At 31.1% G+C, this 144,179-nt stretch overlaps 4 protein-coding genes and 1 long non-coding RNA gene across 9 annotated transcripts in view; 3 read left to right on the forward strand and 2 right to left on the reverse strand.

Moving 5' to 3' along the window:
* Positions 1-28,892: 28,892 nt before the first annotated feature.
* On the reverse strand, positions 28,893-35,742 carry LOC111705118 (calmodulin). Of its 2 annotated transcripts, XM_023477575.1 has the most exons (10): positions 35,635-35,731; positions 35,263-35,274; positions 34,502-34,603; positions 33,993-34,052; positions 33,715-33,794; positions 32,970-33,009; positions 31,996-32,073; positions 30,569-30,626; positions 29,739-29,911; positions 28,893-29,360 (listed from the first exon to the last, which is right to left on the reverse strand). In XM_023477575.1, the coding sequence occupies exons 1-9, from the start codon at positions 35,635-35,637 to the stop codon at positions 29,883-29,885; spliced, it is 462 nt and encodes a 153-aa protein (XP_023333343.1). In that variant the 5' UTR covers positions 35,638-35,731; the 3' UTR covers positions 28,893-29,360; positions 29,739-29,882. The 2 variants fall into 2 exon arrangements, with proteins under 2 accessions (XP_023333343.1, XP_023333344.1); XM_023477576.1 differs by lacking the exon at positions 35,263-35,274 and having other exon boundaries at positions 35,635-35,742.
* Positions 35,743-48,154: 12,412 nt separating this feature from the next.
* LOC111705120 (uncharacterized) lies at positions 48,155-59,855 on the forward strand. Its single transcript, XM_023477578.1, has 11 exons — positions 48,155-48,230; positions 51,637-51,688; positions 53,142-53,178; positions 55,038-55,074; positions 55,760-55,853; positions 56,797-56,877; positions 57,366-57,410; positions 58,905-58,964; positions 59,295-59,359; positions 59,597-59,676; positions 59,848-59,855. The coding sequence occupies exons 1-11, from the start codon at positions 48,166-48,168 to the stop codon at positions 59,853-59,855; spliced, it is 624 nt and encodes a 207-aa protein (XP_023333346.1). The 5' UTR covers positions 48,155-48,165.
* Positions 59,856-59,972: 117 nt separating this feature from the next.
* LOC111705122 (uncharacterized) lies at positions 59,973-63,455 on the forward strand. Its single transcript, XR_002765950.1, has 3 exons — positions 59,973-60,038; positions 62,670-62,739; positions 63,176-63,455. It is a non-coding gene; the product is annotated as an uncharacterized LOC111705122 (long non-coding RNA).
* A 1,349-nt stretch (positions 63,456-64,804) lies between these two features.
* Positions 64,805-118,447, reverse strand: LOC111705117 (serine/threonine-protein kinase D1). 4 transcript variants are annotated; one of them, XM_023477572.1, is made up of 34 exons: positions 118,323-118,447; positions 116,368-116,430; positions 115,973-116,025; positions 114,250-114,307; positions 110,165-110,234; positions 108,919-108,971; positions 108,044-108,097; positions 107,887-107,989; positions 106,616-106,681; positions 105,589-105,672; positions 105,087-105,197; positions 103,266-103,372; positions 101,301-101,397; positions 100,104-100,206; positions 98,816-98,877; positions 94,671-94,732; positions 94,438-94,508; positions 93,659-93,734; positions 91,787-91,894; positions 90,224-90,289; positions 89,593-89,691; positions 88,808-88,890; positions 88,347-88,428; positions 86,209-86,308; positions 84,338-84,447; positions 82,517-82,582; positions 80,691-80,783; positions 80,143-80,183; positions 78,530-78,579; positions 77,894-77,939; positions 76,844-76,942; positions 75,650-75,731; positions 75,309-75,338; positions 74,774-75,011 (listed from the first exon to the last, which is right to left on the reverse strand). In XM_023477572.1, the coding sequence occupies exons 1-34, from the start codon at positions 118,362-118,364 to the stop codon at positions 74,943-74,945; spliced, it is 2,559 nt and encodes an 852-aa protein (XP_023333340.1). In that variant the 5' UTR covers positions 118,365-118,447; the 3' UTR covers positions 74,774-74,942. The 4 variants fall into 4 exon arrangements, with proteins under 4 accessions (XP_023333339.1, XP_023333341.1, XP_023333342.1 ...); XM_023477571.1 differs by lacking the exons at positions 74,774-75,011; positions 75,309-75,338; positions 75,650-75,731; ... (3 more) ...; positions 80,143-80,183; positions 80,691-80,783 and adding exons at positions 64,805-65,658; positions 67,050-67,147; positions 68,130-68,186; positions 69,738-69,865; positions 71,722-71,890; XM_023477573.1 differs by lacking the exons at positions 74,774-75,011; positions 75,309-75,338; positions 75,650-75,731; ... (4 more) ...; positions 80,691-80,783; positions 105,087-105,197 and adding exons at positions 64,805-65,658; positions 67,050-67,147; positions 68,130-68,186; positions 69,738-69,865; positions 71,722-71,890.
* A 15,629-nt stretch (positions 118,448-134,076) lies between these two features.
* The window catches only part of LOC111705116 (uncharacterized), a 23,216-nt gene continuing 13,113 nt past the window's right edge, over positions 134,077-144,179 (forward strand). The window contains exons 1-3 of the mRNA XM_023477569.1: positions 134,077-134,168; positions 139,283-139,380; positions 143,220-143,297. Coding sequence (XP_023333337.1) covers positions 134,084-134,168; positions 139,283-139,380; positions 143,220-143,297 — 261 coding nt within the window. The 5' untranslated portion in view covers positions 134,077-134,083. The remainder of the gene's footprint in view (positions 134,169-139,282; positions 139,381-143,219; positions 143,298-144,179) is intronic.

The raw sequence follows: 144,179 nt of genomic DNA on the forward strand, positions 1-144,179 counted from the left end.
AAAGATTGATAGATTTATTGACAATTTGACAATTTGACAATTTGACACTCCCTCTTGGATATTAACACTGTGCTTGGTTTTTAGTATGGAGGGCACAGTGATTTAAAGGTCGCAAGCTCTCACGTATTATGCCAATTAATACTATTAAACTAAAGCTAAAAACAAGTTCTTGATGGTTATAAAATGTAATCTAGGACAATACAATGGTATTATAAAGATTAAATCAAAGGCCATGGCGTTCCGACACTTTAAAATCAACCCAGTCTTAAAAATTATTGTAACTTTTCAAAGCAGCCTGGATCTATGTGAGGAAGGGTGGGTGAGAGGTGGGTGGGAGAGAGGGTGGTTGGGTTGGGAGGGAGTATGGTATTTCGAGGAGAGAGGGCGGGGCAGAGGAGTGGAAGGAAGGGAGGGAATGATGGGAACAATGTTAAATATATACAATATATATAGAAATATATATTCAGGCAAGGAGCTCAATGGAATATTCCCAGAAAATAGGTTTATTCCAGGACATGTTAGGTAAATATTCCAGGACATATTAGGTAAATATTCCAGGACAATTCAAGGACATATTAGGAAAATATATTCAAGGACTTATTAGTTAAATATATTCCAGGACATATTAGGTAAATATTCCAGGACATATTAGGTAAATATTCCAGGACAATTCAAGGAAATATTAGGAAAATATATTCAAGGACTTATTAGTTAAATATATTCCAGGACATATTAGGTAAATATTCCAGGACATGTTAGGTAAATATATTCCAGGACATATTAGGTAAATATATTTCAGGACATATTAGGTAAATATATTTCAGGACATATTATGTAAATATATTTCAGGAAATATTAGGTATATATATTTCAGGACATATTAGGTAAATATATTCAAGGACATATTAGGTAAATATATTTCAGGACATATAAGATAAATATATTTCAGGATATATTAGGTAAATATATTCCATTATATATTAGGTAAATATATTTCAGAACATATTAGGTAAATATATTTCAGAACATATTAGGTAAATATATTTCAGGATATATTAGGTACATATATTCCAGGATATACTAGGTAAATATATTTCAGGACATATTAGGTAAATATAATTCAGGACATATTAGGTAAATATATTCCTGGGTATATTAGTTAAATATATTTCAGGACATATTATGTAAATATAGTTCTGGACATAATAGGTAAATATATTTCAGGACATATTAGGTAAATATATTTCAGAACATATTAGGTAAATATATTTCAGTACATGTTAGGTAAATATATTTCAGGATATATTAGGTACATATATTCCAGGATATATTAGGTTAATATATTTTAGGACATATTAGGTAAATATAATTCAGGACATATTAGGTAAATATAATTCAGGAAATATTAGGTAAATATATTCCTGGGCATATTAGTTAAATATATTTCAGGACATATTATGTAAATATAGTTCAGGACATAATAGGTAAATATATTTCAGGACATATTAGGTAAATATATTCCTGGGCATATTAGTTAAATATATTCTAGGACACATTAGGTAGATATATTCCAGGACAAATTAGGTAAATATATTCAAGGAATTATTAGGTAAATATATTCCTGGACATATTAGGTAAATATATTCAAGGACATATTAGGTATATAGGTTTTAGGTCATATTATGTAACATGAAAAATTCAGTATAATTCCAAAACTTCTTCTTAATTTCAAATAACTGTAGTTGTAATAAATAATATTAATAATAGTAATATTAATGATAATAATGATAATAATGATAATGATAAAAATAATANGTAAACAAACTAGTTGCATGTAAACAAACTAGTTGCATGTAAACAAACTAGTTGCATGTAAACAAACTAGTTGCATGTAAACAAACTAGTTGTGAAAAAAAAACCTATATAATCAACTTAAGTTATGAAAATTCTGTTCAAAATCTTGTGCAAATTCTTTCAGCTATAGTCGCTTGTTGGAGGTTTTCTTCATTTTAATTTTGAAGACGGCATTTAAAAGAAATCTGCGAATAAAATTAAAGAAACGCCAAAGTTAATGATGATAATGAAATAATTTATTTCACACTAAGAGGCATTAGAATGTCTTCTAGTTTTAAAGTAAAAGTTTTCTAGGTTTAAAAGTAAAAAGAATTCCATTGTTTTCTGATTCTTGATGTTACATTGAGTATCTAACATTATTATTGAGAAAATCTTGGAAATATAAAACTTCTAAAATATGCTTTGAGTGTTTTGGTTTCTGATCAAGAGATTAGAAGATTTATCCAATATATTCAACATCAAACCTTCTAAAAGATCAAAAGCTTATTAATCGGAACTGTTCTTTGGTTTTGATTTAATAAATTGATTAATTGTCTGATTGAAGGGGGTCCGGACTGCAGTAGGCCCACTTTAGATGACTGTAGAGGAAACGCCAACTATCACCCGTGGCCATGTAAGTATAAATGATGTGAGCTGAACTAGAGTAAATTCTTGAGTTAGCTGAACTAACGTGGGAGTTAGGAGTTGTGTGCACATTTTACCGTATTAGAACTCACAAAATCTAGTCATATTTAAACAATAACAAAGATTGAATATAACATGTAAACAAAGGTCGGAGTTTTAATTTTTACCAAATTGCGGTTTATGAACAATACACTATCCCCCTCCCCAATCCCTGCCCCACCCCCTCCTCCTTACATCTATATTGTTCTGATCTAGTATTCACTAGGCTAGGGATTGTATGAAAGACTACAAGTACACCAATGTAAAAGAAAAGGCACCAAAGGGGTTTATATTGTTTACTAAACCTGACCATACTACAGTGAAAACCAAAATCTGTGAAAAAGAAAATACTTTAAGGTATTTGATGTTGACAGAAAGCAAATGGTTTTACTAGTAAATTATTAAATCACTTATTGTGAAATGAGTTAACTCTGTGCAATTGTTGAACCTGATGTTCATTGGAATATTCAAAGTCATAACTCTTGTCTAAACGTCGTCTTTACATTCCAAAGTTTTCTACAGTTTATAGCTCCGTAGAGTTACCGCTCATATTCAACAGAACTACCAAAAATTCAAATGTTTTAATTGGAATAAATAAAAACAAATTATAGATAAGACATGGTTTTGAATAAAAATTGTATCATTTACTCTCAGACAAATTAGAATCAATGGAAATTTAAACCCCCTCGGGATTCAATGATAAACCCTTGGGCTACGCCTCGGGGGTTTAAATTTCCATTGATTCTAATTTGTCTGAGAGTAAATGCCATTACTTTTTAAAGAGGGGATTCAATGATAAATCCGAGGGCTTGCTGATTTTGCGGATTTTTTTGCCTTTGTAGATTTTCAAAGTATCTTTCAATGAAAATATCCCTACGGGATTAATTGAAAATTGTTGCAGACAGTTAACATTTCAATCGGTTCTACAATTTTTGTAAATTTTCAAAAAACTTTCGATTGTTGGGTAAGCAATGTCCATCCCTACTTATTTAATAATATTATCATTTATTATCATTTAAAGTTTCCATTGCACAACATTTTTTACAAAAATAAGTTATTCAAGATTACCCGCAAAGGACGAGCCTTTAATGACGACCTTTAGTTCTCAGACTTTAAAGGTTAAACTCGGTCTTTGCTCTTGTGTCTCGTCTTTCATAGGTTTACTAAAAACTTGACAAAGAAAGGATAAAGTTTAAATCACTAGGGGAACCACCAAAGTAAACAAAAGAACTGACTAAATCCCTACACAGACCTCCACGGAGTTCCATCCGTTGTGGGTATCCCTCTTCATATCTTAGACATGGGAGAAGGAAAATTCAACTGACAAATCTAAAAGAATTTTCAATGTTGTAAAGAATACTGTTGAAATGTTGAAATGGTTGCAAAGCCATTTCTTAGATTAAACTATCTCGGCTTGGTTCATATATATAGGTCTTCCATACAATATACCTAGATTATATAGAAACCCCAACCCCACCCCACCATCCAACCAGCAAGCCTTCACCACTCCCAAAGAGAATAGAATATATATTAGAGGGGAATTTAATAGAAAAAAATGTAAAACAGCCATTTTGTTGTACTGTTTCCATACTGCAGGTGTACTTCACATATTTATGCTATATAACCTTTTGTGCCCTGGAACATCATTTTATAGAAAATCTAAAATTAATATTAAAAGAAAACCAAATCATGAAATAGGCTGGTTTCATAATTGACAATGATCATTTCACATAGACTCTAAGCCTTTCACTTTACAATCGATGATTTTCCGTTACAACTATAAATCAAATGATGTTTTTTATTCACCTAATTCATTTTATAAAGTTTTGTAACAAATTCAAGAAAACACGAAGACGATTACTACTGTGTAGCGAAGTTGACCGCGCAAGATTCACAATACATAATACTATATCCGCTCCAAATGTGTCTCCTCATGTTCCCCCCCCCTTTACCGCCTCTACTTGTGGAGAACAGCGTCAGTTAGCTTTAGAACGTCGAGATGTGAACACCTCCGATCAGGAACTACTAACTCCTTTATGATGATGGCGCAGATACTCAGCTAGCAGCAGTCGAGCTATCCTAAGGGTTCCCAGTTTATCATGTAATCCAGAGACAACATAATCGCTCAATCGCATCATGATAAAACCGCGATCTCCACCTACTAGGTTGGATAAGCCAGGTGTTATCAATCCTCTCTTGCCAGTTCCTGTTGATCTGCTCCACCAACATGAAGCTCCAACTGTTCCATTCCTTTCAACACTAATAATCAATGTTATTTCATTTTCAACCGTTTAGATACTCCCAATTAAGGGTCAATATTTTTAAACTTTGCTTTTATTTCTCATTTCATGCTATTATTCAATAAAGTTACCGAATATCCCTTTTGTTCTTTTAATTGTGTCAACAAGTTTATTTAACAGCTTTAAAAAATTGGAAATTGAAATAGATAGTCTAGGGAATATACTGTATTAATGTACTCTACTGCATATAATTTGGGAACATTTACATGATTTGTACACTTGGAACTACCTTTCAGGCTGAAAGGGACTGACAAAATTCATACCGAGGGATTGGCTAAATTCCATTCTATTCCCTTTTTTCACCCCCCCCCCCTTTAACAAAGAGCCCCCTTCCTACCCTTCAAAGTCGAGGCTCTAATTTTTAATCTAAATTCAAACAGCTTCATTTTCTGTTGTATTCTCTGTAGTAGATTATCTAACTTAAACTCTGCAAACTTTCAAACTTAAAGAGACTGGGAGCCTAAAGGGACTGTGAGCTTAAAAAAACAGCAACAGTCAGTCTGCCCTTTGCTTCAATTGTCCATGCCAAAATTGAACTTTCTTTGTTATTCTTGACATTGTAGTAAATTATATATCTGATTAGATTATTTTTCATATTGTAGTAAATTATATCTCTAATTGGATTATTCTTCATATTGTAGTAAATTATATCTCTGATTAGATTATTCTTGATATTGTAGTAAATTATATCTCTAATTAGATTATTCTTGACATTGTAGTAAATTATATCTCTGATTAGATTAATGTACATTCCCTTTAAAGTTTAGAAAGTTTGCTACTTTACAATATACTTGAGCTCAACATTTCAGCTTTAGATTTAACACCTCAATTCAAAATTCAACCCTCCATTATTGACTTTGTAAATTTACCCCGCTATTATTGACTTTGTAAATTTACCCCGCTATTATTGGCTTTGTAAATTCAACCCTCCATTATTGACTTTGTAAAATCAACCCTCCATTCTTGACTTTGTAAAATCAACCCTCCATTATTGACTTTGTAAAATCAACCCTCCATTATTGACTTTGTAAAATCAACCCTCCATTATTGACTTTTTTAAAATCAACCCTCCTTTATTGACTTTGTAAAATCAACCCTCCATTATTGACTTTGTTAAATCAACCCTCCATTATTGACTTTGTTTATTGATTTTGTTAATTTACCCATTTTTGACATCATATGCAACTTTTCCTTTATTTACAGTATTGAACGGAATACGTGCACAAACACTACTTATATTTATAATTCTTTGCAACCAGGGGCGGATACAGGTTTTAAGTGAGGGGGTGCTAGATTTATTTTGGAACATTAACATCCGGATTTTGGAACAACATTTTTTTAAGATAGATATTTTTCCTGTTTTGCACTAGGTTTTATTTCCTTTAAGTGCTATTGAGGACCTATTCAGAAATCTCTGAATCCCTGAATCCGCCAGGGGGGTGCAAAGGTCTTGCCGCCCCCCCCCCCTGTTTGCAGCCTTATTTTTTATACCATCTATATTTCAAACTATACTTTCTACTAGATAATAAAGAAAAGGTTTGAAATATCATATGCATAATATGGTTGCAAAAATAATAGGATTAAAGAATTTGATTTGCATCATTTTTATCTTATTTTTGTATTTTTTTAAGGTAACTGCCACAAATATTTCCAGTGTGTGGATGGAGATGTGGTAGAAATTGATTGTGATCCCTACAGTCTAGGTGTCAAGTCATCATTTATCTTTAATTCAAATTTAAATTATTTTTAAAATTTTATTATTTCATAGTTTGATGATTACAACATTGCATACAATTATTGTACAGTGAAACCCTTAATAACGAATACATCGAAAGAATTCATCAAATGTCGTATTCTTCACTTTAAGATAATGGAATATTGAAGATATTTAGTTTTTAAATTAAATGATTATATGGAACTCTTTAAAACTGTTCCCACATATTCATGGCTATTTGTTTATTTTCTCAAATACTGAAAGTTACGAAATATAGTATAAAACTCATTGAAAAATTGTCAAGACGACATTTGATAAATTCTTCCGATGTATTCGTTATTAAGGGTTTTACTGTATACTACAGTGGTAGGCGATTATATTAATATAATGAAGACTACGTTAAACTTAAATCTTAATTTATATCAAGCTTTTAAACAACATTGATACAAAAAACATGAAAACAAAGAGATGCTCTCAATTTAAAAACTTAAGTAAAAAAAGTTGTCTTCATTATATCAATATCATCCCCTACCACCGTGTTAGATTTTTTAAATACATTTTTTTCGTTATTTTGAAAAAAATTCGAGACAACAAACGTTTTATTCAAAATTACAATTGAAATGCCTTAACAGTGCTTAATTGCTGCATTTCATCATTATATCAGCGTTTATATATATATACCTCAACATATGTATATATACCTCAATATATATATATACCTCAACATATATATATAAACCTCAATATATATATATATATAATCCCTTATTTGTTCAATTTAAAACTGAAGAAAATTAAGATTGTTTCGGAAATTGCAAAATAGATTTACAGCTCCCTCAGGAGTATAGACTGAAGAGTAAAGACTGCAGAGTAAAGGACGGCAAAATTCTTCATTATCTCAACCTAGATCCAAATATGCTAAATGGGATTACAAAATGGAATCAGTCCCTCCCCAGCCCCTTCCTCGTCTTTTATGGTTAAAGAGGCTGTCGACGGAATTATAAAGGCTCGATTTATATCGGCATATTTACACCTTGTTCTTTTTCTTCTTGATTTTCATTCCTGAACAATTTAAGCATAAATCGCGTCATTTTAAAATAAGGAAAAAGGTTTAAAGGATGCCTATGTTAATAAAGGGTCACTTAAAACTATCATGGGCAGCCGTAGAACATTTGATTTTCCGAGCCGGGTCAACCCAGTTTGTACTGTACCTATAGCTCTATAGGACAGGACTAACCGGCGCAACAAGATTGACGCGGTCAGACTTTATGCTTCATATACAGGGTGTCCCACATCATATTAGACCGTCAACGGGTCTAAATTGCGATTTTCGGGACTAATAAGAAAATTTAATTCGAATAAATCAATTTGAAAAATAACATAAGGCTTATATAAGAATTTTCTTGCGGAAAATGATAAGTTCTTCGAGCATTAAGGGTTTATTTTGTCGTTAAAGATTAGAGATAATCTAATATGATATGGGACGCTCTGTAGGTTGATTTACTTTTACTGAAGGGCAGAGGTGCGTGACTACGTCGTTATTTCCTTTAAAGATTAAATATATTAATCAAAATCTACTCTAATTAATCCTCCAACCTTCTAATTCTCAACTCGAATACTCAAATTAAATTTATTAGAGCGAGAAGAGATGGATTATAAAATATATCAAAATTATGTGGAAGACGATTCCTGGCCGCGTTAAACAAGTTCCACAAGATTCAACAGAATGAGATAGAACGGATACGGGGCAGAGTACTGATAAAACATCTACACGTGTGATATCGATATTGACTCTAGTTCTGAACCCTTTAGTAATAAGTTATAAGAAATATGTATACTGGAAGTTATTTATGCGTTTTTTTTAGAGTCTGACTCACGTCCTCGATAATTAAATCTTTAAAAATATTTTATGATGACATTAATTTATCAAGTGTTTAATCCTCTAACTGAGGTTTGTGAATTTGAAACCACAGCACCCCCAGGACTCTGTCAGGTCAGTTTAAATACACACTTAAACACTTACAGTGCATGGGACTCATTAAACTTTGGAAGATGTTTTTTGCGCAAAATATTCTGTTATAAAGCAAACCGTTTTTTATCAGTAGCTTTCAAATAAGCTTCTTAATTTTGTGTAAACTAGACAATTGCTGTGTTTCATTGTCATTGGGCTTTCATCATAACTTAAGTTTAATCATCGTCTTCGATCCTATTGCGAAGCTTTATGCTGTTCTACTGTGAATAATTTTTTTTAAGTTAACGAAGTATTAAGAGTTTATTACAAAGATACCTAAAAAAAATCAAAAAAATTGATCAAGCATAATCTTGATTACATTGCTCCATTGCTTACATTTGATGCACATATATCATCTCTCTGTGTTTATAATCATGCAAAATGTTGACTTCACCAAATGATCCGCAAACGAACAATTTTTTTAATCGAACGTTCGCGTATCAGGTAGGATTTGTTTTTATTTGTTAATAATAGTCAAAATTAACAACAATTTTACTTGTTTTGATACACAAATAATTAAATTCTAGGATACCCCTGACGGCCCAACAACAACAACTCTGGCGCCAACAACAACAACTGAGAAACAAACAACAACAACAACAACAACAACAACAACAACAACAACAACAACAACAACAACAGCAATAACAACAACAACAACAACAACAACAACAACTACAACTTCCACTACAACTACACCTAGAGAGTAAGGACTTTATATCTCAGAACTAAGAACCAAATTTGAACAAAATATCTTGAAGAAGTAGAACTACATAAACAAAATTGAACCACTTCTATTAAACTCAAACTTCTTTAACCGGGGCACAAACAAATCCAATGGGATTATTGCATTGATCTTAAGACAACATATTTCATAGAAGTTTACACAATTGAGGAAAACTTGAAAAGTTTGCTTGACATAATTTTATTTTGAGCTTAAAACAAATTTAAAACACAATTTTCAAACATTATGCAATTTTTTTAAATTCGAATTTTTTTTCTTCAGATGCTGGATTTGTGATGGGTGTACTTGTGGTGAAGGAGATGAAGATGGATTCTTTAAACCCCATCCTGAGAGCTGTCATTGGTATGTTTCTAAAATTGTTTTTTTTTCAAATTAACTATCCTAATTAACATCATAACTTAATTTTGAAAGGTACAATCAGAAAAAGGGTACACAATACCTTTATGTACAGTATTGTCTAGATACTACCCGTGTACAATACCTCATTTACAATTTTGTCAAGATACTACCCGTGTTAATATACCTCATGTATAATATTGTCTAGATACTACCCGTGTTACGTGAACAATACCTCAAGTACAATATTGTCTAGATACTACCCGTGTACAATACCTCATTTGAAAAATTGTCTTGATACTACACGTGTACAATACCTCATGTAAAATATTGTCTAGGTACTTCCAGTGTACAATATATCATTTATAGTATTGTCTAGGTACCACCAGTGTACAATATATTATTTACAGTATTGTCTAGGTACTACCAGTGTGCAATATATCATGTACAGTTTTGTGTAGCTACTAAAAGTGTACAATATTTTATGTACAGTATTGTCTAGGTATTACAAGTTTACAATATCTCATGTACAGTATTGTCCAGGTACTACCAGTGTATAGTATATCATGTACAGAATTTTCTAGGTATTATCAGTGTACAATATATCCTGTACAGTATTGTCTAGATAATATCTGCAGTGTACAATATATTATGTACATTATTGTCTAGGTAATACCTGTAGTGTACAATATAGTATGTACAGTATTTTCTTGGTACTAACAGTGTACAATATAGCCTGTACAGTATTGTCTAGGTACTACCAGAGTACAATATAGTATATACATTATGGTCTAGGTACTATCAAAGTAAAATATCTCATGCACAGTATTGTCTAGGTACTACCACTGGACAATATCTCATGTACAGTATTGTCTAGGTACTACCAGTGTGTACATGACTCCTCTGATCCTGAGTGTGAATGGAGTTCTATCGGACCTTTTGACTGCGGTAGCTGGGTCTTTAACCCAGAGCAGGTAAATTTTTGTTAGATATATCTAACAAGCACTTTAGTGAGATATATCTAGCAAGCACTTTAGTAAGAATATATCTAAAAATCACTTTTGTCAGATATTTGTTACAAGCATTCTTGTAAAATATTTCTATGCAGCACTTGAGACATGAATAACACACAAAATATTTCAATAGAAGAAAATAATAAAACTGTTGTCTACTAAATGATAAAACTGGTGTCTTCTACATGATAAAACTGTTGTCTACTAAATAATAAAACTGTTGTCTACTAAATGATAAAACTATAGTCTACTACATGATAAAACTGTTGTCTACTAAATGATAAAACTGTTGTCTACTAAATGATATAACTATTGTCTACTAAATGATAAAAATGTAGTCTACTAAATGATAAAACTGTTGTCTACTAAAAGATATAACTGTTGTCTACTAAATGATATAATTGTAGTCTACTAAATGATAAAACTGTAGTCTACTAAATGATATAGCTGTAGTCTTCTACTAAATGATAAAAAACTGTAGTCTACTAAGACCTGACAATTCGTTAAAAACAGATATATACAAATCTATAAAATATAAGGTTAAAATATAATTACTTAAAAAATGTTTAAAAATAAAATAAAATTTTCAGTCATCATGTGTCTGGCCTGATCTTGTGGAGGACTGCTAGAAGATGATCATTTTAAATATTTGATCAGAATATTTGATCAGAATATCTGATCAGAATATTTGATCAAAATATTTGATCAGAATATTTTATAAGAATATTTGATTAGCATATTTGATCAGAATATTTGATCAGAGTATTTGATCAGAGTATTTGATCAGAATATTTGATCAGAATATTTGATCAGAGTATTTGATCAGAATATTTGATCAGAATATTTGATCAGAATATTTGATCAGAATGTTTGATCAGAATATTTTATAAGAATATTTGATTAGCATATTTGATCAGAATATTTGATCAGAATATTTGATCAGAGTATTTGATCAGAATATTTGATCAGAATATTTGATCACAGTATTTGATCAGAATATTTGATCAGAATATTTGATTAGGATGAATGAAAAAATTAATGAAAGAATTTTTGAATTTCGGTGTACTGCATTTGTAAACTGTAATGCAGTACAGTTTACTAATAAACATGTTATTTAAATATGCGACACAATACATTCAGTTAATATTGTAATAAGTTATATCTAATATAGTTCCTATCTCATGCAAATAAATATATGTAATGTATATCATCTGTATAATAAATATGAAATCAAATTGTTGAAAACTTTATTTTAAAATCAAGAAAAATAATCAAAAAAAGATAAATGTTTTGGGACTCTGCATACACCACGCTGATTGGTTGAATTTTAGCAACTTTTCTGGATACAAACTAAAGATTAAAATAATCGTAAGATAAAAAAGATAAGATCAAGAATTGATCTCGATATCCACAATTCTAAAGTTGTCAGCTTGGTTCTGATCCTTTTGACCGGTGTCTCATTTTTTGACTAGATTGATCCTAGCTAGATCCGACCCTATTGTAGGGAAAAATATACAAACTCCCTACTTTTTAAACTTTATAATTGAATAAAACACTTTTATTTCAAGGGTTTAGGTGGAGGGGAGTTTAAAAATTTTTTTAATGTCTAGATCGTCGGTTTTTTAATTGAATTTTAACGTATGATATATCTATTAAGAGCTTATTCGAGCACTAAAAACAAAAATGTTTGCAACAAAAAATCCCACAAATGTCTATTTCTGTAAAGTCAAGAAGATTCACGGTGAATTGTTAAAGGCAAAATCTTCTGAACCTCTAAAGCTGGACAAACTAGATAAAAAGGGAACATTACTGGTACAGTACAGTACAGTACAGTACAGTACAGTACAGTACAGTAAGTACAGTACAGTACAGTACAGTACAGTACAGTACAGTAAGTACAGTACAGTACAGTACAGTACAGTAAGTACAGTACAGTACAATACAGTACAGTACAGTACAATAGTGTTTGCAACCCCAGACCTTCTCTAGTTTTGATTTTATGCTCAAGTATGAGAAAACAGATTTTTTCCGGTTACATGTTAGAAACTCAAAACATTTTTGTTCTTCTCTAGAGCTCTTTCATAAGAGAAGTTATGTTTATAAACCATATATTCAATTTATTTTAGTTTACAATTAATGTAAATGTTCACAAATTATACGCAGTACATCACATTAATACAGTATGATCCCTAGACATATCCGTTACAATTTCTTCTTTTCATAAAGTTTATGCTGAAATGAACTCAGGAATGTAAAGTAAAGCTTATGCTGAAAGTAACTCGGGAATGCATGACAGAATTGATTTAGAATAAAAGAATTGATTTAGAGAAAAGAACATTTTTTTCTATAAAAAGATGTTCCAGGGCCCAAACGGTTATATAGCACAGATTTGTAAAGTACACCTGCAGAGAAACAGTACAACAAAATGGCGGTTTAACACTTGTTTGACTTAATTCCACTCTATACTTATCTACTCTCTTTGTTTATAAAGTTTATTCAGTTGATGTGGTACACAAGTGGGAATAAATGAGAATAGAATTAGAAAATAAACTTCTTCCTTATATTCTTTTTTATAATTCACTCTAAGACAAAACTACAGTAAAATTCACGTTAGATTTAAATCTTCTATGCTTTTTTTATCAAATATCCTCGTTTTGCAGAGTTATTGAGAAGAACAAAAATGCTTAGAATGTATCCGGATCACATTTTAGAAGGCTGATAAGAGATACAACTTTTTTCAAACACGCTTTGACATTTATTAATGATACTAAACCAACGACTATCTTAATTCCCGTGTTTATTGGGACACCCTGCAATATATAGTAAAAGGATATGTGAATATTTTACTAAAATATCATTTCCTGAAAATATTCTCCAATATTTCATGCAGAGATATTTGATACAAGTTTCATGTTAATCAGTAAAACACTAATTATTCTGCTTCGTAGAGATAAGGAATTTAGGTTACATTTACTAATTGGAATAATATATATATATCATAATAATAATAATATATATTACATCAACATTTTATTGTTGTTTTTTTTTCAGGGCGTTTTCTATCCATTTCTTCTCGTGCTTTATATTATTATAGGATTGTAGATTTTCAAAAGTCCATGTATAAAAATGTTTTGAACTAAAAATATTTCTAAATTCTGTTAAAATCATGTTTAAATTTATTATTGGCCAATATTTCCTAACCTAATAAAACCAAATCTGCAGCCATTACATTTACAAAAAGCAGATTTGACATTATACAAATATCAGTCAGTTTATTGGTCTAGGAATCGTGTAATTATTACACTTTGTGTTGAAGATCTTACATATTTCAAACAATGAATTCTGCTTTTAAAAACAATAAATTCTGAAAAATAAAAAGTTACGATTTTAGAGTAGGGGTTAAATGATCAAATATAAATTTAAAAGATCAAATATTTTCAATATACTGTAGCGTTCTGTTAATGTTAGATATAATGATATAATATCGTTTATACATGCTGTGAAACTTTTAACTCTTTTGTTTATTATGTTCCATAAACTTTATAATTAGTTTTACATACACTCAGTTAAATAAGTTTATGTCTAATTATGCATGTTTATCAGGCTTCACTACTGATGGGCTTGTTCGACTTTTTCATTTCATTCGTTCATCGTTCGTGAGCGACCTATATCGTTCGTTTTAAAAAAATAATTTTGATCGTTCTTAAATTTTTTGTTGATTTTTCATCTATTTCATTTGTTTGCTCACTAAACGATTTTTCGTTCTTTCAGTAAAAACTTTTTTTTTTAAAGATTTGTTCTAAAAAATCTTTTGTTCAGTACCGACAATTCTTTTTTTAATTTTTCGGATAATTCGTTCGTTCAGTAAAAAAACGATATTTTTTAACTTCGTTCGAACGAACTTTTTATAACAATCAAGATCGATTTCTAAATCGATAATTTTTGTGCTTTTTTCGTTCGTTTAAAAAAATAAACGCTCTTTGTTTTTTTTTCGTAAGACAACATCGTTCTCTCTTCTTCATCATATCCCGATGGGTATTTTTGGGTCACCGTTTATACTTCTATTGGACACAAACAAAAAGACACGCTAAATATAAAAAGATTTTTCCCATTTCATATTTGATGCAGACCAAACTAGTGAAATATTCTAATTTAAGTATATTAATTTAGTTATGAAGAATATATTAAAATAGAACTTAACATAATATGATTATCAAAGAGATAAAAATAATACAACATAATTTATTATAAAGTTCAAAAGTATATAAATATAATCTATGTATAAGTCATTATAAAATTACATAGAAAAATAAGCTAAATTATAAGCGTTGCTGTCCAAGATTTTTGAATATTTTCCTTATATTTAGATTGTAATATTTGATTGTATAATGTATAAAAATATATTATATATATTACAATGAATGTATATAAATAATGTATATTCCGATGTTGCAATATTGTAGTATGTATAATGTATAAAAACATATTATATATATTACAATGAATGTATATAAATAATGTATATTCCGATGCTTGTAGTAATTGTTTTCTACTGAATGCTAAAGATTGGCTTAATGCATCAAGGGTTGACCACATATGGGAACTTTTCATGACTTTTAGACTTTTCGCTTTTTAAATTTTCATGACTTTTCGACTTCTTATGACATTTCGACTTTTCATGACTTTTAGAGTTTTCATGACTTTGAGAATTTTCATGACTTTTAATTTTTTCATGACTTTCGACTTCTCATACATTTCGACTTTTCATGACTTTTAGACTTTTCATAACTTTCAGACTTTCACTCTTAGACTTTTCAAGACTTTTAATCGTTGTCAATTGAAAATAAAGCTTTCTTGAAATTATATGTATAGTCCCTTTAAATGCATTGACATTACCTACTTTTACTACTCATGAGATTGTTTTAAGTTTGCGTGTTGATGAATAACTAAGGAAGGAAAGGTAATAAAGGTTAATCTAACGGAATATGTTGATTGCTAGAAATGCACGTTGATAAAATTAAACTTTGCTGAGTTTCCTTGCCGACACAATTTATTTAATTCAATTTATTGTACTTAATTCTTTTATCACTGCACCACAGACTAGATATACACAGACTGCTCATTAGCTCTCACTGGATATGCTAAGCAGGCCTATAGTTGTCCCGGCAAGACATGCTACATTTTCACGATAGGTTTTTACTGCCATCTAACGGTCACTTGTTGCATAAGAACTTATGAATTTAGTCTATTTTAAGGGTTTTGTATTTTGTACCCAAAGGATCCTTAAATATCCCTGAATACTGACGTCTTTTTTTGGTCGTGTACTCCATGTTGTTCACAATTGAATCTGCTGCATGGAAAATATCGCATATTCTAGCCTTTAATAGATCTCTGTACTCTCTTATCTCTGCACTGTACCTTTAATGGGCACCCTGTACATTGCAGTGCACTGTGCACGCACTGTGCACGTTTTCTATTTTAAAAAAATTGTTACTTATTTCTATTGCTGAACCTATTTTGGTTTACGTACAGTGTGCAGTGTGCAGTGTGCAATGTAAAAGGTTGCTTAGTTTTCTTAGCTTGCAAATTCGTTATTCATTTATTTTGTCATATATTGTACTAATTTCTATCCTTGCTGTACATGTAATAATGTACAAAAAAAAAGGGCAGACACAAGGGGGGGCCGGGAGTACAATCGCACCCCACCTGACGGATTCAGGGGGGCGACACCCCCCTGAGATTTTGAGGCAAAATATGTTCCCAATTTGATCAAATAATGTTCTTAATCGTATGTGCCCCTTTTTCAAGTTATAGGAAGAACTTATGATATTAAATACAAAAACAAAGAACTTAGTATATCAAAGATAAGAAGATACGTACAGTGATAACCAGAAAACTCTGGAGTAAGAAAACGACTTTAAGAATCAAGTTATAACTTTAAAAAGTCCAATGAGCACAAGACACAGCAATTGTGCAGTGAAAACAGACAAATTTCACTAAATTAGTGATTTAATAAGTGTCAAGCAAATTATTTGCTTTGTAACAACATCTTCACGTAAGTATTGCAATATGTCGTCTTCCTATTCCATTGTTTTGTGGTTATCACTGTACTTCAAATTAGGGACAAAAAAAGGTAAGTTAAGCAATTTAGGATTTTAAGAACAAGGTTAAATAAGAGAATTAGGAACATTATAGGTCTAAAAAAGGAACAATGCAATAACGTAAATGTTGGGTGAGTTAGGAGAAAAAAAGGAAGAACTAGATTAGTAACATCAAATGAGGAACATTGACTTTAGAGCCAACTAGGAACAAGCAAAAAAAACTAGGAGTTTTATACATGCACTAAGAACATAAGAACAACAACAATAAATGAAAAACAAAATCTAAGAAACAATAAAAAGATTGTTAAAAAATTAGGAAAAATCAAGGATATAAGACAGTGATTTAGGGTCTAGGGACACAGTGTTAGGAAAAGGAACAAAAATAGGAACAATAAGTAAGGCTGGAAAATTCCTATGCATATGCAAGTTATAGGAACAATATTATAAAATAAGTCTTCCCCAGGCCCCGTATCCAGGGAGGGGTGCAAGGGGTCAGGTGCCCCCCCCCCGTTCTTCTAAAATGGGGGTGAATTGGCGAATTTGCACCCCCCCCCTCGTTTTAAATAAGTTGTTTAGTATAATCTTCTCTTGAAAAATTGTTATCATTCTGTATAGTGAATAGTGGATATTCTGTGTTTTTTCTTCATTTTTTTTTATTTCTTGTATTCATTTCTATCCTTACTGTACAGACAGTACACTGTGCAGTGTGCAATGTGCAATGCAAAATATAAGACGTTGCTTATTTTTAGTTTAGAACTATTTTTTTGTTCATTTATTCTACTCATTTCTATCCTTGCTGTACCAATTGGATGTGTACAATGTAGAATTATTACAGGGGTCAATATAATTCCCAAAAAAGCTGATTTTCTCGATCCCAAAATAATTTTTTGCCCCCAACTTAAAAAAATGCCCCCAATTTAAAAAAAAAATGCCCCCAATTAAAAATTTTTTTTCAAATTCCACTAACACATTTGCCCCCATTGCCCCCAATTTGAAAAAAATGCCCCAAATTTTGAAAAAAATGCCCCCAATTTAAAAAAAAAATGCCCCCAGTTAAAATTTTTTTTTTAATTCCACTAACACATTTGCCTCCATTTGCCCCCAATTTAAAAAAATGCCCCAATTAAATAAAAATGCCCCCAATTTTTTTTTTAAATTATCATTTAAAAAAAATTTGCCCCCAATTAAAGAAGTTGCCCCCATTTCTTTCAAATTTGTCAATCCCAAATGGGATTGAAAAAGGAATTATATTGACCCCTGAATTAATATACTAAGAATGAGATCAAATATTATTTTTGTTTACTAAATCCTAATCTTTAATTTGTAAAAACAAAAGATAAAAAAAATAACAAATTGATAAAATAAACCAACAAAAAAAATAAAAAAAATAAAAATTCTGATCTGGAATTATATCTTTAAGTTATTAATGTCATGATTATTTGTTTTATTCCGGCCTAATCTATTTAAACACAAACTTTCCTGACTAAGTTGCATGATGAGGGGAGGGGGAGTGGGGAGGGGGAGGGGTATTACAAGGCCGATGGGGATCAATGATATATTATTGATATAATCAATTATGCTTTATGGTTGTGTAAATATACAAAAGTGGGGAATACTCAAGAGAGACGTTTTCATGGCGCAACTAGAGCTTCCCTTAATGAGGGTCATTCATAGGTTGAGAATAATGAGTTTTGGTGAAAAAAATTATTTTTTTTACTTTATGAGGTTAGGTTAAATGATAATAATGACGATTTGAAAAGGCTTTTTCTGAACTAAATAACGTTAAAAAAGTTCTTGAGAAAATTGGCGTTTGTGAAAAGTTATCGGAAAATTAACTCATGGAATTGTTATTTGGACAACTGAAGTATTGTTAAAAGAAATATTCAAGAAATTTGATAGTTCATGTCTTTTAAGATTGTTTTTTTAGAAATAATCATTTGGATATTCTGGAAAGTAGTGTTTGTGGAGATTTCTCTTCTGGTTGGAATAAAGCTTTTTGTAAATGTAAAAGAATTCCTTTGATCTATCCGCTTTTATTGGTTTTATTTCTAATACAGGGTTAACCACAAAGGATGAGAATTTTATGCCGACCTAAAACTCTGCAAGTATGATACATAGTTCAAAGGTTTCCAATTTTCTCCAATCTTATGAAAATAGTTTTGATTGATAAAAAAACTGTAAAATCAAACAGATTTTCTTTGTAATGGAATTGAGTCTTTATTACAAACTTGTATAATCCCTATATCTTTGCAACCTTGTGTCGTAGACCTTAGATATTTCAAACTATGAATTCTGTAAGATCAAATAATCTAAGTTTGAAAAAACAAAAGTTTAAACACCACGCCAAGATATGGAATTCTGAAATTTGAATTTGTATAAAAGACTAAATTCCTTTGTCTCTGAAGTCTTATACTTTGTGTGTTTCCCTGTTTGAATCTGGTACAGTGTGTGTCCCCCTGTTTGAATCTGGTACAGTGTGTGTCCCCCTGTTTGAATCTGGTACAGTGTGTGTCCCCCTGTTTCTTATCTGGTACAGTGTGTGTCCCCCTGTTTGTATCTGGTACAGTGTGTGTCCCCCTGTATGTATCTGGTACAGTGTGTTTCCCCCTGTTTGTATCTGGTGCAGTGTGTGTCTAATGTCTATAGACTGCAAACTGTTTTGTAAGCATTGTTGGTTATTCTAGGGCTTCCGCAAACCTTGCTGTCCTAACTCTCCACTTTTACTCTAATACATGTATTTTCTACATTTGATAATAATTAACTTATATAATCTGTACTTTTAAGACAAGGTAAGGTTTTTTTAAAAGTCAATTCTAATATTAACAGGGGGTGGGAATGTTAAAAAAGTAGACAAGCTAGTGAGGGGTTAGAAAAGGTAAGGTTTTTTTAAAACTAATTCTAATATTAACAGGGGGTGGGAATGTTTAAAAAGTAGACAAGCCAGCGAGGGGTTAGAAAAATAATTTTATTTGTGTTGAGTTTATAGAGTACTCGTAGATATCAAACTTTGAATTCTTACAACCCTAACAAAATAATATATTGCCCCCCCCTAGCAAAAGTCCTAGTTGTGCGTCTGGGGCACTCTGTATTATTTTAAAATCTTATGAATACTAATGCGGTTCGGAATACATACGGTTAAGTGACGTAAATAGCGCAATGCCGCAAATACCATCTAGTCTACACTAATATGTTGTTTGCTCTGAATTTTTAAAACTATCGTTGATTTCAGCGAGTAGATGTGCTACTGTTAAGAATAAAAAATATGATGAATAAGTTTATTATATGATAGATACCTTAATGTCTTTAAATTTAAAAATTCGTCTATAATTAGCATATACAAATTAAGAAATTTTGCCGGAAGGCCAACGGGTGAGGGTCGGACAGCATAGGGGTAAGTACATGCCGCAAACCCGTCTTGTGTCGTCATCTGCGAGTCGGATGTCAAACCGGTGCGGGTTGCCTTCCCCCCCCCCTCTCTGAACATTGAGGTTGAAACTTTTAGTTTGAAGTATTGTTAATCTTAAATTCGAATTTTAAGATGAATACTTAATCTCCGAAATGCAGAACATGACTACCATGGGATACCGAAGAGCAAATATTATTTTGTAGGTCTGGATAAAATAAATATCAATTCTTGATCCCAATATTCACACCATAAAAGTTCTGACTGCAGAATAATTAGTTGTATTTCTAAACGGTTCCAACCTGAGCAGAGAGCATACATGTAATGTATGTGGATATTTATACAATAAAGTTTAATTATAATCAAGATTTATTATGATTTAACGTTTGCATGACGATACTACAAGAACTTAGATAATTAGCTATAGCGAGGGGGAGGTAAAATAGGCGAGGGTGGGCCCAAGGTGGGGGAAGAATGAAAAAAAATGTATGAAAGGAAGGGAGGAATAAAATAGAAAGGTGGGAAAGGAAAGAATGTGGCAAGAAATGGAAGAGAATACTGGTGGAAGAGAGAGACAGTAAGAAGCGAAGAAAGAATGGAAGAGAAATTTGTAAGAAAAAGAAAGGAAGAATGAGGAAAGAAATGGAAGAGAATAAAGGTGGAAGAGAAAGAAAGCAAGAAAAGAAGAGAAGAACAGAGGGGAATTGTAAGAAAGAGAAGAGAAGACGGGAGGAAAATCGAAAGAAGGAGAAGGGGAAAATGGCGGAGAATAATGAGAAAGAAGGAAAGAATGGAGAAGAAAAATGAGAAAGAGAAGGGAAGAATTGAGTAAAATTGTAAGAAAGAGAACGGAAGAATAGAGGAGAAATGTAAGAAAGAGAAGGGAAGAACAGAGGAGAAATGTAAGAAAGAGAAGAGAAGAATGGAGGAAAATTGTAAGAAAGAGAAGGGAAAAATGGAGAAGAATTGTAAGAATAGGAAAGGAAGACATGGAGGAGAATTGTAAGAAAAAGAAAGGAAGAATGGAGGAGAATTGTTAGCAAGAGAAAATAAGAATGGAGAACAATTGTAAGTAAGAGAAAATAAGAATGGATAACAATTGTTAGAAAGAGAATGGAATAATGGGGGAGAATTGTAAGAAAAAGGGAGGGAAGAATGGAAGAGAATTGTAAGAAAGAGAGGGGAAGGATGGAGGAGAATTGTAAGAAAGGAGAGGGAAGAATGCAGAAGAATTTTAGGAAAGGGGAGGGAAGAATGCAGAAGAATTGTAGGAAATGGAAGGGAAGAATGGAGAAGAATTGTAGGAAATGGAAGGGAAGAATGGGGAAAGAAATGGAAGAGAATAATGGTGGAAGAGAGAGAAAGTAAGAATATAGGAATAACGGGAAAATGAACAATTAAGGAAGAAAGACGAAAACGAAAAGAAGAAGAACAGAAGGAAAAGGAAGAAAAAAATAATAAAGGGAAGAGAATAAGGGAAACAGCAACGATTAAGAAAAATGTCAAATAAAGGGAAATGGTAGAAAAAAGAACGAAAGGAAAGAATAAAAGAAGAAAAGAAAAAATTAAGAAATGAGGGGGAAAATTGAGGAAGAAATGAAAATGAAGAATGAAAGAAGGAAGAAAGGGAAAATATAAAGGGAAAAATGGAGGAAACATGGGGAGAATGAGATAAAATGAAATGGAGGAAATATAAAAGGAAAAATGGAGGAAACATGGGGAGAATGAGATAAAATGAAATGGAGGAAATATAAAAGGAAAAATGGAGGAAACATGGGGAGAATGAGATAAAATGAAATGGAGGAAAAGAGAAATATGATCTGAATAAATCTGTAAATTCATATAATACAGGGTGTCCCAAAAAACATGGGAATTCAGTGACGAATTCGATATCGTCTTTGTTATGAATTAGCATTGTAATACAGGGTGTCCCAAAAAACATGGGAATTCAGTGACGAATTCGATATCGTCTTTGTTATGAATTAGCATTGTAATACCTAATTTCAAAAGCCATAATATTATTATGTCTGCTAGAGTTTATTTAATGAATAGGGTAAAAGACTGAAAAGATGTGTCTATAATGTCTCCGCAAGATGAACAGTGAATATGGACAAGTTTACTCTGTTTGTATACTGTAATTTTCTTGTTTTACCAAGTACAACCGGTTGCAGTCAAAACATAAACAAACAAAATGTAAACATAGCAGACGAAACTCTTACAGATTATAGCTTTCTCAGTAGGTATCACTATACTAAATCAAAGAATTATTCATAAAGACGATATCGAATTCGTCACTGAATTCCCATGTTTTTTGGGACACCCTGTATCTGAAGTCTCATTCTTTATAGCTAAACTGAAAAATATAGAAAATCAAACAATAATAATAAAGAAACAGTAGAAACCGTAGGAAATATTAATGCTTTATACCTTAATATTTATTACATGCTGTAAAAATGTAAAAAGAAGTAAATATAAAATTAGTCATATAAGCTTAAACCCTCACGAATAAAAGATAAGGACCTGTTTTTATCTTATTTACAGAAATATTTAAAACGAATTTTAAATTTTAAATTCTAAAAATTATCTTTACATTGAAATCTATCCAGGGCAGTAAACGTAATTTCAAGTGACCCTCCATGCAAATATGCCAATGGCCGATTCACAACGATACCTTGAAATTTTTATCTGATCAATAATGAGAAAGACATTGGTCTTTTTTTCAAGGTTGAAACGTGTTTAATTCTGATGATTCCTTTATATTTTCCTGCAGTAGAAATGCGGAACCTTAATATTAATTTCCTTGGTCGTATTCCAGATTCACAAAATTGGGTTTACTTTAAAAAAAAAGGACCAATCCTTTAGTTCATAACAACGCTAAAACGCAATTTTGTTAAACGCACTTTTTATCTGAAACGTAAAAACCAAAGTAAGAATTTTTTAGAAATACAAAGATGTTTAGAAAAGTGAATGGGTTTCATGAAGAAAAAATAAAGGAACGCCTATTTTTGCTTAAATACTTTTTTATACCAAAAACGATAAACCAACAAATGCGAGAGCAATATATTTAACAATTTACATACATTGTAAGATTTCTTATCATGTGTAGAGTACTGTAAATAATTGTGGTCTGGGGTTTTCTTTATTGCGTAATTCGTTTAATTTTGTTTAATTTTTCAAAATAAATGGAAAAATATTTCATCGAAATAAACGCGTTGATCGATGTCGAGTTTGCAAGATAAATTTTCACATTTTTTAAATTTTTGTAAACAGTAATTTGAAGGGTACTGCGAGTGTGCGAATCTCATTTAAAAAATATATCAAGAATTACGCTCATTCGTCTGGAATATTCAAAAAAATTTTGACCTCAGCCAAACCCCTAACTTTTGGGTATCAGCCATTGTTTTTACAACATCTTTTTTTGCTTATTATATGTTGGATCAGCAGATATTAATTACTTTCTCGTTTTCAAATTATGTCTTTAAATTTTGAAACTTATTTTGTTCGCTTGCTTTTGTGAATTATCAACTCTTTTTTGTCTCAAAACCGGATTTCCGCCCTGACAATTTTACTTTATACAAGAAAATTTTCTTTTTAAAATGCTGTTTATATATCTTCATGCATTTCTATTTTGAAAAGTGGAATGTCCCCCCCCCCCTACTCTTCATGCATGCCAATTCTCTAATGCCGCAAAGAAAACTTTTGCATAAAAATTGTGGTAAAATACTGGAAATGGTTTAAACTCAATATGTATTTGTCATTATTACATTTTATATCTCTATACTACTTTCAGGCTTTTTTAGAAAAGATCGTTAATAGGTAAGTAAAAATTACGCAACGACACTTTTCAAATATCAGGGTTACCAACAAAGAATGAAACTATAAAGACGACCTCAAACTATTTAAAAATTCACGATTCCGGGGTTAACTTAAGTCCTGTGCCTTGAATATAATCTTTTTACGACTTAATTAATGAATACCGTTTCACGGCATAATCAATGAATAGGCAAAGAAAGATATAATTAATTACAGTTGCAGAAAATCATAAATATAAGGAATCAGACAATATAAATTCTGTAAAAACATCTCTGACTGAAGTCTCATCCTTTTATTGTGGGTATAGCTTAGAACTAAACGTTCAGTTAAATTTTTCGTTTTTTCTGAAAGTTACTGTTAGTAAACTATCTTAGTTATTTTAACGACGTAAATGAAATATTTATATTTCATTATTTATTCGTTTTTGCCTGTTAGATTTGTGCAATTTTAAGTAGAAAAACTAGGAAAGTTGTCATTAGTTTAAAAATGCAACCAACCATTCTTTTTAATTTCAGGTTTTTTTCATAAACGGAATTCACGGAATTATCAGATGCGGCTTATGGGAGGCCGGGGGCATCCCAAATCCCCCTCCCTTTAAAATTTTGGGAATAATTATCCCTGGATTAAAAGCTTAACCCTGAAAAGAGGAAAGTTAGGACTAAGTTTCGTGCCGAGGGAAACAATGAAAATAGATTAATATTTCCCAGGTATTTGTCAAAAACACAACTAAGTTGCTATAAAGAGGCTGCATCTTAACTCTTAACGTAATTTTAATTGCATGCTCTTTTTCATTTATACTTTAATTCAGAAAATTCTTATTCTAGTTTTGCAAATATATAATGGTATTAAATTTTTGAAATGGTTAGAATAGGGTAGACTATCTAGCATCTAAGGTTTCCATTATTTTAGAAAAAATTCCATTTTCGAAGCGGAATGATCCGGGTAATTTATCCGTAACGTGGACTTCCGGGATAATTCCGGATGAAATGGATTTGATCATTTCCATCCATTCCCTAAACATGAAAAAAGTTAAGTCTAATGCTGTAAAACCGGAAAATTCCTGTTTCCATTTTGTAAACCGGAAAAATTCCTATTTCCATCCCGTAAACCGAGAAAATTTCCGGTTTCCATTCCGTAAACCGGGAAAATTTCCAGTTTCCATTCCGTAAACCTAGAAAATTCATGTTTCCATTCCGTATACCTGGAAAATTACTGTTTCCATTCTGTAAACCGGGAAAATTTCTGGTTTCCATTCCGTAAACAAGGAAAATTTCCGGTTTCTATTCCGTAAAACGGGGAAATTTCCGGTTTCCATTCCAGAAACCTGGAAAATTCCTGTTTCCATTCCGTAAACCGGAAAAATTCCTGTTTCCATTCCTTAAACCTGGAAAATTTCTGTTTCAATTCCGTAAATCGGGAAAATTTCTGGTTTCCATTCCGTAAACCGGAAAAATTCCTTTTTCCATTCCGTAAAACCGGGAAACATTTCCGGTTTTAATTCCGTAAACCGATATGTTTCCTGACTCCAGAATTTTTTTTTAGTCAGGTCCACAGCATCGAACGAAACTATAATTTTAGTCTATAACTAATGTAACTCAAACGGCGTTTTAGATTCAGGGTGTCCCACAAAGCGTGATAGTAGCAAGACTACTTGGTAGTCGTCTTAGAACTTTAAATTTATTTGTGACATTCAATCGTCAACCAACTTTCCCATGTATGATTCTTGAAACAATAACCCCAAAATTCTTCTAGTCCTGAAATTTTTTTTTTTGTGTTGTCAAACTTGTCAATATTACCGGAGATATCAAGAATTTCGTTCAGATTTACTTTTTTTAAATAAAACCAAAATTGTCAAAATATGAACAAAATTCTTCTAATCTTCGGTAATATTAAAAGCACAAAAAAGGCAGACCACATTTTAGATTATCCCAGAATTTTACTTCTAAAATTAGATTTACACATAAATGCCACAGATTTTAAGACGACCTTCGTCTTGCTACTGTCATGTTTTGTGGGAATCTTGTATCTAAAACCATGGGTCAGAACTCTCACATTTTTTGAATTTGCGTAGATAGCATAAAATTTCTTGTTTTCTAAGTACTTCACAAAAGAAATACAAATAAGTACGTCAGGTAAGGTGCTGCGACATTAAGGAGATCGAGTCTTCAAATTGATTAGCACTTAATGGGATTAGATTAGCATGTGATGGGATTTGATTAGCCACAAATATAATAATTATAAAAAATTAAATTATTCTGAGACATGATTGACACTTACAGCCTGAATTAATATTGCACAATAAGTAAAATTAAGTCAAAGAACTGCTTTAATGAAAATATTTTTTAGGATTTATAAGAACTTAAACTGAATACAAGATATTCGTTTATGTACGAACAAATTAAAAGTTATGAACGTTTCCAGGTCGTTCGTTTTATTCGTTGTACAATAAAATACAAGTGTTGATAATTTCTCTGGAAAATTCATTTCGTTTTATCTTTTCAACCTTAACCGGCTTGAATTCCTTTAAACTTCAGAGTTAAAATTATTGATAGATTGGAGCTCAGTAGGTCAGTTTCCAAAGCATCAGATAAAAGGTTACCCATTGTAAATCTAAAAATCCTGTAACCCACAACGGTTGAGAGTTAAAAGACGACCCATAACTCTTTTCTATGGTATCACCGTATCATTAAGAAACTGCTATAAATATGATCAGAGCTGGGAACCTTAGAATAGGATACCATTAGTCCCGACTGCTTAATCCGAATATCCAATGTGGACACTTTTGATTTCTTGCTTAATCCACTCTTTTTTGGATATAGTGCAGAAAAATCAAAAACCGGTTTTTTAAAATTAAGAGTACTTCCCGAGCTGGCAACTTTTGAATGGTGGATATCGGGATTAAGGCTTGATCCACTCTTTTTCTTAATCTCCAGATTAACATAATCTTGCAAGATTATCTTTAAAGTGTATGAAAAACGATAAAATTCAAATTAATATTTAATCATCTGAGAAACTGTAGCAGCCAATCAGAGAAAAGCGGGCAACCAATGAGAGAACAGAAATATTCTCATTGGAGAAAACAATTAACGGATATCCAAGGAGAGAGAAAAAAAGTGGATTAAGGTCTAAAATGAAAAGTTTCCACAGTGGATATTCGGATCAAGAAGTCAGGATTAAAGTTTTTCCATTCTAAAGTTTTCAGCTCCGTTTCTGTATATTAATCTGAAATGGCGCGCAAAATTTCAAATTTACCGGCTTCTAATACGCGACTCTAATTGGTTGAATTTTATACACTTTCCAGGATACAAGTACAAGATTGAGTTAGTCTTAAGATTAAGAAAAAGAGAGGATTAAGCATTAATCTCAATATCCACCATTCTAAAGTTCCCAGATCTGTTAATGTCTTTAATGAGGATTGAGTTGAGAAAGGAACTAATTTACAGTTGCAGTAAATCCTGACATTGGTAATTCCATACAGTCGTTTCAGAAGTTTTAACCTTAGTGGGTTACCCTGAAGATCACGCAGGATAAAGTGAAAGGGGGTATAGGATAAATCCTGAGAATCTCAGGCGTTGAACGATACCTATAAGACATATCTATCTGATGTTCTTGTCTCGAGAAATATAATATAAAATTGTGTCAAAGTTATACGAAAATTCATACATATATATATATAATTTTGTATAAAAGTAATAGGTTTAAACAGATCTAATTCAGCAACTGCAATATCCCAGATAATCTCAGGTTTGCTCCCATCATAATTTTTAATAGATACTAGCAGAAGGGCCCTGCGTTGCCCAATCGGCTCAGCCGTTTAGCCGGATGTACGTAACATATATATATATACGAACGTCTGGTTAACTATATAAAAAATTGATAGTATTATTAGTATTACATGTAGTCCGTATTATGTTAGCAGAACTTCAGCCAATGACAGTACAGTATACTGGTCACGTTATTTTCATCTGTATCATGTAACCATTACTCTGCATTTTTCCTTTACAGTCCCTTTAAACAATATAACAATCTTGGGAATCTTCGGAGCGGGGGAAAGCAGGCGGCCATGAGCCGCTACTATTTCCTCTTCCGTGTCACATATTATCTTTGTTCTCGCACTTGCAGCCATGAGCCACCTCTATTCCCCTTCTGGACCACCACGTTTGACTCTTCCTAACAAAACTACCTTTTTACACGATACATTTAGGGCCTTTAAAGTGTGATTTTCAAAAATCCAGCCGAGTCACGCAAAATAGCACATCTTCTCAATTCTACACAGATCAATACAATCATATAGAAAAAAAAAGAGTGGTCTGTTTTATATTTTAACAGATAATTAGGTCAGTTTATGTATTGTGGGAGTAGAGAAAAATTGTTCAGAATTGTAGAATAAGTTTTTAAAAATCACAATATTTAATGTGATTGCGTTACAGATTTAATCACAAAAAACGTTGGATTTCAGCAATTCTCTCTTAACATTTCACATTTTCACAGAAGGAAGCCCTTCAAAATTAAGTGTATATTATGGTGCGTCATTTTTAATACTCTCGAAAATAAAACATTTTTTATGAAAATAAGAATTTGCAAGAGAAAAGTTTTGCAGTTTACATTAAAGAGGAATCATCCTTTCTTCATATTTACACTTAAATACTGATCAAAGAATATGAATCGGTTGGATTTGTAGAATTCACGCTTTCAATATACCATCAAATAAAATAATTTTTCCGGAAGTCATATGTGTTGGCCCAGAAGGGGAAATAGTGGTGGCTTATGGCTGTCGGAAGAAAAAAAGCTAATGTGGCAGGGAGGGGAAAAAGTGAAGGCTCCTAGCCACCTGGCTTCCCAACTCATCTTCGTTACTTCTGTATTTAAAATTGTAGTGTAACTTTTAGCTTCAACTCGGGAGTTTTCACTGCTAACAAGTATTCAAAATACACATAAATATCGAGATTTAAAAGTTTATTCTATATCTACATATTTTTAACAGATTTAAAGAGAAAGTTGGAATAATTTAGCTCCAGGTCGTGATCAACAGGATCCGACCCTTCAAATACAAATAAAAAGACTAGTTAAAAGTTTTAATAGTTCTTACAAATAAAATTTCAGCAGAATACTGAATATAGACAAAAAGAGGAATGTATCGATTTTCGGCCGTAAAAAAGATGTCAGAATTGTAAAAAAAATGTTGGCTTGAGCGGAGTTTAAAAATAAAACCGCCGCCAGAGACTGGTGGATTGAATATTATGTAACAATTAATCAAAGTTGAAGAATGGCGCTACTCGGTTAAAAAATAAAAAACTTGAAACACGAACAAGGGAAGAGTGTCCACAAAAAAGCGTGTAACATGTATTCTTGAGACACCCTGCAGGGTCGGGAAACAGCGAAGTTGAGGGTAGGAGAAACAGGGTAGCTGAAAAAAATGTTTAATAAATTTGTTTTCTTAACTGTAATTTCACAATTTGTTTTCTTAACTGTAATTTCAAGTGACCTTACAAATAAAGAGAGTAGCATGTCTGATTCACATAGACAGTATAGACAGTAGACACACAACACAAGATACCTGTTTAGCACAATAAGATGTGGCGTTGTTCAGCTTGAAATATTTAGTTCAGATTTTTTCCGCGTAATTAGAAAATCTACTCGTTAATTTTTGACGACGTTTTTTGTATAGCAAGTGAATCAGACACGCCGCTCTATAAATGGAGGGTCACTTTAGATTACGCATTCAGTCCTTTCAGAACTCTTTAATATCAAAATTGACGAATTCAATGACAAGAAACTAATTTACCTTGTGGGGAAATGTAGCAATCACATAAAGACAGAAAGCAGAAAATGCAATAGGATTGGTGGGTAGAGGGGCAGTAGAGGTGGGCGGGCCGAGATATGAGTTTAGCCCACCTCTCCCCAAACCCAGGAGATGGGCGGGACCCACTTACTTAGATGTCATCATCGTTACGAACTCTGAATAAAAAAAAACTATTAATACATTTAAAGCGTAAGTCGGGACTGGTGTGAATTTGGCCCAGGTACAACAATACTCTTTGAAAGTGTAAAAATATAAAAAGAACATAATTAAAAAAAGTTACACATCACTACATGAGGAAACGAAAGAAATGGACAAAGGGGTTAAAATTTCACAAGAAAAGACCAGGGATTTGCGATTCCCGAAATACAAGGTGAAGATATGAGTAGTATTTTCAAAAAGAAAATTAAATTATCAAAAAATCCGGGAGATAAGAAATGTACTTAAATAAAATAAATAAAGATAAGAGTATTGTTTCACCATTAAGAAATTTAGAATTATCAAAAATCCTTGAGATAAAAAAGTTTCGAAAAAAAACGTGTTAAATGTGTTGAGCTGTCATAAATGGCGTCAACATTGAATATATCCAATATGCAACTGCATGAACAAAAAATCCAAGTGTAAAATTCAAGAATTAACAACAAGTATGCAGCTGCAGAAAATCATGAATGCCAGATATGCTTTTAGTAAGATAAGTTTAGTTTAAATTCATTCTATAATAATGTTTTACCACAAGGCTTAATATCAGATTCTATTCTCCAAGATAAACTATGAGAATAAAACTTCTAAAATAGAAAAAAGAGACTGTAACTGACCTTCATAGTTGACCTGACCATCACCATCAATATCTGCCTCTCGGATCATCTCATCAACCTGAACAGTGTTTATATCAACCTGAGCAATGTTTATATCAACCTGAGCAATGTTTATATCAACCTGAGCAATGTTTGTATCAACCTGAGCAATGTTTATATCAACCTGAGCAATGTTTATATCAACCTGAGCAATGTTTATATCGACCTGAACAATGTTTATATCAACCTGATCAATGTTTATATCAACCTAATCATGTTTATATCAACATGATCAATGTTTCTATCAATCTGAACAATGTTTATTTCAACCTGAACAATGATTATATTAATCTGAACAATGTTTATTTCAACCTGAACAATGATTATATTAACCTGAACAATGTTTTTATCAATCTTAACAATGTTTATATCAACCTGAACAATGTTAACATCAACCTGATCAATGTTTACAGCAACCTGATCAATGTTTATATCAACCTGAACAATGTTTAATGGACCTAAACAGTCTATATCAATCTGAACAATGTTTTTGTCAACCTGAACAATGTTTATGTCAACCTAAACAATGTTTATGTCAACCTTAACAATGTTTAATCGACCTTAGCAGTCTATATCAATCTGAACAATGTTTACATCGACCCAAACAAGCAACCTTTGATAATGAAAAAAAAACTTAGAATCCAATAATAAAAATCTAATTTATGGCCTAATCATCCCATTTTTTTTTCTTTCGGCCTAATCATCCCTATTTTTTTCTTTCAAGTGTTGCCCTGAATAGTGAATAAGTGAGTAATGAAGCGGAACTCACTTTTGCAAAATCAAGAAGAGTCTATTCAGCTTGGTCGGAATATATACCATCCAATAAACACAACCTCACACAATGAGTGGATAAAAATATTCAAGTTCATTTAACTCAAATATTTAATTTTTAAATAATTAAGTCACTAGCATTTCTCTCCTATAATTTTCCTTTCTAGTACTTCTCCAAATCCTGATCTACGAATACGATGCAAATAAACCAAACTTAACCAAATATATCCGACTAAAACCGGAACAACTATTTTCATTAGCTTACTATGCAACAAAACATAACTTCTACATTAGTCTGCCAGAGTCATGTAACATCACTTTATCTCAAACCAAAAATACGCAAAACTACACAGTGCGTATCACCTCCTCATATTGACAGTTTGTATGCCTACGCCCAAATCGTCCCCCGACCCCTTAACAATCAACATTTTTATTCAAATTTGAAACTAACAGGACTTAAGGTAAAATAGGCCATTTTTAAGGTGGGGGGGAGGAGGGGGGTTATATTCAAACACTTCTATGTCCTACATGAGTATTCGAAACGAAAAAATACAGTCCTCCCAACTGGAAAGAGAACGTACAGCCCTGACCAATCCCTTTAAATCCGCAATAATTACCTCCTCGTCTGTAAGCTTCTCCCCAAGATTTGTCATCACGTGACGAAGCTCGGCTGCGGAAATGAATCCGTTTCCATCCTGAAATATTCAAATTTAAATATCTTCCATCAGTCAATAAATCAAAGATGAAGTCGAATAGAAAAGTTTAAAGATTTCAAAGGCTTAAGGGGAAAATGGGACGGAATAAACCTTGAATGGTCCCCAGGCATACATTTTGAATAATATTTAATGCTCTATGCAAAGATATGAAAAAGTGGACATCAGCGGTTTGAATACTAAAAAATTAACTCAATCTATTTCCTCCAACAAAATCGGTTAATTCCCCAATTTCATCAAGAAAATTATGAATTCAAGGAAACATATTCCAATGATGGGCATGGACATAAAATTGAGTGAAAGATAAAATAAAAAGTTCAGCTATAAATTTTGCAGAAATTAAACAAAAACTGAAAAATAATGGCAGCTAAATCAGAAGGGGAGGGGGGGGGGTCTGGGGCTGGTATATAGGAAATAATACCCCGCATTTGCTGCCTCAAAGCATCAACAGATATTCTTATTCGGAGGCTGTAAGGTTTCCAGGTCCATGCGGGCGGGGGCAATTACCCAGTATGGGCAGATGGATGGAGGAGGGGGGCCCGGTCTGAGGGGAATAATGGGGCAAGGGGATTACTTGTAATTTGGAAGGGAATATAAAGTGCAGAAGAAAAGTCCAAACCAACATGAAAACGAAATTTCCGTGAAATAATAGGACTTAAATTTTAGTACTGCCAATAACATTTTTTAAATAAGGATTTCCCGAGCTTTTAATATTTGAGTCAATAATATCCTCCTTCCCTTTTCTCACGAGGCTTTTCACCAATAAACTATTCTAAATAATACTAACAAACTCTATGACAAAAATGAAACATCTCCCACCCCCTCTTTTCTTCTAGGTCTATTAGTATATATCCTATTTGGAAAAATGAAAAATATACCTTGTCAAAGACTCTGAAGGCTTCTCTTATCTCCTCTTCACTAGAAAGAAGAAAAATCAGTTTGAAGGTTTGAAAGTTAACAATGTGCAGTGTGTCAATTGGTTTCAGCAGAAATAAAAATGTTGTCATTGATAAATTACTTAAAATCAAAAAGTTATCCTAGAATCAGATAGTCCCTTAAATGAATAGCACCTGCTGATCACCCGTATAGTTTTTCAACTGACAGTATTTGTATGGTTTTATTTTTTTATCCCTGAAACAAATATTAGGACAAGCTTCTTTCAAATTAGAATCAAATAATAAAACCAAAATGGTCAGAATGAGACGAGAGACACTGATTAATACAGGGAATTGATAAGCGTAATTTTAGGTGACCCATCATCAACCCAATTCACTTCCACAGTTTAAAGCTTAGTCTAATCAAGCACCAGTTAGACACTTTTAAATTAAGAAACTGAAAATTTTCTACTTGAATGTTTTGTCCAAATCTACTGCAGAAAATATTAATTATCTTATTATCAAACAAGAATAAACCTGGAAAATATCTTCAACATTAGAGGGTACCTTTGTGAATAAGAAAATATCTTCTTAACATGAAGACTTGAAATAACGCTTAGTCATTTTTATTATTATTATCAGCAGAAAACCAATCATTTAATAAATTAGGGTCGGCGCTCCTCTTAACTAAATTTTATCCGTGGGTACAAAAATATCTTCTTGACAAAATCTGCAACATCAAAAATACCTGTCTGTGTCCTTCATTTTCCGCGCCATCATTGTCAAGAATTCAGGGAAATCGATTGTGCCGTTTCCATCAGCATCGACCTTGAAATTATCATATTTTATTAAAGTTTGGCCGGACCTGGTGTTGTCTAAGGGATGCAAGAAACCTTCTCAAATTATCCCAGCCACTGCAGCATTTGTGCGTGCAGTGCATTCCGGACAGTTTTGATAATTTCTTATTTCCCAGATTTTCCCAAAATTTGGCAGATTTCGCATTGATAAAAAATTAAATTATTTCACCTCGTTGATCATGTCTTGAAGCTCAGCTTCAGTAGGGTTCTGTCCCAGAGAACGCATAACCTAGAAAATTATAAAAATTATTGATTTCTCGAGGAAAAATTGATAGTGTTCGGATGAAAGCGACGAACATTGAACATGTGCTTTGGAACTTCAAAGGTTGCAAGGTAGCTTACAGTATGGATTCAGTTTAAGATCAATATTCGACCACATAATTTTAATATTTATATACCCCCCCCCCCCCTCTGGTTTCTAATAAAGCATAGATTTCAAGCCAAAGCGAATATATTGTTTGAGCTTAAAACATAGAACAAATTAGCTCCTAACCACAAGCCAAATAGAGCAGGTTAGATTATCACTTCAAACTTTGTTGAGGGCCATATCAATTTCTAATTTCTAGCACAGTTTAGAAACTTAGAAACCCCCCCCCCCCACAAAATTTTATGTCCAATTACTAATTCATTTCACCAAAGGAATTCCCCCCCCCCCAGGATAGGATGAGTTCCACTTACTGTTCCCAACTCCTTGGTGGTGATGGTACCATCTCCATCTTTGTCGAAGAGAGAGAATGCCTCTTTGAATTCAGCAATCTGCTCTTCTGTCAATTGATCAGCCTAGAGAACAAATACAAATCAAAATCGCACATAATCGATTAAAAAAGCACAAGAAATCGCGAAACATTAATCAATTGCCTGACTATTTATAAATGCAATTTATCAACAAATCGAGACCCATGAAATTGCTCGTGAAAGGTTAATAAGACCCCTTCAATTACAATTTGTGCCATGAGAATGAAAATTACTTGAAACACATATTACACATTGAATAAAAATTTAAGTTTACTCAAGTAACCCCGTCTCCAGGGGACTTAATTTTAACTAAAAAAAAACTAACACACCGAATAGAACAAGGTTCTGTCCTAGAGAACGATGATTTATGATCATGTCTTGCATAAAAGATCGATGAATAAAAATTGATAGAGGGGGGGGGAGTTTTAAACAATCATTCTCTAGGAAATTACCTAAAACAATTATTGTTTGCAAAGAACAAGAATAAAAAAGATTAATATACGAAACAAGAATAATGAACTGAAAAACTGGACAAAACTGAAATCAAGGATTTCTGCGCAGCTCGTCCAAGCTGACCTACCTGAAGATGCAAGCTTAGAGTGGCAGAAATCCTTGCAAATTAGTAGCAGAAAAAGAAGGGAGTTACAGACGAAAAGGGGGTGGGGCAATAAACCTGACATTTAAGTTCAACAATCTTTAATTACCTCTCCTCCGCTCTGTAAAATAAAACTGAGTTTAATGTTGAAATTTCATCGATTAATTGAAACTAAGAGAACAATCTTAAGTGCGCTAACCATCTATATAATATTTTTACATCAAGTGTACCTCAATGGTCATACATAATATTTAAATTTAAAAAAAAAAATTGTAAAACACATCATTAAACGGAAAATAAATCAAAGCCGATAATTGGCAAGGTCAAAGAAATAACATGTTAATGACACGCCTCATTAAAAATGAAAATACTCTACCCTATGAACAAAAATTTCCTAAATAAACAAAATAAAATGATAAAGAACAACATTTCCTTCCCTTCAAAACGTAGTTTAAAAGTTAAAAAGTAAGGATTGCCTTACCATTTTTGGATTTGAATTGTTTTATCACAGTTAGCGACCGAGTGGTATCTTAAACTGATGCAGTATTGACTATGAACGGCAGAGTCTGCGGCTTTAATATCACTCCGCAATGCGGCGAAAAGGAACTATTTTCTCTAGAGTAAAGATGGGAACAGACTAGAGGACATTACGGATTACAAAATAAAGAGCGAGTCTTAAAAAAAGATTATTCGTGATATTATTATTATTGATCTGTTTTCTGAAAGAGAGAAGGTGGTGCAAGGAGAAGAGGAGAAGGAGGGGGTAAATCCTCCAAAAAAGGGGCGGCTGAAAGGGGACTCTAGAGTAAATTCAACTTTCCCAACAGTTTTGGGCGCTTAGAATTTATAATGTAGATTTGAACGAATTTGACTAAAGTTTCGCCATAATCATAATCATAATTTAATCCCTCTTCTTTTCAGGTTATTTAAAAATTATCCCTAAATAGTACTTAAATATACCCTGGAAAATATTCCAGGGATATATCAATTGCTTAATTATGTGCACATGCATGTACATGATAATGAGGCAGGCTTCCCATGCACTATGATATAAGGAAGGTATTGAGGGTTTTTTCATTGATAAATTTTTTGTAACGGCGTTGCCCACGGATTTTCAACAGTTAAAATGTTGGCAAAAAAATGTTGGCCAATTTGGTCCAGCTGCTTCAGCAAACTCTAAGTTATTAAATTATACAAGTTTGTACGAATATAAATATAAGAGATTTTTCATTTGAATTGGTAAATGCACTTTTTAGCTTTGTACATTGAGACTGAAAATGGTTTTGATTTCATGTGTGCTGCAGATGACTATATATTGAAAGCTTTAAATCCTTAGTTCTTAGACTTTTGCAATTTGGAGAACTTGAGGTTTAAAAGAAGAAATTTTGTATGTTCATCTATATTATAAAAAAAGAGATCACAACTTGTGTGCATGGAATATGCTCGATCTTGAATGCTTGATCTAAATATCCAATGTGGATATTTTTAAATTAGAAAATTTCATGATGCTTGCTCCCTTCATTTTACTTATCAGAGTATTATATCACCACTAGAGCTGGGCACGTTCTGACTTTGTGGAAATTTTTCCGTTCGCTTCTAGAACGAGGGCCTTTAGCTAGATCATTCCATTCTCGTTCCTTTATTTTCAATCATTCTGTTCTTCTTCCATTCTGTCCCGTTCCGTTCCGTTCTAAGTAGACGAACAGTCATCAACCGTTCCATTCTGTTCTTGGCCTTCTTAGTCGAAGTTCCATCTCTCTTGTTCTCTTCTTAGTCAAGAACGTTTATATCCCCTGTTCAGTTCTATAGTCAGGATTCCATCCAAGACAAAAGTTTTATATAGAAAAGAGTTGGTTAACAAGTAAAAATTGCGATTTTATAATAGAAAGTTCCACACAGCCTTAAATATACTTTAAATTATATATTTTGAATTTAGGCTTGAAAGAATAAGCTTAAAGATAATTTCTGGGCCGAGCAATGTTTACTTTTGTGCGAGTCCTAAAATCCTTAATATGTACAATATACAGAAGTTATAAACTGAAACCTGCTCTGTAGCTCTGTAGTCTGTTGTCAGTTTAGAGGAGAGGCCAGGGTAGGGGGTGGGAGGTTTATAGTGGGGGGAAGGCCAAGGCCGAAGGCGAGTGGGTTCAGCTGTGATCAAATCAAAAAAATCTTACAATTATTTCTAAATGATTTGGAACACATATCTGATTTAAAATGCATTCTCAACTTAGAACGCGTCCTTGATAATATGAACGCGTTCCTGATTTTAAAAAATCTTTTTAAAAATTTCTGTTCCGTTCCGTTCCGTTTCTTTCCTTTACAAATAATTCCAACATTTTTAAGAAAGCGTTCTATGCTTTTGTTCTTTTTTCGGAATGATGGCATCGTTCTTGATCGTTCCGTTCCCCTCAGGTCTCCGTAGATGGAGATCAATAGTCTGAACATGCTTGACTGCGAGCTTAACAATCAAAACAAAAAAGTTTTGAATTCAGAATAGACTTTAACGAGGGGAGGAAGGCCAATCACATCAATCTCTAGTCCGAACCACATTCTCATCATTTTCTCGTCCGTACCACATCGAAATCCTCGTCCTTTCAAAATTATCTTTTTTAAGTGTCCGATCCTTGAAAATAAATACATTTTTTAAAAAAAAGGGCGACGTTAGGGCATAGATGAAATACAAAATTTTCCCAATTAAATTTTAGATTTGTGTAAAAATGAAAATGCTCCATAAACGATGTTCTACAAAAAAGCGTCTGTATCTAGGGCCCTTTCTTTCGTGGAAAATGCCGCAAAACATTCTCAAACTCGATGTAAAAAACTTTTTGTAATATTTCAGCTGAATTTGGGTTAGAGATATGTCTTACAATTTTTATTTGATTAAATACTGTTTGAATTCATAGGGTTGTGACCAATTATAATTGTAGCAAATGATTTGAATAATATAAATTGAACATTATTTTTTCTAGAATTTTAAGCATGCGGCAGGCAGTAGTGATCTCTTAGTGGGGACAACAAATCTACCTTATTTGTAAATAAATCAGAAATCAATGATTTTTTGTATGGGTTGAAATGGAAAGATTAAAGACCATGTTCACGCGAGTTCTTTGGTATAAATTTTTATTTGTGAAAGTTATCCATTTTGGAGGCAGAAGAGATTCAATTTTGAACCTAAATAATGTTTGACATCATTCTCGTGGATATGAAGATTCCAACATCTCAAAATCCTTGAAAAAATTTATTCTAGTCATGTTTTATGCCCTAACGTCGCCATATTTTTAAAAAATGTATTTATTTTCAAGGATCGGACACTTAAAAAAAATAATATTGAAAGGACGAGGATTTCGATGTGGTTCGGACGAGAAAATGATGAGAATGTGGTTCGGACTAGAGATTGATGTGGTTGGCCTTCCTCCCCTCCTTTAACTGCATGTGGAATCTGGATCAATTTCTGGTTTTGATATTTAGAAATATAACTTACCTACAAGGTGTTCCAATATAACTTACCTACAAGGTGTTCCAATAAACATGGGAATTATAGCTTACCTACAAGGTGTTCCAATAAACATGGGAATTATAACTTACCTACAAGGTGTTCCAATAAACATGGGAATATAACTTACCTAAGGTGTTCCAATAAACATGGGAATTGAGAGAGGACTTGAATATTGTCTTATTTCAATGGCTATTTCCGGAGGCCTCAGTGGCGGATATAAGGGGGGTTATTGGGGTTATTTACTCCCCCCTAGAATCCTGGGGGTAAATACCCCCCCTAGAATCCTGGGNAAAACAAGGTGAAAGCTGAAAGGTATGTCATGAAGCCTTTATTAGATTGAGTTTGTAAATCCCAGAAATGAGTGGAAAATGCAAATCAACCCCAATTAAAACCAATAATTTGATATACATCATGATATTTTTCTAGGGGGGGGTAAAAAAATTTCTAGGGGGGGGGAAAAAAAAAATTCGGCGCGCTTCGCGCGCCAAATTAAAAATATTTACCCCCCCCCCCTACAGAATCCTTATATCCGCCCCTGGCAGAATTGATAGTGAAAATATCTAAAAAATACTTAATTAACCACCTTTCCCTTTCCCAGGAAAAAACAGCATAGTAAAAAAACAAAGATTAATGCATTTCCTGTTACTAGAAAAACATTCGTATTCTATGATCAGAGCTTTTAAATTTGCTCAGGGTCAGGATTCATGAATCGCTAAATTGAAAACAGGGTGGACTTCTTGCCCTTCCCCCTAAAGGGGGGGGGCAAGCCTTCTTAAGGTAGAGACATGCCAACCCTTAATGAGTCAAGGGGGGCCCTTGACCCCACTTACTCCCCCCCCCAGTTGCGTGCCCGGCTATTTTCTACATCAAATAAAATTTGAAACAAACCAAAAGTAAAAAAAAGTTGACTTTAATTTTATTTAATCATTTCAATTGAAAAAAATTATTTTGGAAATATCCTAAATTTTGGGAGAAAATCCGGGAATCAATCCAAACTTCCCGGATTTTTTACAAAAGAATGACATTTCTTCTGTTACTGTGAAGCTGTAACCATTTATAACCTATAAGGCCAATTGCCGAGCGTTATTATAATTGCAAGTAATTCTAAATCCTTTTCTCTAATTCTTTAATACCATTTACTTTGTTAAAACATTTCATAAACTTTCTTGCATTAAAGTATTTTGGTGAGATGGAGGCGCAGTTTTTTTTTACATTATTCTTGGACTTGATGGGGNGGGGGGGGGGGAATCAGGGCTTCAGGCATAATGTACCATGCTTAAACGACGCGAAAATTTGTGAGAAAAAATACAATATATGCGAAAATTGTGCAAAATTTGCATATTTTTTTTGTTAAACAGAATAACTAAAATTTTGTGATAAAAGCAAAAAATTTCGTAAATTGATTTCTACATTTCGCTTGAAACCCTAATCAGACTGCAACTATAATTGAGGAAAATATATTTTAAAAAAATTACAAGAGTTCACCCTGTCTGCCTGAAGCCCTCTTATTTCATTCTTTTCAGTTCCCCCTAGTCGATACTTATACATGTCTGCAGCTCTGTTCCCAAATATGCGGGGAATAGTGTGTGTGTGTGATATAACATACACACACTTTCACTTATACAGACAAAAAGACATATATGTATTCTAAATACATATTTAGGAGATTTAAATACATATTTAAAAAGATCAAAAAATCGAATTTTAAAAATCCCTTAACATTTATTAATATTAATTACCAAAATAAAAAAATCTAAGTTCATGATATTTTCAACAATTTATCAATTGTTGAATTGTTGATGAATTGAACCATTGTCAATTAACAAAAAAATATATGTTTTTTTGTTATAAACAATACAGAGTTGGACGGTGTGTATTTATAATACCCCCTCATCCCTTAAATAAGTCCTAATTTCGTCCAATACGTATCATATAATCTACTTTTATTTGCCAATGCCGCAGGCCTAAAAATTAAATTATTTATAAGTCATGATAAATATTATTTATATTGGTGCAGTCAAAATTTCATAATTCTATTTTATCGACAGAATGAAAAAATTTCTAGTTTCTAACTGATTTTCGCAAACCGTGAACAGCTTCTCCAATGTTAAATTCTTTCGATAAAATTAATTTGATCTGGTTCTTATAAAAATATACTTTTGTGAGCCTTCTTTAAACATCATAAAAGCATAAAACCCCTAATGGTTGCCAAATTTAAAATATCTTCAATATCCATATAAATATTTTGCTTGTGTGTTTGTTTGCTTGTTTGTTTGTTTGTATCCAATAAACGTCAAAACTGCTGAGCCGATTGGGCCAAAATTTTTTGTGGGACTTCGCGTGACGCCAGGGTAGGTACATATAAAAGATGATCGAATTTTCATAAATGTGTCCTAACAAAATTTCGATTTTTGAAGTTTTGAAAATCCACAAATTTTTTGTATAAATCCGCTAATTTTTTTGTTTGTTTTTGTTTTACAACGTATATAATAAGAAAAAATGTATGGTTTTATAACTACAGCAATTGAATTCAAATTTCCCGCCAAAACGACTGAAAAATCCTAGGGATTCTTGCCGAGCTCCGTCCGTGTCCTCTGAGTCCTCTTGACACAATTTGCTGTATATCGACCCGGTACTTCCGATGGGGGCACGGGTCTGTAAGGGTGTACAGGCACGTGACTAGAATTTAGAAAGGGAAGGGGCAGGGGGGGGATTATTCCATAAAATTGATTAAAAATATCTTTTTCATAAATAAAATCAATATATTTCTTTCATATTCTTGTAATTCCCCTAAACCCTCATTTTATTAATGATATGTTTTATATTATGAATTACAATTTTTGTCAATCCAATTGTTAAACTTCATTTACACTTTAATTTAGTACAGATCAATAATTGTAGATATATAATTTTTATTTGATTTTTTCGGATTTCAACTTTTTATTTCAACGATTATAGTCAATAATAGTAAAAAAACAGCTATAATCATTATATTTTATTTTTACATTTGGACACAATAAAACTATTTTTCTGACAAGCGTTGCCTTCGAACATCAGAGGCTCTATGTGAGAATCTGAATATTGATCATATTTATTAATTTAATTAATGTTAATATATTAAAATACAAATGTTACTGTTAATTAATATTATAATATAAATGTTACAGGTTAATGTTAATGTTAATGTTAATGTTACTGTTATCCTACTGACCATAACCAAAGGCAGCCGATCTAATGTAAACAAACATGAGTAACTGTGAATCTTGTCGAAAGAAAGTGATAGATAGATAGATAGATTTGTGTTATTGGTTACAGTCTTTATTATTGTTGTTACGCAAAAAACTATTTCTTCAGCAGTCCAAAAACGTCACAGCAAAGTGTACGGAAACCATATCGCCCCCTCCTTCTATATGCAACATATATATATATATACGAATGTCTTGTTTTATTATGTAGATAATTATCATTATTAAAATTAGTATAAATTATGAGTCACGGAAGTTCGTAGTAAGATTTTGACTCCACTGGAGACCACCGGAGGGAATTCTTTTTCACTGGAGGGGTTTGAAAAAATGCTTTTTATAATTCAAAACTTTACGCAGGGTGATTTACATTTCACTTGAGGGATTCAGATGTCCTTCCTGGAGGGTTATAATTCCACTGGAGGGATTCAGTTATCCTTCCTAGGGGTTTATAATTCCACTGGAGGGATTCTAGAAAGGATATCTGATTCCCTCCAGTAGAATTATAAACCCCCTGGAAATATATCTGAATCCCTCCAGTGGAGTTTTAAAACCCTGGGAAGGATATCTGAATCCCTCCAGTGGAATTGTAAACCCCTGGAACGATATATGAACCTCTCCAGTGGAATTATAAACCCATAGGAAGAATTTCTTAATCCCTCCAGTGGATTTATAAACCCCCCTGAAAACATTTCTGAATCCCTCCAGTGGATTTATAAACCCCCTGGAAAGATATCAGAATCCCTCCAGTGGAATTATAAACCCCTAGGAAGGATAACTGAATCCCTCTAGTGGAATTATAACCCCCCAGGAAGGACATCTGAATCCCTCCAGTGGAATGTAAATCACCCTGCGTAAAGTTTTTAATTTTAAAAGGCATTTTTTTTAAACCCCTCCAGTGAAAATAAAATCCCTCCGGTGGTCTCCAGTAGAATCGAAATCTTACTACGAACTTCTTTGAGTTATAAATTATTTTAATAATATAATTTTATTATTCTTATTATGCATAATCAAATTATTATTCAAGGTTGAAAGAAATTATTCCGAACGGAAATGTTTTACCTAAAAGACGACATTTTAAGTAAGAATATCCAATTCTTGTAAAGAAAATGTCATAACTATATAGAATATCAAAGAAGAAAGATGACAGCTAAAAGCTGAAAGGTAGAAGAAAAGCCTTTATTTGATATAGTTCTTTTAGCCCTAGTCTAACCTAACGGCGTATTTCTACATTTTTATTCATAAAACATCCGCCAAGTAAAAAGCATGAAAAGAGACATAGGGAACAAAGGGAACAATATAGGTTTGACAGGTCAAAGTTTGATCGAAAGTGCATGGACATAGGGAACAAAGGGAACAATCTATGTTTGACAGGCAAAGTTTGGTCGAAAGTAGACATAGGGAACAAAGGGAACAATATATGTTTGACAGGCAAAGTTTGATCGAAAGTAGACATAGGGAACAAAGGGAACAATATAGGTTTGACAGGTCAAAGTTTGATCGAAAGTAGACATAGGGAACAAAGGGAACAATTTATGTTTGACAGGTCAAGTTTGATCGAAAGTAGACATAGGGAACAAAGGGAACAATATATGTTTGACAAGTCAAAGTTTGATCGAAAAGAGACATAGGAACAAAGATAACAATGTATGTTTGACAGGTCAAGTTTGATCGAAAAGAGACATAAGGAAAAAAGGGATCAATATATGTTTGACAGGTCAAAGTTTGATCAAAAAGAGACAAAGGGAACAAAGGAAACCCATAATTTGACATACATCAGGGTGGCCGAGAGTTAAATGAGTTAAATATTTTTCTAAAGGGGGTATAAAGCAAGAATACCATTACCTTAAAAACCAAATAATCAAAACTCGTGAAAACCTCAAAAAATTTTACTCTAAACAGTTGGGAACACAAGCCATTTTAAACAAATTAAAGCTTTTTTTCTCATGGTTTTGCAATAATTATTTTTTTAAATATAAGTAAATATCTTTAAAAAATTGAAATTTACTTTTGTATTTAAAAACTACATAATTTATCATCACCACCCACCAAACACCACACATTTACTCCATCTTTCTTTCTTTCAACCCGCCCTACCCCCCCCCCCTTTCTCCTAGTTTTCTCTTTCCTGTTTTTTTACGGTACTTCCCACCTCTGTTCCCTATTTCCCTTTCCCCTTCTTTCCTTTCTTCTTCATACATCCTCTCTTCTTTCAGTTTCAGCACTCTCTACTTCCCACAATCTCCTTTTACGACTTACTTCCATTTCCCCTTTCATTTTCCTTCTCTTCTTTCTCATCTCTTCTTTTCCCTTTCTCTTTTTACTCTTTCCTCATCCCACACTTCCACTCCTCTACACTAGTATCTCCATAGTAGTATTCAGGATTTCGTCCAGACGGGGGGGGGGCGGTGCTAATTGGCTGCTCCTTAACAAGGGGGGGGCGGTGCTAATTGGCTGCTCCTTAACAAGGGGGGGCGGTGCTAATTGGCTGCTCCTTAACAAGGGGGGGGGGGGGGTTCTTTTATACTTCTTTCTTGGATATCGAATGCGTATTAAAATAATATCGGGTTTAGTAAAACCAGGGGCTTAAGCATTAATCTTGATGTCCATCATTCTAAAGTTTTCAGCTCAGAGCTAAATGCTTAAACTCCTGGTTTTACTAATCCCGAGATTATTTTAATACGCATTCGATATCCAAGAAAGAAGTATAAAATACAACCAATCAGGTGATATCATGTTTGAAAAACCGTTTTTTTTCTGGTGTTAACTGTGTCATATCAATTGAACTAAACATCGATTAAATTAATATAAGTTTTGGATTAATGTTTGTAAAGACTCGTTTAGAATGATGATCGTTCAAAAATGTGATAAAATATAGTTTTTTTTTTTAATAGGTTCATATTAACATGATTAAATTTATATTTGCTCAAATGCTCAAAAAGCCGGCTTGTGAACAGCTGAATTTAATTCAATCGGACATTAGTTCAATCGATATAGCATTGTATCTGTAATTGTTATCAAACGTAACTTTTATACAGTAGGGATATCCAAAAAAAGAGGATTAAGAATAAAATCAAAAGTGTGTACATTGGATACTCAGATGAAGCGATCAGGATTAAGGATATCTTATTCTAAAGTTTTCAGCTCTGTACTCACTGCTTTTGATTATTTAGTTTTTGAGGTATTTCTCCGGTACAAATTTCTTAGGAGGGGTTAGGTATACGTATTAAAATCCCCCCCTAGAAAATTCTTAGCTGCGGCCTTTTTGTAAATCTAATTTTAATAAACATAAGAAGAAATAGAACAAACACATTCTTTTCATCTTTTCATCTTCCATTTAGCAAATGTATTTGAGTCAGGCTTTAATATACAAACACAAACATATGGTGTAATATAACTTATAAAGTACCGTGACTAGGGATGGGCACTTTAAAATTCATATATTTGAAAGCACTTAAAAAATCGATGGATTAACATATGTCACATCATCACATGTTTATGTTTGTCAAAAGTAAAAATATTAATTTCGATCATTTTTCAGACGTACTTTTTAAACTTTTAAAAAAAATTCTCCCTTGCACTCTAACCATCAAAGTTAATGAGCAGGCCTTGAAAAGTTGGACTTATAGGGACATGTATCCCAACTCTAAGGGCAAAATCCATATTAGACAAAAATAGCGCAATCGGGATAATGTTACGACATATTTTTTTTCTCCTGAAAAACCAAATTGGCCATGGCCGGAAATTTTAATAAATTCGACACATATCACTTATTACCTCAGCTTTACGTAGGTTAATGAGCTCTAAAATATCTTAAACCCATAGACAGCAAGTGAGAAGTGGAGAAAACTAGATTTATACAATATACAACTAAAATGTGTTTCAATTTTTATCATTTAAGGTTAACCTCTATAAAAATTTCTTCTGATTTGTTAATTCTACATTGATAAATTTATGTATATGATAATAATAGTGAAGCAGAAATACTCGAAACATTTCATTTGGATTGCCTAAAATCTCACGAAAACTTCAGAGTCAAATGCCTTTTTTCAGTCTAAACTATACAACAAAGTTTGAATGGAATTTTCTCGAAAATAACTCGATATGGATTTCCATCTAAAGCCAGGACATAGTCTTAGCCTACTTTCAGAATCTGAAAAAACCTCATGTGTCTTTGTTTTTAAAACCTACTTAATGGCAGATGTGAAGGGTGAAAAGTTAATTTTATAAAAAGATCTAGACGTCTAAATGTAAAAAGAACAACTTTCACCTCAATCCCACTTATAGATTCAGCCTGCTTATAAAATTTTTCATAAATTTTTAAAACAAGGTCGACTGCAATTGTAAACTTGTTTTATTTGCTAAATCATAAAATAAGGTATTTAAGGCAGAAGACTTAACTTATCCTTGGGATCGTCATATTTTGAGAGTTGAAGCCCAACCCCCTTTTTCCGATCCTATATCTTGTATAGAGAAGAGTGAAATATTTAAATTGTATTTGAAGCAAAAGATAAACAAAGATAGATGTATAGATAAATACGGTATAGGACTCAGATGGATAACAATTTGTTGGAGTTGAAAGCAGGCCTTTTCTTTTTAAACATATTTACAGGGATATTTACTATAATTACTAGCTCACCACTCAATTGATTATTCAAATGGCAAGTTTGATTCACAACGGTACTCTATAAACTTCTTTATAAGCGACAATTGTTTTTTTTCTGTTTTAAACCGAGTTGAATTCTGAAAATTTCCCTAACTGTCTCTGCACCATAAATGCGAATTGTAAATTCTAAATTTAAAAAAATCACAACTCTCTGTTACACGGGTGGGCCAGCTTTACATTAGAATCTTTGTTAGAAAGTCACAGGAAAAAAAGATTCTGGGAATAAAAACCTGGACATAAAAGTCAGTTTTCTGAAGTCCTAGGACAAAATGTCACTGGAAATAAAGTCCTGAGTTTTAGATTCCTGGGAATTTGTTATGTTTGGAAATGGACATATGTGTACAATGTAATTGTACTTTGCACACTGTACATAAATTTATGAAGGAATGTGTGAAGAAGCTGTAATAAAGCATTTTCCTGTATTCAAACTTGCACATGAAAAAGGTAAAGCAATTATAAAGTTTGAAAGGACTTTACAAATTTCAATTTTAAAGAAAACCTCAGAACTCAAGAGATAATATTCAATTTAAAAAAAATGTATTCTCAGCCAAAAATGTTTAAAGAATTTCGATAGACTGATATTTTTAGAATTGAAATAAACATTTAAAAAAATGATCACAGTTTTTATTGGAACTGAATTAAATGCTTTTACGGCTAGCTGAACTATTTCTCATCGCTGGCTGGTTCAATTAATATTTGCGGCACAGAGATTTGAAACTTTGAATACAAACTTGGTTCCAAATTTATTTGATTAATAAGATAAATCTCATATTTTGTGGGTAACCCTGTATGTCTCCAGTGCCCAACCCCTATAACCTCTATACTCTATAATGTACTTAATCCTTGTATTTTTTACAGCTAATGAGGGAATCCCTCCATTAGCAGAAAATAGGGGAATTTCAGAGAAATAGAGGAATAGAAGAGGATCAAGAGGAAAGTGGAGAGGGACAGGAGGAATAAGGATGAATGAGGAAGAAGAGGGATGATGGAGGGGTGGGGTCATGAAGGTGGATTAAGGAGAGGGCAAAACAAAAGAACAATATTTTGAATGATACTAGGGCCTCTCAACAGGAGTTTACAAACCTAGGGATAAATATTTCCTCACCCAAAAATTTAATTTTTATTTTTAAACGTCAATCAATTTTGCAAGAATTTTAGCTAATTTTGAAGTTTTAAATTCGTGCATATATAAATATATAGAACTAAACCTGTTATATAGTAAATAGGACTTTAGTTTCATGCTGTGCGTAGCCTAGGTAAGTTTAAAAATAAAGTAGTATAGACGTTTTTTTTCAATTTTCCATACCTGATTCACATTGGAACCATTGAAACCTTTATCAGAACAATTATGTGGAAGATATCGTCGGGTTTTTAGATGGAAAAGTGATACATCCTGATAATTTCCCAACATTGTTTCTGCATGAGTAATTCACTTGTTTAGAGAAACCAGAATAGAAAAGTATTATTTCGGATATTAAGAGCGAAATTTTTCAAGATCTAATTTTAATTAAATCTTATACTCCAGTCCTATAGACACTACACGTAGCGATCCGAAAAAAATGGAAAAACTTTAATTTTGAATTTTAAAATTTGCCCAGGAGTGGGATGATGCATGATCTGATAGAACCATCTCATCATAACTGCCTGACTGGGTGTGCAAGCACCTACAAGTAAATATTACCTATTACAGACAGGGTGTCACTTTAAAAAAAACTCTAAATACAAAGAAAAAAGTTTGTTAAAAGTTTGTTTGTGCGGGGCGGCCTTTAATTGTATCTATCAAATTTTAAAGACACTATTCGGATTGACATTGGTTTTCGGTTTTCAATTTGGAAAACAGCTGCCTTATGCATTGATTCAATTATAAAATCTATATATAAATTTAGCTTGGCTGTCTTGGTGTTTGTCTGTTTGTTTATATCCGATAAAGGTCAAAACGGCTGAACCGATCGGGCCCAAATTTTGTGTGTGACTTCTCGTGACCCCAGGGAATGTATATGAATGATCAAAGTTTTAAAAATTTGTGTTTTAAAGTTTTTTATTTTTGTAAAATTTTGAAAATGCGCAAAAAATACTATGAAATCCGCAAACTTTTTTTTTGGTTTTTGTTTTATTCTGTACAAGAGAAGATGCTCACAGATAAAGCCGCAATTAAAAGTTGAAATAGAAGTTGGATTCTTTGAGGGTACCTCTGTATCTATGAAAATATTGTATATACATAAAGTTGCTTAAAAGTAACTATCACATATCTTTTTATAAACAGTTGAGAATCAATGTGAAAACGAGAAATATTAATTATCGAGAAAACAAATTAATCTGGAGATTTCACTAATTCTATTCCTTTTCCTAAACAAATTATTTAAATACGTAAATTGTTAAATGATGACCTAAAATTAAACAGTTTTCAGAAAAATTTCAATTAAAATCTTTTTCAAGTTCCCTATTTCACATTTTCCGAGGAAAAACTATAAATCTCAATTTAACCTTCCACCGTGAATTCCTTTTCCATTTTATAAAAATATATTTTAATATTTGCTTTATTATTATTTTCAGAAAGTTTCCTGGATTTGCAACTTTTATTTCCTTTATCAAGAAAATAGAAAAGATTTAGAAAATAAAATGCTCATTACATTGTGTTCTTAAAAAGTCTTAAAAAGTCTTTGAACATCTTTTATGATGAAAACACAGTTTAGCTTAAAACCAATTTAACAATTGGGTCTAATTTAACTGCACAGCGTACATTTGCCGTATATTTCATGTTCATCATGCAGACTATTGAAATAATAATATGGGTTTTAAAGTTGTGTTTATTTTCCACAACTGTTGGGGGTTCGAAATTTTCGCATTATTTTTTTTCGCAAAATTTTCCCATTATTATTCGCGAAATTTTCGCATATTTTTGCAAAATTTTCGCATAATTTTTTCGCGAAATTTTCGCATTTTAAATTTCGCGAAATAAGCGAAAACTTTCGCATTTTTCGATGGAAACCCTAGTGTAAACTCGTACCAGCCCGTATAGTGAACCAAGTATCTAGTTAACCAGCGCATTTTGTTCAACAAAATTAGGCGGGCCTGAACATGGCCTCAAACTAGCTATTTGACTATGCTTTGTATTGTAGTGTGTAATAATAGCTCAAAAGTGCAGAAATGAATACAGTTGCTATTATATTGTATATTATATAGTAGTGATAAACGAAACAAGATGGTAGGTAGGACTGCTTGTTACTCTTTAACTACTTGTAACATTATAACTACTCGTTACGCTTTAATTACTTTTAGCTCTAAAACTACTTGTAACATTATAACTACTTGTAACTTTATATCTTTTTGTAACATTATAACTACTTTTAACTCCATAATTAATTTAAACTCCATAATTAATTTTAACTCCATAATTAATTTTAACTCCATAATTAATTTTAACTCCATAATTAATTTTAACTCTATAGTTAATTATAACTCTATAGTTAATTGTAACTCTAAAACTACTTTTAACTGTATAACTACTTGTAACTATATAACTAGCTTGTGACATTATAACTACTTTTAACTGTATAACTACTTGTAACTATATAACTCTTTTAACTGTATAACTACTTGTAACTATATAACTAGCTTGTGACATTATAACTACTTTTAACTGTATAACTACTTGTAACTATATAACTAGCTTGTGACATTATAACTACTTTTAACTGTATAACTACTTGTAACTATATAACTAGCTTGTGACATTTTAATTACTTTTAACTCTATAAATACTTGTAACTATAAAACTACTTTTAACTGTATAACTACTTGTAACTCTATAACTAGCTTGTGACATTATAACTACTTTTAACCCTTGTACGGTCTGGTCTGTTCATCCTTTCTACCAAAATGTTTGTAATTTAAAAAATTTAAAACTTTTTTTTAATAAAAATTAATTATAATTATGCAAACAGTTTTGTTTTACAAAAAAGAATTGTATGCATGAGACATATTGGAACATTTATGATTTGCAAATTTGGTTTAATGGTTTACCATTGGGAATATTTTAAGGAAAATAGAATTTATTGCAAAGAAAATGTAGATATTATTGTTTAGATGTTTTTTGTTTATTTTTTTTTCTAATTGAGAACTTAACAAATATTTAAGAAATAATAAAAAGTCTCTTTTCATTAAAGAATTTGATTATAGGATTATAAAACGTTTTTAAGAATTGTTTAAGAAAATTGATCTGAAATTGTATCTAATCTAATCAGTATAATTTTTTAATTAAGATAATATTAAAATCTAAATATATCACAAATGATTGAACCAGAAAACTCTGGAAAAGGAAGACGACTGTTAGACTTAATGAACATGAGAAAAATCAATTGTGCAGTGTAAACTGGCCCATTTCAGTTAATAAGGTATTTCTTAAGTTACTATTTAAACCAGTTGCTTTGTAAAAAATCAAACTTAATTATTGCTTCAATGTCGTCTTCCTATTCCATGGTTTTCTGGTTATCACTGTATCACCTGATGATGTGAAAATATTTTGTAACATTATTGAAGGTATCAATTTTCAGAACACACCAATGCCCCTAGACTTAAATTTTCTTATTCTTACATTTTTGCAACCTGTTTTAAACCATGAATTTCTCAGCAAATCCTAAAAATTTAGTTTAAAATATCAAAGAACTATGAGATTGCAGATTTAATGAATAAGAAAATAAGTTGAACTGCTTTAATCAAATCGAACCACTTCTATTCACCTTCACAAAAGAACTAGTTGAACCGGATGGTATATACCTGGTTCAGCTAAAACTACGGGGTTCTCCTACCTTTTAAATTCAGTCTTGTCCAAGGTTGCAATAAGAAAATTGAATTTTAGTGTTGACTATCTTTATTCATTGCAATGCAAGTATCATATTATTTTCCGCAGATTTCATAATAAACCGCATTTTCATAGATTTTGAGTTCTATAGATTTATATACCCAGCCGTCTCAACTGTGTTTTCATTTTGGAAAATATTTTTTGTTGTTGTTTTGTTTAAATTCAAAGTTTTAAAATAAATAGATATTTTGGGTATTAATTTAATCATTTTTCAGCGCTGCAAGACGAGGAAGCAGACCTTTAAACCTTCTTCATCCAACCATTAGGGTAAAAAAACATTCAGAGTTACATTTTATATTGAAGAGACTCTTGTTAGGTCAAGTCAGTGTCAGGTCTGATTCACAACGGAACCCTTAAAAAAATATTATTAGTCACGCAAAATTGAGTCAGGTTATGGAAATTTTTTAATCTGTAGAAATGGGTGCGGTTGGCTTTTTTCCTTTCGTTCGTTCATTGTTCATGAACGGCCGGTTTTTTTTAATCGTTCAAAAATAATTGATATCTTTAGTTTTGAAAATTATCGTTAATTTTCCCTCTATTTCGTTTTTTTTTGTCTCTTAAAGATCGATAAGTAAAATCGTTCGTTCAATAAATCGTTCTTTTAGAAAAAATCTTTAGTGCTTGAAAAATCGTTCGTATCAGTATAAAACGATAGTATTTTCAAAACTTTTCGTAAAATTCGTTCGTTAAAAAAATGATGCCCATCTTTAGCACCGTGTTTCCATGTTTTCACCGACAAAATCTAAATTGCATATTTTTCCCCGAGTCACTATACATTTTTTAAATTCTTTGCCAGGGGAGTCAAATTTTACTTTGCAACCAGAAATCGATTTTTTTCTAACCCGATTATGGTTGCAAACATAAAATTTGACTGGGTTGACAAAATTTCGGTCACCATCGCCCCTGGCTCTCCTTACAAAAAGTGTCAAAAACGTTGTCTGATTACTAGTGATTGAAAATCCATGTTTTTCTCTTTTCAAATAGATTATTTAACAATTGTGATTTCTCCATGAAACAGACGAGCGGACTACTGCCATGGAGAAATAAATGTTTTAAATTAGATAGATTAGATAGATTAGATAGATTAGATAGATTAGATAGATTAGATAGATTAGATAGATTAGATAGATTAGATAGATTAGATATATTGGATAGATTAGATGGATTAGATAGATTAGATAGATTAGATAGATTAGATAGATTAGATAGATTGGATAGATTAGATGGATTAGATGGATTAAATAGATTAGATAGATTAGATAGAAAAACAACAATTTTTTAAAATTATTGATCAGATAAAGGTTGGTTGGGTGCAGTCGTGAACCGGACTGCTGGAGGATCACTTTACAATCATAACAACTGTTTCTTATATAATTATTCTATAATTTATAATTTATAATTATTTTACAAGGAATTTAAGGGAATTTCCGTTACTAAGACCAATTGTTAACATACAATATTTTATCATCTTTAAAGAAGAAAAAGCGCGATTATTTTCACAAGAACTTAGCAGAGCGGGTCGCTATTTTACTTAATTGTTCCGAGGGATGTAAAATAACAAAAAGTCCTTGTATTTGGGGAATCATAGGTGGTTATGTTGGTCAAAAGACGATAATATTCATAATCAATATTCATTTATATAACGAATCATTCAAATATAAAGTTTTATTCATCAGTTGTTTTAGAAGTTTCTTAATGAAATTTTTGTTTGTACTGGTAGGAAGAAGATGGAGTTGAGAATGAAGAGCAAGGAAATGGTAAAACATTTTTTCTTGTTTTTTTGCATATTTTTGTTATAAAATAAACATGGGAATTAAATGACGACTTCTGCGGGGTAATTTCTTGAACATAATTTTGTAGTATTTGTAGTATTATACTAGTCTCGGGATTTCCAAAATGTGGTCTACCATTTTTTACATTAAAAATTGACGGAGATATTAGGAAATTTTTCCAGCTTCCAGTTTATTGAAACTCAACAAACCTATTCAAATACTTAATATCTTCGTTAATTTATAAGATGTGCTTTATGTCCTTTACCAATTATTGGAAATCAAAGACGATATTTAAGTCGTCTTTCATTTCCCATGTTTATTGGTATCAAGCCTCACTCATGGTATCAAGCCTAATTTGCTATTAGACTCACTTGCTTTCAAGCCTCACTTGCAATTAAAATTGCAAGCCTCACTTGCTATCATAATTTTAAGCCTCACTTGCTATCAAACCTCACTTACTATCATGTAAATTTGCTATCAGGCCTCACTTGCTATCAAACCTCACTTACTATCATGTAAATTTGCTATCAGGCCTAACTTGGTATCAAGCCTCACTTGGTATCAAGTCTCACTTGATATCAAGTCTCACTTGGTATCAAGCCTCACTTGGTATCAAGTCTCACTTGGTATCAAGTCTCACTTGATATCAAGCCTCACTTGGTATCAAGTCTCACTTGATTAATTAATTATTAATTAATTAATTAATTAATTAATTTTGAAAACCCTGTACTCACTATTATAACTGGCAATTTCCCCTTTAAGTTTTAACTAGATACACAAAGTTTCAATTGAAAGCTTTGTACAATACAACTGTTATTGGTTAGTACTATCCTGTTAAAGCTAATGCTCCCAAAATAAGTGAATTTAGGGGCGAAATAATCAATTTTATAATTCTATATCTGATGGTTGTCTCATGCGTAACAGTATAGTTAACTGGAATTCAAAGACTGCACATTTTTTAAAGCTTTAGTTTATGTCTTGTAAAAAATTTTGTTATTTGATATCAAAAAATGTCAGAAATTGGTACCAGAACCCAAATAAGTTTATTTGCCAAAAATATTTTTTTAACTTTATTAATTTATTTTAATAAAATTTTACAATATTTTTAAATTTCAATATGATTTAGATGGAAACATTTTGAGACTTCTTTATTTCTTGTTTTTCATTCTTTCTTCTTGATCGTCCATTCCTCATACTTCGGCTAATTGCAGAGAAAGAACTATTTTTTTCTAGCCCTGTATCTATATTTTGAGAGTGGCAAGGTTACCCTCTCTTCTTTTTTTAAGCATACACTTTTTCCTTCAAAAGGATCGTTTTTCGTTTGAGGGTCCTTTTTGGGAATTGTTATTCTTTCAAAACGAAACGATTATTTTTCAAAATGATCGTTTTGAAATTTTTCAAAACGACAACTTCTCAAAACCATCATTTTGATAATTTCCAGAAATTTCAAAACGAATTTTAAAAAACCGAAAATTCCCATCTCTGTATAAAAGAGAATAAAACTGTACAAGGATCGGTTTCAGAAGATGAAAGCTCGCTGAAAATTCAATTTAAAAATTGGCAGAATAATTCGAAAACATTTTTACTCTGCTTTTTTAAATTCTCTTTTTGGCAATGTATTGCATAAAAAACTAGTTCTAATCTTTTTTTGATAGAATTTTAAAAAGCTAATCTTGCAGAAGATTTATAGTTTAAATGAAGGAACATGTCCATCTTAAAAAAACTAAATTCTAAGATTGCATAAATTGATAATTCAATCATTTAATTTTTTTGTATCGATTAATTGAGTCGTCTTCCTACTAAAGGGTTTAACGAATCCCGCATAATGATTCTACTAATTTCAGGGGATACTGAAGAAAGTAGAAAGTATGCAGGAGAAAGGTATTTTTACGATTTTCAATATTTTCAAGTAGATTGGTTTTTGAATGAATAAACTTTATTCAACAATCAACTACCATATTCAACTTATACAGAGAAGGCGGAGGAGTTTTTGTTTGGCAAAACTGGCTCCGCCCATGGTTTAAAGTATTATATATAAAAGGCGGAGTAGTAGTTTCTGTTTGGCTAAAATGGCTCCGCCCATGGTTTAAAGTAGAAGGCGGAGTGGTTATCGTTTTAATACTCTGGCTCTGCCACTTCCCAAAAGTGTTTTATAAAGAAGGCGGAATAGTTGCTGTTTGGCTATACTGGCTCCGCAACCACCGTAAAGTTTTATTTATAGAAGGCGGAGTACTTATTGTTTAATAATCTGGCTCCGCCACTTCCTAAAAGTGTTTTATAAAGAAGGCGGAGTATTTGCCGTTTGGGTTTACTGGCTCCGCAACCACCTTAAAGTTTTATTTAAATTTTTAGCTGTTGGCGAAGCCAGTTTAGTCAATAAATAAAGAAGGCGGAGCAGTTTCTGTTTGGCAAAACAGGCTACGCCGCTCCCTTAAAGTGTTAAAAAAGAAGGCGGAGTAGTTGTTAACTCCGCCACTTCCTAGATTGTTATATAAAGAAGGCGGAGTAGTTGCTGAATGTTAAACTGGCCCCTTTGTTACCACCTTAAAGTTTTCTATATATATAGAAGGCGGAGCAGTTTCTGTTTGGCTAAACTGGCTCCGCCACCACCTGATCCTATTGAAGGAAATTACAAGCTTCTGGACTCTCAAAACTACCAGGTATAAAATTAGAATTGAAGAAATGTAGAACATGAGAAAAAAGTAGAGAGGTAGAAAGGAAGAAAGGTAGAAAAGAAGAAAAGTAGAAAGGTTGAAAGGTAGAAAGGTAGAAAGGTAGAAAGGTAGAAAAGTAGAAAGGTTGAAAGGTAGAAAGGAAGAAAGGTAGAAAGGAAGAAAGGTAGAAAGGTAGATAGGTAGAGTAGTAGAAAGGTAGAAAGGTAGAAAGGTAGAAAGGAAGAAAGGTAGAAAGGAAGAAAAGTAGAAAGGTAGATATGTAGAGTAGTAGAAAGGTAGCAGATAGAAAAGAAGACATGAAGAAAGGTAAAATAGTAGACAGGTAATAAAGTAGAAAAGTAAACAGAAAGAATTAAAAGAGAAATACAACTTTCATAAATCTTTTTGTACATTTTCTCCGGGACCACAAACTTCATATATAGTTATTAGTAGTTGAGAACAGGCAAAACAGAGTTGAACAAAATTTCTCTATTTTTGTTCTATGGAAAATAACAAATCCGCCTGTTTTACAGAGTTTCTCTTTCTTCTTTAACTTCAGATCTTAAAAATTCAAAAAATCATAAAATTTCCCTTGCATTTTTTATATGGTTTAGTGATTGAGTTAACCAAAATATTTATTTTTTTATTTTATTTATTTGTTATTAATATTTAAAATTTCATTTATTTGTTATTAATATTTAAAATTCTATTTATTTCGTTGGAATACTTGAAATTTTATTTATTTGTTAGAAATAGATCAAATTTTATTTATTTTTTATGGAATACTTGATTTTTTTTTTTTTTATGGAATAATTGAAATTTTTTTTTATTTGTTCGCAATACTTGAAATTTTATCTATTGTTAGGAATACTTAAAATATTTATTTGTTAGGAATACTTAAAATTTTATTTATTTGTTTGGAATACTTAAGATTTTATTTATTTGTGAGGAATACTTGAAAGAGATTGGAACTGGTCCTCTCAGCACACTTATGGTGATGCGCGCTAATGTGCGCATAGCTATAGCCCAGGTTTATTTTTTTTTTATTTAAAAAAGGTATATTTAATGTTGTTCTCTTAATTTGTCAGACTTTAAAATTTGCCGAAAGTATTTCTGCGACATAATTGATTTTTTTTATTCATCAAAATTTTTTAAAAAGTTTATTTTACTTATTTATTCATTGATTTTTTTAGTTATGTTTGATTACTGATTTATTCACTTATTTCTTAACTTATTTATGTGTCTATTTATCAATTTTTCTCATTGAGTACTTTGTCTTTTCACTTATTTATCCATTTTTGCATTTAGTTATCTCTTTGTTTAAAAACTGATTTATTCACTTATTTATGAATCTGTTAAACTATTTTTTTTTCTTAAAATGAGTTATTTTTCTATTTACTTATTTATTTTACAAATTATTTCTTTATCAACTTATTTATTCATTTATTTATCTGTTAAATTCTGCATATGTATTTATTGATTAAAATTAATTAATTTTTATTTAATATTATCGTGAAGGAATTGGATAAAAGATGGAAGATCAGTGTAGAAACTTCAATCAAGGTACAACAATAAAAATTTAGAATTCATCCTTTAAAACGGCGCTTATCAATAATTATTTTACGCTTAACGACTGTATATTGACATTGTGAATTTAAATAATACCGAACTTGCTGACGCGAAAAAAACTGAGAATAATCAAAACTGTAGCACTGTTCAGCTTTGAAAGTCTTCTAATGCTGTATGAGTACTAGAGGTCTCAAATGTTAATGCATAATTGTCATGGCTGTTTAAATCCAGGATCGGGATAAATGATCTTGACCAATGATTAGACGCGTAGAAAAGATACGAATTTAATGCACTAATTAATTTTTTAAATCTGATTCTCTATGCAGAATACGATTGATTTATAAAACTTAATTAAACACTTTTTATTTAATTTTTGATTGTGAACAAGCTTTAATCTACATAATTGTAGTTTATAAGTAATCAAAGCGTAGAATTTATAGTTGACAGCTTCTCTTGACTTCTATTTTTATGCGTATTCACTATTTATGCTGTTTAACAGAATTATATAAATCAAAATTACAATCGAAAATCATCATTATTGTATTGATATAATCGCCTATCACTTTATTAAAAACCTACCCCTGCAGTATATTTAAGATCAGATTTTTTACAATTCTTTATTGATGCAGTGCAGGGCAGTCGTTTCTCCAACGTTCGTTAATAAACGATGGTTTAAATTAAAGGTGTTTACAACGGGACACTAGCTTGTCTTGGTTCGTTAATAAACGATGTTTTAAATAAACGGTGTTTACACCGGGAAACTAGCTTGTCTTGGTTCGTTAATAAACGATGTTTTAAATAAATGGTGTTTACACCGGAAAACTAGCTTGTCTTGGTTCGTTAATGAACGATGGTTTAAATTATCGGTGTTTACAACGGGACACTAGCTTGTCTTGGTTCGTTAATAAACGATGGTTTAAATTAACAGTGTTTACACCGATAAACCAGCTTGTCTTGGTTCGTTAATAAACGATGGTTTAAATTAACGGTGTTTACAACGGGAAACTAGCTTGTCTTGGTTATTTAATAAACGATGGTTTAAATTAACGGTGTTTACAACGGGACACTAGCTTGTCTTGGTTCGTTAATAAACGATGGTTTAAATTAACGGTGTTTACACCGGAAAACTAGCTTGTCTTGGTTCGTTAATAAACGATGTTTTAAATTAACGGTGTTTACACCGGCAAACTATAGCTTGTCTTGGTTCGTTAATAAACGATGGTTTAAATTAACGGTGTTTTGGACTTTTAAAAGGTTCCACCCAATCTGAAAAGTTTTATTGTAGATTTCTATATTGTTTATTCTGAACATTAGCATTCCTAAAACTTTGACATATTTTAATATAGAATACGGAAAAACAAACCATGCTTAGTTTTTGGTTAGTTTTTCCCTTGTATTTGTTCTTGGAATACAAACATATTTCAGTGCCTTTTAAAACGAACTGTAAATGATTTTATATTTCTGAAAAACTAATTAAAACTTATGAAGGCTAAATCTGTGAATGGCTACAGCACTTTCTCTACTAAGGTTACTGAGAACAAATTCAAGGTAAAAAAAAGAAATAATGTTTTCGACCTAAAAATATTTAAAAAGAATCTATTTTATATAATTGTACAATCCTCTCTTTTGTTTGGAAGGTTCCTTAAAATTACGAGGATTTAATGTGCTTCCTAGAACAAGAAAGCTTTAATGGGAATTTTCTCAAAAAAGACTAAACGGGGATTTCTAATTATTGGGGTAATATCTTCTATTAGCCTAGCAAAGATGCCTGAATTGAAAGAACTAAAATGCCATCAAGCCTGAAATTCCTCAGTCTGCAATCCAAAGAAAAAAGGAATCATCTATACATAATTTCAAATATTTAAAGAATTTCTTTAGGTCGGTGAACCCACCCCTGAACTAGTTGAAGACTGGGACCAGAGATTTATTGTCTCAACACTCAGGTTCAAAAAGTACAAATTATTCAGCATCTAGTTAAGAAATTTTAAACAATTGTACAGTACATAGGTCGGAAAGTGCAAAATGTAAGCACTTAGTGCTTAGTCTAAAACAAGAAAACAAAACTAATGCTTGTTTTTAGCTCTAGTACCAAAGATAAATGAAAGTATAAATAATCAATTTTAAGAAAGTACAAAATGCTTTAGAACTAGATTTGCTACAAGAACTTTTTCAATTTCCAGTCGAGAGGAGGGTAGGTTGCAGTTAGAGCAGGTAGCAGAAAAAGATCAGGAAAACTCACTTTTATTTGATATTTCTTCAAGTCAAATACAAATACTATTTTACCTAAAATCATTACTTTTCTCAAAAGTTAGAAAAATATATTTCTTTTGGCCAGCAAAGTGAAATTTTTTATCAATTTTTTTGAGGCAGATGTTTTGATTCTGTTTTTGTTATAACAAAAATAAATTCATACCAAAGTTAACATCTTTAGAAATCTAAATTATTAAGGTAAAAATCTGCCAAATCATAAATTGTAAAAGTTGGCATCTATACGAAGTAAAATTATAAAAGTTAAAATCTACCAAATTATAAATTATATATAAAAGTTAAAATCTGCAGAAATTCTGCAATGACAGTCTGACAGTTTTCCAATTGTGTCCCGATGATCTAGATATTTTAGAGGTAAAACAAATTTTAGTTTTTCAAATATTGCTTTTTAATATATTTTTGTAAACACTCATGTACAGATACTAGTTGAAGTGCCCAAGACGTTGCCCGTGGAGTTTTAAAAACACTGGAAAAATTTGAATTTTAAAGAAAAACAAATTTCAAAGGAATTGAGTCTTTGGAACAAAATCAAATATTAAAACCTCAATATCTTTAGAACTCAATGTTGTAAACCTTTGATATTTCAAACTCTGATTATTTGATCTAACAGAATTCATGGTTTGAAATATCTAAGGTCTGCAACATTTGGTTCCAAAGATATAGTGATTAGAAAATCAGAGTTTGTGGCAAAGAGTCAATTCCTTTGTTTAAGCGTTTAATATTTTTTATCATCCTTTGAAAACTTCTTCCTGTAAACTTTTTTTAAAAAATTAGGTTGTAAATGTTTTTGTACAAATGTATTATGTATTAAACATAATGAAATAAAATCTAGAAAATCATCAAAACAGCAATAATTTTTACGTTGCATTTAATTTACGTTGCGAACAAACCACGAATAAAAAGGTTTAACATTTGGCTGACGTCAACAAATAAAACTTTCAGAATATACATTCTATTTTTAACTAATTATTTTTAAAACCTTAATCATATGAATACGTATTATTTTATATTTAGAACTTTTTAGATGCATTCAACATAATTGTTTTTTAAAAAAATTGAAGATTCATATTTTTCGATGCAAAACACATTTTTTTATTATCTAGATACATTATTTGCTGTAAAACTAGAAAAATCATGTCTTAAAAGAGATTTACTTTTTTTCGTTTTTGTTTTAAAAAAAAAACAATTTAAAAAACTTTTAATAATTTGACCTAAACCTATTATCTTTGCAACCTGATGATATAAAACCTTGATATTTCAAACTTAGATTATTTGATCTTCAGAATTCAAAGTATGAGCTATGAAATATCTAAAGTCTACTACATTGTGTTGCAAAAATATAAGAATCAGAAAATTAGAGATTGTGTGACAAAAACTAAATTCCTTACAATTGATTTAAAATCATACTAAATTTGTACACATGTTAGTTTGCCCGATTTTCACAAATTTCAATTTGGGAACTTGGTAGATTCCCGGGAATGTTCTGAGCTTGGTTTACACAATCTAAATTGATTTTGTTGGCTTTGATCAGAGAAAGTTCAGTTTCCGTACACAGCTAGTTGATAATAATAGTGATAATATAACAGTAAAAATAATAGTAATAATAATTGTAACGAAAACAATTATAAAACTGAAAACTAAAATTGTTTTACTATTCACGATCATAAAAAGATTTCTTAGAAAATTAAAAATTACTTGCTCTGACAATAAACTGCGTTTCAAATACCAAATTATGAAAATGGTCTCTTACTAGGAAAATGTTAAAGATGATAAAAAAGACTTAATTATAATTAATTATTCATCTGGAAGACATTTATTTCGATATTTTTGAATTAAATCATAATGAGATAACGTTAGTCGATCTATTAAATGTTTGTACTCTGTAGTGTAAAGCTAAACAAAACTTATTTTATCTTTTAAAAACACATTTGAATTCTTCCAATTGTTTTTACACAATTACAGTAAAGTTTTTAAAAATTTCAATATTAATACACACTCTGTACCATTGTGCATAAATATGTTCATACAGGATTACTGACAAAGAATTAGACTGTAAAGACGACCGTAAACTCTTAAAATGTGCGGATCCCAAGATTGAATTAAGTATTCTGACTTAGATATAGTAATCTAATGACTTGTTTAATGATTTGGCAAAGTTCACAGTTTCAAGGAATATAATAAATATACATGGAAACAGTCGGTGTAAATTCCATACAATCGTCTTAGAAGTCTCATCCTTTTTGGGTAACCCTGTATTTCTCCCGAAGCTGTAAACTGCATAAATGACACAGTATGCTGGATAATATAAAACCTGATATTGAACAAGATAAATGTTTCATAAATTATCAGTTGCCAGAACATTTTCCTTAACCAACGTTTACTTTTCCTACTAGTGGTGTTTACAGGAATTCCTCCATATGCATGGGGGGGGGGGGGGGGCCGAAGGGTCCCCTGTTTATCAGGAAAATAAATGTAATGTGAGAATACAAAGAGAAAGTCTAAATGTGTATTTAAATTTTTAAAAAGAATTTTTTTTAAAATGAATATTATGATTTTCCATCCATTGAGTCTTTGCCACGAGCTCAAATTTTCTAATCCTTATATTTTAGCAACCTAATGGCGTAAACCTTTGATATTTCAAACTTAGATTATTTGATTTAACAGAATTCATAGTTTGAAATATCTAAGGTCTACGGTATTGGGTTGCAAAAATATAGTGATTAGAAAATCAAAGTTTGTGGCAAAGACTCACTTCCTTTGGATTTTGATAAACATTTACCAAAAGCTGTAGGTTTTCAAGTGTTTAGAATACAGGCGTAACTTAATATAATAAGAGGGGAAGGATTTTTAATTGAGCAAATTTTCAGAATTCGACACAAATTTCACAGTATTAATTAAATGAACATGTAAAGGGTATCGTTGTTCATCTGGCATGTTGATGGTCACTTAAAATGACATCTGTTGTCCCTTTAAATGTTTATTTAGGTGGTGACAACTATTCAGAATGTTCGAGCAGTCCGGAGATTTGAACGGGTTATAAACTTTGCCAAACTGGGTAAGTTCAATACACTTTAAAACAAAATTCTTCGTCGTATATGTTAATACAATAAAGACGACTTTCTATTTCAATTTTTGATTTCTACCAAGCTTATATAAGCAGCATGGATACACATGAAAAGTAAAAGAGGCTGGCAATTAACAGCTTCATTTTGTTTACTTATAAACTTATAATTTGAAAAAACTCAAATAGAAAAGTATTTAATGTATTGATATAATCCCCGACCATTGTTGCATTCAACTTAACGAAATCATTCCAATATTACAATGTAGAAGCAAGCTCATTATATTCTCCCAATAATCAATACAAATAAATCATAGAAAATATTTACTTTAAATTTCTAAACAATGAAATAAAAATGCAACACTATCAAAACACGTTTAAACTTGAAAACATCGTCTGACAATTTCACAATGCATATTCTCTATTTTAGGAGGAAAAGGAAGACGACATAGTATTTGCTAAAATAACAATTTAAAGTAAAATTCACGTTTTATTGAAATCTTTTATATTTTTAATCTGCTCCTGTTGAGAAGGTCAGACAAAAGAATGTTTGAATTTGTAATTACACCTGTTCGTAAAATCAATAATAAATAAGTTTTGAGGTCACAAAGGCATACCAGTAATGTCGCAAAAATTTGAACCTCTTCTGAAAAATTGGATTTTAATATTTTATTTCATTTATGAATAAAGATATCCCCTTTATACCTTTTTGCAACCTTGTTTTTAATTTTTAATATTTGAAATATTATTAAATATTATCAAATTGTGAAATAATATTTGAAATGTTATTAAATATTATCAAAATGTGAAATAATATTTGAAATGTTATTAAATATTATCAAAATGGGAAATAATTTGATTAAAGATTAAACAATAAACATTCTTGCTTTACTAGTTCAAGCTTTATAATTTAATTTTAAACAAAGTAGTACATTTTGATATTCATTTTTGAAATAGACATTTTAATTTGTTTTGCTTTGTTTGTGTTTAATGTCGGTGTTCAGTAAAGTTGATCAAAATTAAAGTTTTTTTTGATAAAATATCAAAATTCCAATATGGTCCAGAGGTCCAGAGGTCCAATGGAAAAAGTAATAAAATAGATAAAAATAAAAAATCTCTAACTCATGTTAAAGCTTCAGAGAAGTGTGTTCGTAGGTTTAGAAAACGATATTTTATCAATTTTTCGAAATCTCCAAACTTCTGGGTTAACCGTCAAACTGTACATCAATTTACAAACATGCATTGGATGGATTTTTGTGTGTATTTTCCAACGAGGTTTTAGTATATATGTACGCTAATCCATTAATAATTGTACAGGTAATTTCCTAGTATACGATTTTTGGACCCCCCCCAACAGAACGTAGGGGGATTTCTGAAAAAAAGCATTTTTCGCTTAAACAGAAATTTGTTTACAATAAAGAAAACTTAAAGGGGCTGTAAACATTTAATTTAAATTGATTATTTCCGTTTATAGAGAAGCATGTAAGATACACAACGGTACCTGCAAAAGCTATGTTTGATTAGGAATGCATCATATCCTTAATTTGTTCTATGAAAATAGATTGTGATAACTGTTTGGAAAGTGACTTGCGGAGATTATGCATTTGCATTCGGTCCAGCCGTTTGGCCGACTAAGGGCAACATATGTATGAATGTCTTGATATATATTGATTATAAAGATTTTATTATATATATATTAATAAATCGTCGTAAGTGTACACTGAAGCTAAATAGCTGACCTGGTAGTCAACTATCATCCCCCCAGGTATTTTCATTGTCCCTGCAGCAATAATTGCTGGAAGTAGGATTGCTAGAAATACAGTTCCTAATTTTTGAATTTGCACAGTAAAATTCAGGACATTTTAATTAGACCGAACTTCGTTAGGTTTTTGTGATTGGAAAATCTATTTTACATAAAATTGTACGGACGTAGACATACCTTGATACTCAACTACAAAGGCTTCGATTGAGCTAGATTATATGCAGAACAGGTTTAATGCTTCGATTGAGCTAAAACATATGCAGTACAGGTTTAATTGAATTTTGTAAATAAAAAAAATACTGGTTGGTAAATTTATTTTACATGGAATGTACATATACATACAAATATAAACAGTAATAATTACAAAACTCTAACACTGATGGTACATAGGCCTAATGCATACACCGTCATGTACATAATTAACAATACATAATTGTTACAACTTACGAATAGATTTACAAATAGATACAAAGAGTTACAGTTTGTTGAATAGGCCAACAGTCCAGAAATGTATATTTTAGGCCATTTTGTTAGGTTTTTAAAAGTAATTTGAAAAATATTATATGTTATGATTGTCAAATAACGTGAAATTTAGTTTTTAAGGGATTTATCAGTTTAAGAGTTAGGTCGCTTTTTTCATTTTCAAAGTTAAAATTGTACAATGCATATACTTTATAAATGCGACTTTTTTAATATTTGATATGTTTATGAAAAAATGGGTTAAAAGTTTTTAACATAAATAGATTAAGAACATTCACATGATTTGGAAACATAAAAGGTTGTACAATTAAGATTGATTAGAACATAAATAGCATGTACATTGTACACAACCAATGTATTACAATAACTGTACAAATAATATTATAAGTGCAAACGGTAAGATCTTAGATTTTTTTTGTAATATATCTATCAAGAATATATTTTATTAAGTAAAAAGTTAAAGTGCACACTTTAAAATTTTTTTTTTCGATTTTGCTAAAATTATTGAGAGACTGGGAGCATCAACATTTATCATGTAAATTCGGTAACTGGGTGTGCGCAATTATTTGCGGCAGAAACAAGGACGGCATTTGTAACTGTTGGTCCTACCGGGTTACATTGCAAGTCCTCCCACTTTCTCTGTGACGTCAGAAAGATGGCGGTCCCTGGGCCTAAAAGTCAATTTTTTAAAGTACATCTTAATTTAAAGTGTTACATGCTCGATCTACAACGGAACCACTGTCTTGATGTCATCTTGTCAGGCTATAACATTTTTTAAATTACACATTCTGGGCCGACTTTACACATGGTAGTCCAGACTGGACAGTACGATTAAGTGCATATTCAAAACATGTTGGATCAGCTCGGATATTGAAACTATTTGAGTGGAGTGCTGTTACCCATTTTCTCTTAGTCGTCACAACAATGTGGAAGAAGTTGTTGTATTTTTGTTTAATAAAAGCGTAAAATTCTGATCAGATCCTATTTGTCTCTCTTAAAAAGAAACCAAAATTCGCCCGGTTTTGTTTGTAACATGTAAAAATATCTATAATTACACTTCTATATAGACCCTTCAATACTTTGTTGGCTGTAAAGGTTGAGACTTTCAACCAAAACAAATCAAAGCAATCATACTTTAGACTTGAAGTGACTACTAAATTAAATCTGAAGCTTGGGTTTACAATGAATATATATATTTGTAATATTTAAATCCGCGGACAAAGAAGGCATTTCATTTTTTGTATTTCTATTTCGACTGCGTAGAAATTTTTTAGTATTTTTTTTCATTTAATTAGCTGAAAACTTGTTTCTTTCTTTGCCAAACGTTTCAGTTGAAAATTAAAAAAAAAAACCCTAATCGACATTTCATTATCAAAAGAAAAGATGCAAGAATTGCACTGTTTTCTGTACGTGTAGATATTTTACAGAAGCAAATGAGAATAAACTTCTACTCTACAGAGAGAACCAGAAAACTGTGGACAAGAAAGAAATAATACTTCAGTGTGTTTGATGTCGTTACAAAGCAAACTGTTTATTAGTAACTTTAAAATCACTTATGAAATGAAATGGGCCTGAGAAAACTGCAAAATAGCGGTGTTCATGTTCATTTCACTGTTTAATCTGCACTTTCATGTTACTTCAAATATCTATGAGGAACCGGTTTCAAATAAAAAGTAGTGTCATGTTACTACTACCTGTTCAAGTAACTTGTGTTAACTGTGATTTCTTTCACGATAACATTTTTTGTAGTAGCTCAAAGTTAACATGACTTAAATGTCTATTATGATCTAGAGCTCCATATGCGTGCGTTTCTATCTTTTTTTCTCAATCAATCAATCAATCGTCCGAAAGGCTAAAACTGGGTGTGTATATTTAAGAAAAGCTCAGATTATCGTCAAACTGTTATTTTAAACAGTGTGGACTATTTAAAGACACACTTGAGAGTCTAAAACTGCATGCATTGTAAACAGTGTGGACTATTTAAAGACACACTTGAGTCTAAAAGTCGACTTCTTATTCCATAGTGTTCTGGTTCTCACTGTATGCAGATCAATATTTGTACCTGTGTGACTCCCAGCGAGTATCATCTGACTGATGGGTCAACCATCTTGTCTCAAGACGCTTCTCAAGGTCACGCAGGTCACTCCACGTGTCGTAGTCCTAAACACAATATTGAAAGGGACTGTCTACGTAATTTTAATTTATCCTCCATTTAAAGGGAAACCAGAGCTGGAAATTTAGGAGAGTATCATTAAAAGAAACTCCAGTGTTTCCTTTTTGGTGTACATTTGCGTAGAATTTAATCATGCCAGTTCCAAAATGTGGTCTGCTATTTTTTGCTCGTATACCAGAGATATAAAAATGTTGTTTAAATTTCAATTAATTAAATAAAACCATTAAAATGTCTCCTTCTGAACGAAATCAATCATATCTTGTAAGAGCACTGAAATGGCAGACCACATTTTGGAAATGACAGGACTAGGGCTTTCCGGTGGTATTTGTTTCATAAAAATCTATTGCTAATGTTGAATACCGTAAACTGTTTCTAAGGTTAAAGCTACGAATATGAAGTATCTATCAATTAACGTTATTCCAGTTTATTTAGACTATCACTGTATATACCGGAAAAGAGCCGGGAACTACACCCAGAGCATACTGCATAATTGATTATTTATTATATTTATAGATTAGGCCTAAATCTCCTTATATGTCATTTATTATTAGTAAACAATTGAAAGAGTACAGTCCAGCTAGATAGGCTGGCAGGTAGATATTTACCAGCCCCCGATGCCAATGCTAATTCACAGATGAATTTTATCCCTTCACTCTACAGGCTGTCTCAACAATATGAGACTTGATCTCCGCTAGTTAATGGATAGTTAGGGAGATGTGTGCATATCAAAATGATATACGTCTTTGTGAAATTTTAAAATGTGGTGTAAATTTTAAACAAAGTAATACATTTCATAAATCCCAGAAACCATAAGTTTTCTTGGTAAATTTTGATGTTCAATTTCAAGGGAATTTTAATTCTGTGGTTAAAATTCTTTCTGAACGTAAACAGTTCATTAATTGAATTAAATCAAACTAAACTAAATTAAATTAAAGGAAAAAAAACTATTAAATACAATAAGATAAAAACCTGTAGCCAGGGATGGAGAAGCGACTTGTCTACAGAAAACCTTTTCCTCATTTTGACCTTCAAAAATAACAAAATCATCTTTGTTATCATCTTTATCATTGTTATTTTTTATCATAATTAATTTATATTTTATTATTGTTTTAAGCGATATAATCATTTTCATCGTTAGTAACGTTATTTTTGTTATCATCTTTATAATTTTTTATATTGTTATCATCATTATCATTGTGATCATTATTTTTGTCACTATAATGATCTTTGTTTCTGTTTTGTTTTATTGGTTATCATTGGTTATTTTTGAAACTTTTTTATTTTTTGTTTATCATCATTATCATTATTCGCAGTTTAATCATGTAAGAAAATTAAATGCAAGGAAAAAATTCAAATATAAGATTTTGGAACGTTAAAGGGACAGACCGGCTATGTAAGGTAGTTATACTGAGTATGCACTATGCAGTGTCGTGGACAAATTCTTTAGGATTCATTTGAGATATAAAAAAACTTTTCCACGATGTATGATTACTGAGTTTGATGTTTAAAATCAGAATAGTTTTTTTTTTTGAATTATTAAATAACGACGACGAAAAATAAAGTAAAAATTATACAGTAAACTAATTAGATGGTTAGAAACATATTTCTCAAAAGAAATTTGTCAATAAGTCAATGCTAGAATCAATTATTTCGTTTTCATCATTATATTGAAATTCATATTTTCCATGAATTTGTTCGCAGACTTTTAGTTTTTACAAATTCTTCAAATGTCGTCTTTTAAATAATAATTCCAGAAAATCTGCAGAAAATCTTTCTGAATAATGAGAAACCAGAATAATGAGAAACTAGAAACTAATAATTGAAATAGATTACTAATTTTCGATGATAAGATTAATTTTTATTTTCTAAACCTGTTCCTAAACAACTAACTAGTTTACTATAGAATTTTATTTACAATTTTTGTCGTCGTTATTTCATAATTTAAAAAAACAATTCTGAAAACGTATCCGCCAAAAAGTAAGATTTTGAACGTCGACTTTGCGCTCAAACTCAGGATTTACAGGTCTTTAAAAAGATTTATATGTCTCAAATGGATCCTAAAGAATTAGTCCACAACACTGCATACTCAGTTCAACTACCTTACAAAGCGAAACCATTTTTTAAAGATGATTTTTTTTTAAATTGTTGGACAATGTTTTTCTATCATTTTCTAAAATTTATAAAACATTTCTTAAAAATTTAAGGAGATATAACAAAAATGAGTAAAACTTTAGAGTGGAAATCTGCAGTAAACGTTATTAAATAATAACCTTAAAACTGATATGATTTCAAAAATTCAACTGGTTGGCTCACTTTTTTTGATATCTTATTCAAAAACCCAAGAAACCAAATATTTTGGATTTTTTTATCACATTTTAATTTTCTTATGCCTAAAATTCACTCCCGTATATATTCTTTCATATGTTTATATATATATATAGAGACAGAGACAGATATTTATGTATATATTTAAGAAAATAAGTATTCAAAACATGATTTGAAGTTTTATTGTATTGTATGTTTCATGCTAGGCATTCTTCAGGATATATATATATATATAATTATCTGTCTCTCTACCTGGAGAAGGTTATTAATGAGATCTATCGCCTGCGTTGAAATCTCCTTCCAAGGATGCGGAGGATACATGAAGTACGCGTTCTGAATCTGTTCATGAATATCTTCATCCTCGTTAAAGGGAAATGTTCCTGAAATAAATATAGTCTTGACTGTTAACTTAATTTTAATTTAACCTCAAATTGTAGAAGGATTGACATCTATTAAACCTTTTTATCAACAAGATGACTCTGATATTCTTATTTTTTGGCAAAAACTTGAGTCAAAGAACACTCAAGGCTACAGTTTCCAGACATTTAATTTCCAACTTTAGGGAAAAGAATATCTATGGTAATCCTAATGTACTGCGGTTTCTGGGAGGAAGGTAAATAAACATCTTCTAAGGTTCCAGGTTCTAATGGTTTCAGCTTGGTTTAAATGCTAAGTTGATTTGACTTTTATGAAAATCATGTATTTTTCAAGTAAACCTAGTATGTTTATATTTGGGCACTAAAACTAAAATAAACTAAAAACTAATTTTTTACTGTGGAATAGGAATAAATTAAATCTTCTGCCTTGATTAAAGTCTCTCAGTTGCTTGCTAAAAAACAATTTTGCAACGAAAGGAAAACGTATCATTCTTCGTGGGTCCCCCTGTATTATCCTTGTTATCTGTTGAATGGTTTATTAGTATTCTGTTTGACTGTTGATCTCAATATTTCTCCAGCCGTGAAATTAACCCATTTCCAACCCGACTATCCAATAAGGGCGGTGAGGGGGGGGCGGAGCATCCCCCCTTTTCCTTATAAAGATATAACATATAACATAATATCGAATGTCTGCAGCCTCTCCTATTACAGCTCCAGGATTGTAAAGAAGACGACATCATAAAAGAATAAAAGTTGTTAGTTCAGAGAAGGAATTTAAAGAATTTGAGCCGCGGTTTAAATCCGCCAAACCCCGGTTTAAATTCAGCGTCGGCTTAAATCTTGAAACATTTGATACAATATTAAGTGGAACCAACCATATTTAAACCGCGGCTTAAATTTAAACCGCCGCTCAAATTCTTTAAATTCGGCCACAGTGTTCACAACTTTTGTGTGAATTGAATTCATATTTAATCTCTAATCTAATATCTGAACTGAACCAATTTTATAAATAATGTGTTCGACAAATAAATAAATCATAATAATAATAAGACATTTTTTACCATTCAGAGCTATCTTCCTCAAAATTGACAAATTTTTTAAACAGAGAATAATTAAAGAGCAATCTTGGTATTTTTTCTATAGAAGGTTTGCGAAATATGATTTTTTTTCTTAGAATTCCCAGTCCTTCCTTCGACTGCAGGGAAATCATGTATAAAATAATGAAAAGTGTGGATAATAATAAAAAGTGGGGTATTTTAGAAAATTGTAAGTTGAATGCACTAAATTTAACATTTAAAGAAGTAGTAATTGACGGAAAGCGAAAATGTTGGGGCATGGAAGACAGAACAGTTGTTTGTGGCTGATGGACGCCTGCCTTACCCCGCTCAAATATGAAATTATTAAGTTTACGATAGAAAAAGGTCGTCTTTATCCTTTTTGTTCAGTCGAGGGTTCACAGGGTACCACTTTAAAGCCGACATGCTATAGCTGAAGAACAATAATAAAGGTTGTAAACAATAACACAAATGATAAACAGACATCAAGAGGGGGGGCAGGATAACCTTGAATTTGATTGAAAATGTCTCTGTAATAAGGTCCTTTTCGTATGAAACTAAAATCCTTAACTTTTTCAATCTTTTTTAACAAGATAATTCTACTTTTACAGTTTACTAACTTATGTTTGTTTACATTAGATCGGCTGCCTTTGTTATTGTTGTTACGCAAAAACTAGTTCTTCAGCAGTCCAAAAACGTCAACAGCAAAGTGTACGGAAACCCTATCGCCCCCTCCTTCTATGCAATATCTCCTTGTCTAAAACAGCCCCTTTAACAAAGAACTGTATACTGTACTGCGTGTACCTGAGAGAGAGACGTATATGATGACCCCAGTTGACCACATGTCCAGGGACCTGTTGTACCCCTTGTTCCTAAGAACCTCAGGGGCCAGGTAGGCCGGGGTTCCCACAACACTCTTACGGAAACCCTTCTCTCCGATAATTCGAGCAAATCCGAAATCGCAAAGTTTTACCTAAAAATGAAAAAATGTTATTTTTTGTTTTAAAAACATTTTTCTCTCAAAGTCTGTCTCTTTCCAAGGTTTTAATGAGATGTTTACAAAAAAAAACTCATGAATATCCTAACAAACCCTAAACTTTTTTTAACAGAGTGCATACATATTTTTAATGAACAAGTATGCACTGCAAATACAAGCAAAATAATGGCCAAGATTGTTTTTTTTTTAATGAAACTCATGGCAATTATGCTGTATTTTTACATTCTAACTGTGCAGTGTATACAGATCCATTTCACTTACTTTTAAAATGATTTACATAATAATCCCACAGTTTAATTCTATAGGTCGAGGAATAAATCAGAAACCCACATATCTGTGTTTTCGTAAAAAGTATACTGCATATTGTATAATATAAAGCTATGTAGCTTCACGTCTTTTAAATTAAATCCACCCGTCTTATAAATAGAATCCAGTTCTGGATATATTTCCTCCCAGAAAATATTTTTAATTAAGATCAAATAATATTATGGATAAATAGGATTTTTCGAATAAGGTTGGGCGTTGTTCCTTGGAAATGCTAGTTCTTTTACGAGGACGAACGGAACGAACAATTTCAAAAAAGTAGGAACACACCCAGCTCTAACTTCGAGTGTAGAGTTGGTCGATTAACTATATCTTATTGATCTCAATATCCACTTTGATATCTTAATTTAATAAATATTGATCCCTTCATCTTATCTATCCTTGAATAGTAATATTTAGTAAATGTTGATCCTTTCATCTTATCTGTCCTTGAATAGTAATATTTAATAAATATTGATCCTTTCATCTTATCTATCCTTGAATAGTAATATTTAATAAATATTGATCCTTTCATCTTATCTATCCTTGAATAGTAATATTTAATAAATATTGATCCTTTCATCTTATCTATCCTTGAGTAGTAATATCATTTCAAGATGTCCAAGAGGAATAAAATCAGTCTGTACAAGATGGATATAAATGCTTGATGCAACGTGAATGTTCTGATTTTGTTTGAAATTTGCAAATGTTTTAAAAATCTGTTTTCAAAACTGGATTGAATTTTGATTTAGCGATTTCTTTAAAGCCGTTTTATAGACATTCGCTAGTCGATTTCCAGAGAAGATTATTAAATTTCCAATGAAAAATGAAAATATCATTGTCCTTTTTGTTCATCATTACGAACATTTTGTTCATTATTTTGAACATTTTGTACATCATTTCGAACATTTCGTTCATTATTTTGAACATTTTGTATATCATTTCGAACATTTTGTTCATTATATGAACATTTTGTTCAATATTTGAACATTTTGTTCATTATTTTGAACATTTGTTCATCATTTTGAACATCTTGTTCATTATTTGAATATTTTGTTCATCATTTCGAACATTTTTTTAATTATTTCGAGCTTTTCGCTATCATTTTGAACTTCTTCTTCATTATTTGAACATTTTGATTATTATTTAGAACATTTTCTTCATTATTTCGAGCTTTTTGTTAATTTCGAACGAAATGTTTTCTATATGCTTTCTTTTGCTTAATAAAAGTCAAAATTATGAATAAAATATATGATTTATAACACTCTGTTGTATCTCTAGAATATAAATAATTTTATAATAATAATAATTTATCATTTTTAAAAATGAAAGATTTAGATAAAGATACGAGGATAGTGGTGTAAATAAACTTACAAAATAAACAAAACTGTGCAGAACAATGTGCAAATTGTTAAAATCATGCAAATTCCTGTGAATAGTTAGAATTATACAAATATATGTAAATCGCTAAACCATGCAAAAACGTGTAGATATAGTTAGAAACATGCACAAATGTAATATCATGCTAAATTTGGCTAATCAAATAATGTAGAAAATTATATTTAAGTTTTATCTTTCCATTTGAAAAAGACTTAAATGAATAAAAATTTTACAAAACAATATATATATTAATAGAGACCTGGAAAACCAAATATTTAATTTACAAAGTAAAGAATAAGCAAACTTTGCTTAATATAATATGTTTACAGTGAAGGAAAACTATTAAATCCTCGCCACCCCTTTTGAAACAGGTGTTTCAATAAAATGGTGATTAAATAATGCCTTCTGTATCGTCTTCGTCGTGTAAATGATGTTGGTAATATCTAAGTCAAGAAAATTAACACCGAAAACTGATGGCCTCGGGATTTCCAAAATGTGGTCTCTCATTTTTGCATCTTAAAAATTGAATGGGTTATTAAAACATTTGTTCAGATTAATATTTAAGAAATAAAAAACAAAAAATGTTCACATGTTTCCGTCAATTTTAAAAAATACAAAGCTCATGCGACGTATAATCCTTTTTTTTAAAAACTCTTTGTTATTTTCAACACAGGAAAATCAAAGAGAATTTTCTTTTTTCAACGTTTATTGGGACAGCCTGGACTTATCATCATTATACCCCTCCAGAACCATATTTTTGCCTAGTTTTCAGGTTTTGAAAACATATACTGATTAATGACATACGTATCAAAACCACATTACAAGTACAGAATACAACACCTTGCACAACAGGACAGTACAGTGCCTCACTGAAGGCCTTGCAATGATTATATGTTTAACAAATCTTGCTTTTTTACAAAACATGATTTGTGAATAAAATTACAAAAAGCAGACAATCACAGGACATTGTAGAAAACGTGGTACCCCATATATATTTACTTGTTTCTAATTGAATCCACAGTTTCCTCTGCATTCGTTCATTGAACTAAGCTGTAAACTGTTGAATTTACTAGCTCAGGTTTAACTAGCTCTGGTATACCAGATTATACATTTAGATAACAGACTTAACTAATATTATAGTTCCAGTTCGGTTTATAACTGAAGAATAGACTAGAGTTCACTTTTATGTTATATTAATAACATATGAATTAAAGCTAATTTTGACGTGGTACAATTTGTGGAGCCAATGATGACACATTATAATTCAAGTTCCGAGTTAGCTGATTTTCGCGGCATTTGGTTCATTTGAACTGATTTCCCGCCAAAAATCAGCTGATTTTGGAGATTATTTTTGTCGTTTACTGACAGAGAGTTTTCTAACAAGTCTTTCATTATCTTCCTCCCAATTCGCAATCTAAGGTTCAAAAAGTACTATTAATCAGCCTTTTCTACTATTTCAATTTTCTAATATCAATGTGATTAATCAAAATTCTCAACATATCAATTTTTGGTGCTAAATTTTCTAAAAACAAGGTTTATAAATTATACTATCTAAATGAAAGAAACAAACATTCGGTTACTCCGAAAAGCAGTCAAAGGCCTTTAAAATCCAAATAAAAATTTCTTCGTAATATGAAATTATTTCAAAATCTTTAAAATTTGGTTTGATTAAACCAATTCAAATTTAAACTAAAATCAAGTTTCTTTTTTCCTTATCTACAGTTAGCCACTGAACACCCAACTGTAAAAAAATCACAATATTATAGCTAATATTTTTGACATTATTATCATCATATTATCAATATGATTATTATTAATATGAACATTATGATTGTTATCATCATTATCAGTATCATAATAACCATCATTATTATTATCATCATCATTATTATTATTATTATTATTATTATTATTATTATTATTATTATTATTATTATTATTATTATTATTATCATTATCAATTATTATTATCATGATCATTATCATTATCATTATCATTATCATTATCATTATTATTATTATTATTATCATTATCATTATTGTGATATTCTCCTGTTCTTCTAATCCTGCCAGATCTGATTTACACTGTGCAGTATCTATCCATGGGTCCTTGAGAGCCTGTTCTACAGTATACCTGGATAACCAAAAATAAACTTTATAAACACAGAGTGCCCGAGGAAAGTCACATGCTAGTTCCACCGTAACCCACCCTTGTCGTAAATTATAATTTGAGCTATTTTTACCGTTAATAGTGGACACACTAAACTTAGTATCTCAAAACCAAGCTAAGAACATTCACGTGGGTCTCCCGGGTTCCCCAATCAAAATTTGAGGCAAATCGGTCAAGGGGTTTCTGAGCTATGATCGGAGGTTCGAACATACAGACAAACAGATTTTACAACTTTTTATATATAGATAAATTATACTGGGAATCAAAAAATCCTGGAATAGGAAGACGACTTTAAGATTCAAGTTATGAATTTAAACAGCCCAATAAGCATGAGACACAGAAAGTGTGAGCAGTGTAAACCAGCCTTTTTCATTTGAACAGTCTTATAAAATAAAAATAAAAATAATAAACAGCAAAAATAGGCTTTAATAAGTTTTTTTTAATATTTGATGTCTTTATAACTCCAATTTGCTTTTTAAAATTAAGATACTAGAAAAGTTTAACAAAATAATTCTGTCAAAACTTTTGAAATTGCATTAGTTAAAAGCTGGATAATTTTTCAAGCGAAAACTATATTTTTTCTAAACCAAATTCTGAAAATCTTGAACACAACTTTTTACGAATTATTTTTAATGATTAGATATATGTTATTCATAAAACAAAGTTTTCTCTGTTCAAAATATTTTAAGATTATTTCTTGACTCACTACAGTTGGAGAAAAATAATCATTTAAAAGGACTGTAATCGTAATTTAAATGACCCTCCATGCAAAGATGGCAATACCCTATTCACAACGATACCCCTGAAACCTCAATAATGTGATATTTTCGTTTTTTCATGATAATAGAATGGAAACCTCAGTTGAAAAATCAGTTTTCAAAATTTTAAATATTGACATATACAGATTAAAATTGATCAGACAAAGCTTTTAAGTGTACCTTTGTGAATTGGGCATTGCTATCTTTGCATGGAGGGTCACTTGAAATCACGCTTACAGTCCCTTTAAACTGATAAAAAGGGGTTTAAGTCTGAACCCTCAAGATCAAAACTTTATTTTTAAAGTTAGTTTTTAGTTCCTGGCATCATGCTTGACAACAAGAAAATGTTGAATACACGAGACAGCTGCTGGAGATATCGTCTTCCATGGTTTCTCAGGGTACATAAACTCAGCGTTCCTATTTTTGTATACATTGTACATAAAACACATAAATTCAGCGTTTTTTTGAGTATAGTGCACAAGAATGCATATATCAGCGTTCCTTTTTGGTTACGCTGTACATAAGATACATAAACTCAGAGTTAATTTCATGTACACTGTACATTTCTTTTCCTGTATTTACATTGTACATAAATTAGTTGAACAATGTGTTTTTGTTTTTCAAAATAATATAAATACTGCATACAACCCCTCACTCCTCAGTTGATTAACATTCGAAACACACTCCATTTTGTCATTCTTAATTTTATACTTTTGTACTTTTGTACTTTTGTACTTTTGTACACTGTCATTAAAGTATCTTTTCTCCTGAAGCTCTACAAAAGAAACCTTTTCCATTGTTTTTTTTAAAGATGTCTTCATTTTCATTAACAGCCAGTTTTCAAGATGTCTTTATTTTCATTAACAACCATTTTTAATTAGTTAAATGTTTTAACAAGTATTATCTCAGTTCTAAGAAACCTGTTCAGAAAATTAGTAAACAATGGCCATCAAAATAATTGGAACCAAGGAGAATTGAATAGAAGGAGGGGGCAATAGGGTTTCCGTACACTTTGCTGTGACGTTTTTGGACTGCTGGAGAACTAGTTTTTGCGTAACAACAATAATAAAGATTGTAAACAATAACACAAATGATAAACAGACATTTGGTGCATCTCGGGCGTTAGATGAAGATTCACCGTATACTAACTCATATTTGTTTACATTAGATCAGCTGCCTTTGTTTTTGTTGTTTCCAACATATTGTAAGAAATTACAATCATATACAAAAAAATGCCATTTTGCGGAAAAAAGATTATCGGATTAATTTATTCAGTCCTGTAAATTAAAAGTTGCAGGGGTTGCAGCTTAACGCTTTATCAAAAAGTTTCTGCCTTGGGTTGCATTGATGTGCTTTAATTGTACATTCCTGATTTGGTCCTCGATATCTACATCCTCATTGAAAGGAAATTGCCCTGCTTAGAAATCATTCAATTTTCTCTTAATTTCATTTTTTCTTTTTCTCGTTCAGAATTAATCAGGGGGGGGGGGGGTAAATTACCAGAAGATTTTTGTATATAAAACTGTAATACACATTAGGTAAGAAAATGAGTTTCTGCATTGGATTCCTAAATCAAATAAATCTTGATATACAATATATAATATCCATAATTCAAATAGGCTTGATTCATTTTATTCAAAATTCTGGGCTTTCAAACAGAAGAACCCTCCACTGATTTTTTTAGTTATAGGATCCAATGAAGATTTCATCCATATTATTACTTCAGAAAACAAAACAAAATCAGATTTTTTTTAACTAGGTTGGGTTTTATTTAGTTTGAATGGGAGGCTAAAACTTTTGAGTCCTTCTTTTCAAAATATTGATTCGATTACAGATTTAAAGTTAAAGGTTCATAAGGATTTGAATTGGTAATTCAGGGATTAAAGTTGAACTGGTTGTAAGAAGTTCAGCGACCTCTCCAATTCTTTAAATTACCTCACAATTCTAACTGATGTTTCTGTAAATCCCTAAAAACCGGTTTTAGATTTTGAATAATCAATTTTCCTGAGAGAGAAACGTATATGATGACCCCGGTACTCCACATGTCAAGTGCTCTACAGAAAAAACAATTAGATGAAAGAAATGACTTTTGAGTGTCGACACATATAAATTTGGTTTGAATTCAAGCTTTTTATTGTTTCAAGCTATGTTTATAAAATCACAGATTTCCCACTAATTTCGTTTTTAAAGTATATCATGTTTTCTATGCAAAAAATAAAAATGATTAAACAATTTTTTCGATTTGCTCAATTATCTATAAATAGTGGGAAACTGAAATATTGGATACTGAAGTTGATCATAAAACTTCAGATCTAAGATTTTAGAATATAAATTGTGAAAAATATTATGATCATACAAAAGTAATAACGCTCATATCAGTACAAAACAGAATAATACTCTATAAATAAACATAAAGAATAATTCCCTGAAAGTTTAAACCCCCCTAAGGAATAAAGTCTTTGCCACAAACCGTGATTTTCTAATCCCTTTATCTTTGCAACCCAATGTCGTAGACCTTAGATAGTTCAAAGTTTGAATTCCGTTAGACCAAATATCAAATGTTTATACCATCAGGTTAAAATGATATAGTGGTTGGCAAATTTGAGATTGTGGCAACGACTAAATCCCTTTCACCAGAAATCCGAATTTTAACATTGAAGAATCAGTGATACAAAAACTGAAAGGGACTGTAGACGAAATTTTAAGTGATTCACCCTGTAAAGAGTAGCATGTCCGATTCACAACGGTGTTCTTATTCATTTATCCGAGTAAGATAAGATAGATAATAAGGTAGTAATAAGGTAGATGATAAGGTAGATAATAAGGTAGATAGATATTAAGGTTAATGATAAGGTAGATAGATAATAAGCGTAATAATAAGGTAGATGATAATGTAGATAATAAGGTAGATAATAAAGTAGATATTAAGGAATATTGGAATTATGCTAACCGCCAACCGAGGATATCTGCATTTTCACTTGAAAAAAAATGACAATAAAATTGAATTAGGGAAAGCTAGAAAACTCATCAAAATCATTAAAAAAATAGATTTTAGGAACGTAATTTGGCTACCATAACTTCTTCAATTTTAATAATTCTTGAAAATAGTTTTTGAATATCTAAATTTAGCGTAAAATTTCCAAGAAAATTAAGAACATTTTGGATTGCAATATTTTTTTTAGTAAAACATCAGAAACCTCTGGTGAGGGGTTAGCTGATTTCTAAACAAAAAAGTCACAAATCAATCACCCGGATTGTAGATCACGTGGTTTTACTTTCTTTCCTAAAAAGTGTAAAATTTTCACGATTTAGAATAACAAAATTTAAAAATTATCAGAGGTGAGAACTGGTATGTTTATAATCTACAGTTTATCTCTTTTGATTAATTCTACTCCCTACAGGGTATTACCATCACAGGATATCGCAGAGGAATTAATTTAATCTTCAAATCTGCCTAACATGGGGATCAAGGATCGATCCCGAGGTTCACAACACAAAAATTCTGAATTCCGATCCGACAAAGGTTTAAAGGCTAAGTACTGCTATGAATCTGAAATACCACTAACATTGAGAGAATTACTTGAAATAACGTCTACAAACCCTTTAAATCAATTTACCTGTTGAATCCTCGTTTTTTCAGAACATTGGAGTAGAGAACCTTGAATTCAACAACTTTGCATTCAATTTATATATTTTTTTGGAATTAAGTTAGAACAAACAAATTGTTTTTATTCAAAATAATCTATTTAGTTGATGTTTAAAATTCAAAATTTATGAAAATTTTAATCTAAATTAAACCTTATTCTTACAAACAATATTAAAAACCATTTTTTTTGAAAAATATTCGCGATTCAATTTATACAAAATTAAAAGTAAATGTTCTTAATTTGAAAATTAAAAAAAGTTATACATCTATGAATTTATCAATCAATGAATTAATGTACTCAAGGAAGAATGAATTAGTGAAAGAAAGGATGTATTAATGAATGAATGAATAAATTAATGAATTAACAAATCAAATCAAGACTGAACATAGTTAGATCAACAAATGAATTAATGAAATAAGGAATGAATTAAATAATTTAAAAATGTTTTAAGTAAGGATGATTAAAAAGTCAATGAATTACAGAATATATGAATGAATAAATGCAAATGTATTATAAACCTCTGGAGCCAGGTAAGCTGGAGTACCAACAATACTTTTTCGGAAGGATTTCTTTCCGATGATCCTAGCGTATCCAAAATCACAGAGTTTTACCTAGATTCAAGAGTTTTCTACATTTTGGAACTCTTTATATCTTCCTAGATTCAAGAGTTTTCTACATTTTGGAACTCTTTATAACTTCCTAGATTCAAGAGTTTTCTACATTTTGGAACTCTTTATATCTTCCTAGATTCAAGAGTTTTCTAAATTTCAGAGCTCTTTATATCTTCCTAGATTCAAGAGTTTCTGTTACATTTTGGAACTCTAATTATATCCTCCTAGGTTCAAGAGTTTTCTTCATTTTGAAACTCTTTATATCTTCCTAGATTCGAGAGTTTTTTACATTTGATCCTCCTTATTTTAAGAATTTTACCCTTTTGGAACTCTCCCTCCTTAAATTAAATGGGTTTATCCTCCTAGATTCAACAGATTTTTTACAGTTTGAACTCATTTTCTCATAGATTATAGAGTCTTGTACATTTTGAAACTCTGTACCTGTTGAATTCAAGAGTCACTTAAATTTTGGAATTCTGAAATTCAAGAGTTTTTAGTAGTTTGGAACTCTTTAATCTCATTGAAACTTTTGACCCCCATGTTTTAAGACTTTTTAACCTTCACATAATTTAAAAGTCTGCAATCGTCATTGTTGAAAAATAGTATATCACAAAAATAATAAAAGTAGAGTAAAGTACGTTGTACATATTAAAAACCTGTCATTATTGACAACAATTTCAACTAAAAGTTGTCAAATAAACTTTTAATGGTTCTCTTCAGAAAATAAAAATGGAATTTATCATTTTTTTGTCAAGATTCTATAATCCTAAAATAGAATAATATTTACTTTGTCCTAGAGGAGATTGAGAAGAAAAGATTTGGCGCATTTCCATCATATTTTCTCGTACTTTTCTTCATACCAGAATTAAAATATTCTATCTAACTATTCATAATTTTAAAATCTTTGTTGATCGATTTATTTTAACCATCACCCCTTGAGCATGCACATACATTAAACATTCTCCTACTGGTGCCAAACCTTTTAACTAGAAGGTGTGCAAAATTTTAGATTTATTGCAGATTAATTGCAAAACTAAACGTGTTTGCAAGGCTTTTAATATGTTCCCGGCCACCCCGTTTTTAAGATAGTTTTGTCGTTTAACAACTAAATTCAGATCCAGAAACAATATTAAAAGCGTCACAATACTCTATTGGTTCAAAAGCATTATAAAATTAAAATTTTGACCTAAAATTGTCGCTTTTTAAAAGTTACTTCTTTACAATTTGTTGATATTTGGAATTATTTAAAAATTTTAATGAAAAATTAAGATGTGGTTAAAAATGAAAGGGTCTGGTGGAGGGATTCTAACAGGAAAAGGGGTAATCAAAATATGTAGTTATATCTTTATTAATCAATTTTTCTAATCTGTCCATCTGTCCATCTGTTCATTTATCTATCTGTCTATCTGTCTATCTATCTGTCTATCTGTCTATCTATGTTTCTATCTGTCTATCTGTCTATCTGTCTATCCGTCTATCTGTCTATCTATGTGTCTATCTGTCTATCTGTCTATCCGTCAATCTGTCTATCTGTCTATCTGTCTATCTGTCTATCTGTCTATCTGTCTATCTGTCTATCTGTCTATCTGTCTATCTGTCTATCTGTCTATCCGTCTATCTGTCTGTCTGTCTGTCTGTCTATCTGTCTATCTATCTATCTATCTATCTATCTATCTATCTATCTATCTATATATCTATCTATCTATCTATCTATCTATCTATCTATCTCCTACCTGTGGAAAATCTGAATCTGATGATAGAAGAACGTTTTCAGGTTTTAGATCACAGTGTACAATGTTCTAAAAAGGGTAAAAAATAAAAAAAATAAAATAAAATAGAACTTTTTTTTAACAAAATGCGACCATTAAGAATCAGGAACGAAAAAAAAGTAGGGAAGAATTAATAAATTTTTTAATATCAGTTGGAATAATTTAACTCTTAAAACTAGCAAAAAAGGTTCATTTATATAGCTTAAATAGACTGTTAAAGTAAAATGTCAGCCTTAAATTTATTTTAAGTTAATCGCGACCAATACTAAAATCTATTTTACGTCCCTGTATCGAGTAATTGTTATAAAACTGTGTCAACGTTATACAAAAACTCATATATATATGTGATAAGGTATTTGTATTAAAGTTTAAACAGATGATATTCAGCAAATACGGAACAAAGCTAAAAATTAAGATTACCCAGAGGAGTCTAGACATTTTAGCCACGCTCCTATTATAATTTAAATGTAATAATTTTCCAATTTTAGGTTTATTTTTTTCACTATATGGCGTAATTTTTTTGTAAAACTTACACACTGTTTTATATAAATTACTCGAGACAGGAACATCAGATAGAACTAATATTGGTCGCGATCTACTCCTAAAATGTTTAGGCTTCCCCACTTTTCATTTGTATATTCTATCAGCTTCCCTGTAAGCTTTAAAAAGATTTTTCTTTGGTTTTCCTTTTTAATAAATTGGCCTACACTTCTTTTCAACTTTATCAATTTATTTCTTTTTAATTTTTTTTATGAAACAAATTATTTGATACATGTATTTAATGCAGAATGCAGATAATCATTTTTCCAATCTTCTTGTTTCCTGGCTGTCCTGTTATGCTCGTTCAATTAGCTCCATACCCCCGCCCCCCCCCAGGAGGGTTAATATGCAGTTTTGAGATGCTGATCAGGCAATTTGTAGTATTTCAATATCAGCTCTTGAGTTTCTGTATTTATTTCAGTTGTTTTTGATATCGGCCATCTATGCAGGTTTATTGCTGACATTTTTGTATAATGAGAACTTCCCTTTGTCAGCTGCATTACATGTATCAGTGTCTTGCAGTAATTTAGAAAGAAATTAAAAGATCTCCTAGCCTTAACTGCATTCGGCTAGGTTCAAGGTGATTTAGGTGTACCCCCTAGGAAAGGAACACCCAATGAAACCAATGATGATCTCTCTCAGAAATTTTTGATTAATATTCCACAGCCAAGCAGTTTCTGAGTTCCACTATATCTGCTCGTGAAGTAGGATAAGGTTGGAATTTAGGAGGTAGGCGGATGAGGATGGGTGTGTAAGGGTAACAGGTATGAGAAATACCATAGTCCTCACTTTTAACGTGTATTCCCACGTGGACACATTTTTTAAAGAAAAAATAACCCGCTAAGCATGCTGTCCCATCGCTTTAAAACACGGGGAGTGTGTCTTTTGCCGATCATTGTCAGAGGTCTGCCATGAGTAATCCAGTTTCCATTGTGAGGAGGGTGAAAAACCAGTTTATGGTATTTGATTTAAAGTCTATTGAAGGCTCTGTTCCCCCTTAAAACCTGTATCAGCATGTACTTCATCCCTGATGTTTTGAGTCTCTGTATTGCTTCTGTATTCATCTTTATTACTATATCTTCTTTAGGATTAGCCCGCTTTCCACTCAGTTGTGGAGAGAAGTGTCCTTGCTATCTAGACTTCTATACAAGTACAACGCACATAGCGCCCTTTCTGCTGACACCCTTCCTCTGGGAGGCTCGGATACACACTATTGGCCTACACTTCATTTATTCAATCGCTTACCTTACTGTGGAGGTGCTTGAGCGCCACCAGTATCTGTGTAACCAAGAACTTGGTTGTGCGCTCAGACAATCGCGCACGCTCGCTCGAGAGGATCATTTCTAGCATATCGCCTGCACAACAACAAAAATTGAACATCAAACACATTTTTTTAAAAGCCTTGGATGTTAAAAAATGAATGCTTTATTTTCTTAATTGCTAGCTTCTCTTCAAAGCTAGGGTTACTTGAGGATTTCTACTTCAGAAACAATGAAGGATAGTGTCAAAATTAATCACTTTTCAAGCTAGAAAACCTCTTTTCTTATACATTACTGATTTTAAAAAATGGAAGGTTTGATGGAAACTTCTAATTGAAAAAAATAGTCTGTGGGTTTAATAAGAATTGCAATGCGGATCTAATCTTTCTCGCTGTTTGTTTAAAGGGACAGTAACATAATTTTAAGTCACCCTCCATTTGTTGAGTTACAGGTCCCTTTTAATGCTTTACCGGAGCAAAAATGAAAGCCTGTTTTATTTCTAACTAAAAATTGATGGAAATTTAAGTAAAGATGGGCGCGTTCAGCTTTTTACATTTTCTTCGTTTATTATTCAAGTATGACCCATTTCCTTCGTTTAAAAAAATTGATTTCATTTGTTCTCAAAATTTTCGATAATTTTCCATCTATTCCATTCGTTTTTCACTGAAAGATCGTTCAGTAAAATCGTTCTTACAATAAAATCGTTCTTTTAGTAAAAAACTATCGTTTTTTTCAATATCATTCTAAAAATCGTTTGTTCAGTCAAAAAAACTAACGAAATCGTTTGGTTTTTTTTTGTTCGTTCTCAAAAATTTCGTTCGTTCCAAAACTCCGTTCGTTTACAAAAACGATGCCCATCTCTAGTTAAAAGTCCTTATTCAGACACAAGGATAATAATGTACAATATTTGTATCTTTTTAAGAAAGAATAACGACGATGGAAGGTAACGTTATAATTCAGACATAATACGTTGTCGCTTTAGATTACGTCATAAGTCCCTTTAAAAATAAAGAAATTCATTGAAGGAATTCATTGAAATAACAAATCTTAGAAGACCATTATAATGATGAATCAAAAGAAAATGCGATTAACTGTCAGTGCTAAAACAACAAAAAAGAGGATGTACAATTTGTTTTAAACCTTCAGGACAGAAACAAATCGCAAGAACTACGCAGGCATGATCAACCTGCAGACCAAAATATATTTTCAAAATCATCAACACCAAATTTTGATTAACTATTTAAAACAACTGTTTACAGTTTGGATGAACATGAACAAGCCTATTCTGATATTTATTGCTTTCCAAACCAATAAATATTTTCAAAAGAATGCAAAAATGTCAATTAATACGTTAACATTTCTATCCGAATATATTTCTTTCAGAAATATAAAAGTATAAGCAAATCAACCTTGGAGTAAGTTTTACACTCAAAATAAAACCATAAGTGATTTATTTCAAATTTTAAACTTGTTAAACTGAATTTTTAGAGGGATGAACAATAACTGAATTTTGAGGATTTTTTTCACAAAATATATTTTTAGCTGCTACATTGCATGTTTACACTTATGTAAACAATCCAAATAATTCAGCTTTGTCTCCACAAACAAAAACAAAAGGAATAAAGATTAATTACAAAAACAATTAGTAACCCCGGAACATAGCAGGCAGGGGTTCATTTTAAAGGGGCTGTAAGCATAATTTCAAGTGACCTTCCGTTTATAGCGTGGTATCAACCTCATTGTTGTCCGGACAAAGGTTTAAAGGGTACCGTTGTGAATCGGACGACCTCTTGATAAATGGAAGGTCACTTAAAATCTTGCTTATAGTCCCTTTAAGACTAAATCCATTATTCTTACCTTTAAGCTTCTCCATGACAACAAAAATCCTCTCTGGAGTTTCAAACATTTTCTCCAAGTTGACAACTCCGGGGTGATGAATATTCTGCAGGATAGACACCTAGAGTATCATTATTATCATTGTTATTATTCATAATGTAAATTTCAAATTACCGAAAACCCGACAAAAACAACAATATAAAATTCAAAGAATAATTATGACAGTGTTCATGACGTATGTCCTGATTGAATGGATGTACGTGTACTGTTGGCTATAGGAAAAATCCAAGATGAGCGGGAACTTTTTCAAAATAATAAAAAAATTATCGAATATAATTTAATTTTTAGAAATGGCTTTCTACAAGCTGGGGCATTGATTATCGCTGTGCATATTGGAAGCTTATTTTGATTATTTATTGTGAAATAACAGATTTACGAGTATATATAGGTCAAAACTTGCATAGCCAGTTAGCTAATGACGTAAAAGAAATTGTTCCAATTTTTTTTTTTTTTTACATTAGAATTGACTATCGCCGTAATGATTTCACGCAATTTTTTTAAATTTTTTTTGGCAAATTCACTCCCCCTTGCAGTGAGCATCACCCTCCACTGAAACCGTTATTTTTTTCGGTCAGGCAGCGTAGGTGGTAGAATATGAAGCCAGAGTACTATAATGTAATATAATTTTCTGCAGGGCAAGAAGTCGGCTTGGGACAATAAAGCCAAATCAAATTTATTAGGAAAACCGTGGAAGGTGCTGCACGTGCACATGTATTAATATTTTACGAAGAAAGATCAAAGTGCCTTTTAGCAATGTTTTTAATCTTAAATTTCTAATCCTGATTTTTAAAACTATCCAACCCTCCTTCTGTGGAGTGATATGTCAGATTAACAACGGTACCCTTTTTAATCTTAATCTGAGTATCAAATCTTCAAAAGTGTAAAATTCTGATAATTTTCTTCTTCCAGGCATTTGAGAAATTGCCCAGATTCCCGTCTCTGTTTCAATAATAAAAGGAAACTACGATTTGAAATAATCAATTTTCAGATATAGAAAAAATTAATACTGATGTTATTTGAACATTGGACATATATCAGTATATATAGAGTGTCTATATATTTATAAATACATTTTATTCATATATATATTTATAATATATATACATATATAGAGTGTATGAGGATGTTTATTTGTTTTTTTTTATAATAAATTGATTATATTGAGTTTCCTTGAAATTACAGTCCTTTAGAAATATAACTTAAAATAGATATCAGCGCTGATACGTCATCATATTTTCTTATCAGTTTTTTAAGCTTTTAACAATTTTTTAAGTTTCCGTTTTCAGTGTTTATTTTCACAAGTTAATCTCTAAGTTGAAAGATAATCTTTTTCAAGTTCAATTTCAATTTTATCAAGAAATAGAAAAGTTTGAGATTTTAGCTGAGAAACTGTAATATCTTTAAAAAAAAATTACATATATAGAAACTAAAATGTTTTAATCTCTATCGACTGACTTAAAAAGTTTTATACCAATTTTTCTGAAAACATAAAATTGTTTAATAAGTTTAACTCCCCCCTCCACTAACAAAACGGAGCACCCTTTAAGAAAAGTAAATTCAACCTATATGAAGCATAAAATATGACCGCGTCAACCTTGTTGCACTGGCTATAGTCCTGTTGATTGTCTTCTTTATTAACCCAATGTCTGTGCGATGTAGTACAAACTGGGACCGGAAAGGTTGACCCTTATCGGAAACTCAAATGTACTACGGCTGCCCTTGTGAAGGCATCCTTAGAGTTGAATTATATACGATTACTTTAAGTTGTATGTCAACACATAATTTTCAAAGTAAGACAAAAACAGAATTGATGAAACCCTTCCTGTCTTAAAATATATCCCAATCTTCAAATACAGGGGGGCCAATATAAAATGTAACAAGAAGACGACATTACAGAAACCTGAACGGTATATGATGTTGTTATAAATAGTTTTTACAGTAGTTTGAAAAACGTTTAATATGTAATAAATGCCTGTGTTTTATTAATTGGACATTTTTTAATCCTAATAATTGAGTCTAAATGTCGTCTTCCTATTCCACAATTGTATGGCTCCCACTGTATTGTTTTCCTTTTCACCATTTAATTACGCTTTATTTACCTCATTTTTCAGAGCAGCTTCTTGTTTGGTTGGGAACCGCATTTTATCGATCACCTTGATCGCCACCGATCTTCCAGACATTCTAAAAATATCGATCATATTCATTTTAGCTTTTTAAATTCGGAACTGGTAACTTTTTTACCACTGCTATAAGAATCCGCATGCCACTGTTTTGGTGGTGAAACCACAATTAGATCTTATCAATTTTTAGAGATAAAAACAATGACATCCTCATCAGTTTTTCTCGAACCAAGGTTTAAAGGAAACCGATAATCGGGCTCCTTCTTAAATAGAAGGTCACTTGAAACAACGGCCACAGTCCCTTACAAGTTTTATGCTGAATGCATCAATATATTGCGAAGATTAAGAAGACGACATTTGATTCGGCATAAATAATGATTACCTGTGAACACCACCGTAAACAAGAAGACGACCTTTAATTCTGTATAAATGATAATTACCTGTGAACACCACCGTAAACAATACCAAACTGCCCTGATCCAAGAACATCATCTGGGAATATCTGGTACGCCTGGCTGATATCCTAAATATATTGGGGTTAAGGAGAAAATATGATTTTTTTATTTTTGGAAAATGCAAGAATTTAAACAGAAAAATCCGCAAATATTATAGATTAGAATTTTTGGCTTAAAAGCAACATTGAAAAGCTAAAATTTTTACTTAAGATATGGCTTCAAAGCGTCATTAGGTTATGAAATTAAAACTATAGATTATTAGCAAAACTTGCCTATTATGAAGTATAAATCTATTTCTAAAAGGAAAGTTAAAGCGTTTTTCATTTTTATAACTGTTTCTTAAGTACAGCTACAAAAGCATTGAAGGTCAAACATAAAAAACATATGTTTGTTTTTAGTAATTGGATTACCATTATATTTCTCTGAACATATTAAATAATTGACTAAAATTAAATTTGAACGTTGAACAAAGATTTTATACACACATATTACAAATGTATATTTTTACACAACAATAATTTGCAAAGAAACAAAAATTTCTTCTGAAAAATTGGTTTGGGTATTAAAAAAAGAAATGATGACATGTTTCGATAACAATAAAAATAGAAATATATATTCCCAAAACTCCAAACTATATATCTGATAGAACAATTAACCAAAGTGTGTAATATAAAAGGTTTACACAATCAGGAAGCAAGTTTATCGGGATTATAAACATAAAGTTTGGTGCAAGTATTTATTACGTTTTTAATATTTCGGAGCATCCATACCTTCTCCTTCTCCTGAGCTGAAGGTGTCGGAGCAGCAGCAGATTTATCTGCTCCAGGCTTAGCAGCTCCTGATGCTCCTCCCTCTACTGGCATCAGTGCCTAGGAGTAGCAAATATTTAGGAAAGAATAGAAGACCTTATTGATAAGCTAAGGCGAAACAATAACAATTGAAAATAGGGAAAATTATGAAAAAAAATTTAATTAAGAAAAATAATAGAAATTAAAGATTAGAAAAAAATCTAAAAGAATATCTAAAAAAAACAGACAAGTATATAACAAAATTATAATGAAAGAAAAACAACAAAGAAAAAAACATCATTTCAGATCTGAAATAAAAATTCTGAAAAACTAAAAATATAAAATTAAAAATTAAAATTTAAGATTTTAAGAATAAAAGAATGTAAATTGAAGACTAAATATGAAAATATTCTGTTTACAGACTAAAAATAATGCAAAATTTAAAAGCAGGGGATCTAAATCGGTGTATGTATATTGTAAAGACTTAAAAAAGGCCTTAGAGTAAAGGTATAGGGTTAGTGTCAAACATTATGCTAGGGGAAAACATTAGAGGTGGTTGGCGTTTAACACCCCGCCCCCCAGCCTGTTCAGGGTTTAAAAGATTCTTTATTACCTGTCGAATGGCTGTTTCCCACTTTTGAACAGAAACATCATCACTACCAGTAGCACCAGCCTCAGACTTAAATCAATCAATCAATCAATTAATCGATCGAAATAAAAAACATCAAACCAAAAGATTTTAGAAAATGAATATAATCGATCATTCCGTAAAAAGCAGGGTCGAGTCTCCACCAAAAAAGCATGGTATATTTATGTAATGATCATGTAATGGACCCTCCTCCCCCTCTTTCAAAAAGAGCAACCCTCTGTGATAATACTATTCCAGGATAACGTTAGATTTTATAAAATTTATGAAAACATATTCGAATCGATTTTGCCTACGTCCTACCCCTAAGTCCCTCCCCCCCACTGTTCAAAGGGAGTGTTCGCGAAAAATGAAAGGGGATATAGGCTTAATGCAATAAAAAAGCGTTTTCGATCGCTACTAATCTTACTTCTTTCTGTGAGTCTAAAGGGAGAAAATTGCTAAAAACGACTCACACCGAAGAACGCAGCGTCCATACAAATTCGGAAAGATGCAACATTCAACTCGGATCGTAAACAAATCAATTTAATTCCAAACAAATCATTCAGATATTACAAAAAGTAGTCACCGATTATTTTTCGACAGATTCGTATAAAGTTAATATTTCATAATATTTTTGATTTAAAAAAAAAATAATTTTCGCTGTCGCTGGATTTTTAACATTCCTGGAAAATATAAAAATGTCGTCTACATTATCAAAAATCCTCGAAACAGGAATAAATGTTTTCAAAAGTAACTCTCAGATCATGAAAAATACAAAATATTATGAAACTATTTACGAATGCGTTGAAAAATAATCGATGACTATTTGTTTGTAATATCTGAATGATTTGTTTCGGAATTAAATTGATTTGTTTACGATCCGAGTTGAATGTTGTGAGTCTATAGGGAGAAAATTGCTAAAAACGACTCACACCGAAGAACGCAGCGTCCATACAAATTCGGAAAGATGCAACGTTCAACTCGGATCGTAAACAAATCAATTTAATTCCAAACAAATCATTCAGATATTACAAAAAGTAGTCACCGATTATTTTTCAACACATTCGTATAAAGTTAATATTTCATAATATTTTTGATTTAAAAAAAAAATAATTTTCGCTGTCGCTGGATTTTTAACATTCCTGGAAAATATAAAAATGTCGTCTACATTATCAAAAATCCTCGAAACAGGAATAAATGTTTTCAAAAGTAACTCTCAGATCATGAAAAATACAAAATATTATGAAACTATTTACGAATGCGTTGAAAAATAATCGATGACTATTGTTTGTAATATCTGAATGATTTGTTTTGGAATTAAATTGATTTGTTTACGATCCGAGTTGAATGTTGCATCTTTCTGAATTTGTATGGACACTACGTTCTTCGGTATGAGTCGTTTTTAACAATTTTCTACTTATAGACGGAACAGGTAGAAGTAAGATTAGTAGCGATCAAAAGCGCTTTTTTATCGCATTAAGTCTATACCCCCTTTCATTTTTCGCGAACACTCCCTTTAAATTTAATAATAATGTACTGCATATTTACCTGTGTATCCTGGTTGACCACAAAGTTGATGTTTGCAGTACGTATCTGGAAACTGGACGGGTTATCACCGTCAACATCGATACTGAGAATCTCACTCAACGGAATTTCCTAAATTTAAGTAGATATATTGATTGATTGATTTTTTGATTGGTTGATCAATTGACTAATTGATTAGTTGATTGCTTTATTGATCGATTAATTTATTGATAGATTGATTTATTGGCTCATTGATTAATTGATTATTTAATTGATTGATTGATTTAATGATATATTGATATATTGTTTGATTGAATAATTAATCATATTGATTAATTGACCAATTGATTAGTCAATTTATTAATTGGTTGAGTGATTAATTGATCAATTGATTAGTCAATTTATTAATTAGTTGATTAATTTATTGATAATGATTCATCGGTTTAGTGACTAATTGATTGATTTATTGGTTAATTGATTGTTTGATTAGTTAATTAATTAATTGGTTGATTGATTTATTGATAGATTAATTTGTTGGTTGATTCATTTATTGGTTGATTGATTAACTGATCAATTTATCAGTTGATTGATTTATTGGTTGGTTGAAAAATTGATCAAATGGTTAATTGATTGATTAATTGGTTGATTAATTAATTGATTAATTTATAGAAAAGTTACACTGAACTAAACATAAGGAGAAGGTCAATTTTGTGGGACATTACTAGTTCGACTTTGCAACCTCTTAGTTCCTAAATTTTTGTATGAAATTTTCGAGTAACCATATCGCACCAATGGCAAATGGGAACGAGAACGATAATTGGTCCAGTCAAACTCTGAACATAGCATATTTATAATTTTACTCACTAATTGGTTTAAAAATTCAATATTAAAAGCAGGTTTTTGAAATTTAAAAACAAGAATTTGAATGAATCATTATGAAAAATTGCATTGCAATATTTTTATTTTTGTGACGACAGATTGATTCATAAGTTTGATTCATGTTCTTTTTAACTGCATACAACTGAAAGTTGTTGATTAAGGAGTTTCTTAATTTTATTACGTTTGTTTCAATATTTAAACATATTTTATTAATTTCTAAAAATAATCGTTAATTTGATTCAGACATTTTAAACTTAAAATAGGTTAAGTTATTTTAAGAGAGTTTAATACTTTTATATAAAGTGTGTTCAGTCCTTTAATTTTACATTTATAATAGATTCAGTCCTTTAATTTTACATTTATAACAGATTCAGTCCTTTAATCTTACATTTATAATAGATTCAGTCCTTTAATCTTACATTTATAATAGATTTGTATTTTAATCTTATATATAATATATTTAGTCCTTTAATCTTACATTTATAATAGATTTAGTCTGTTAATCTATTGGTTTACAATTTACATTTCTTTTAAAGTAGGTTTAGTTATATTTGAATTCTATACTTAAAAAATTCATCCAATTTTCCTGTCTGTTTCCTTTTATTAACAATTTCCTTCAACTTTAAGCTTCTTTCGTTCTTTGCTTAATCATTAAAGAAGCCATTTATAGACTACATTCAAGGCAGAAACCTTAATTTAACATTGGGATCTTCATTCAGCCTCATCCTTTGTGGGTTTCTGTTTTATCTGTATTTATTTAATTAACATTTTTCTTTTGTTATTTTATCACATTTATAATGATGGGCATCATGTTTGTATTATACTTCAAAATTCAATTTTTTTGGGCTGACAAGTGGCTCCAAAGTATCTGCAAAGCGTGTTTCTAAATTTAGTTCTCAACCAGTTAACGACATGATTTTATTCTCAACCAGTTAACGACATGATTTTAAAAACCTCTGGTTTGTTCAAAAAACACAATAAAGAGGATACCCTACATTTGTTTGTTTGTTTGTTTACCTTGTAGAACTTGTTTCCTGTATCAGAGGTGAACATTGTGATGCATTTAGAGTCAAGCCTCCAGTAATGTTTTTTCCTACAATAGCAAAATTAAAGGGACGGCTAACAAATACTTTGGATTAAAGAGACATCTGATAAATAATCTGTATTAAAGGGACAGCTGACAAATAATCTGTATCTAAGGGACGGCTGAAAAATAGTAGGGACAGCTGCCAAATATCTGTATTACAGGAACAGCTGACAAATATTCTTTATTAAAGGGACGACTGACAAAAAAGTATGTATTTAAGGGACAGCTGACAAAATATCTGTATTTAAGGGACAGCTGACAAATAATCTGTATTAAAGGGACTGCTGACAAATAATCTGTACTAAGGGGACAGCAGACATCAAATTTGTATTAAGGGACAGCGAAAAATATTTTGTATTTAGAGGACAGCTGCAATATAGTCAGCATTAAAGGGACAGCTTTCAGATGGTTTGTATGAAAGGGACAGTAGAAAAAGAATCTGTATTAAAGGGATGGCTAACAAATAATCTGTAAAACTGTGTTAAAAGCAGGGGAACAAAATCTCATATCCCACCCTCCCCATCTTCTTTTCCCTTCATTAAATATACACTGCATTTTTTTATTTGAAAACTAATTTAGATATCTATCATCGAAAATAATTTCACAAGTATACTATATAGGTTGATTAAGCAAAAACAGTAACAAATACCATTTTAAACACTGAAGTCTTCACTAATTGATTGATTGACTGATATTTAAAAAAACTTACTTGGTAGTATCCTTGTTTGTATTATGGAGAAGCCAACCCTCCCTCAGGATCTTAGTCCCAACACGTTTAGTCTGAATAAATAATAATAATAATAATAATAATAATAATTATGATAATAATAATAATAATAATAATAATAATAATAATAATAATAATCATAATAATAATAATAATAATAATAATAATCATAATAATAATAATAATAATAATAATAATAATAATAATAATCTTACATGCTTAATACTCTGAACAAGTCTCTGAACAGGAATGTAATCTGCAGAACTTCCTTGGGTGGCTAAATAGATAGATATAGATAGATAGATATACAGGTAGATAGATAGAAAGAAAGATATAGATAGAAAGATAGATATATAATAGATAGATAAATAAATAAATAGATGGATGGATAGATAGATAGTTAGATAGATAGATAGATAGATATAGGCAGTCAAAAGTGAAAAATTATAAATGTTTATCAACAAACTTTACAAAGAATGAAACATAATTACATTGATTGGCACTTGAAAGTATTTGGGTCTCATTGATTGGAAATAAATTTTATGAAACTGTTGTGTACTTTATCATTCTTCATCACTTCATCGTGAATTTCAAAATGAACGTGCTATAAAGTATAATTAGCTGTACATTATTGCAGCACGTGTGCTATAAAGTTTTAATTGGTTCCCGGATTTTCGCTAAATTATTTTTTTTCAATTAAAAGGAAAATAAATTTGTTTTAACTTTATATTTTGACTTCTGGCTTGATCTGTAGAAATAGCCATTGAAATAAGACGATTACACAAACGTTTCAAAAAATTACCTATAACACTATTATTTTGGCACGACGTGCTGTAAAGTTTTTGGACTTAAATTTTCTCTAAATCTCGAAGGTTCTCGCCTTTTTAGATTACATTTTGATATTCTCGATAAAGAGAAAATTTCTTTCCAAAAACTTTATAACACTGCGAACCAAAATAATAGTGTTATGAATAGTTAATATAATACTTTATATTTCATATTACAAATGTCAATGACAGAAGAGACCGGAGGGAAAAAGAATAATATTATGTAATAAAGAATTATTTATTATTTATCAATATATCTATATTATAACTTATACATTTACACCCAATACTTCATTTTCAATTTTATATTTTTTTTGCGGGGGGGGGGGCGGTTTGGCGTGAAAATTATACTTCAACCATTTTTACAAATAAAAAAATGTGTAAATTTTTATTGGCATTTTTACAGAATAATAGTTTTTTGTTTTAATATCAGACTTAAATTGTTTCATTTAAAAAAAAATCGAAATAAAATGCTTGTAAAAATTTATATTTTATCCTGAAAGAAGGAGAAATATATATTTCTTGAGAATGTTTTGTAACATAAATATTTAATACCACATTGATACAGACTGCTATGGAAAAGTTTCATAAATATTTAAAACACATTGCCCTTTGATTTTACTTTAGTAACTTATTTAAGCTTTTTTTTGTGTCCCATTTTAAATAAGGAACACGCATGTTTTTAGTTTTGGTTCTTAAAATTGTCAAAATTCTCATCAATTTTCGCGCGAAAGCTTGCAACCTTTGCACATATTTTGCAAAAATGTAAGTATGTTTTTAATATGCGCTTAACAACTAGACAAATTTAACATTTTAAATAATTTAGCAAGAATATTATTTTCATAAATTATTTAAACAAGCTCAGAAAACCATAATCTTAACTTAAGAAATTGGAACTTTTAAATATTCAAATTTAAAACACAGAATATTTTTATATTTTTTTTCAATTTTGATGGAATTTATCACACCTAATATTTCCCGTTGTAGGGTGGTTAAGTGACTTTATCGCCCTACAACAGGGCGAAAAGTAACTTTATCGACCTGCTTCAAAATTTTAAATTTCATACCTAATTTGTCTCATTGTAGGGTGATAAAGTTACTAAATCACCCTACAACAGGGTGATAAAGTTACTAAATCACCCTACATCAGGGTGATAAAGTTACTTAATGACCCTACAACAGGGTGATTTAGTAACTTTATCGATCTGCTTTTAAATAATTTGAGTAAAACTGAATAAAACTTATATATGTTATTGGAATGGGTATCATGCGTGCGAAAAAGTTCTGTGTGAAAATACTTTCATTTTGATCTTAAACAAACTAGAAAAAATAAAAATCCCGACAAAAACTTTTTCGCACTTAATAATACCCATTACAATGACATAAATAGATATTTTAACATATAAATGAGATTAAAAAGTTCAAATCCAATAAATCGATAATCAATTAAAGCCCTTAATGTGCGCTTTATCGGAAATTACCATTTACAGCTCTATCTATAGATACACTTTTTATTCTGAGGATATATATTTTATTGGGCAGATGATGAAGCAGAAGCTGAGCTATAACAGACAAACAACTATCTAGAGTGGCTGGATAGAGTGGAAAACTTGATGAGTGACAAAGAGAGAGATCTGGTGTATGATACAGAGGATCTGGTTTGGATAGATAGGTTGCTAAGTGACGAGTATAAAGCTAAGATTGAAGCCTTACTGAGCAATGAGTAGTTTTTAACACTGATGGAAGCTAAACACGGTTCGTTTAACAATTGGTATGGGGTAATCAGGCAGTAAATCCCAGCATGGGTATGTTAATACAACAAGAAGTGACAAGTACCGAGCGTAGAAACAAAGGTGGAGGAAAGGAATCAAGGCCAAGAGAGAAAAATCAACAAGACAATGAAGGCTGAGAGAAAAGGGAAAGCAAGAAGGTTCAAACTGAAGATATGGAAAACGTGCAAAGAAAGTGATCCAAAGAGTTATTCTAAAAACCAAACACATTATGAAAAATCCAAAGCTATATCCAGAACAAATACGGATTTAGACGGGTACAGCAAGGACAGTAAGAAAGCTAAATTGGTTCCAATCAACCAGAAAGTTCAGAGAGACAGCCAGCAGAAGAGAAGGGAGTAAGAACACGTCTTACAGTTGTCAAAACAGGTTCTAACCCTCCTACCCTTATCGCCCCCATCATTTGGGATCAATATATTATAGCTTGTTGTATAGCTAGGCTTATTCCCTGTGTGGTATTTAGAGAACCAGATTGTCCCCATCATTTGGGATCGATATATAGCTTATTGTATAGCTAGGCTTGTGTCCCTGTGTGGCATTTAGAGCACTGGCTCGTCCTCATCTTTAGGATCAATATATAGCTTGTTGTATAGGTAGGCTTTTGTCCCTGTGTGGCATTTAGAGCACTGGATTGTCCCCATCATTTGGGATCGATATATAGCTTGTTGATAGATTGGCTTTTGTCTCCATCATGTGTTTAGAGCACTGGATTAGTAGCTGGATTTTGATAGCTACGTCTGTGTCCCTGTGTGGCATTTAGAGCTTGGGATTCAGTCCTGGTGAAGCATGGTATTAGTAGCTGGATTTTGATAGCTATGTCTGTGTCCCTGTGTGGCATTTAGAGCTTGGGATTCAGTCCTGGTGAAGCATTGTATTAGTAGCTGGATTTTGAAAGCTACGCTTGTGTCCCTGCGTGGCATTTAGAGCTCGGGATTCAGTCCTGGTGAAGCATTGTATTAGTAGCTGGATTTTGAAAGCTACGCTTGTGTCCCTGTGTAGCATTTAGAGCTTGGGATTGAGTCCTGGTGAAGCATTGTATTAGTAGCTGGATTTTGAAAGCTACGCTTGTGTCCCTGTGTGGCATTTAGAGCTTGGGATTCAGTCCTGGTAAAGCATTGTATTAGTAGCTGGATTTTGATAGCTACGCTTGTGTCCCTGTGTGGCATTTAGAGCCTGGGATTCAGTCCTGGTTGAGTTTGATAGCGGGACGGCTTGTACCTGTATAGATACATTAAAAAGGGATACAAGATACAAAGGTACTGGGGATACAAGATGCGGAGATACCAGGAATACAGAGATACAGGAAAAAAGAAATTCAGAGATACAGGGATATCGATATACAGGGATACAGAGATATACGGATACAGAGATACAGGGATACAGAGATACATGTATACACAGATACATGGATACAGAGATACAGTGATACAGGTTAGAAAAAGTAAAAAGAGGAAAAACATTTATTTATTCCTAACATGTTTTTTATATTCTGACCACACAAACTGTATTAGAGAAATCAACATTATGGTCACAATTATTTATTTATTGCTAGAAGTTGAAAAAATAAGAGTACCTGGAAGGATGGGGGGGGGGGGGTAGGAATACAAGTATGTGTAAGGACGGGGGATTAAGTATAGATTATTTTTTGTGGGAAATTTACTTTAAACTTAGTTGGAGACAGAACCCTGGTGAAGTTTAAAAGCTAGAAATCAATGAAAAAAAAATCCAAGAAAAATATCTTACCAAGATGAGATTCAAAGTTACTTGGAGTAACAACAGTCCCTTCCTCAGTGTCTGGGGAGCCCCTGGAAAAAAATGTTGAAAACAAATGTAAAAACAAATATTTGTATTATTGGTATAAATAACAAATATGTACAATGCACATCAATATCGAAATATTATACTCACAGATGATGAGCAACTAATAACGACCTTAAATTCTTAAAACAGTCGTCCATCTTTTATTTAGTTTTTCATCCGTGCACTTAATTATTTGAAAGGGCCACAGTTTAAAGCATAGGGCACTAATGAACCAGGGAAACAGGGAACCAGGGAACCAGGGAACCAGGGAACCAGTGAACTAGGGAACCAGAGAAACAGGGAACCAGTGAACTAGGGAACCAATGAACCAAGGCACCAGGGAACCAGTGAACTAGGGAACCAGAGAACCAGGGAACCAGGGAACCAGGGAACCAGTAAACTAGGGAACCAATGAACCAGGGAACCAGGGAACCAGTAAACTAGGGAACCAGTAAATAGGGAACCAGGAAACCAGAGAAACAGAGAATCAGGGAACAAGAGAACCAGGGAACCAGGGAACCATAAACGACGGTTTTAAAACCGGTGCTATGTCTTTAAAGAATCATTGTTTGTGGGCACATAAATTGCAAAAGTGTGCACAGTCCCTTATAAGCTTTCAGAAACTTCAATCCCTGCTAAACAAAATATTCTTTTTGCACAATATGTTTGCAGAAATAACTAAACCGTTTAAGAAATAATTTGCAGTGTTTTCAAAAGAAAATGATTTTCTAAAAGTAAAAAAAAGGAACTGGATACTTGTACCGTTATCTTTGCAACCTGATGGGGTTTACCAACGATATTTGCAACTTGAACTATTTCAAAACGCAATTACAAGCGATCCGTCATTAATATAGCGGAAATTCTGATTCATAACAGTAGCTTGGATAGCTTTTTATGATCAATTTAAGGTTTAAAGGGTACCGCTTCGTAGAAGAAGGGTCACTTGAAATCAAATTTTATTGATGAAGAACAATCAAAAATATTTCGAATTTAATTGTGAACATTTATTAACCCTGCATATGCTGTAAGAAAAAAGTATGCATTCAGGCAGTATGCCTGAGTACTTTGGATTGTGATTAACACTTCTAGGCGTGGACCTAAAACTGGGACATACTAAAAGGTTATAAAACAAAACATTGTAAAATGTTTTACACTATCACTTTGGAAGGAAGAGGACCATTGCGGCAAAATTGCGCCCCCCCCTTCTAAATAGGGTTAAGGTTAAATTTACCTGCTCTTGGCATCCTCCCCCTCGGAGTCTTCACCAAACCTCTCCTCCAGCTCCACACTTCCCTCAGATACTGCTCCATCCACACTTCCATCAGGAACCTCACCTGATAACATATTCATCATTATTAAACACTTCCCTCAGATACTGCCTCATCCACACTTCCATCAGGAACCTCACCTGGTAACATATTCATCATTATTAAAAACTTCCCTCAGATACTGCTCCATCCACACTTCCATCAGGAACCTCACCTAACATATTCATCATTATCAAACACTTCCCTCAGATACTGCTCCATCCACACTTCCATCAGAATTCAGGAACCTCACCTAACATATTCATCATTATTAAACACTTCTTTCAGATACTGCTCTATCCACACTTCCATCAGGAACCTCACCTAACATACTCATCATTATCAAACACTTTCCTCAGATACTGCTCCATCCACACTTCCATCAGGATTCAGGAACCTCACCTAACATATTAATCATTATTAAACACTTCCCTCAGATACTGCTCCATCCACACTTCCATCAGGATTCAGGAACCTCACCTAACATATTCATCATCATTAAACATTTCCCTCAGATACTGCTCCATCCAAACTTCCATCAGGAACCTCACCTATCATATTCACCAATATTAAACACTTCCTTTAGATACTGCTCCATCCACACTTCCATCAGGAACCTCACCTAACATATTCATCATTATTGAACACTTCCCTCAGATACTGCTCCATCCAAACTTCCATCAGGAACCTCACCTATCATATTCACCAATATTAAACACTTCCTTTAGATACTGCTCCATCCACACTTCCATCAGGTACATAAACTAACATATTCATCATTATTAAACATTTCCCTTAGATACTGCTCCATCCACACTTCCATCAGGTACCTAAACTTACATATTCACCATTATTAAACATTTCCCTTAGATACTGCTCCATCCACACTTCCATCAGAAACCTTACTCAACACACAGATATCTAGAAAACTATGAAAGTTGTACTCCAGAACCGGAGGGGGAGGCGGCAAGAGGCCCATTGCCCCCAAACTGTAAGCTAATATAAGCACCTGTACAGTACGTATAGTTTATGTAACTATCCACCGTACAATGCACAGTACAGCATAGTTGTGTACATGTACATTAGAGTTTATGTACAAGAACTCTGTAGAATTTATGTACCTGTACAATCCCTGGGAACCTTCTCTGAGCATCGTTTATGAGCGTTAAACCTGCAATCCTTGCACTGTACTCCTTGCTTGAATACTCCAACCAAGATCTAATAAAGGAACAAAGTTAGCCCTAGAAGTCTTTAAACCATGGAGGGGGTGGGCGGAGTACAATTCTTACAACGTACTCCATGCTTGAATACTCCAACCAGGATCTAATAAAGGAACAAAGTTAATCCTCGAAGTTTTTAAAACATGGAGGGGGTGGGGGGAGTACAATTCTTATAAAAGAAACTCAAAGATGAACTAGATTGCCATTACCATGATCTGGAAATTAAAAAAAGATCGGTAAATTAAAGCAAAACTTTTAGAGAAAAAAAATAAAATTAAGTCGTTAGTTTTTAGTGATTCTTCCATGAATACAAGTAAATAAAATCAATTTCAAATTTTCCACGTAAATATCTACGTAATTTTTTAAGAAGTTTGTCGAGAGTAATCTTACTTCTTAGAAAGCTCTCCATTAAACTGTACATAGTTTGAAAACTGCATATAGTTACACATTTTGTTATGATCAAGCAATGATCTACATCTTAAGCAGACCAACGGAGTCAATTATTTCCTCTTTGAAATCCTGTAATGGTAATAGCTTGCGGGGATAATTTTAACAAGTAATCAAGTTAATTTTAACAAAGTAATCAAGTTAATTATTTTATCACCAAAGAAATGGAGTCTTAGCCACAAATTCCAATTTTTTGATCTTAATATCTTTGCAACCCAATGTTTAATACCTCACTATGAAATCTGGTAAATCAAGAAGTCTAAGTTTGAAAAATCAAAGGTTTACACCATAAAGATGCAAATATATAGGGATCAGAAGATTTGAGTTTGTTCCAAAGACTCAATTCCTTTAAAATACCCACATTGGATATCGAGACTAAGCTTTTAAGATTAACGATACTTCGCACAAAAGTTTTTATCTCAAGAATTTTTTTTCCTTTTCCTCGCATGACTAATTCATCTTCGACCGAATATTTTTCTCGACAAAAAATAGATCTTTGCATATAGTTACATGTATTTGAATATTTTTAACGTTATTAAATGCATAATAACACGTAAATTGTTAAAAAGTATGATTATACAATTTGGAACACTCCTCTTCTACACGAAGTTTTGGTTAGGCTTTAATGGGTTTAATGGAGCAGACATAATTAAAATTAAGAAACTTTAAGGAAATTTTAGATTAGATTACTTCATTTTAAATAAAAAATATGGGTTTGCAAAAATAAAAACTATAAAATATAGAATCTAAAATTATTAGGCTTGCATTTTATCGAAGATTTTTAAGATAATTTTTTGCATATTAAAAATTTAAACATTATACTTGTAGCTTTTCAATTAAAGGAGTAAATTTACTTTAGTTTGACGTGATTCACGTAAATTTACTTTAGTTTGATGTGATTCACGAAAGTTTACTTTAGTTTGACGGGATTCACGTAATATTACTTTAGTTTGACGTGATTCACATAAATTTACTTTAGTTTGACGCGATTCACGTAAATTTACTTTAGTTTGAAGTGATTCACGTAAATTTACTTTGGTTTGAGGTGATTCACGTAAATTTACTTTAGTTTGACGTGATTCACATAAATTTACTTTAGTTTGAGGTGATTCACGTAAGTTTAATTTAGTTTGACGCGATTCACGTAGAATTACTTTAGTTAGACGTGATTAACGCAAATTCACAATTTACTTAAGTGTGACGTGATTCACGTAAATTTAATTTAGTTTGACGTGATTCACGTAAATTTACTTTAGTTTGACGTGATTTACGTAAATTTACTTTAGTTTGACGTGATTCACGTAGAATTTACTTTAGTTTGACGTGATTCACGTAAATTTACTTTAGTTTGACGTGATTCACGTAAATTTACTATAGGTAGACGTAATTCACGTAAATTTACTTTAGTTTGACGTGTACCTTGTTGCAGAAGTGGCATTTAGTTGGTTTAGTGTAGGTATGCAGGACAAATGTATGAGGTATCTTCAACCTTGTTGCCATCTGCATATCCACCCAGGCAGGTCGACCTATTATTATCAATATCATTATTATTATTATTATTATTATTATTATTATTATTATTATTATTATTATTATTATTATTATTATTATTATTATTATTATTATTTCATCATTTGTTCATTCTTTTATTTTTTATAATTTTATAATTTATTCCGTCATTCATAAATTCATTCATTTATTCTTTTATTCGTCCTTGTATGCATTTACTTATTTTTTAATGATTTCCCCATTATGCATTACTAGTAAACCTTCCCTTCCTTTTATTTCTGTATTTATGAATCTCTATTTTGAGAAACTTTACACCTGATATTTCTTGAATAAGTATTTAAATCAATTGGGAAATTAGACGATAAACTAAAAATACATCTACTATTTAGTAAGGTATGGAATTCAGCATTATGTGGGACATAATCATTCAGAATATGAGGAAAAGAGTGCTGTATGCTGTAAACTTGGATAAAACTCTAAATTCCAATTAGAACATCAAGATTTATTATTATTATTATTATTATTATTATTATTATTATTATTATTATTATTATTATTATTATTTTTATTATTATTATTGTTGTTGTAGTATAACATTACTTTATATAAGTAGGTAAATAAATTGGTTCGTAAATAAACAGTCAAAGAAATGATTCTATAATTATTACCAGTATCAGTTTTAACAATTTTTCCCAACCCCTAAAGAACCTTGATTATACGAATACGTACTTTTATTGCAAAATATGAAAAGTAGCTACTTATCTTGCGTGATGTATATAAATATACCGCTAAATATGCATATATATAAATTGCATTTAGTTAAAGGAAATATATAAGTACAATATACATTTGAATAATTTTATATTACTGGCATTAATTTATATTAAACATCGCCCTACCGTATAAAGCATTAATATAAAAGTTAAAGCCAGGGTTTATATTTCCAAGAATCAGTCCCTTTCCTCCCTCCCCCCCCCCCTCGGAAAATTATTCTTATTTCTCTGAGGCAAAAATTAATAATAATTTTAATTAACAACATACCTTTTCCCAACATAAAAATTTCTATTTTAGGGACAAATCAGCGATAATCAGGGGGGGGAGGGAAATTAATTTTTAAGGAAATAAACACCCCTGAAACTCTGCAGTTTACTCAGGGTGGAACACATTAGTGAGGCAACAGAAATTTATCGAAGTAAAAATAAAATTCTTTTATTAGAAAATTTATCAAAACATTAAATTTTATAAACGTTCAGTAGAACACCATATTTTCTCCAGAATAACCCCCACCCACACCCCAAACTGTACCTATACAGTTCATAATACAAACTTCATATAAACAAAACTACTGATTAAAAACTAAAAGGATGTGTAAAACAACGCTAAATCGTGCAAAAAAAAACAACTTGTGAAAGAAGAAGAAAACTCTGTTTTTTCAAGAACTTTTCAGATACAATATCTTAAATTTCTATTTAGATCTAAATCTGCAGCTTGCCGGAAACTCTCATTTTCAATAACTTTGTAACCTGAAGTCGTAGATTATGTAGTTTGCTTGATAATATTGTTTAAGGGTTACTCCAGCAGATTGCAATGATACAGAGATTTGAAAATTTGACTTTGTGTCAACTAATTGCAATTCCTTAAAAAAGTTAATTCTTGCAATGTGTGCTAACCAAATCACACTTTCTCAGTGCGTTGCAAATTTTTGTTTTTCACGCACATCAATCAGTTTACCATAGGATTTCCTACATCGGCAAAAACACTTTTTTTTTCGTGAACGAGAATTTAGCACATTTTTTATCTTTTGCGCAGATCGTTTCAGTCTTCCTTTATCACCAGCATAAACTGGACACACAAAAAAATGATAAATAAACAAAACAAAAAAAGTTAAGTTTTATGCAAAAATAAAAAGTGTAAATATATAACTAAATCAAATTTGTTTTAAAGCTGAGATATATGAATACATGAAAATGATTAGCCCTAGAAATATAATTTATGAAAAATAAAAAAAAGCCAAACATGAATCTCAACAATTTCTATTGAATGAAGACTTAAAAATCAATCATTGATCTTTGATTGCCAAAATAAGGATAAATGATAAATTATAAATCATAAAGGATAAAATCAATTTAACATGTTGATGAAACTAAAGAGAGGTTTAAAGGGCACCATCGTTAATTGTACATTTAATTTGCTTGAAATTCCTTGTACTGTCCCTTTAATATTGTATGTTTACCATGGATTCCTCCCGAGCTTGAATGTCGTTTAGTTCCTGGGCTGACCGATCCATCTCTAGCTGGAGGTAGAAGGAAGTTGGACCCTGCAATAACAAGGGACTTTACACAAACATTTTTTAAATCTTTTGATAAAAATATATATTATTCACATTTAAATATAAATATATTATTTAAAACAGCAATGATAAAGTACTCCTGAGGCCGAATTTAAAGTATTTGAGCCACGGCTCAAATTTAAGAAGCGGCTAAAACATGGTTGGTTCCACTTAAAATTGTATTCGAGATTTTTTGATCCGGCTCTTAATTGGAACTAGTTTTTGGCGGTTCAGCGACGCGGTTTTTAATTCTTTAAATTCGGTCTCTAGTATATGAATTGACCTTTGGACCTTTCTCTTTAACTTGACTTTAATCTAAACCTTTCACCTTTAACTTAAACAAAACCTTGAACTGGACTTAAATCTTTTTCCTCTTAAATTTATGATTGTAAACTTGATTTCAGCTTGAATTTGAGCTTGTCTTTAAGCTTGACTTTAAACTTGACTTTATACTTGACTTCAAGCTTGAATTTAAGCTTGAATTTAAGCTTTACTTTGATCTTGACTTTTAGCTTGCTTTTAAGCTTGAATATAAGCTTGACTTTAATCGACTTTACGTTTGTTTTTTAGCTTGACTTTAAGATTGACTATATGGTTGATTTTATGCTTGCCTTAAAGCTTAACTTTATGCTTACCATTAAGATAGCTTCAGATAGATTCATTAAAGCTTGAGCTTAAGCTTGGGTTTTAGTCTGAGCTTGAGCTTGAGCTAGTTTGATTTTTTAAGTCTGAATTTGAGCTTGACTGAAGCTTGGCTTAGCTTGACTTAAGCTTGAGTTTGACCTCGATTTAAGTTTAAATAGTAGCTTGATTTCAGTTTGGGTTTGGCATCGATTGGTCGAAATTAATTTGACTTATCTTGACTTAAGATTGACTTAAGCTTAACTTAAGCTTGACTTGAACTTGATCAATTGACTTAAGCTGGACTTACCATCGATAGATGTTGCTCCGACAGATGAGCTGTATCCTAGGCTTGTTGAAGAGGATGCTGTTGAGCCTAAAATATTCAAAAGGTTTGTAAAAAATTATTATTTTTTCATCGTTTATTATGTATGTATATTTTTATTTAAACTCTTATATATGTCGTGACACTTTTTTTTGGTAAGTTAATTCTTAATAGATTAACTTAACTTAACTTAAAATTTTCGGATTAAGCTAAAATAAAGTTTCTACTGCAGGGATATTGAGATTAGCGCTATCAAACACAAAAGTTCTGAGCTCAGAGCAAAGTAATTTCATAGTGAAACCTTCATATACATATATCAATACAATGAAGACAACTTTTGATTACAATGTTTGATTTCTACCTTGCTTTCAAGCAGCAGGTATATAAATAAACAGCTTGTTATGAAATCAAAACATAAACAGAAAGTCGCTTTCATTGTACTGATATAAACGCAGATCTTGACTTAAAAGATAATGATTTAATAAAATTTTTCTAAAACTATCTTAATTTTACTAACTATAGTCTCAAATTCTATTAAATTTAGAATTAAAATCTCTTTCATGCGAGATAATATATAGTTGGATGATATTTTAATATTTGATGCTACCACGCAATAAATACATCTTAAGATTGCTCTAAGCTATAACAACCCTCTAAACACACGAGATTTAGCAACATTCACATTTAAAGTTAAAATCATTAATTTCAATTGGTCCTTCAGGCAAAGATGGCCATGTCCGATTTACAACGGTACCCTAGAAACCTTAATCTGATCAAATATTTGGAAGACTATCGTAGTCTTTTAAATGTACATTTCTGTGCACAATTTCTTCATTGCTTCTTATAAGCAAGAAATGCGCAAGTAACTTTCGAAGAGAACCCGAAAATGAAAATAAACAGTTAAATAACGAAACAAATACAATGATATCCAATTTATACTTGATCGGACAACGTTATTTAGGGTACCGTTGTAAATCGGGCATTACCATCTTTAAATGAAGGGTCACTTGAAATTACGCTTACAGTCCCTTTAAATGGTATTATCTTTTCTTATTGCCTAAAGAATTGTACACTTACCCCAAATTTTTCTAATACCTAAATTTTGGCAACCTGAAGGTGTAAACCTTTGATATTATAATAATCAAATGTTCACGACATCAGATTGCAAAAATGTAGGAAATATGAAATTGGAATTTTTGTAGTATGTTCAGTTCCTTTAAAGAAAATAGACTTAAATTTTAAAAAAAAGGTCCAACCTACAAATGATGTTCTTCGTTTCTTCTTGTGAGTACAGTCGTTAGGAATCTTGAAGACACACCTCTTGTGATAGTTTAAACCACAGAATTCACATTTTAGACCCTGCAGATATCACACGAATAAATAAATTATATTCTGACATTTTTTGGTTTTTACCTGCTTAAACATTCCAAACAACATCTCCCCACAGAAATCACAAAAAGTTGGTGTCTGAAAAATAAAATTAAAGGGAGTGTTCGCGAAAAATGAAAGGGGGTATATATATTTCATACTAGTTTTGATTTTGTTTTTTAAAATAATATTTAGCTTACAACTTGTTTTCGAACATTCCTGGAAAATATGAAAATGTCGTCTTCATTACCAAAAATCCTCGAAACAGGAATAAACGTTTTTATAAGTAACTCTCAGATCATAACAATTAAAACATATTATGAAAAATCAACTATATATAAATGTGGCGAAAGATAATCGATGACTATAGGTTGTAATATCTGAATGATTTGTTTGATATTAATTTGATTTTTTTACGGTCTAAGTCGTATGTTTCAACTTCCTCAATTTGTATGGGCGCTACGCTCTTCGGTATGAGACGTCTTTATCAATTTCCTCCTTATAGACGCAACAGATAGAAGTAAGATTAGTGGCGATCAAAGGCGCTTTTTTATCGCATTAAGCCTATACCCCCTTTCATTTTTCGCGAACACTCCCTTTAATAAATTTTTTTAATTTGAGTTGTTGGCAGGCAGTTGGAAAATTGACAATTGTTAACTTTTTTTAGCAGATATTTCAAAAGTCAGCTGACGGTTTGTCGTCCCTTAAGAAAAGTATATCAGTTGTTAAATCGACATTTTTTTCAATTGCTGTCGGCTGCACTTAGCCATTATTCTTAAATGACAAGCTTTACCAGAATTTCCATTTGTCTAGCTCTTGGGCACCACATCAATTTTAGAAATTCAGTTGTTGGCTAGACCGCTATTTTTTTAAGTATTAGCTGTTGGCAAGACCGCCATTTAACTAATGGCTGCTGTTACCTTGTAGGAGTGGATGGCAAGAGAGTGGGGACGGATTTCCACATCATCATCACCTAAACAGGGATTAAAAATGAATAACTTAAAAATTTCAAGAGTTTTGATTATTTTTTTGACCCCCCAAAAGTTTTAACGATCATGAAAACCTTTACAGTAAAACTATCTTATATTTAACTTTTGATAATTTGGTATTTCGATTCTTAAATATATTATTCAAATTTGCAGGACAGTGTTTTCAGTTTTTTTTGCTAAATTTTTCTTTATTAATACATTAACATTTATTGGTTTGGTGTTCAGCTTTTAGTCAATTACTCAATTATCTAATCAATCAAGTCAACACTAATCATTCAATCAATCAATAAATTAATTAATCAATTAATTCATCTTTCAATTAATCAATCAATCCATAATCAATCAGATAATATCAACTTCTATTATTTATAAATCTATCAAATAATCGATAAATCAATTGACTGAAAAATCAAGCAACCTACTAATCAATCAACTTCCATATAAAATCATCAATCTATCAAATCATAAATCAATCAATAAACTTCCATATAAAATCATCAATCTATCAAATAATAAATAAATCAATTAACTTCCATATCAAATCATAAATCTATCTAATTATGAATAAATCAATCAACTTCCATATATAATCATATATCTATCTAATAATAAATAAATCAATCGACTGATTAATAAATCAATTCAATCAACCTATTAAAAAATTATCCTATCACTCAAAAAAATCAATCTATTTATTAAGCAATCAATCAATCTATACATCAATTAATTAATCAATAAGACATTTACAGAGAAGCCTGATATATGATCTCTAGGATAAGAGTAATTGAAAGCGAAACAGGGAACCATGAAACCATGAAACCATGAAACCATGAAACCATGAAAGTATGAAACCATGAAACCATAAAACCATGAAACCATGAAACCATGAAACCATGAAACTATGAAACCATGAAACTATGAAACCATGAAACTATGAAACCATGAAACTATGAAACCATAAAACCATGAAACCATGAAACCATGGAATCATGAAACCATGAAACTATGAAACCATTAAACAATGAAACCATGAAACCATGAAGCTATGAAACCATTAAACCATAAAACTATAAAACTATGAAACCATAAAACTATGAAACCATGAAACTATGAAACCATGAAACCATGGAACCATGAAACCATGAAATCAGAAAATCAGGAAATCAATTACTATTACCTAGAGGCTGAGTGTTGAGAACAACCTCGAGGATGGTTCCCTCCTGGACCTCACAGGCACTGTTCACCATCTATATATATATATATATATTACTAGTTTAAAGGCACTGTTCACCATCTATTTATATATTAATATTACTAGTTTAAAGGCACTGTTCACCATCTATATATATATTAATATTACTAGTTTAAAGGCACTGTTCACCATCTATATATATATATATATATATATTACTAGTTTAAAGGCACTGTTCACCATCTATATATATATATATATTAATATTACTAGTTTAAAGGTACTGTTCACCATCTATATATATTAATATTACTAGTTTAAAGGCAATGTTCACCATCTATATATATATATTATTACTAGTGTGAATGCACTTTTTACCATCTATATAATAAAACAAGACATTCGTATATATATATGTTGCCTATAGCCGGCCAAACGGCTGGATCGATTGGGCTGAAATGTTATAGACTAAAAAAAACGAAATATTTGTTTTCAAAATATTTTGTTTTTTTTTAAATATTTTTAAAACATTTTTTTCAATTTTTTTTTCGATTTTTTTCCACGGGCAACGCCGGGCCCTTCAGCTAGTATGTTATATATTCCTATGATAAACCCTGTAATATGTTATATATTCCTATAGTGAAACCTGTAATATTTATATAACAAAAAAACCTAGGAAACCCATGGGAACCCTTGGGGTAACATGGACAAAAGAAATTATAAAATTTGTATTTTTTCAAAAATCGAATTTTATTTAAATCTAAATTTTTCTTAAATTTTTTTTGAAATCCCACGGGCAACCCCGGACCCTTCAGCTAGTGTGTTATATATTCCTATAAACCCTGCAACATGTTATATATTCCTATAATAAACCCTGTTCGCCTGATTTAACACTATTAATTGATTAACTGATGGTACCACCAGCTGTACTGTACCAGCAGGAAATAGAAATCAGGGCGGGATACTTGATAACAAGTGTAGAAGGAGGGGGATGGGGGGGGTGGAAGCCCCCTTCCTTCTCTTTATAATTAAAAAAATGTTTATTGGGTCTGTTTGTAATTTCAATTTTTACAATTTTGAATTAGATATTCAAGTATTTAATTTTGAAAACTAATTACATTCAATTGTGGGTTCTTTTCAAAAGTGACTTTCGCATTCTGCTGCAGGAAATTCATGGAGATATTATCAGAATTAAAGACTTGTCAAGCTAGGAAAACTTCCTCTTCTTCCTCATTATTAATAAGATAAACAGGTTTCAAGGATACTATTGTAAATCTATTGTGCTCCACTGTCAAGTCACTTGAAACTGTCAAGTCACTTGAAACTGTCAAGTAACTTGAAACTGTCAAAGTCACTTTAAACTATCAAGTCACTTGAAACTGTCAAGTCACTTGAAACCGTCAAGTAACTTGAAACTGTCAAGTAACTTGAAACCGTCAAGTAACTTGAAACTGTCAAGTAACTTGAAACCGTCAAGTAACTTGAAACTGTCAAGTAACTTGAAACTTTCAAGTCACTTGAAACTGTCAAGTCACTTGAAACTGTCAAGTCTCTTGAAACTGTCAAGTCACTTGAAACTATCAAGTCACTTGAAACTGTCAAGTCACTTGAAACCGTCAAGTCACTTAAACCGTCAAGTCACTTGAAACCCTCACGTCACTTGAAACCATCAAGTCACTCGAAACCGTCAAGTCACTTGAAACCGTCAAGTCAATTGAAACTGCCAAGTAACTTGAAACCGAACTGCCAAGTAACTTGAAACCATAAAGTCCCTTAAAACTGTCAAGTCACTTGAAACTTTCAAGTCACTTGAAACCGTCAAGTCACTTGAAACCGTCAAGTCACTTGAAACTGTCAAGTCACTTGAAACTGTCAAGTCACTTGAAACTGTCAAGTCACTTGAAACCGTCAAGTCACTTGAAACTGTCAAGTCACTTGAAACTGTCAAGTCACTTGAAACTGTCAAGTCAACTACCATTTAATCTTTGAATTTCGATGATCAACTGAGAACAAGTGTTTCTTCTTATTGACAATGATATCCTTGGCACAATTAATCTTGTAAATAATAATGTGGAAGATATCGCACGTTTTGTTACAGTGGTAGTCGATTTTTTCATTACAATGAAGACTACTTACATTTCACTTTTGATTGAAATCCATCTACTAAACAGCATGGATACACATAAACATAGAATTCAAGAGAAGCTATAAATTAAAAAAGCTTCTCTTTGATTACTTGTAAACTTATAATACGAAAAATACTTGTTTACAAGCAAATATTAAAAATAAAGGATCGTCTTATTTGTATTGATAAAATCTCCTACAACTGTATCTGTAAAAAAGTAACGTTTTTATCTCTGATTCATAATTTCACAAGTCATTTTTTCAACAGAACCACATTTTGAGATTATTAATTTTTACCCAGATAATTAAGAATTACATCATTCATGTTTGACCAGGCAAAACTTGATTACGTCTACACTCTACACTCCCTGTAAGCTTGGAATTGCGATGATTAAAAGATTAAATGACAAAAAGTGTATCGAGCTCCTAATTAATGAGTGAATCTTTAGATTTGAAACTCTATCTTTGTATCTAGGGTTTCCAATCGGAATTCCGTTGCGCAAAATTGCGCGGAATTACAGGGCTCACAATCGCGCGGAATTACAGGGCTCACAATTGCGCGGAATTACAGGGCTCACAATTGCGCGGAATTACAGGGCTCACAATTGCGCGGAATTGCAGGGCTCACAATTGAGCGAAATTACAGGGCTCACAACTGCGTGGAATTACAGGGCTCACAATTGCGCGGAATTACAGGGCTCACAATGGCGCGGAATTACAGGGCTCACAATTGCGCGGAATTACAGGGCTCACAACTGCGCGGAAGTAAAATCCGGTTGAAACCCTATTTTTATCTTGCTTTAACAGTTATGACGTAAATTAAACTCCAGTTGAACGTATCGTATACGAAGTGTAAAGATATAGATCTAAATCTTGATAAACACAGAGTACTCAATCTGTAAGGATGCTATCTGGGTATGTGTGTATGTAATCAGTTATAAAATAATATAACCTTTATAAAACTAAACTCTGCATATACAGGTCTGCTTCGAGCAATATACTGTCACGCTTTAATGCTTTATATATTCACTCTACACTATACAGGTATAATACAGGGCTTTATATATTCACTCTACACTATACAGGTATAATACAGGGTGGGTCTATTATATATTCACTCTACACTATACAGGTATAATACAGGGTGGGTCTATTATACATAAGCCTAAATATGGACGGGGGGCATTTAATTAAAATTATACATCGTAGTTTGAATAAACATAGTATCAAAATTATTGAGAAGGGTGACTAAAAATAAAATTATCAGGGTGTTTAGAGGTGGAGAAAATACTTGAATTAGTGTCAGAATTTCATTGAAATTAAAATGTATCGACATGGTTACGTAGAAGCGATTTTTTTAAAATGGTAAAACAAGAAAATCATGCTTTGCTTTACAAAAACTTTCATAATTTTTTTTAAATATTCTTATTTTTAATGAAGTAAGAGTGTCAACACACCCCCCCCCCCATCCCCCCTTTAAGCCATGTTATCATCCCTATATAGCCTTGTGAGGCAAACTAAGCCCTTATCATCTATGAGCCTCTTCTGTAGTGTAAACAACAGAAAAAAAAAACAATTTATGAGAAGCAAATTTTTTAAAATTTAACAAGTATGTATAAACACTTCATGCCGTATGAACAACTTAAATACTATTTACTGAGTGGTATATCTAAGCTCAATTTGAATAGTGTTTCAAAATACAGAGTGTCCGATGTAAAATGTATTCACAGGGTGTCTCACTATTATGGACTCTCCTGGATTCTCTTTGCAACCTAATAAGTAATATCAAATCTGTTGCCTTCGACAACCGCCCCCTCCCCTTATTACCCATCTAATATATGTATTTGTATACACCACATAATTAGTTTTATACCAGTTTTCAGCCTTATTACCATATTTCTAATTATTAATTATCTTTAATTCTTGTTCTATATAATTAAAATTACCTGGAGAATATTAGGGGAGTTGTAATCGTGCTTGTACACCATAACTCGCTCCGGAAGCCTGGAAAACAAGAAATTTGAGTTTGCGCGAATCGCAAAAAACCTTTATAATTCAGTAATTTGTGCAAATGCACTTATGCCAAGTAATTTTAATAAAATCATATTTTTGAACATGCAAAAAAAAATTTAAATCCTCGAAGCGCCCCCCCCCCCTTATTGAGACAAATTATACAATTATAAAAGCACATGACCATGCCTATTAAAATTTGCAAAATGTAAATTTTTAAAAGCAATTTTACAGATCAAAGGTTTTTACTTAAAGCAGAGGAATTTAAGATATTGTGCGTAAATGGGCTTGTAAAGTTATTTTCTTGCAATTTAAAATTTAAATGCTATCTAACAAAACAAAAGAATTAATCTCCTAATTAAAACCTAATAAAAATTATTTCAGTTTTTTTTAAAACGGTATTCAAAGTATTGTTGGTTTTAACCCAATACAAATTTTCAAAACAAAAACCACATTATTTCAATTAAAAACCATTTACATTATTTTGAATTTCCAAAATCATTCTTTTCAGAAAACTTTCACTTAAAGGGTCTGTAGGCTTTGTTTCAAAGGGTCTGTATAGGCTTTTATTTTAAGAGTGGCATGTCTTATTTACAACGGTACCCTGGAAATCTTTGTCTGGTGAAGTATGAATAAGATAAAACATTATGAACGGTCGGTTGAATTTTCGTGGACAAATCTGCTAAATATTTTCCCATTCTTTTTAACATTTATTATAAACTTACTGTACAGTGATTTCCCACATGTTTTAAATAATTCAATTTTTTAAATTGCCTTTACAAAGTTTACTGTGTTTAGCAAAAACTCAAAGATTTTTGTTTTACTTTTTGTAAAATTTGAAAAAACTATTATGTTAAAACAAATTAACTGAAAGCTTTTTGTAAAATTTGAAAAAAAACTAAAATGTTAAAACAAATTAACTAAAAGCTTGAAAAATGTTTAATCCTTAAAAAGCCATCGGAATTTTAAGGGGTGGGGAAGCAGGGGCATATACAGGGGGAGAAAAATTAGGGTTGTTCCCCCCACCCCCCGGGAAGAGTGAAAAGGAATATTATTTTGAGAGGATTCACCCCCCCCTTCGCCTTTGGAGGGTAATAGGGGAGGGTTTGTGAAAAGAAATAAAGAGGAGAAACTATAGATTATCTGTGAAATTGGAGATAAAAAACAATTGAGATCTCGAAAAGCTCCCGTTCATCGGGAAACTTTTAAAACTAAAATGCATAGCACACCAAATAAAAAGACTATCTGTAGAAACAAAAAAAGGAATGTAACAGAAAACATAAAGGGACTTAGTTATTAAGAAAACAAAAAGGATGATTAAAACTGGGACTACACTACAAATCAGACCAAATAATGTGACTATGTGCAGAAACAAAAAGGGATGAATAAGGATCTCAAGCACAATACATATAAAACAGAAAAAAAAACTACACACATAAAAGCAATACAAAAATTATATATATTTTAAGAAACAAAAAGTGACTTTTTAAAGTAACACAAAAGTGGCAATCTGAAGAAACGAAAAAGGAATTATAAAAAAGTGACTACATAAGAAACAAAATGAAAATTTATAATTTATTACTTTCTTCATCGAAGACAAGGAAAAAAATTGGCGAAATCGGGTCATGAAAAAAATCTGATATCAATAAAAAAAATTACCTTGTTACACCGTGTTCAGCGAACTTTTCATTAATAAAATTACAGGCAAACACCTTTTTAATCATTTTATTTAAAAAAAAAATTCAATTACTTCTTTTCATCAAATCTGGTCTCCAAAGAACTTGGTTCCAAAAAGAAAATTAATTTTCTTGATAAAAAAGAAAGAAAATTGTTAAAACTAAATGTAAAAAGTTCAAGTTAACGGAAAGTTTTATGGAAAAATAAAATGAAAAGAATTATCAAAACCAATTTAATTTCAAAACATCATGATTATAACATTATAATACAATAATATTTTCCATAAATAGCATCGTTATCAATTAAGTTAAATACTTTCGAGAGAAAATATTAAATTCTTGATTAGAAAATCTTTTTTAATAAATGATAGAATTTTCCTTTATTGTCTTCAGCGTAAGATCTGTTGTGTCAACTGTAATTCTATCCCTCACCAACCCAACCTATAAACATTTTAGTGTACTTTATCATTCATGCTTGGATCCTGATTAATTTCATTACAGCATGTATTATAAGGAGTAAAGAAGTCAACGTGCTATATGCTGCTAAATCAGCTGTGTATCATAACACTGTGCTGTAACACTGTGCTGGAGTTTCTCAAAAAAAAAAATGCTTTATTACTGGAATATTTTTTTAAAATTTTATAGGGATTGTTAAGGTACAATGAAAGGGGGTATAGGGTTAAAGCCTGAAATTATACAAAGTTTATCACTATTAGTTCTGTCTGATATCTCGAGAAAATTATATAAAACTGTGTCCGAGTTTTACGAAAACTCATATATATGTGATATAGTATTGGAATCAAGGTTTAAACAGATCTTTTACAGCAAATATAGAACACATCTAAAAATAACGATAACCTAGAGGTGCAATATAGAAACTTTAGGTAATCTTCTATTTTATAATACTTATTCATTTTTGATGGATATACCTGGTTTTGGTCTTGTTTCGTTTATATTTCCACCAATTATATCAATTTCTTAAGACATCGACATCATTCAGAAATTATTATTGGTTATTATTATTTCTAGGCTTTAGCCTATACCCCCTTTAATTTTAACCTCAACAGTCCCTTTAATGAAAATAGTTACGAATTGAACTTTTTTTATTTCTTTTTTGACAAAAGGCTTGTTAACCGTTCATTGTATGAAACAAGTACAAACATTTTTAAAAAATAACTCACTAATTTTTTGACAGGATCCGAGTTATAATGTTTTTCGACTTTAATTTTTGTTGTATGATATCTCAAAGTTTACTAAATAGTTTAATTTTTTTTTTAAATCTTTGAATTCTTAGAACTTTTTTTTTTCCCTTAAAGGGACTGTAAGCGTAATTTCAAGTGACCCTCCATGCAAAGATGGTAATGCCCGATTTACAATAGTATCCTTGAAACCTTAATTGGATCAAAAAAAGTGAAAGATATGGTCGTTTTTCGAAAATGTTTATTTCTATGAGTTTTTCCATTGCTTCTTACAAACAAGAAATGCACAAGTCACTTTCGCAAAGAAACCGCAAATTAAAAATAAACAGTTTACAGAAGCAAAAATTCATTCTTGATCCAACATCGCTTTAAGGGATCCGTTGTGAATCAGGCATTGTCATCTTTGTTTGGAGGGACAGTTGAAATTACACTTACAGTCCCTTTAAGGGAAAAATAAAAGTTCGAAAAATAAAATCTGATTTTAAGGAAAACATTAAGTTGCAAAAAGAACTGTCTGAAGGTCAAAAAATGTACTATAACATTGTAAATGTAAATCTTAACAGTACATTTTTATGACGTTTAAGTTTCAACTGGCTTTTGAATAATGATCTGTAAAAACGATTTAAAAAGTCTGTTTTCTTGTTATTTCATTTTCTTGTCTGAAGGATTATTATTATCATTATCAATTACTGGCATTATTATCACTGTTATTTTAGTTGATTACATTGATAAATCCTTTTTTAAATAGTAAGTACTCTACGAATCTTTTAAAAAAATAATGTAATTTGTTACGTTTATCGAAATTAGGATATATTAATAATGAAAGGGAAAAAGATAGAAAAATCTTCTTTTTTTCTAAATCCTTATTTTTCTAACCAAAGTTCTGTGAACTTAAGAAAAGATATTTAAACAGATATTTTTGTATTGTTAACTTGTAGAGCTACACAATGAAAAATGGTACTTATATTTTTAAAATCAATTATGAAACTTCTGAATTGCAAGGTAGACAGAACAAAGATTTTAATTACGTTTCCATCCCTTTATTCAGAACACCCAAACATTGTGTTCCATACAAATATTGGCTACATTATTTTTAGCAAACATTTTTTTATTGGAAAACAGAAACAGGTGTACCTGGAACTGAAATGAAACAAGAACTCCATTACCCTCCGCCATCTTGGTTTGGTTTGGTTTTGATGTTTTCCCGGATTTTAGGATTTCTGTCCTAAACTCAGCAATAGATCAGTCCTGCTTACATTTTATCTGAAAATACAAAATATTTCAAAATTTCTTTTATCCTGCAATTTTAATTAAATTATATTAAAAATTTAATCTGTGTTTTGATCTTTTTGAAGTTCCATCTTTTCAAAACTAATATAATGTTCTGTAAGCACAAATATTAAAAAGATGGTTAGATCGATAAGAGATGGATATACATGATGCATGCTGTATGCATGGTCCATTAAATCAGTAACTTACTAACTACCTAAAGAATATTTAATTTACCAACTGACTATTAGCAAATAGGTAACTTAAGTAGTAAATAACTAACAAACTATTTAGCTAACTAAAAGCTAAACCAAATTGTTTATCTGTCTATCTATCAGGCTTAATAAAGATTTTTAATATAAATGGTCCTACTTATATAAAGGTAATATACAACACAATGGTTTACAGTTTATTTAGTATTCGTTTATTTACATGTATGCCTTCATTACAAACATTTACTTTATTGATTACACAAAATAAAAAGATTTACAACCAACCATTGAAAGAGAAGAGAGAGGGGGAAGGGTAAAAGGTCAAAGGATAAGGAAAATAGAAAATAAGATTTTGAACACAAATAACACAACATTGGCAGATATAGGGTGGAGGGTGGGGGAGGAGGGAGAAAGAGAATTTTTTCAATATTCATTTGCGACCCATGAGACGTTTTTACGGTGTCTGATTGTCCAGCAAGAGCGGAAATTTTTGAGAACAGTTTTTTTGTTTAATTTTTCAATTTAAAATTCCGATTCTCAAATAATTCCTCCAGATTGGACAATTCAGGAGGATTTTAAAGATTGAATTAGTGCGCTTGCTGAATAAATATAAACCGTAAAAAGGTCTCAAATAAATCCAAATAAATTTCTCTACAATACTGCACTTTTAGATCAACAACCATATATAGCCGGTCACTCTCTTTTTAACAACTTGTTTAGCATAAGAACTTGATAAACAAAGCAAAAAAATTGGAAAGGTGAAACTACACCAAACAGGATAAATAGAAAAATTAAAAATATTTACTATAGTTGTCATCTTTTTTCAAAACATCCGCTGTCTGAGCTTTCCAAAAAGTAAAACAGAAACTAAACCTATCTACTGCCCTTTGGGGGTTTATAATTATAAAACATCTCATCATAAAATAAAAAGTTCAAAGCATCAGACCAAAAAGTTGTACCGATCCATGCATGATTTAAGGTGGTTCATTCCATACCCTTTTTAATTTTTTGCGTACACTCCCTTTAATAAAGTTAACAAATTATGATGGATTTACATTTTCCTAGTTTTTAATATCCAAGTTGTTCCAGAGTAAAATGATTTCACAGAATTAAAAATAACTAATTTAAACTTTATTCTCTGGAAACCATGGATAAAATATTTAACAGATTGAAAAGTGGGAAAGTAGTTTTAATTTTGTTTTATCCATGGAAATTCGGAATAATTTAACGTTAAAGCGTAGAATTTCAGAAATTCAAGTTTAAAAGTTTAACTTTAAATTATTTTTACCATTTGTTCCAGTTTTTGTCAAACAATTTTCCGTTTTCAAATATAAATATCATCACATGCTTAAAGTAGATATTTAAAATAAAAACTAAATGGAATTATTAAAATTAGTTTCTTTTATTTAGATCAAACAAGCAAAGTTAGTCAGATAAAAAGTTAAAATTAAGTTAATTTTTAAAGGAATAAAAAAAGATTATTTTGTGTTATTTTTTCAAAATTTCTTTCAAATGTAAAATTAGAAAATTCTTAGAAATTATATATAAAATATAACATCAAGAACCTTTTAGATTTCAAAATTAAAATTTTTTCTTAACAATTTTCAGACTCTATTCAATAATAACTCTAAGATAATAAAACCTGCCTCTCTTCATGAGCTAAGCATTTTACAAACTGAGTGCTAGTGTCAAACCTAGGAAAAGTGCAGGTTAAGGGAGTTTCTTAAACTGGATTAGGAACTGCACCACGCTAGATTAAAAGGAATTATCCAAAATTTGCAATTGAAATTTATCTCTTTTATTTCCTAATTCACAACAACACCGAACAATGTTCCTAGCCCATTTAGGAAATGTCGATATTGACATCCGTTTTTGGCCATTTTATTGTGACTTTTTTTTAAATAAAAAAATTTTATCAAGAAATTAATGAATCTTTGCTTGTGGTTTGTTTTGAAATATTATATTCCTGCTAAACTTTTGGTCGTGCGTGAACATGGACCTGTATTAAACTGCATGAACCTGCATTAAACTGCATGGACCTGAATTATGGAATTTTCAAGAACTGACTTAATAATAGACCAACAGATTCAAGCCAAAGTGCATGCATGGAATTTTCGTGCTTAAAACAGCAAAATTGTGGGTTTTTATTATACTACTCAGCTTTGAAATCCTAAACACAAAATATTGGCCACACTTTAATGAATAAATTTCGGATTTCTTAGTTATTTTATAAACGCAAAACTGTTTTCCATCTTTTCTGCGATCATCATCAAAGAAAATAATGTTGTAGGTTTTCACGGATTTCTCTGTTTTAATTGATGGATTGAATTTCCAAAAATTTTAATCCCTTCTTTTTAATGTTTTTCTTTTGAATAAATGAGAAGGGGAGGGAGGGGGGTAATTAAATTCCCTTTTTTAAAAGCAAAAACACCTTTATAAAAAATATTTCATTTCACATTTCAAAAATAATTTCAAAATTTAATTTTTTTTTGTGATATAGGAAATTATGAACCTTCATAATTCAAAGTTTATCACATCCAGGGTCTACGACATCAAGTTGCAAAGAAATAAGGATTAGAAAATCAGAGTTTGAAGTATGTTTTAATATTTATTTGAATTTTAAATCAACAAAACTGAACAAATAAAGAACAGTTTACAATTTTTTTTCAATTTTTTTCTGTCAAACTTTGAAAGAAAGATTTTCAGATTGAAAAAAAATCTAAATAAAAGATGAAATCACATCTATTTATATATTTTTCATTGGAGAAAAACACTGTTTTCATGAAATGTATTTTACAATTTTTTATGAAAAGATTATAGAAAAAATTGTTTTAACAAATTTTGTGAAAAAAACGCTTTACAATCTAGAAAGAAACTGAACGCTTATCTCAAACTCTAATTTTCTAATCAATATATCTGAGCAACCTGACTTCGCAAACCTTTAATATTTAAATCTATAAATGTCAATTTTTCAAATTTAGAAATTTAAAGGTCTACTGTCTACGACGTTAGAGTGCAAAGATATAAAAATGAGAAAATTTTGTTCAATTTAACTTTTATTATTCTTTTCTTAGTATAACAAAAACAAAGGAAGTCTTTGTCACAAACTCATCAAATTACAAAGATGTAGTGATTAGGAAAATTTGAGTTAGTGGCAAAGACTCAAATTTTCGAATCCAAATAGCTTTGCAATCTGATTGTGTAAACCCCGCATATTTAAAATTAAGATAATTTTATCTGAAAGATTTCATAGTTTAAAATATCGATAGTTTACGAAGTTGTAAAAATATGGGATTAGAAAATTTTTGTTTGTGAACTCAGTTTTTTTCCACAATTTTTTCTAATTGTTATTAATATTGTAATCATGTTATTGGAGTTGAGCCCAGCGTGATCCTGATCATCCTGCTGAGACAAACTCTTGTTAATAATCATCAATTGATTCTAACCAGGACAATGGATAAGTTTGTTCGTTTGTTCGTTTATTAGTTTGTTTCGTTAATTCGTTCGAGTTCATTCCTTAACTTAATTCGTTGCAGCTATTTTCAAATTTTTAAATCTGTCATTTTACTAGTTTACGTTAAACTGCCTGAAATCGTATGCGGGCTTAAAAATGTCTTTAAATTTTACGTCCCGGGTGTGTATTTTCTTGAAAAAAACTTTTTTCTCCCAGAAGTTAGGTTTAAAATTTGCTTAGGTTTTATTCGATTAACTGATGAAAATAAACAATTAAGTAAGATAATAATAAAATCAAAAATCATCACCAATAATGACGCACATGATTTTTTAAATTGTTATCTAAAATTATTACCGAAATATGCAAAATATGCTTTTGTTACCACCTCGAAAGGACCTTTTTAACTGTACTTCAAAATTGTAAATATGTTCTATCTTTCATTTTCTTTAAAAGTTTTAAACTTTCATAACAGAGAAAACATTTCTTTTCAAGTTTAATTCAGAGCCGGAGGCAGGCCCTGCAGAAATACTAAGAAACTCAAGGAATATGTAAAAGTTATTTTTTTAAAACAATTTTACAATAGTAACACTCATATAGTGGCTTAAACGGATCCCTGCAGTTAAGTGAAAAGAAAACTTATTGAACAATTTTTCCTTTTTTGAACATTTCTTTGTAGTTTCAAATGATTTGATGTCGGCAATTTTTTTTCTTAATTAGAAAAAAAGATGAATTTCATATTTGAACTTATTTAGAATTTACTGACAGAATAAAATATTCAATTATAATTTCAATCATAATTCTCCGAATTCTTAATATTTTCACAACAGATTAGAATTTTAATTTTAAAGGCAAAACTTTTGAAGTCAAGACTAATAAAAAGAATAAATTTTAGAACTGAACATATTCAAAATGGTATATGTAGAGGCAAATATTCAATTATAATTTTTAATCATAATTTTCCGAATTCTAAATATTTTTAACTTCAGATTCTTAATTTTGAAGTCAAATATAAGAAAAGAGATCTCTAAACAGATTCTTTTGTATTACGATGGTTAAGCGATATTATTATTCTTCTGGACAATTTTAAATTAGAAGAAAATAAGAGAAAAATCAGGGCGCTTCGGATCCCGGTACTAGTGTTAAAGAACAATTCTGAACACTTCCATTCAATTTGTCCCTAATTCTAATTTTCTAATCATTATTTTTAGCAACATATCACGTCTTTAGGCATTTGATATTCCAAATTTTGACTTCTGTTTAGTACACATTCAAAAGTTTAAGTTTAAATATTATTGATTTTGTAAAATTAATATTAAAGAAATTAAAGTTTTAGTCAAATAATCAGTTCCTTTGGGAAAATAGCACACGAATTAATTGTCGCGTCATTGTTCCAGAAATCTTTGACCTTTCGATCCCAATTTGACTAATAGTAGTTTAAAAAGACACATCTATAAATTCAAGGTTGAATAAATAATAGACTTGACACGCGATTGGATTAAAATTGAAGAATCTGAAATTATTTACCCCTGGTTAGTTCAGCTTAAAGAATATTGTTTAGTGTTTACCCCCCCCCCCCCCCCCCCCCCCCCCCCCCCCCCCCCCCCCCCCCTNTGTTTACTCAGATTGAATAAAGGGATTGTTCACTAAACTTAACATGTTTACTCAGATTGAATAAAGGGAGTGTTCTCTAAACTAAACATGTTTACTCAGATTGAATAAAGGGAGTGTTCACTAAACTAAACATGTTTACTCATATTGTATAAAGGGAGTGTTCACTAAACTAAACATGTTTACTCAGATTGAACAAAGGGACAATAAGACTAAATGCTCAATTACAAAATTACAATTACAAGACAATTTCTTTCAGATTTTTTTTTAAATAAAAAGACTAGGAATACAAGATAAGAAAAAGATGTCATGTTAATAAATAATTTGGAATATGTATAATAAAGAAATGAATTAATCACGAAATTCGAGCTATATATGTAACCTAGAGAACAAATGATGAAAAAACGTAAAAAAAATTGGAATCTTTTGTTTTTAATCATCACCCATAATATTGATAAAGCTATAGAGAAGAACAAAATAAATCTAATATAAAACCAGATAAATTTACCTTTGTATAAATTAAAAACTGTGGAGGAGCTACGAGGTCTTATAGTTGTACCAGTAATGTCTCATACTGTCTAATTTACAGTGAAAAAAAAACACTAACAATATGCAAAAAATATTTGCCGGCAAAAAATATATTGTTTTTGTATCAAGGAAAAGAAAATATTAAGAAATGAAAACAAGAATAGATCATCTTAGACACTTTCAGAATATATATTGAAAACTAAATATATTGAAGAACATATAGCGGAACGTTTATTGTTAATGAAGTGTAGAATATATATAGCGGAACATATATTGTATATATTGTAAAATATATCTATACATAGCGAACTATTTATTGTATATATTGTAGAATATGTATAGCGAAACGTTTATTGTATATATTGTGAAATATATATAGCTTTACGTATTGTATATCAACTGTAGAGTATATTTATAGCGGAACGTATATTGTATATTGTAGAAAGTATTTGGCAGAACATATATTGAATATATTGTGGAATGTATATATAGTAGAACGTATATTGTATATATTGTGGAATGTATATATAGTAGAACGTATATTGTATATAATGTGGAATATATATAGTAGAACGTATATTGTATATATTGTGGAATGTATATATAGTAGAACGTATATTGTATATATTGTGGAATATATATATAGTAGAACGTTTATTGTATATATTGTGGATTATATATATCGTAGAACGTATTTTGTATATATTGTGGAATATATATAGTAGAACGTATATTGTATATATTGTGGGATTTATATATAGTAGAACGTATATTGAATATAATGTGGAATATATATAGTAGAACGTGTATTGTATATAATGTGGAATACATATAGTAGAACGTATATTGTATATATTGTGGAATATATACATATAGTAGAACGTTTATTGTTTATATTGTGGAATATATATATCGTAAAACGTATATTGTATATATTGTTATATAGTAGAACGTATATTGTATATATTGTGGAATATATACATATAGTAGAACGTTTATTGTTTATATTGTGGAATATATATATCGTAAAACGTATATTGTATATATTGTTGAATATATTTAGTAGAACGTATATTGTATATATTGTGGAATGTTACCATCTCTGAAAGAGACTAAACACGTAATTAAAAAGTCACCCGTCTCTCTTATTCACAGCTGCAGTACCCTTAATTATGTCTAATCAAGTATGAAATTTTGCTTTAGAAAACTGATTATTTTCATCTTTGGTTTTTATGAGAAGCACTGGGTAAATTAACAGAATACAAAACTTTCCAACCTAAAAAAAACAAGTTTTCTGTCACATTTTTTATCAGATATGTGAATGTTTGAAGGGCAAGGTTGTGAATTGTGCATATCCTTCTTTTTACAATCAAGTATAATTTAAAATTACAAGGACACTCTTTAATTTACAATTTTTATCTAATTCAATCCATTTAGAAGCGTTATACGGGAATTTGTCCAAAGGGGGGGGGGGCATACTCGTCTTTGACTTTCCAATGGGGAGGTCAGGGGGTGAGGTCAGCCCCTGGCCCAAAGGCCCTTGTATTGGCCTGCATACAGTATACACCAAGGTTATATAATACAAGGAAAGTTACTTTAGAGGTGTACGCATCATTTGTACTTCAATGAAATATTCTATTCTTGTTTACAAATTCCGCCTGCAGAGAGAACTGGTTTCAATATGTACGCAGAGTACACGCAACTGCAATTAACTTTCCTTACATTATAACCTTGCTATACACTAAATACCTCTGTTCTTTGATATAATGAAATTCAATAGATAGATAGATAGATAGATAGATAGATAGATAGATAGATAGATAGATAGATAGATAGATAGATAGATAGATAGATAGATAGAGATATAAATTATGAATTATAGATTAGGATGGATAGGAATTGGATGGATGGAGGGGAAGAGATATACAGCAAAATTCACAATTAAATGGATTTTCAATTAAGTTATTGATTGATTGATGTACACTAATTAAAATGTCGTCTTTTAATGTTTCTGGGACTCGACAGTCTCGGACAGATAAGTAAGTAACTTTAATCTTTTAGCCCTTTACTCACGTTTAATTTAAATATTTTTCCACCTAAAACATTAACCCTGAAAATATTTGAACGGTGTTTTGTAAAACATTTATTCGTGTCACACTGAAAAGCCATATGAATTTCAGATACAAATATTAGTATTTATGAAGAATATAAAAAGAAATATCGTCGTAGTTTCAAATAACTTTCGTTTTAAAGTTTACAAACTGATCGAAAACATCGAACTTTCGAAACCATTTTAAATTTGAGAACATTTTATTCGAAACTTTAAACAAAGTGTTATTAATAATTTTATATCCATAACATTCTTTTCATAATTTCGTACAAAACATGTTTACTTTCAAAATGCTTTAGGTAAGCTTGATGATACAATCTTAGGGTTTCCTGAAACAACAACAATGTTTAAGAAAATAAAGATGTCTTTATTTTTCTTTTGTCGGTATTGCACCCGCAATTGAAAACTATCAACTTTTAAATACAAAATTTGGGATATCTTTATGAATTTTGCCCATGATAAACTTCAAAGGTTACCGTTATGGATGAATTAAATATGCATGCAACCATTTAAATCTTTAAGTGGAGAGTAACGTTGAAGTCCTTTAGGCTTTAAACAATTTGCAAAACCTGACTTAATCTTTTTTGTTATCAATTTATTTACTTCTTAATTGGAAAGTTCATGTTTGATGAATAGAGAACAGGTTTGATGAATAGAGAACAGGTTTGATGAATAGAAGTCAGGTTTGATGAATAGAGCTCATGTTTGATGAATAGAACAGGTTTGATGAATAGAAGTCAGGTTTGATGAATAGAGCTCATGTTTGATGAATAAAGAACAGGTTTGATGAATAGAGCTCATGTTTGATGAATAGAGAACAGGTTTGATGAATAGAAGTCAGGTTTGATGAATAGAGCTCATGTTTGATGAATAAAGAACAGGTTTGATGAATAGAAGTCTGGTTTGATGAATAGAGCTCATGTTTGATGAATAAAGAACAGGTTTGATGAATAGAAGTCAGGTTTGATGAATAGAGCTTATGTTTGATGAATAAAGAACAGGTTTAATGAATAGAAGTCAGGTTTGGTGATCGAATAGAGCTCATGTTTGATGAATAGAGAATATTTTTGATGAATAGAGGTGAGGTTTGATGAATAAAGGTATTGAATTCAGGTATTGAATTCAGGTATTTTAAAGCTCATAAAAATGCGATAATCTTCAACAAGCTCAAAACTAAGTTTAATTTCATATATTCTTAATGTTCCCTAAGCAAATTCACAACTGCTATAGCAATCGAATATAACTGACAAGAAAAATAAGTGCACAGTAAAATTCAAACACAAAGTTTATAAATAAAACTGGTTTTGTAGCGTCACATCCTTGGTGCAGGGAACTCAGGGTGAGGAAGTACAGAATGGGATGAAAACGTCGAGTTACACTACCCCAACCCGCCCAAGGGAGCGGAGAAGATCAGCTTCATCTCCTTGTAGAACTCCAAGTCCAGATCCCAAGAGCTAAAACATCATATAAAAGCAGCTCAAAAGTTACTGTCTCTAAAAAAATCAGGGTAAGGATAGTTAATCAGGCCTGGGTTCAAGATCACGAGAACATCTGTTCAATGTTTACCATAGAAACATCTATATTAAGAGACTCACTATAGGCTCCCTTTAAACCCTTAACAGGCTTAAAATCACTAATATAGCTCAATTGGTTCCACCTTCCAATCTTCTGGAAAATTGCTACAGGGCTATGCCTTAAATATTTGAAAAGGCTTTGAAAAATGAATAAGAACATGAGTCATAGGTTAATATTTGTTAAAAGTAAAAATATTTTTTTTGAACAATTTTCGACCTACTTTTTGAACTTTTTAAAAATCCTCCCTTACTTGGGACATGTATCACACTCCCTTATCTCAACTAAAAATCATAGTGGGGGGGGGTTCCCCAATCTATATTAGAAAAAAATAGCCCCGGGTTAATTAAATGCAGGGGGGTTGATAGTTCTCTACCTGTGTGCTCAGTTAGCTGTACTGTACACTTTCAACTGTTTACTAATTTTGATATACTATAGGTTAGGCCAGAATCAACTTATAATAAACAGATATGCAGTACGCTCTCGGTATGGTTTATGGCCTATCCAATTTAATGTGATGAAGAACTAAAATACTTTTTAATATGGATCTCTTTGTTTCAGAGATTCTTTTGTTGTATGCTCGTATAGAGACATCATTTTATGCTTGTTAGACGATGCATCATTAAATTAATCCATTTATAGATTTCTTTCACTGGAATTTTAGATAAAATTCAATAGAATTAACTCGCCATAGACACTGTATATTAATTTTAAAATTATTCTGAAAAATGATTATTTAAAAAGGGTTTTTCTTTAAATCGTCGCTTACAATTAAGCTCTGTGCTCACAGTTTTAATCAAAATAATTTTTTATGAAAGTATTGTTTAGAATTTTATTATTAATGTGCTATAAAGTAATCATCGTGATAAAACGTTAAATTAGCTGTATATTATAGCACTGTGCTATAAAGTAATTATCGTTCTATAATGTAAAAATTGTACAATTATAGCACTGTGTTTTATAAAGTTTAGAATGGTTCCAAGATTTTTCCCAAAAATATGTGTTCCCGGATTTTCTTCAATATTTTTTGATATTTCTAGAACTTGTTTTCTTCATTCTAAATAAATAATAAAAATGAAATTAACTTTAGACTTTTGTTTTTTCTTTGTTAAAGAACTCATTGTTCCTAGAAAAAAAACATTTCATAAAAGTAAGGGACAAAATATAATATAAAAATCCAAAATAATAGTGTTATAAATAGTTAATTAACATTTTCCGTTTTTTGATATCATATTATACAGGTACTATTAGTTTCACAAGTAGTATTAGACATGGGCCAAATCTGCAAAGTTATCTTTTTCAAGGGTATATATCTTTAAATCCAAGACGAGTAGAACAAAATTACATCGTATATTTATTAAAAAAAAACTATTTATTGAAACAATCAATGTCAATTTTCAAGTATTTACGCACTTATGAAACATAACAAGATTTTTTGATAAGGTAAAACATAAACAAAATAGGAAATAAAACAAACTGTTCTTTTATAATTTAAAAACCAATACAGCATTGAGAAATCAAAATATTAATATCATTTGTTCTTACAATATAGAATTAACTAGAAATGCGGGAAACTGTTTGTTTACAATGTTTGAAAATAAATCATCCAAATTCTCTAATTTAGCAGATAAAATGTGGAAACTTAGATTCTATGAAATAATTCAGAAGTTAATTAGTCTTCATAAGATAATTTTTTTGTTTTCAGTGATTTATTTTGTAAGTTCTGAAAGTGAGTTTTGTTTTGAATTGTGGATTATACTTAAAAACGGGAAAGCTGGTTTTGTCTCGAATACGCGACACTGTTTCAAATTCAGGATATGTTCGAAAATGGAAAACCTGATATTGTCTTGAAAACGGTTAAAAGATTTAATTTAAAAACAACTCTTATTATAATTTTGATTTTAAAAAAAGTTTAAAATTGGGAATTGTTGTCCTCGTCATGTTTATTTAAATGTTGGTTATAGTTTTTATTATCGACTTTTACTCTGGATATGGGCCGGGATCCCAAAAATCCAGTCTTTCATATTGTGCCCATTTCTAAAACTCAGTGTTAGAAATGGGCAAAGTGTTAGTTTTGGAACTAATGTCCCCTGTATTAGATTATAAAGATTTATAAACAACATTTTAATGTGAATGATGTAATTTATATTTGCTTATATATTTTTGAATGTTTAGTTTTACAAAATATGCAAAATTATTCAATAATTGGCGACAACATTTTTCTAAAAGTTTCTCGGATCGATAAAACATGAATCCGCATAAATATATTTGTTCTAAAAATTGAGAATTTAGGGGACTCTCGACATAATTTTATATAATTCCAAAATTAAAACGATTCACAACGGTACCTCAAGCCATTTTATTCAGTTTTCTCAAAATCTCTACTGTACAATTTACAATCTATTTATATTCAAACCCCCCTGAATGCGCAAGTCACTTTTATTAGAGAAACACATGTGAATATAAATATTTTTCAGTGCAAAATAAAAGGATATTATTTTTGCCAAGACGACGGTTTAAAGGGTTTATTGTGGAACTCTATAAATGAAAGATTACTCGAATTAACGTTATCAGATGAAAATAAAAGTTTTCCAGTTTTTAAGCTAACGAACTGTTACAAAAAAAAACCAAATATATAGTTTTTTTTTGTCAAAACTTAAAAAAAATTATTTTTATTTAACATCAAAATTAACCAATAAATGGTAGATGTCAAAGTGTACAACAGTCAACAAAGAATGGGTTCACACCCTTTGCTAATGGTATATGTCAAAATCTACTTCAGTCAACAAAATTGGGTTCACACCCATTGCTTATGGTAGATGTCAAAGTCCACTACAGTCAACGAGTATGGGTATACACCCTTTGCTAATGGTGGATGTCAAAGTCTACTACAGTCAACAAGAATGGGTTCACACCCTTTGCTAATGGTAGATGTCAAAGTCTACTACAGTCAACGAGAATACATTGTTACTTTTGCTGAATCAATATGTATTTATAAGTTCAATGAATGCATTCCTTAAAATGTTTAAATTTTTTGAGTGCTGACTAATTATCTACTTCAATGAATGTATATTTAGTTGAGATTTCAATATGCATACTTTGTTTCAACAAAAACTATCAAACAAAAGTATCAAACATTATATTTTCAATTGGCTCATAATAAATTTTCGTGATTTTCACTTTAAAAAACTTGAAAATTTTCAATTGTGGTTTCTCTGTAAAAATAACTTGTGGAAATCTGTCACTGATGATAGAAAAACGGCAGTTTTAAAGGAAACCACTGTAAAAATAACTTGTGGAAATCTGTCACTGATGATAGAAAAAAGGCAGGTTTAAAGGGAACCACTGTAAAAATCGGGCATATTCCTCTTTAAATAACAGATCACTTGAAGTTACAAGAACAATCCATTAAGAAAGTGAAGCAAAATGAACTTGAGCTAGTTCTGAGGATTAAACTGGTCATATAGGCATTCAAAGGTTTTCTTTCATTCTAGTTTTCTTAAAGGGAGTGACCGGCAATGTATGGTACTTAAACTGAGAATGTAGTATTGTGGAGATATTTTTTATGATTAATTTGAGACATATATCGTTTTATTGATGTATAATTACTGAGTTTAAGCGCAAAGGCGACGTTCAAAATCATCCATTTGGGTGGTTACGTTTTGAGAATCGATTTTTTAAAAATTATTCATATGATGACGACGAAAAATGTTATGCGAAATGTTACTTATACAAAATGTTATCTATACGAAATGTTACCTATACGAAATGTTACCTATACAAAATGTTATTTATGCAAAATGTTACTTATGCGAAATGATGCCTATACGAAATGATACCTATGAAAAATGTTACCTATACCAAATGTTGCCTGGACAAAGTGTACTATACGAAATGTTATTATACAAAAATATACTATACAAAACCTAATATTTCGTATACAATTACCCATGAGAAATTTTGCAAAGAAATCTAGGAACCATGATGAAGAAAATCCGTCAAATTACAACATTTTCAAAACCTTGTCTCTGAATAGACTCACTAAGTGTGTAATCGCCAATAGGGTAAGGGTGCCATAGTTGTTAACAAATATCATAAAGACTGCTGTCAACTGTTGGACCTGTGCGTAACATTACTTGCTGAACAGTTTAGCATCCTGCCTGATTAAAAATGCCTGAAATCTGATAATAAATCGGTAAATAAGAAAATATGTTCAATCGCTTATTAAATAGCATATATTAGATGATTTTTTTACAATTATATAAAAAACTACTCCAGATGTTACAAATACGAAATGTTACCTTGACAATATGTTATCTATTCGAAATGTTACCTAAGCAAAATGTTACTTATACTAAATGTTACCTTTACAAATGTTACTATACGAAAATGTACAATACAAAATGTTACTGATTCTTTTCTTTCTCTTTCCCTCTCTTTCTTTCTCTTTCTCTCGCCTTATCTCTCTTTCTCTCTCTTTTTCTCTCTTTCTTTCTTTCTATTTATCTCTCATTCTCTCTCTTTCTCTTTCTTTTACTCTCTTCCTTTCTCTTTCTCTCTTTTTCTCCTTCTTTCTCTCGCCTTCTCTCTCTTTCTCCCTCTTTCTCTCTCTTTCTGTCTCCTTCTCTTTCTTTCTCTCTGTTTCTCTCTGTTTATCTCTGTTTCTTTCTATTTCTCTCTCTGTTTCTCTCTGTTTCTCTCAGGTTCTCTCTGTTTTTCTCTGTTTTTCTCTGTTTCTCTCTGTTTCTCTCTGTTTCTCTTTGTTTCTCTCTGTTTCTCTCTGTTTCTCTCTGTTTCTCTCTGTTTCTCTCTGTTTCTCTCTGTTTCTCTCTGTTTCTCTCTATATCTCTCTGTTTCTCTCTGTTTCTCTCTGTTTCTCTCTCTTTATCTCTCTTTCTCTCTCTTTCTCTTTCTTTCTCTCTCCTTCTCTTTCTTTCTCTCTGTTTCTCTCTGTTTCTCTCTGTTTCTCTCTGTTTCTTTCTGTTTCTCTCTCTGTTTCTCTTTGTTTCTCTCAGGTTCTCTCTGTTTTTCTCTGTTTCTCTCTGTTTCTTTCTCTTTCTCTCTCTTTCTCTCTGTTTCTCTCTGTTTCTCTCTCTTTCTCTCTGTTTCTCTCTGTCTCTCTCTTTCGTTCTGTTTCTTTCTGTTTCTCTCTCTGTTTCTCTCTGTTTCTCTCAGGTTCTCTTTGTTTTTCTCTGTTTTTCTCTGTTTCTCTCTGTTTCTCTCTGTTTCTCTCTCTTTTTCTCTCTTTCTCTCTGTTTCTCTCTCTTTCCCGTTCTTTCCCTCTTTTGTTCAACCCAATTGTTTAGAATAATTTAGAGAGTGGAAAACGTCATTACACAAATGGGAAAATACCAGTTTTTAAATTTCACTTTTTTCTGATAATTAATGTTTCTAGAATTTTCAAGTTTTTTTTCTTTAATATTATTCATTTATCAATAATCACGTAATTTCGAAAGTCGAACATGAACAGAATGGACGAATTATACGAGTCTTGTGTCGGAACTACAATTCCATGGAAAAAATTGATTTCCTGAGACAATGCTCGGCCAGATATTGAGAATTCAGTTATGTGTAATTTTAAATAGTATGTAAATTTTTTATAAATTGTTAATATATTTTAATTATTTCATTTTATACAAGAGTTTTACTGCATATTGGGAAAATTGTTGTTGGGGAAGTTGCTGTTGGGGAAATTAAGAATATTACTGCATGGGGATATTGGTGTTGGGAAGTTGCTGTTGAGGAAATTAGCGGTTGGGGAAGTTGCTATTGGGAAAATTTGTGACTAAGGAAGTAATTGTTGGGGAAATTAGCGGCTGGGGAAATTGTTGTTGGGGAAGTTGTACTGGGGAAATTGTGCTGGGGAAGTTGTGCTGGGGAAATGACCTATACACCTACAAGGATATTAGCTACATAGTGACTATATATCTGTAAACAAGGATACTAGCTACGTGATGACTATATATGTATACAAGGATACTAGCTGCGTAGTGACTATATATATGTATACAAGGATACTAGCTGCGTAGTGGCTATATATATGTATACAAGGATACCGGCTGCGTAGTAACTGATATATTGGCCGGGGTTGAGCGTGCATGGCTTTGACCTATGTTTTCTCAGTGGTTCTAGTCACCTTACCATGAAAACACTCACAACAATTCTTGTGATTTTATTGTTCACATTATTTGTGATTACAACTGCACAAACTCCACCTATACAAATAGGTAGGATCATACCTTACACTCACAACACAAAAAGAAAAACAAATAGTTTCCAAAATATTTATCATTGGATGTACTTTGGAGAATTTGTTTCAACCATTTTCGTGGATTTCTTCAAATCAAGGCAGAACAGTTCTAAACGATTCGAATTATTTAACAATAGGGTTTAGCATAACAATAAGGCCGCGCTTATTTTTAAACACAGAATCCTGAAGAATTTTTGTTTCGGAAATGGGAGAGGGGGGGGGGGGGGGGTAAAGTTTTTTTTAGTGGGGTACTAAACATCTAACTTTCTAGTTCTTTAGCATCTCTTTATTTATTTATTTACTGTTATTTCACGTGATCATCATTTCATATCTGCAATTCACAACGGCAAACGGCTTAATCTGATAAAAATATGGAAAATATCGTCACAGTTTTTAGTGTTTAATGCTATACATTTTATCCACTTTTGTAGAGAAACCACCATGTGAAAATAATCAATGTTCAAAGTTAAAAACATGGATATCTCATTAATTCTTGATCGCACAAATGTCTTTAAATGGTGCGTTGTGATTGTAAATCTACAAATATGATCAATTAAAAAATCGAGGCACATCACAACCAGTATACCAGACAAAATAGAGAAAGTGAAAACTGTCAATTTATTGAAATGTTCAATAATTGAGTTCCTTGTATTTTATTTTTATCTTTGATCATTGATTTAGTGAAACCATCTGATTTTCTTTAAACTGACTGAATGCTAATTTTTCCAAACAGATGTTAGTTTTTTTTCTATCGGTCTAGCTAGTACCTACACTCCTGAATACAACAATGTGATTGTTTGCAGTGTGGAAACCCGGTAATTCTTATATTTAAGAGTAAATATATGACCTTCAAATTTGTTAGACTAGAAATTGATGGTGTGTCGCGGTAATGAAAAAAACATATCTCTTTAAATTAATCACTATTTTTCTTGTCCAGGCGTTTTTGACCTAAAACAGTCTAACAAACATATAGGTTAGATGCACTTTTCGTTAAATAAAAAATGAAAATGGGGATCTAGCGCATATCATTAAATTTTGATTTTTCAAAGAATTTTGTTCTATGAAAATTTGATGTGTAGTTCCACTGAATCTGATATGTAAAAAGTCGTTTATTCAGAACGTTTAATTTTTAGTTTTTAGAAGGCTTAGTCCTATGGCACTCAACAAGTGAGAAATTGAAATCAAACACACTGTTAACTATACACACGTATGTGTAAACGATAATTGCGAATTGACTTGTTTTAGCAACATATATGTCAGAATAGTAATTGTTATAAAACGTTGCAACTGTAATAAAATTTATAAAATTGAATTGAAAAAAATATGAAACATATTTTTTATAAGAAAATAAAGCATTCTATTTCTAAGAATGGTATATTTTAACAAAAAAAGGTTTTTTTGCAATGTTTGTTTGATTTTTCTATTTTTCATTAATGTATACTTTTCCCACAATAATTTTCTTACATATCCATTTTATTAGGCAGGGGAAGTTTCCAATTTTTTCTGGGGGAGGGGGCGCCCATCTTCATTCCCCCCCTTTTTAGCAATTTTATCTAATACCTGTGAATATTTGCATAACATTTCGAAAACTGTTGTCTATTGACATCAATTGGTTTTCCTCTTTTATGTTAGGAAAGATCTAAATTTATTTTGATTTAATTAATTATTTATAAGTTTGATTAAAGGGACTGTAAACGTAATGCCAAACTACCTTTAAATTATTTTTATCAAAAATTGTTCACAATATTTTTGCAAAATTTTTGTTCATCAAACTCCAAAATTTGTAAAAGATGTAACTTTGTGTACCGTGGACATTTAGTTTTTAAAATTGGAATTTTCCAGAGATGTACTTTTACCTTTTCAATATTGTACTTGATTTACACCTTCTTACGATCCACAATAATATATTAGAAAAAAGTAGAAAGACATTTCATAGAAAGATAGTTCATAGAAAGACATTTTATAGAAAGACATTTCATAGAAAGACATTTCATAGAAAGACATTTCATAGAAAGACATTTCATAGAAAGACATTTCATAGAAAGACATTTTATTGAAAGAAATTAAATAGAAAGACGTTTCATAGAAAGATATTTCATAGAAAGATATTTAATGTATAGGATATTTGATAGAAAGGACACTCACAATACTTTTGTTTAATGAAAATGCTCGAGTGAATTGTTAAAAATCCGCAAAATATAATTGGAAGAACTGCAACTTCTCAGTTGTTTCTCTTACACGGTAGAAGGAACACATGGCCTACATTTCATAGATAAGACTTTTCAGAGACAGAGAAAATTTTTCATAGACAAGGGAAAATATTAAGATGAAAAGAAAGAAAAAAAAATATCATTCGTAAAAAAATCTTCTCTGTCCATGAAAAATCTTTTATATCTATGAAATGTTATGTCTATTAAATGTCCTATCTATGAAATGTCTTTATCTATGAAATGTCTATCAATGAAATGTCTTTATCTATGAAAAATCTTTATATATGAATTGTCCTATCTATGAAATGTCCTAACAAAGAAATGTCATATCTATAAAATGTCTTATCTATGAAATGTCTTTATCTATGAAATGTCCTATGTATGAAATATTTTATCTATGAAATGTCCTATCAATGAAAAATCTTTATCTATGAAATGTCTTTATCTATGAAATGTCTTTATCGATGAAATGTCCTATGTATGAAATGTCTTTATCTATGAAATGTCCTATCTATGCAATGTCTTTATCTATGAAATGTCCTATCTATGAAATGTCCTATCTATGAAATGTCTTTACCTATGAAATATTTTATCTATGAAATCTCCTATCAATGAAAAATCTTTATCTATGAAATGTCTTTATCTATGAAATGTTCTATCTATGAAATGTCCTATCTATAAAATGTCCTATCTATGAAATGTCTTTGTCTATGAAACGTCTTTGTCTATGAAATGTCCCATCTATGAAATGTCATATTTATATAATGTCTTATCTATGAAATGTATTTATCTATTAAATGTCTTTATCTATGAAATGTCTTTATCTATGAAATGTCTTATCTATGATGTATGATAAATGTTGTATTTGAAAAACTTAGTTATGTGTCACACTCACATGTGACCAATCTGGGAACATTAATAAACCTTTTAAGAAAATTTAAATTGTCGAAGTATATAAGTTATACAAGGTTACCCACAAAGGATGAGACTTCAGACTTACAGACGACTGTACGCAAATCGTCAAGTCCTCTTTCAAATTCTTGGTTTTCTTTTATTGTAAACTTTTTATTGTAAACTATAATATATATGATATAAAGTCTGCAAAAGAACTAATTTTATTCTTTGCTCGTTATACGTGAAGAGTTTCAGCTCTTCATTAAGTCTCATAACTTATCCTTTGTGGGGAACTCAGTGTATTTGCCTCGGAACAAACATACTATTTAAAAACTTGATTTTCCAGATTTATATAATTACTCTTGCTATAATTATAAATATTATAATTCCACTTATTATAATTACACTTGCCGTAAGTACATTTCATATAAAATTACACTTCCGATAAGTACACATTACGTTGGTTTACGTGTTCACACAATTTCTGGGCCGAGGGCCGCGTTAAGACCCGGCTATAGGGGGCCGAGCTCTGCGGCTACATTTTTGAAATTAATTTATAAATGTGGAAATACAAATTTTAGAAAATGTAATAATAGAAAATGCAATTATAGGAATTGTAAAGGAATTGAGTCTGTGCCACAAACTCTGACTTTCTTATCACTATATCTTTGGAACCAAATGTTGTAAACTTTAAATATTTCAAACTATGAATTCTGTTAGATCAAATAGTCTGAGTTTGAAATATCAATGGTTTACAACATTGGGTTTAAAATACATCGGGGTTTTAATATTTGAGTTTATGGTAAAGACTCAATTCCTTTATAGGAGAAGTAACCTTATAGGAAATATAAATATATACAGTTTAACTTATTTAAAGTTTAATTAAAATGAAAGATCTGAGGAAAACTAACTGTGGAAAAGATCATATTTGATAAAATAGATAGATTTTCAGTTAAAAAAGTTGTTCAAGCGTTAAAAGTTTTGAAAGTTTTGCTTTAATAAAGATTTAAGATTTTTCCAAAATGATTTTAGTTTAAACATGTATGTTATAAACTTTCTTTTAAGTGCAATTTCTTGGCTTATCACAATGCACATCGTTAAAAGAGTATATCCGACCCACCCCATTCTTAAAATCAAATTTGCATTTTTAAAAAAATCTCCTCATTGTCAAGACATACTGTTTTAGGAAACCCTAAAATTTTGTTTGTAATTTTGAGAAAATTACTAGCATTTTGTACAAAATTTTTAACAGAATGTTAGGGTTATTCCAAAACAAAAAGGACAATTTTTTGATAATTATGAAAGTGACCATCTCCGATTTTGAGATCTCCGGGGTCGGAGTTTAACGGCAACAAAATTTTAAAAAAATCGATTTTTTTTTGCAAACAGTCAAATTTTGACCAACAGGAAAACAATATGCTTAAAACTAAATTTGATATAAAAAAGTTTATAAGAAAATTATTTTAGAGGCAAAAAAGGATATTTCACAAATGTTGTTATTCCGAACATTCTGATCGTAATTTCCAATTTTTTTGGTTTTCACAAAACATTATGGTTTTGTCTATGTATATGCATGTTTATTATTTATAGGCAAAGAGAAGAGGTAAGTATTGAGTGGAATTAAGTAAAAAAAGTGAAAAACCGCCATTTTGTTGTACTGTTTCCATACTGCAGGTGTACTTCACACATTTGTGCTAAATAACCTTCTGGGGTCTGGAACATCTTTTTATTGAACAAATTTTTCTTAAAAATTATTTCATTTTCTCTAAATCAATTCATTGACAACCTGTGATGCATTTCATTCCCGAGTTCATTTCAGCATAAACTTTATAAAAAGAAGAAATTGTAACGGATATGTCCAGGAATCAAACTGTATTATTATGATGTACTGCATATAATTTGTAAACGTTTATAAATAGTACACTTTGAACTCCTTTTCATAGGCAATTTTTCCTTGGCTATTCTAATCTCTGTTCTGTGTTTATAGGTGAGTTAGTGCGGAATATATTTAGTCCTGATGATGAGGTGATGGGTGGGGTGCGAAGCGTCATAGATAGATATCACTCTGTGGATATGAAACATCAGGCAGTTATATATACATAAATACTTAATGCTTGTTTCTTGTTTTGTTTCCAATAAACGTCAAAACGATTGAACGGATCCGGCCAAAACTTCAGAATATTAACTAGATGTTTTAGAATTCACGAAAAAAAACGATTAATCTTCTTTTTTGTTAATGGTTTGAAAAGAAGAGAGAATGCCGTAGATAGAGCAACATTTTAAAGTTGAAAACTTGAAATCTAACATTCAATGGCGCTTTCTGAAAGCCAAGTATATTATACTTATTTTGTATTTTTATATGCTGATTGTAACCCGGTGGATTCAGCAGAATTCAAAGTTTTAAATGCAACGTTTGCAAAGATCCAAAGGTTAAAAATTAGAGGTTGAGGCAAGTGTTCATTTCATTTCGGAATATATTTAACATATACAGAAATACTTTTTTTTCTACTTTGACATATTTTAAAAGCTTTAGATGTAGTTTTATAGTGAACAAACAACATTTAGTAAACAATGTTTAGAAATTATTAGCCTTGTTTACCTTTTTCATTGCTTCATGTTTACAATAAAACTAGTTCTTAAGGTGTATTGTCGAAACAGTTTATTGTAAATAAATTCTTTCCTTTTTTTCAATAGATTTATAGTTTTTAATCAAAACTAAATGAATTTATAAATGGGTTGTGACCAGAATATTAAGTTGTACATGATCGAAACGAATCTATGTAAGAAAGTCCCAGGAAAAAGTTTCAGGAAAAAAAACCTGGAAATAAAAACCCTGGAAAAAAGTCCAAATTTTCTCAAGTCATTGGAAAAAGTATCACTGGAAATAAAGTCCTATGTTTTTCTCCTAAAATAGCATGGTGGCTGTCAATTAAGCCTCAGGAAAAAAAATGACAGGAATAAAAGTCCGGAAGAAAATAAATCCGAGAAAAAGAAGAACCTAGAAAAAAAGTCCTAAGACTCGGGAAATTTGAACTCAGTAATTTAAGTCTGCAGAAAAAAAAGTCCTATTAAAGGTGTGTACATAATTCTGCTTACAAGTGTACTTTGTATGTACTTCATATACAGGGCTTGTTTCATATTCTTAAATAAAATGCAAAAGGAAATACTAACTACACTTTTGATAAATATTTACAAATGTAAGAAATGTATTTTATATTTCTTCAAAAAAATTATTTTCCAAAAAAGAACTTTTTCCATGTATCTGCATATTGAATATAGCTAGGAGTGTTTTAATAACAAGACCCTGAAAACCCACGATCATTGATTTTTGATGTTGATTGATGTTTACAACGAAGACTTCTTCCAGAGTATATCATGCATCTTCACTTTTTGTATAAAATTATAAATGGAGCCAGAAAAAAAGTCCTAGAAAATAAAGGCTCGAATTGGTAGGACTTTATTTCCGGAGATTTTTTAATAAAAGGACTTTATTCCCCAGGACTTTTTAGTGCGAAATTTTAGGATTCTTTTACCGAACTTTCTTGGCGGTAACCGTCAGAAACGAGTCCAGCACTACGAAGAAACTGTGTTTTTGCTACAAATTCAATCTTCTGATTGTGTAAACCATTTATATTTTAAACTTAGATTATTTGATTTAACAGAATTTTTTCTTGAGATAAAAAATGGCTAAAATCTATCGTATCAAAATTCCCCATTTAGCTAACAGAATAATTTAATATATTTATCTATTTAGTAATTCTTAATTTATGACAAGCTAAGTGGTATAAGAAATGTATCATTTACTACGCCCTCGGGTTTATCATTGAATCCCGAGGGGGTTTAAATTTCCATTGATTCTAATTTGTCTGAGAGTAAATGACATTTATTTTTAAATAGGGGATTCAATGATAAACCCGAGGGTTTGCGGATTTTGCGGATTTTTTTTTTGCCTTTGTAGATTTTCAAAGTATCTTTCAATGAAAATATCCCGGCGGGATTAATTGAAAATTGTTGCATACCAAAAAACCCGCTTTTTATAAAGGAATGGTTATTTACAGGAAAAAAACTAGATTTTGATTTATTGCATTTTACTATCCTAAGGGAGCCTTGAAATCTGATTCGTTATCACTGAACTAAAATATAGTTTCAACTTTTTAATCGAAATAATTAAATCGACTCAAATGAGTTAAACTTCAGGTGGCATGATAACTGAAACTTAGCTCATTTTCTTCTTGGAATCGGTTTCGTCGATTTAAAAGTTGCGAGCTCCGGGTTCAGTTATGACCTAATTCGAAACTGGTCTAGAAAAGTTGAGTTTATCACATTGTCAGCTCGTTTTGTTGGGGTCATATTTATCATATAATGTTATTTAAACTGATGAAGTCTGATAAAAAAGAGTTGGAACTTGGAACGACAGAGAGAGGGGGGGGGGGGGGGAAGGGACAGAGCAAGCCTTGAATGGATACAGATTTAAGAATGGGGTTTCTAAAATAACACCGAGTTTGTATAAGAGAAAATTTGGAAAAGAGTAGGATAAAAAAGAGTTGTAGTGGAAAAGGGGGGGGGGTAGGTGGATCCAGAGTTAACCTTGCATTAGCATGGATAAAGAGTTGGGAAATTTTTGAAAAATGGTAGATTGTGGGAGGGCGATGTGTATCAGTAAAAATAATTTTTTATGTTCTTTAGGGTGTGAGGGGGGGGGGGGGTAATTTAGAGGGTTGGTTGAAGGTCAAGGTATTCATGAACTATTGTTTACTACCAATAATTCTATATTTCACTTGGTCGAACTAAACAAAGAACTTTAATGACACTTAACGCAAACCCCCGGGTCAAAAAATATTTGTGAAAATTGCATTTTAACGGATTATAAATTGACAGAAGTGTTGAATGACTTCTATTTTTGTTTAGTTTCTTTTTTCTATGGGTAAGTGTCTTTCATGCAGGTGGTTTTCATGTACAAATTAAGTGTACTATGTGTTGGTTTATATGCAGTATTTTTACATAGAACCATGGACACTGGACAGGTTTTATGTACAGTTTTTTGCTTTAAATTTGTGGACGTTTCATGTGAAGTTTTATTAAACTATGGTTGGATTTTATGTACAATTTTAGGACGTACGATAAGTACATTTTGTGTACAGCTTTGGCGTACCATGGGGAGATTTCATGTACAGTTACAGGGATCACTATTGTTCGGTTTCATGTACAGTTTCAACGTACCTTGGGTTGATCCTATGTACCGATTTAGGTTCCAAATACAGTTTTTTAGCTAGCATAGTTTAGTTTATTATGGAAACCAATGGTTGGATTCATGAACAGTTTTTGTTTGTTCCTGTAAAGTTAATAATGTACTTTGGGTAGGTTTGAAGTACCGCTTACTTTGGGTATGTTTGATGTACAATTTTAGTGTACAAAGGTGGTTAATATGCAGTATTAGTGTAAAATAGGTGGGGTTTATGTACACAATTTAAGCACGTACAATGGTGGTGAATATGGAGTATCAGTGTATCAATAGGTGGGGTTCATGTACACTTGTAGTGTACAAAGGTGGTTAAAATGCAGTATTAGTGTAAAATAGGTAGGGATTATGTACAGTTTTCAGCGTACTTTGGATTTGTTAAGAAAAACCATAAATTTGGTTTGGACTGGAAGTTACGGGGCTCAAATACTAATTTAGTCTTTCCTTCAAACCACGCAAGGTTACAGGGTACAAACACAGTTAGTAGATGACCAACGAAGGAAAGGGGGGAGGAAGCAAAAAATAAAAAAATCAGAAAGAATAAATTTACATGCATAAAAATGATATCAGGAAAAAAATAAGCTTCTGAACAAGCTTTATTTTCTGAAAATTGTATTTCAAATATTTTGCAAAAAAAGCAATATTTAATTTTATACAAAGATAGTTTATAACTGGAGTATAACAGGCATGTAGTCAGAGGACTGTTTGTGAGGTTTTATCTAACAGAAGGGTTAGCGAGGACGCAGATACAGGACTAGTTGAGGTAATTATTTATCTAACAGAAGGATTAGTCAGGACGCAGATACAGGACTAGTAGAGGTAATTATATATCTAACAGAAGGATTAGTCAGGACACAGATACAGGACTAGTAGAGGTAATTATTTATCTAACAGAAGGATTAGTCTGGACGCAGATACAGGACTAGTAGAGGTAATTATTTATCTAAGAGAAGGATTAGTCAGGACGCTGATACAGGACTAATTGAGGTAATTATTTATCTAACAAAAGGATTAGTCAGGACACATATACAAGACTAGTAGAGGTAATTAGTTTTGTAACAGATGGATTAGTCAGGACGCAGATAAGGACTAGTAGAGGCAATTATTCTTATAACTAAAGATTAGTCAGGAACGCAGATACAGGACTAGTAGAGGTAATTTTTTATCGAACAGATGGATTAGTCAGGACACAGATACAGGACTAGTTGAGTAATTATTTATCTGATAGAAGGATTAGTCATGACGCAAATACAGGACTAGTAGAGATAATTATTTATCTAACAGATGGATTAGTCAGGACGCAGATACATGACTAGTAGAGGTAATTGTTTATCTAACAGAAGGATTAGTCAGGACGCAGATACAGGACTAGTAGAGATAATTATTTATCTAACAGATGGATTAGTCAGGACGTAGATACATGACTAGTAGAGATAATTATTTATCTAACAGAAGGATTAGTCCGGACACAGATACAGGACTAGTTGAGGTAATTATTTATCTAACTGCAAATGGATTAGTCAGGACACAGATACAGGACTAGTAGAGGTAATCATTTATCTATCAGAGGTAATTATCATTTTTGGGTTCGATCAGGCCTAAAACGGTTAACAAAACATTTTTGTAACTGTTCAGTAAATTTAGT

The sequence above is a fragment of the Eurytemora carolleeae genome, unplaced genomic scaffold (assembly GCF_000591075.1).
Source record: "Eurytemora carolleeae unplaced genomic scaffold, Eaff_2.0 scaffold650, whole genome shotgun sequence".
Classification (NCBI taxonomy): Eukaryota; Metazoa; Arthropoda; class Copepoda; order Calanoida; family Temoridae; genus Eurytemora; species Eurytemora carolleeae.

What these genes read in the sequence shown, in the direction of transcription:
- LOC111705118 (XM_023477575.1), bottom strand. An exon ending in TTCAAGACATGATCAACGAG is followed by an intron (nt 33,795 to 33,992) that starts GTGAAATAATTT and finishes GATAATTTCAAG; the next exon opens with GTCGATGCTGATGGAAACGG. An exon ending in CCTTCAGAGTCTTTGACAAG is followed by an intron (nt 32,074 to 32,969) that starts GTATATTTTTCA and finishes TGAATATTTCAG; the next exon opens with GATGGAAACGGATTCATTTC.
- LOC111705120 (XM_023477578.1), top strand. Translation starts at nt 48,166, where the DNA reads ATGATGCATGATCTGATAGAACCATCTCATCATAACTGCCTGACTGGG. An exon ending in GAATGAAGAGCAAGGAAATG is followed by an intron (nt 53,179 to 55,037) that starts GTAAAACATTTT and finishes TACTAATTTCAG; the next exon opens with GGGATACTGAAGAAAGTAGA. An exon ending in TTTATTGTCTCAACACTCAG is followed by an intron (nt 59,360 to 59,596) that starts GTTCAAAAAGTA and finishes TTCAATTTCCAG; the next exon opens with TCGAGAGGAGGGTAGGTTGC.
- LOC111705117 (XM_023477571.1), bottom strand. Translation starts at nt 118,364, where the DNA reads ATGGCGGAGGGTAATGGAGTTCTTGTTTCATTTCAGTTCCAG. An exon ending in TGTTTGGAATGTTTAAGCAG is followed by an intron (nt 107,990 to 108,043) that starts GTAAAAACCAAA and finishes TGATATCTGCAG; the next exon opens with GGTCTAAAATGTGAATTCTG. An exon ending in CATATACGTCTCTCTCTCAG is followed by an intron (nt 69,866 to 71,721) that starts GTACACGCAGTA and finishes TATTTATTTCAG; the next exon opens with GAACATTTCCCTTTAACGAG.